This window comes from Oncorhynchus keta, chromosome 14 (assembly GCF_023373465.1).
Source record: "Oncorhynchus keta strain PuntledgeMale-10-30-2019 chromosome 14, Oket_V2, whole genome shotgun sequence".
Classification (NCBI taxonomy): Eukaryota; Metazoa; Chordata; class Actinopteri; order Salmoniformes; family Salmonidae; genus Oncorhynchus; species Oncorhynchus keta.
The window spans coordinates 19,656,663-19,758,710 of record NC_068434.1 but is presented as its reverse complement, the minus strand read 5'-3'; the positions used below and the strand labels follow the sequence as shown (position 1 = coordinate 19,758,710).

Below are 102,048 nucleotides of genomic sequence, written 5' to 3'. Positions count from 1 at the left end.
GTTAGGATTCAGTTTTGTTGTAAAATTATGTTTTAAGATGATACATTTTAGAAATTTGCGTGGTTTATGACTTGCGTCTGTGGTAACTCGTGACTACCTTAAAGAGGGGCGGCAAACTGGCGTTGGGCCAGTAACCGAATATGGTTGCTAATTCGAGCCAACTAGGTGAAAAATCTGTCAATGTGCACTTGAGCAAAGCATTTAACCATAATTGCTCCTGTACATCGCTCTGAATGAGAGCGTCTGCTAAATTACTAAAATGTCAATGTAAAATGTAAGTCAAACTACAATTTGTACAGAATTATTTGGTGAAGAGGCGTCGTGCAATGTTTGCATCATTGGTTTGAATTTTGTGTTACGGAATTAAACATTTTCACAAACGTTTACATCAAAGACAGTATAGTATGAAGATAGGAAGAAACTGCTTCTCCAATAGAAATCCCCGATCCCTTTTGTAGGGGACGTCATGGCGACTTTGGCTCACTAAGCGCATGCGTAGATAGACGTCATCGGGTCTCTCGACCAAACTCCGCTTGTGCAGGCCTTCAAATCAAATGCACTCCTTCAATATAATACAATTATTTTTGAGAAAAAATGAAAACGGGTCAGTTTGTAACTTTCACAAGGTTGGAGTAATAACATGTTCAACTACTTAAGACATTGTCTCGGATCTAAGATGTGCCTTCAGATTTTGAGAAAATGAACAGCTAAGGAAGAATTTTTCACATCTCTTATTGATTTCTCAACCCCCAAAGCCCAGTCTGGTCTGCCCAAGCGTTCCGGGAAGTCTCTCGATGTTGCGTCTCTGGGTTTTAAACTCTGTGTTTACTTGTTACAAACGAACCCGAGATGGCTTCGAGGATATGTTGTCATAGCGACGAATGGACGCTCTGCCTGGCTCGGATGGAATCGTGAGTTCGCATCCTAGCTAAACTCAATCGAACTTGAGCTAATAACGTGATAGCCAAATAAGTATTAACTCTATATTATATAGCTAAAATAGAACACAATGTATATTTTCAACTATGGCTAGAGCTGTTTTGCAAAGTAACGTTACTGAAGTAGCAAATAACGTTAGCTAACGTTACAGTAGCTGCTTGATTACATTGCATGTTTAGGTAAACTACGTAAAACTCCCGTCTCGACATTATGGCTGAGACTCGTGTCATTCCAAGTGGGAAAGTCTACCGCCAGATGTTTGACGCCCAGGTAGGCTATGGGTTGTTTATTGATATGAAATGCTTTAAACTTTTCGTAGTGTCTATGTTGTTGCACGTTAATGTAACGCATCAATTTTATCCTCAGGTTCAGCTGTCAAGGTCTCTACATGATACTCGGAGGAAACGTGAGACTAATGAAGGATTCTTACCAAGGGACAACCCTCCTCTTAGTAGGGACACAGACACTGGTCTGCAGCAGCGAATTAGAACTCTTCAGGCTGAAACCCACCAATGCTCAGAGGAAATGGCTGTTAGGTACAGGCACTGTGGAATACAAGTTGCATCCTTCATACATACTCAGAACACATTCCCCACTGGGCACATATGTAAATTCTATGTTTAATTTAAATTACATTGAAACAACATTGATTCAACCAGTGTGTGCCCAGTGGGTCATCGCGTATTGTCAATTTGCAATATTCATGTACTTTTGAAGGGTGTGTGAGTCTGTCTGACCCTGTTTGACACCACAGGGACCAACTGTTCTCAGGCATCAAGCATTGCCAGACTAGTGAGGAGCAGCTTGTTGAGGAGGAGATCCGTGGACTTCCTGACCATGTTGGCAAGTAGCACACTAATGTTTTGCAGGCTTAAACATTGTAAGAGGGTGGGTGATGAGTGATGGTAGGCGAATGCAGACTTGTGCTTGTTTTGCCTGAAGTTATTGATCCCTTCCTTCTTATCTCCGCAGTGGCAGAAAAGCCAGGGTCAGACATCATTGACCGCCTGATGGAGAAAAAGCAGAGGAACCACCTAGAGGCTATGGCACAGTTGTACAGGGACCTTTCTGTGCTCAGTGTGGTAGGCACCTTATATTCACAACGGTACCAAGTTTGAGTTTATATATTGAAGCAGTCATAGGCATAGTATAATAAACAAACATGTGAGTTACTGTAAGTTGGTACAATACAATTTTGAGGTATTCAATGTAATGGCTTGGTAATTATAATTATTACTATAATTATAATAGTTTAGAAGTGACACGATGCCTTATTGCTCGCAGGAGTATGAGACATTATTCAGGCAAACTGGGCAAGAGGTGCTGCACCAACTCTCAGTGTATGATGGCAATGTGGAGAGACAAATGGAGAGGATTGAAAATATTTCTGATTTGAAGAAGTTCACCTTACAGGTCAGAATGGCCTTAAATGGCTTTTCTTTTCATGACATCAATAGAATAAATAACCAACAACAATAATTTGAATTGTCACAACTGCTCTTACAGGGACTTCATGAGTTCTGGGATACAGTGAAACAAGAGTCAGTGATTAGGAGGAAGTGGATCAAGGATCTGGATAATACCCTGGCTAAGTATGAGTCTGACAGAACAGCCACGGTGAGTCTTATAGAACAGTACTATAAATTATCACTATGTAAATTACTTGATATTGTTCTTGACATTGTTCTATTGGTGGTCCAGATTGCAGCATTGCTGAGAAAATACACAGGGAAACTGGAAAAAGTCTGCTACGTAATGCCTTCGGATATCCACCGACTGATCAATAGAGAAGCCATGGTAGGATGTTCTTGGTGCATTATCATCAAGGTAGTGTAGAAATGACACTAACTGCAGTGCACAGAGACACTCATGTCGCCTCCCTCCGCAGATGATAAACCAGGCTATTCTAGCAAATAGACGAGCAGTGGCCAAGCTCTACCTGAACCTGATGGAGAATGATCTACAGAAGGAGGTATTCCACCGACTCAGATGGGAGGACAAACTGCAAGACTGGAAGAGCTTTAAGGTCCTTGGTGTGGTCAGCAGGTTCAAGTAGGTTGTTTCTTAAGTGTTCAACAAATTAATTAATCTCTTCCATGGAACTTCTAGTAGGCTATTCTGTCTTTAACTTTATATTTGAGTTGTGGTATTTAGTGGCGTCATAATTCTTGGTTAACTTCTAAATCCCATCAACTTTTTGGCATTAGAGATTTCATGGGAAGCCCTCCAATCCAGGGTCCTAAGGACGTACAAGCTATTCTGGACACCATGAGTGCAGCACAGCAATCTTTTAGAGAAAAACGCATCAAAATTCTTCAGTCACTCACGTGAGTGAGCAGGCAATTTCCCCTTGTTGTGAAATGAGTCAGTGTGTCACACTTAGTTAGGGATACATTAGACAGATATGACGACAATGATTGATTCATTGTGTCTGGGTTTATTTGTAGTGCCATGATACCTCCAAGATGTTCAAAGACTCTAATCGCTGAGTGGTATAACTCTTTGTCATCTGTCAACGAGCAAATTGGTGAGCAAATCCTTATTCTATACTGTCTTAATAAAAATCAAATCAAATTTTATTTGTCACATACACATGGTTAGCAGATGTTAAATGCGAGTGTAGCGAAATGCTTGTGCTTCTAGTTCCGACAATGCAGTGATAACCAACAAGTAATCTAACTAACAATTCCAAAACTACTGTCTTATACACAGTGTAAGGGGATAAGGAATATGTACATAAGGATATATGAATGAGTGATGGTACAGAGCAGCATACAGTAGATGGTATCGAGTACAGTATATACATATGAGATGAGTGTGTAGACAAAGTAAACAAAGTGGCATAGTTAAAGTGGCTAGTGATACATGTGTTACATAAGGATGAAGTCGATGATGTAGAGTACAGTATATACATATGCATATGAGATGAATAATGTAGGGTAAGTAACATTATATAAGGTAGCATTGTTTAAAGTGGCTAGTGATATATTTACATAATTCCCATCAATTCCCATTATTAAAATGGCTGGAGTTGGGTCAGTGTCAATGACAGTGTGTTGGCAGCAGCCACTCACTGTTAGTGGTGGCTGTTTAACAGTCTGATGGCCTTGAGATAGAAGCTGTTTTTCAGTCTCTCGGTCCCAGCTTTGATGCACCTGTACTGACCTCGCCTTCTGGATGATAGCGGGGTGAACAGGCAGTGGTTCGGGTGGTTGATGTCCTTGATGATCTTTATGGCCTTCCTGTAACAACGGGTGGTGTAGGTGTCCTGGAGGGCAGGTAGTTTGCCCCCGGTGATGCGTTGTGCAGTCCTCACTACCCTCTGGAGAGCCTTACGGTTGAGGGCGGAGCAGTTGCCGTACCAGGCGGTGATACAGCCCGCCAGGATGCTCTCGATTGTGCATCTGTAGAAGTTTGTGAGTGCTTTTGGTGACAAGCCGAATTTCTTCAGCCTCCTGAGGTTGAATAGGCGCTGCTGCGCCTTCTTCACGACGCTGTCAGTGTGAGTGGACCAATTCAGTTTGTCTGTGATGTGTATGCCGAGGAACTTAAAACTAGCTACCCTCTCCACTACTGTTCCATCGATGTGGATAGGGGGTGTTCCCTCTGCTGTTTCCTGAAGTCCACAATCATCTCCTTAGTTTTGTTGACATTGAGTGTGAGGTTATTTTCCTGACACCACACTCCGAGGGCCCTCACCTCCTCCCTGTAGGCCGTCTCGTCGTTGTTGGTAATCAAGCCTACCACTGTTGTGTCGTCCGCAAACTTGATGATTGAGTTGGAGGCGTGCGTGGCCACGCAGTCGTGGGTGAACAGGGAGTACAGGAGAGGGCTCAGAACGCACCCTTGTGGGGCCCCGTGTTGAGGATCAGCGGGGAGGAGATGTTGTTGCCTACCCTCACCACCTGGGGGCGGCCCGTCAGGAAGTCCAGTACCCAGTTGCACAGGGCGGGGTCGAGACCCAGGGTCTCGAGCTTGATGACGAGCTTGGAGGGTACTAAGTTTATATGCTTGTTCTGTGTTTTACATTTCCATGTTTCCTCAGATTGTATGCACATTGAATCAATGAGAAAGCTACATTCCTATTATGAAAATACTTGGCAAGAATGCCTAGCAGAGGTAGAACAAGTCAAGGTACATATCAGTCATGTTTTTCTTTTCCACCTTTTAGATCATCTTATTTAAAGCACATCTTGGGACTGATTCTGGAAATTAGCACGAGCTAAGGCATGATGGTGCAGTGCACCTGACCCTTGATAATTAATTGTGTCAATGTTTTCATTGAATCTGCCCCTATAAAATCAATTATTATTATATTATCTTTGAATTATAAATATTTCTCATTTAATTTGCTAATCTGGAAATTTACCCTGTAACCATGCCGAAGTCACATTTTCCTTTCCATTGGTTTACTTAGAAAGAGATTACTACATATGGGGTTTCTCCAGAAGAGATCCAGGATACTGTTAATGTTGAGTTCCTGCCTCTAATTGGGAAATGCCAGAGCCAGACCGAGGAGCACCTTGCCACCATGGATGTAAGTCCTGGGAAAATAGAAAGACAACAACAGCACTGTATTTTCTATTCATCCTGTTAAAGGTTGGTGTTCCGTAATGCCCTGACTTTCCGTCTCTTACCCCAGAGAGCGTTTGAGTCTTTGGCCAAGAGAGCTGCTGTGCTAAGTAAGTCACTTTTCAAATTCACACGTGGGGCATCTCACCTGTGGGAGGTGCACAGTGCTGGGCTGCAGAGGAGGGAGCAGCAGCTGCAAGACCAGCTGGACGAGGTGCGCTACAGTCAGGAGCATGAAATCCAGGTGAGCCTCACCCCCCCCAGCACTGTCCTGCCACCACAAGGATCAAGGATACTGATAGCAGAACAAGGTCCCTTGATAACTCCCACTGCTGTCTGTTTTCCAGAAGAAGGAGGCTAATCTTGATGTTATGTTGGACAGACTGAGACAGGAGAGCACTGAAGAGGCACTCAAAATCTCACTGGAGAAGGCTCTACACTCCCTGGATGAAATACAACTTGTGTAAGCTGTCTGTTTTTCCAGAAATATAATAGTATTTCTCGACAGAAGGAGTTTTTTCTGAGCCTGGTCTCAACTTTACATGCAGACTAGGCATTTCCTACAGCTGTTGTATGATTTCCGTAGATACATGCACTTCTACAAAGAAGAGGTGGACACAGTGGAGAGTTATCCTGCCATGGTCTTGGAGGAGCTGCACTCTTACAGCTTTGCTGTCAGTCGATTCTTCAACGTCAAGGAGATATATACTGGTAGTCAGGTACGGTTCTAAGATGTAAAGCAAACCACTATTACTATAACGATTAGCCTTGTACAGACTATTTGTTAATACATTTAAGGGTCTATCTTTTAACCACAGGACTCAGAGGAACTTCGCTCCCTTTATCCCGTCATAAACCTTGGTGAGTTGGATATTGTCCTTTAGCAGCATTCAATGTCATTGCTGTGACATTACTTCAGGATCCTATGTATAAGCAAACATTTGTGGGATGTTGGATCAATAGATTTAAGTGGGAGGGCCAGTGTGAAGAGGACAAGACCGACCACTGTACAGGGAAGGAAACGTTGTCCAGGAGGATTCCAGAAAAGTCCAAATCCAGCACATTCATCCTTTGATGAATTTGACACTGAGGTTCAAATCCATGCAAAAACACAAACTGCTACTTTTATTTTACCATGGCAGTGTAGGCATGGAATATAAATGGTTTCTCCTTGCTGTAGGATGTCATTGATTCCCATCGGGAGTTTCTTGACTCTCAGTCCAGTGAGACATTCTGCACCTCTAAAGGCAATGTATACAACGGTCAGAGCTTTGTCTCTCAATGGGACACGGAGCAGGATTCCATTCCATCTGAGATGGAGTTGGTTGTGTTCCCCAGAAGTCTTCTTGCTGATCTACAAAAAGAGTACAGGCCCGTATAAAATCATTTATCTGTAGTATAAGTCATTATTTACTGTTGAAGGAGAGCCTCTTTCTGAAGAATGTCCCTCTTTCCTCGTAGTATACGTCTGTTGTTTTTCAATCACCTCGAAGAGAGATATCAGACTGCTCTGACCAACACAATGAATATTGTGGCAGCCAAGAAGGAAGCACTGAAGTCAGAGCAGGATCTCCGGCTGCACCTCCACCAACCACGGGCTAAGAGAATCGAGGTGGACATCCACAATGTCCGTGCTGGTGAGAAGATTAACCCATCTCACCTTCCAAGTCCACTCTAAATAAACAGTCCTCCCAGTAGTTTACTGTAAATGTATGTACATTTGTCTGTCTGCCCTCTTTAGCGGAACTGGTACTGCACAGAGATCGTGTGGATAGGCACTGTAAAGGCATCTTGCAGGCCCTTGGCAACTGCCGAACGGACTTCCACGAACTCCAGATTCGACAGCACAAACTGACTGAGGACTTCAGATCCCAGATTTACAGCATGGAGGATGTCTTTACCTATGCCACCAAGTCAGACGTGTAAGGACATTTGTGGTTATCTAACAAAACGTTTAGAACATCCATTTACGTGCAGTAATGATGACTTTTGTTGATCTTTTTCTCTTTGTCAATGCATCACTGCTCATCTCTGTCCTCAGGCTGGTTGGACTATGTGGTACGCTGCAATCCAATTTGGAGAGCCACATGAACATCATTCAGGCATCACAGAGAAACTTTAGACAGACTCTGGAGTCCAAGCTGGATGGCCTAAGAGAGACCAACGTCCAGTTAATCAAATCCTTTAAGTAGGAGTTGTTCCTCTATACTTTTTAATAGGGTGTCAAAGTATGGATTATTTGGTAAAGGATGGCCTTTATGCCTGCAGGCTGTTCTCAGATGGAGGGAACTTCACACCCAAAGAGATAGAGGCGCATCACAAACGGATTGAGAAAATGGTTAAACGTATCGACACCAACGACGAGGCCATAATGCTGGATATGGAGGGGACAGAGTCCAAGTGTCTGGAGCTGGTATGAACTTGAACTAAACTCAAAGAAAAGTCACATTACATTTGTTTTGACCCAGATTATTTCAGTGTTACATATTTGTGCTGAGCTTTGCCATACCAATGTTGCTTTTACTCCTTAGGCGAAGGATGTGATAAACAGGTTTGAGGAGAAATTCCACTTTTTGACAGTGGATTTGAAGTTTCTGGAGAAAATCCAAGGAATGCTAACAAATACACAGGTTCAGATAAAAACAGAGGTACATTATTATATCTGGTCTGCCCGCTATCTCTCGTTTACCGTCTTGCAACCCTCTCTTGCCATTACTCATATCTTAACATACACCCACAGGTCAAAATGTGTCTGCTTCTATTTTACAGGCAACAAAGAGCAACATGCAAAATAAGAAAATCAACAGCCTCCTGACAGAGTTAAAAAGTTTGGTAGATACTTGTGCCAGAAGCAGTCCAGAAAAGGTACTAAACTCAATCCAAATGTGCGCTGATTGATTTATATTTTTCTTTTGTAAAAGACTACTAGACAGAGCATAGCACATTATTTTTTTGCATCAATAACAGCATATTTGTACTATTTTTCCTAATATTTGTTCATTAATTTTCCCTCTTGTAGACAGTGACGACAGATGATGTTTTCACTTTTACGTGGTCTATAATAGAGGAATTGAGGGCACGATGCCATTATCTCCAATGCTTTTTGGTAAGTGTGTTGCAATGGATATAATGTCTTCTATATAAACATACATAAAGACAGCTTACCCAAAAACACATTGTTATATGAGAGATAGACTGTAGTGGATTTTACTATGTTGTTGTTGATTCATAGTTTTTATTGTTGCATTGACCATGACTGAGGTCCAGATAGGGTTTAATGCAGTGTGTTTTGTGTGCAGAACCCTTCCATGGCAGTACTGATGCCTGAATGCCCTCTCCAGGGGGCCTTCGCTGTAGCAGCACGCCCAAAGTCCCGCAAGTCAGCAAGCCCTGCCATAGACGGTCTGCTCCAGCCCAGCCGCATGGGGGTGTCCTTCATGGATGATGTGGCAGTGGGGGTCATCAGGGGACTGCTGAGGTCAGAGAGAAGCTCACACAGCCTCTAATAATACAATCGGTAACTCTTGTTTATAAGGCCATAGAGAATCATGTTCATATAGACCGTATCCATTTAGGAAAGCGGCTGTCAGAACTCCCTGGTCAAAGACGAGATGTATTAGGTCCCAATAGGCCAATTTAATGACTGATCTTTTACATGAGAAATGCAGTGAAAAGGAGAACTGACATTCTCTGATGATTCCTCAGGCTAACCAAGCCTAAAGTCACCCAGGAAGCCAATTCAGAGTCGACAGAGAGGGTCTCAGCAGCAGTCACAGGTACCAGCCATGTTGGCTTACAATGATGTCACCCACTTCAGAGGAAGGATGGAATTACATCTAGCAAAATAAGAACTAGCCTGGTGCCCAGACTCTGAGCAAAATTGCTGTTAGTACGTTAGTATAGCTTAGTACAATGTGGTCTGTCTGGCTCCAAGGCTAAGAACAAATGCAAAAGTCATGCTGATTCTAGTAAGATGTAATGTTTTGTCCCTCTGTGCTCTTTGTAGTCAGGTTGTCGTCTCCTATTGGGCAGAGGTCAGGGGATTCTGCCGAATCTGTCAGTGCACAAAGGTCAGAGGGAACCTTCTCTGTGTTGTTATCACTGGAGCACAATCATGCAGAAATCACTTGTAGTAACAGTAGAGTTCCTGTATAGCTTAGTATTGCTGGTCAGTTTACATGGAGACCTAAGCACTCTCATCTATTTATTTTATAGTGTGAAGAGGTTTTCTAAACCCACTCGCTTTGACAAGAGATTCCAGGTGTTTGGTCCCAAACCAGAGACACATGGCGTGTGAGTAGTCCTTAATAGCACAGCAGCATGCCTTACTGAGATCAATGCTTTGCAGATCAATACTGATTTAAATTCTCTCACTTCTGTCATTCTTTCAGAACTACCTTCAAAGGTTTGATAACCAGCATTCTTTGGAAGACCAATGATATTCTTCTCCTGGTTGCTGAGGTAACAGCTCATTCGTTATAATCTGCAGTTAAACCCAATATTGCCATGTGTCATTTGATCCTATGTTATTTGTAGTAAAGTCTAATATTCCCAATTATCACAATCTTCCCAATGTTAATTGCCAGCAACACTAATTTAATTGTGTGTTGCGATCAGGAGTTCTATAAGAAGAAGGAACGCCGGCCTATCACAAGGCCTCAGTACCTCCAGGAGACGTTTGAACAATGTGCTGAGGAGATTAACAAAAGGCTGCTCGTCTACCAGAGCCAAACTCAGGACTACCACAACAACTGTCTGCAAGGTTAGCATGGACTTTTGCATTTCCATCGATTGGGTACAGTTGAGGCACATTTTCTCCCCCTTCCTCTCCTTCCTGTCACGTGTTCCCTGACTTTGGACAGAATTCCGACAGCAGCTGAAAGACATTGAGGAGGGTCTTTCCAAGGTGCCTGGGGTGCTCATCTCTAAACTGGGAGAACAACACCTGGGGAGCCTGAGCCAGGACACGGACAACATCCGTCAACAGCTAGGCATCACTCTGCATGAGAGCGAGGGGAGGAAGGTACTGTCGCCTTGTTTAAATGTCTTTCCTTGAGGAAATCTCTGATCTGACGAGGGAAGATTGGTGAAAGCAATAGAGTGGAAACCATGGGCTGGATTCAATCCGTATCGCCAAAGGTTTGCGTTAAAATTTAAAGGCTATTTCCGATTGAGCCGACATATGCAGTATTTACAGTGAATACAGTCTCTGCGACCGCGGGAACATTGTCTTTAACTATCAATCGCGCTATAAAGCAGACCTTCAGCGCGGATTGAATAGAGCCACCTTTAAATCTATTCACTCAGAAATCTGTAATTATCTCAGTGGAAGAAAGATGCATTATAAAATATATTGCAACGGGTGGTGGGAGGGGAGTCAGTCATACTAGTGAATCTCCTGGTGTGGAAAGGCATTAATGTCTGTAAGTTGTCCTTTCAGAAAAAGCACAGTGGCAAGCTGAGTGTGCGTCTGAGCCATCCTGCTTGTGAGAAAGAGCTGGAGGCCTTGAATCGTGCTGAAGAGGAGAGACAAAGAGAGCTGACCAATGCCATCACGAACACTCTGCAAGAGCTACAAGTAAGCACTGACCATATCCACATCTGTTTTCACTTTATCAGCAGTAGGGAGTTGGCAAATCGGTGGCTGTGAGTCTCATGGATGCACATCATTTTGTGGATTTCAGGCATGTGTGAGGAAACATGGGGAGGAGTTTGTGAGAGCACTCACCTCTCTGACAGAGAACCTGCTGTTCCAGATGGACAACCTCCTGACCGTAGATGAGGTCCAAGTTGGCCGTAAGTCTCCATCCATCCTCGCAAGCCTTGTTGATTTAAAAGTAAAAATAACCGCCTTCTTGTTTGATCTGATCTGGAATTGTAGAAGCTGAAATGAAGAGTGAAAATGTCACCACTCTAATTCGCCGAAAACAAGCTGGTATTCCGCTAGAGGAGAAGCAAAGTGCACATCTAATTCAGCGAGGCAGCAGGTAAACACAGTCTGGCAGTGAAAAGCACAATATGATGGTACAGTAAAGACTGCAGTAATATTTTCATATTGTGCACCTCTTTAAATAAATATGATTAATACAGTCCTGGAAACGTAACCATATATGACATTTTATGTGGTAGAACGTGGCCAGGAATCTCTTACTTTGGATCCAGTACTGATGGTCCAGTGGAGCAACCATGCAGGAAAACAGCCTCCATCACCACTGCAAAGACCACCTTAAGCCACCTGAGAGCAGTGGAGGCCCGTGAATCTATGTACCAGGTAGGAGGCCAAAGCATTAACCTCAGACATGTGAGCAGACAAAACCCAGAGGCTAGCTATAATACATAATATGACATATTAGAATGTTCAATTAAATAGGATGTAATGTGTGTGTTTGGTTTGGGGCCCACAGTGCTATGAGCAGCGGCACAGGGAGGAGCTGGCCCGGGCCGTGCAGGAGAGCCAGTTCCAGAGGACAGAGGTGCAGTGTTGGGAGGAACACTGGAGAGGCTTACTGAACACTCTGACCCAGCTCAACGCTGAGTGAGCACCTAGCAACTCCGCACCAGAGCTCACCGTTTTCTACAGCGGGACTAGACTAGATTAAAATGAGATTTCCAGTGACAAATAAAATCATGGTTTGCATTTTTCTTTCTCTTTCTGCCACTAAGGGATTGAAAATACTGCTTTGGCAAAATTGCGTATGTGTGACTAATATTGGCTATAAAACACAATATTCAATACACAGAGCGTAGATTTTTGTTAATTCTGGCCGAGATTTTATCAGATCGCAGATTGTAGACTATGGCTTTTAAAGCCAATGTTCGGTAAATGCTGTATATGTCAGATCAATCTGAAATTACCTTCAAAAACTGAATTTTCGACTGTGCAGTTAGCTGTGCTATGGATAGAATCCCAGACAAACTCTTTACAATGAATGCAACTTTGTCGATATACATTATTTTTTATTTCAAGTGTTGTGGTCTTCATAATTCCACGAAGAAATTGTTAAGGTCCAATGTAGCCATTTTTTATGCCATCATCAAATCATTTCTGGGTAACAATTTAAAGTACCTTGCTGTGATTGTTTTCAATTAAAATGGTCAAAAATAAATAGAAAATTCAAATTAAATGTTGTTGGCAGAGAGGTTTGGAACTCTTCTTATTGGTCTATTCCAGGGGTATGTGCAATACAGGATTTTGATCTAACTAGGGACCACACCACACCAACTGAGCTAATTGATCAGTTCAGTGATTGACTAAATTCAACACACCTGGTCTTCCAGGTCCGTAAAATAAAAAACATGAAGTGCTTGCACACTCCATACCATGGTTACCTACCTCTGGTCTATTATCTAATTTACCGCATGGTGATGTCACCATGGAAGGCCAAAATATCAGCGGTCTAAGGCACTGCATCGCCGTGCTTGAGACGTCACTACAGATCCGGGTTCGATTCTTGGCCGTGCCCCGAGAGACCTGCGGCGCACAATTGGCCGAGACTCGTCCGGGTTAAACACAGTCTCCAGTTGTACAGTGTTTCTTTCACCCAACACATTGGTGCGGCTGGCTTCCAGGTTAAGCGAGCAGTGTGCCAAGAAGCAGTGCACCATGGCAGGTTTTCGGAGGACGCTACCAATTGGATATCACGAAAAAGGAGAACAATAAGAATCTGCATAAAGTAAATATGCGCATTCCTACCAGTGATATGTTTCCACCAAACTGACTTGTTGCAGATAAATAAATTGCATGATGACAGTGCACACAAAAATGTACTGCTTAAGTTTTCACATACCAAATAAAAATCTAAAGTTTGTGTTTCTATCGCATTTTCAATTCTACGGATAGGTTTGTCACAAAAACTGTTGTGTTAAATAGCAAATGTGCCTACTCTGGTTTTGGCACGTGCAGGTAGGCTACTGTACATTATGAGATTATTATGGATAAGAGCGAGAATAATTTTATTTGTAATTCACCAGAATTATTATTATTTTACCAATTTTTCTCCCCAATTTCGTGGTATCCAATTGTTTTAGTAGCTACTATCTTGTCTCATCGCTACAACCCCGTACGGGCTCGGGAGAGACGAAGGTTGAAAGTCCTCCGTTACACAACCCAACCAAGCCGCACTGCTTCTTAACACAGCGCGCATCCAACCCGGAAGCCATCCGCACCAATGTGTGGGGGGAAATACCGTGCACCTGGCAACCTTTATTTTACAAGTATTATTTAGAGTATTAAAATCTAAAACCTCAGAACCTCCATGTTTTGGGGTATTACTGAGACTATCTTTCCATAGATAGTGAGGCTTGTTCCGCCAAATAAAATGATAAAGAATGTTATCTAAGTCTGTTACAATTTGAAGGGGTAAGTCAAGTGATAACGAGACATAAACGATCTGGATAACCCTTCAACTTTGGACATAAAACCCAACCATATAATGAAATATCTCTCAATAACCAGAGGTTCAATTTCTTATTTTTCTTTGTTTTCTCAATAATGAGGTTAAAGTTTAATTTACTCCTTTGTTTTTCATCCTTGCATATAACAATTCCAAGATAAGTCACCTTATCTTTAATTGGGATAACATATACTTCCTGTAAAACACAGTCCTTGAGTGGAAATAAGACTGATTTATTGATATTCATTTTTAAACCTGAAACTATGAAATAGTCTAAATAGCGTTTCAATCGGTGACGTCACTTGCTCTGAGACCTTGAAGTAGTGGTTCCCCTTGCTCTGCAAGGGCCGCGGCTTTTGTGGAGCGATGGGTAACTATGCTTCGTGGGTGAATGTTGTTGATGTGTGCAGAGGGTCCCTGGTTGGCGCCAGGGTATGGGCGAGGGGACGGTCTAAACTGTTACAACAGCCTGGGTTCGAACCCAGGTCTGTAGTGACACCTCAAGCATTGCGATGCAGTGCTTTTAATACAATCTTTTATTTCCATTTCAGATAACTCATCATCACAAAAATCCCTGAAATCATTATCTTCTTAGCAATGTTTTCTACATTGTTTAAGAAAGAATCCATATTAACTGGGCTGATGTATACAGATTCTGATAAAACTGGGCAACATTTCTTTAGGATTTTCATTGGGCGTATTATTGATAATTAATTTACATACAGAATTCATTTCACCTGTCTTTTTTTCTAAAATAAATAACTATTTTGTATTTTTCTCGCATTCTTACATCAATTTTTGCCTTGATCTTACAAACGCTCCCCGGACCTTTTCCTCATAGATACGGTCAAACTGCATTTGCATGGATGATAGCTCCAGTAATTCCTGATTCGTTAGATCAGATTATATAATCCATTATTGAATTTATGATGTTATGATGTTATATTCTTTTCGCACAAGCAACTTCTTTCCCCACTGAAATAACCAAAAGCCTTATATCAAATTTCATTAGTTCCCAGTAACTTCCAAAGGTATTCATATCACAAGCACGGATCCAATATGTATCAATAATTCCTGCTACTTCCTTCTTAAATACTTAATTCTCTAGTAAAGTCTTACTAAATTTTCAGTAAACTTGACTAACTTTGTTTTGTTGACAAACCATGCATATTTATCTTTATTGAAATCCTTTTGTGGTGTGTTAAAATCGATGGTTAAATTGCAACTGTATCAATCTTGTCAGCCATATCTTCAGAAATCAATACGGTATTCAATAGATACATCTTTGGTACTCCATGTAAACATCTTCTTATATAAGTTCTTATGTCTCCAAATATCTAAAACACTTAAACTTAAACATATATTCCTAGTTGCTATCCTTAGGAGGCCATCTATCTAGATTATCATGTAATACTGTATTAAAATCTCTACCCAATATTACTTTGGCCTACAGAAATGTTGACATTTGACTTATTTTCCTCTCAATGTCTCTAAATAAAATAGTTACTTGACTTGTTATTGGTAGCATTAGTATTCACAACAGGGAATTTAATTTGGTTGACATCTACCAAAAGCATATCCATCTGCATAATCTTCGCATTATCTTCTTAATGACTGTCTATGACCCTTAAAGTTGCCTTTTAAATTAGCGACACCTGCTGACCGATTGGTACCAAATGAAAGACAAATATAATTTCACCATTGACACTTCCAAAACGCAGTATCTGTGGAACAGGCATGAGTTTATTGAATTAAATAAAAGTCGGAACTTTTACCCGTACAATACAAAAATAAAGACTTGCTTTTAAAAATATTACGGATTGTTCATTATCCTAATCTGCTACGAAAAAGTCCCTTCCGGTAAGGGACTCTCCTGTGATTGGCTAGTCTGGAAAACATCGGAGCACTGAATTTGCAGTACCAAAGACAGAGAGTAAAGGTTGATCGGGTGTCATTGGCCACAGGGATTCATATTTTGCCCTTTCTCTAATATATCTGCCACATGGAAAATAACATCATACCCATTTCCCGCAATGTTAAAAATAAAAAATAACATCTCATTCATTTCCTCGCACAGTAGGTGGCGGCAATACACCAATAGGTTGTAGTAGTCTGTCATTTAAGATTAAAGAAGAAGAAGAAGAAGAAGAAGAATAAATAACACACTAGATAGCTACCAACCATTGTGTGAAAATGTCTAACATAGAGTTGTTGAGATTGATTTTCAACGAAAGATTTAGAGCGTGTCCTAAACTATTCAGAGCTGTTGAAAAGACCATAACAGAGTACCAGGAAAATGTTTCCCCATCGAAAGAGGAGAACGACTGTGTAAAGAGGCTGCTTGATTTCATCCTTCTACCAGAGATACAGTTACATAGAGCAGGTTTGTTACACTTTTACGTCTCGTCATTAAACATTGCCAATTCGTTAATTTAGCTATTAAACATGGGTTATTTCTTGTTGATCAGTAGCGTCGGACCGGGGGATCCCTAGCCCAATAATGGACTAAAGGAGCCTAACGTTAGGCTACTCCTTTAGTACCTATAAGGACCTTGCATATTCTTTTATAAAAAGCGACTTGGCTCTGGTAGCCAAAGCAGTCAAATACTCTATCTAAACATGAATTGATTCTCAATTGCGCTACGTATCTAGAAACATGAAAGTAGAGGGATTTATATCACAATACAAAATAATTTCAAATGCAAAATACACACTTACTCTACGGTGATTTAAAGTGGAGCTGACAGCATTTTAGCAGCACGAAATATTATAAAATCTGCTCATGTACACGCCCCAGGAAGAATGAAACGTTTGAAAATAATGTTCTGACAAGCGAGAACTTGAAAATGACCAAATCTAAGTGTTCGTGAATTCTTATTGTTTGGGAATTACATACACAAAGGCAGTTGTGAAAATGCTATAGCAATATAGAGTGGGAATGCGGCCGTGCGTTTGGACAATTAATTTAAAAAAATACGTCAATCAGAGCTACATTAGGCCTTTATGCAAACAAGCCATTTGAGATTGTTCCATTTGATTTCAATCACTTTTTGACTGCACCCCTTTTGATTTGAATGAAACTTTCCATACATATTTGTCCATGGTTGAAGTGGTCAGAAAGTGACTTTTTGGACTTGAATGCCAAAACATTTATGAGAGAAAGGTGCCCAAAGTTGACCCATTTGGCATAATAACCCACCATACCATGAGCCATCCATGTCTTCATCACTGGAAAAGATATAACATGTATTTTTACCTTTTTAAAATGATCAACAACAAAAAAATATATATTTCTGCATATGTTGTAGCTTAGACAATTTTTAAGATCTAAGGTTTTTGTGTTGAGACAGGGTATAGAGACTGCCAGAGGACCGGACAGCATGCCCTCCGATTTGACACACTGAACTCTGTCTGCAAAGTAATTGGTGAACCAGGCAAAGCAGTCATTCCAACGTTCCCCCTGCAATTAGCCATGGGAGTTTAGCAAGTATCGGTGACTTTCAAATTGAGAATGAAGAAAGTGTCGCTAAGTTAAGGTTAATCGAAAATATCCTAATTGCGGCTAAACAGCAATTACACGACCTCGGACACAAGCTTTAGCTCTGCTGCTGAGGTTCCAGTTTACATGGCTAGGGGAGCTCTTGAGAACCCAAGGCTACATTGAGTGTACATTGCAAAATGTTTTGCTACAGTTTATTGCGGTGTGCTCTAATGAATATGATCCAGGGGGCACAACATGCAACGTCTCATTAAACGGAAACAATGCTGTTCTGAGCGACCAGTTGAAAAACTTTGTGATTATGGTGGTTTAGAGGGTGGATGTGTACATAAACCTTGGGATCATTCCGTTACATTAGTAATTCCATGAGCGTTGCAAATGAGTAACATACATATGAAAGTAGATATTGAAGAATTTACATTGAATGGTCCAAATAGGCATACAAAGCTTTTCATGTGCATTCTAATGGTAAATTAGTTGTTCGCTGCACCTGAAATATTGCCAGGTTTACAGAAACCCTTATTTCAAATACATTCTTTCTCCTTCCCTTCAGATCTCCAGAAAACCACAGTCTCTGAAGAGGAGGTTTACCTTGAGCAGAACCATTGTGAGCAAGAATGTAGCCTCAGTCTGGAGCAGGACTCAAATCCCACACAGATTAAAGAGGAACAGGAGGAACTTATGACCAGCCATGGAGAAGAGCCATTTCAAGAGCTGAAGAATGATAAAGACTCTGTATTCATTCCTTTCAGTGTGAAAAGTGAGTATGACGAGTCCTCACATCTGAGCATAACCCGAAGTAAAGAATACAAAGACCGAGACCCCTCCACTAAACAGATCAAAACAGAACCTGGGGAAGAGGACTCATCAGAACTAGCCAGTGACTATAAGCCCATCACTGCAGTAAATCCAGCCTGTTCTACAGCTCAGGGTGAAAATAGAGAAGTTATTGACTGGAATGAGAGTGAAGGACCTCTGTCAGCTTTGAAGACGCGGAAATCAAAAAGGATGCGGACAGAAAAATTACAAAGCTCCCTTATCAGCTCTAAGGGCAGGAAATCCGTGGTGTCCCATCTGAAATCACCTATCAGGTCTACCTCTAAACAAATTACCCATATGAGGAGCTACCTAGAGGAGAAATTGCATCGCTGTCAAGATTGTGGAAAATGTTTTGCTCGAGGTGGAGTTCTGAAAAGGCATATGAGGATCCACACAGGGGAGAAGCCGTATTGCTGTCAAGATTGTGGCAAAGCATTCACCCGAAGTGATTATATGAAACGGCATATGAGGAGCCACACAGGGGAGAAGCCGTATTGCTGCCGTGATTGTGGCAGAGCATTCACTCGAAGGGATTGCATGACACGGCATATGAGGAGCCACACAGGGGAGAAGCCATATTGCTGCCATGATTGTGGCAAAGCATTCACACATGACACAACATGTGAGGAGCCACACGGGGAAGAATCTGTATTGCTGCCATGACTGTGGCAAAGCATTCACTAGGAGTACACACATGACACAGCACATGAGGAGCCACACGGGAGAAATCGCATTGCTGTCATCATTGTGGAAAATGTTTTTCTCAAAAGGGAAATCTGAAATCTCATATGAAGAGCCACACAGGAGACAAACCACATCCTTGTCATCTTTGTAACAAACATTTTACCAAAAGAAGTCATCTGAAAGTGCATATGAGGGTTCATACGGGTGATAAATCATTTCGCTGACAGGATTGTGACAAATGTTTCACTCAGCAATCCAATCTGAATAAGCATATAATGAAATCGCATATGAGGAGTCACAGAGGGGAAGAAACCACATTACTGCTAAAATAGTAGCAAATCTTTCACCACTGGTTTCCAACTCACTCAGGGTTTATGTGTCCTGTCTGAAGAAAATGCTGAGTGATGCAAGTGTATTAAACAGTCATAGGAGAATACACACTGGAGAAAATATGTAAATGCAGTGATTTGGGATTGATTCTTCAAAACAAATGAAACCCTAAGAGGATGCATGGAGAGAATGCACAAAACATGACTGTACCCTGTGTGGGCATCAGACAGAAGATTGAGAGGTACATGTTTCAACTTCCAAGTGGAGACACGGTTCTTGTGGGGGTCTGAATAAATTAATGATTAATCTCTGAGAATATTGCATGATGCCCACATAGTTGTCTAACAGAGAGAAATTTGAGGATTTTTTTTTGCAACAGGAGTCCCTGCTCATTAGTTTGACATACAGGATATTTGACTGCAGTCCTCTGTAGATGCTACTTGAAATCATCAATTCACTGCATTATTTGATGTCTGTCCTACTGACCTTGGGAAACTGGTGGGAATTAAAAATCACCTTTGGACATTTGATTTTGACTCCAGCATAAAAATGTATATAAAATGTTATCTTTTACTTGGACTCACTTGGCATATCAAAATGATGATGTGAAAAATGAAGGCAGAACCTCAATGGTTAAGGAGAGATTAGTATTGGGAGATGAGAAATAAAGTTGACACTTAAAGATTCTCTTCTTTTCTAAAGTAGGTATCTCTTTTTATCTTTATGTTAGGAATATTCTTAGAAACATTTAAAGAAACAATTGATTTTGTTTATTTGTCTGGGCATGAAAACTAAAATCCATATCATGCATGGATGACGGATTTTTATAAAGTAAAGTAAAAATACTTTGAAGTACTACTTTTTATATTTTTGACAACTTTTAGTTTTACTCCACTACTTTTGTAAAGAAAATAATGTACTTTCTATTCCATACATTTTCCCTGACACCCAAAAGTACTCTTCACATTTTGAACGCTTAGCAGGACAGGAACATTTACCAATTCACACATTTATCAAGAGAAAATCCCTGGTCATCCCTACTGCTTCTGATCTGGCAGACTCCCTAAACACAAATGCTACACTTGTAAATTATGTTTGAGTGTGGCCCTGGCTAGCCATAAATAAATAACAAAATATTGCTGTCTGTTTTGCTTAATATAAGCACTTTGAAATTATTTATACTTTTATTTTTAATACATTAATACTTTCACTCAAGTAGTATTGTACTGGGTGACTTTCTATCAAGTATGATAATTGTGTACTTTTTCCACACTGCAAATAGCAATATGATCATGGCACACCCCACCACATCCATCAAACGGGAGCAAAGATACTCAACATACCTCATACTGTTGAAGAATGGTGCACTTTACTTGAGTATTTATCTTTTTGACAACTTTTACTTCTCTACATTCCTAAAGAAAATATGTACTTTTTACCCCCATTAATTTCCTCTGACACCCAAAAGTACTTGTTACATTTAGAATTCTGAAGCAAGACAGCAAAATGGTGCAATTCATGGACTTATCAAGAGAACGCGCGGCCATCCCTAATGCTTCTGATCGAAATGGCGTATGTTGGAGTATGCTCTTCGCTGTCCTTTAAATGTACAAATGTTTTAATAATTGTGCCGTCCGGTTTGCTTACCTCTACATTTGCATAGGGAGTGATGTCAGACTTTCTGGCCTAGCCAGAGCCCAGCCTGGGAGGCAGTATTTAAAAAGGTTGTATCACAACCGGCTGTGATTGGGAGTCCCATAGGGCGGCGCACATTTGGCCCAGCGTCGTCTGGGTTAGGGTTTGGCCGGGATAGGCCTTCATTGTAAATACGAATTTGTTCTTAACGGACTTGCCTATTTTAAATAAAGGTTACATAAATAAACCGTCTAGCGAATCCAACATCTGTGGTTTCATCTCGCTGTGATATTGTCTGCCAGATTGAGCTCTCACAACATGAAAAAATGACAATCATTTAATAGAATTTGCGCAAGACCACTTTCTCATGGTCACAGTTGGACAAAAGCACTTCTTGCTTAAAGTTGAAGTTGTAACGAGTCTGCACACATTTTAATGGTGTCTCTGCCGCTTGGAGGACATTTAGTAGACAATTCTCTGCTGTGTTATATGAAATGGTTCCAAAATTGTACTGTCAGTATGTTATAAACGTAAAATAAATTATTAAAGGGGAAAGGTGTTACTATATTAAAATAATTTCTGTCATTTCAAGCTCAATTTTTTGAGGGAATAGGAAATAAAAATAAAAAATTTCATAATATTTGAGATAGAGTCCTCAGAAGTGAGTACACCTCAGCAATTTATACAACAATGTTCAAGACCTTTCTTAAACTATGCAACATGACCAGTTATTGTTTATGGCCATCATGAAAAATAATTACGTTTTTGTATGTCTATTTAGGGAGAAATCTAAATGTTGACATATCATTCAACTGGTTATAAGGAATTTGATTCATAGTAAAACCAGTTATTTTTTCACTTTACTCAAGTAGTATTTTACTTGGTGACTCACTTTTACTTGATTCATTGTTTACTTATTATTTCATCATTACTTTTACTCAAGTATGACAATTGGGTACTTTTTCCATCTTTGACCATTCAAACCATCGCAAAACCTGAGCCTGAATTTCAGTGGGAGATTCTCATTTGGATTTGCTCAACTCCTGTGTCATCGCACCCCCTTTTGAAAAAGTTAAGGTAACCAAGAAGGTACAGTGCTATTTCAGGATCCTTGGGACATCCCTACCCTTCTAACCCTTACCCATTATGTCAACATTAATAAGGTAGGGATGTCCCAAGGATCCCAGATAGCACGGACCTATTGAAATGCAGCTATGTAGCCTGTTTTCTGTTTGCTAGCTAATAAGTATGTTTGTATGCACATGTACAGTATGTTCATATTGATATACTTACCCATTCTACTTCCTCTTTTGTTTACCTGTTGCCAAGGAGGCCCTCCAAATAAGAAGACTGGAGGCCATTGTTGGTAAGATTAACATTGTTTATCAAATGTTTTTCTGTGTTGTCTTATGTGACCTCTGCTGGCAGATGATTGATAATGGCTTCTAGTTGGTTTTCTCTTGTACTTGTCTTTATTTTCTAAAAGGGTACATGGTGGAGAAATGTGATTGCAACAAGAAACAGGACCAAGATACATAAGTCAAAGCTGAATGAAGACAAGGCCTCAAATTAATTTAATAAAATAAAACATTTGCATAATCGTATTTCTTGTTTGATATAACTAGTTAGAAACTTGAGTTAATAAAATATGCACTTGGCAGTTGCAAAGAAAAAGTAAAGATTAAGATGGGCAAAAGAACAGGCACTGGACAGAGGAACTCTGCCTAGAAGGCCAGCATCCCGGAGTCTAATCTTCACTGTTGACATTGAGACTGGTGTTTTGCAGGTACTATTTAATGAAGCTACCAGTTGAGGACTTGTGGGGCATCTGTTTCTCAAACTAGACACTAATGTACTTGTCCTCTTCCTCAGTTGTGCACTGGGGCCTCCCAATCCTCTTTCTATTTTGGTTAGCACCAGTTTGTGCTGTTCTGTGAAGGGAGTAGTACACAGCGCTGTACCAGATCTTCAGTTTCTTGGCAATTTCTCGCATGGAATAGTCTGAGTTTCAGAAGAAAGTCCTTTGTTTCTGGCCATTTTGAGCCTGTAATCAAACTCACAAATGCTGATGCTCCAGATAATCAACTAGTCTAAAGAAGGCCAGTTTGTTTGCTTCTTTAATCAGCAAAACAGTTTTCAGCTGTGCTAACATAATTGTGTAGGTAGTCCATAAAAAAATCTATTTGATGTTATTTTAATGGACAAAAAATGTGCTTTTCTTTAAAAAACAAGGACATTTCTAAGTGACCCCAAACTTTTGAACGGTAGTGTAAATCACTACTGGTCAGTGGTGGATAAAGTACCCAACTGCTATACTTGAGTAAAAGTCTATAAGTATTTGATTTGAACCATGCTTAACTATCAAAAGTAAAAGTACAAATCATTTTAAATTCCATATTAGGAAAACCAGATCACACAATTCTTTTTTTTTTACGGATAGTCAGGGGCACACTCCAACACTGACATAATTTTAGGGAAAATATATTGAGTGAAAGTAGTTAAAAATATAAATAGTAAAGTACAGATATACCCAAAAACTACTTAAGTAGCAGTGGTTTATACACATCTCAAAAGCAATCATGTAGTAAAACCAGTAGGTTTTGTATAGTAGAGTTGAGTAGTACTTATTTATGAGGGAAGGGTAGGGACGACACAAAAATCCCAGATAGCACTACTCCTCTTCTCAATTTGATTTGCTCAACTCCTCTGTCCCCTCTCGCCTCCATTTGTAAAAGGCAATCAAGGAGAGGTGGCGAGGAGACTGAATGTGGACAACACGCTTGTATGAAATTACTCAACTCAAATTACGTTTACAGTGGTAGAACAATTAGAGGCTGTCTCCACAGCAGCAGACCCTCAAGTCGACTACTGATTCATGGTCTCACGGATGGACAGCCCTGCTGCCGGGACTCCCTAAAAACGGCACTTTGATACAGCTATGACTGGAAGTGACTTTGTAGACGGTTAGACACTAACCCTAAACTAATTCTCCAAACCTGCAGCTTAAGTTGTAACTTGCTGCGAAAAAGTCACGTCCGGTTGTAGCTGTATCGAAGTGGTGTGTTTTTAGGGAATCTCCTGTGGTTACACTGGAATACATCGGTGCACTGACTTTGCGCCCTCTACTCTGTCTTTGGTACTGTAATTAATTTGAGACTCAAAAGGTTCACTTCTTCAATGAAATGGGGAGAAAAATTGTCCAATGGTACGGGACAGATTTTTCCAAGTATGTTCTGACTGACATATTTCAGGCATGATTGCCATTAGAAATGTTTTATTCATAAGGAAAACCTCCATTGACCCTCCATTCATTCTATGCTTACTTGATGCCATCTATTTGCACACTGCACGGGATGACTATGGCAGAGAGGAATAAATTATGCACACACAACATGTAGAAATACTGCAGGTTTTATTTACTTGCACAGGGATCTGTGGTCTGGTAGGATTGATTCTGTCAAGGGATAATGTACCATCTTGTATTTGCTTCGTTTGGCATTGAGGTGTCCCTCAGTCTTTGAGAGAGACTTGTTATGGACATGCTTGCCTAAGGTCCACTTATGATTGCTGTAATGTTCACTGCTATGTATAGATCCCTTGACACAAATCACATCACCTTTTTGTTCATTAATGTTTTATTTTATATTCTATTTTATCCCCTTTTTCTCCTCAATTGTGTGATATTCAATTGCAATGTTGTCTCATTACTGCAACTCTCCAACGGGCTCAGGAGAGGCGAAGGTCAGGTCATGTGTCCTCCGAAACATGACCCGCCAAACTGCGGTTCTTAACACCCGCCCGCTTAACCCGAGCCAGCTGCACCAACGTGTCGGAGGAAACATTGTTCAACTGACAACCGAAATCAGACTGCAGGCACCCGGCCCACCACAAGGAGTTGCTAGAGCGCGATGAGACAAGTAAAGCCCCTCCCGGCTAAACCCTCCCCTAACCCGGACGATGCTGGGCCCACTGCGCGCCGCCCTATGGGACTCCTGGTCACAGCTGGTTGTGACACAGCCTGGGATCGAACCTGGGTCTGTAGTGACGCTTCAAGCATGGCGATGCAGTGCCTTAGACCTCTGCGCCACTCGTGAGGTGTTTGTTCGATTTTTAAGTGCACCAGTCAAATGTTTGGACACCTCATTCAAGGGTTTTTCTTTATTTTGACTATTTTGTACATTGTAGAACAAGACATCAAAACTATGAAATAACACATGGAATAATGTAGTAACCAAAAAAGTGTTAAACAAATCAAAATATTCTATATTTGAGATTCTTCAAAGTAGCTACTCTTTGCCTTGATGACAGCTTTGCACATATGTTCCCACATGTGCTGAGCACTTGTTGGCTGCTTTTCCAACTCATCCCAAACCATCTTAATTGGGTTGAGGCCAGGTGATTGTGGAGGCTAGGTCATCTGATGCAGCACTCCATCACTCTCCTTCTTGGTAAAATAGCCCTTACACTGCCTGGAGGTGTGTTGGTTCATTATCCTGTTGAAAAACAAATGATAGTCCCACTAACCGCAAACCAGATGGGATGGCGTATCACTGCAGAATGCTGTGGTAGCCATGCTGGTTAAGTGTGCCTTGAATTCTAAATAAATCACTGACAGTGTCACCAGCAAAGCACCATCACACCTCCTCCATGCTTCACGGTGGGAACCGCGGAGATCATCCGTTCACCTACTCTGCATCTCACAAAGACAAGGCGGTTGGAACCAAAAATCTCAGATTTGGACTCATCAGACCAAAGGAGGTATTTCCACCATTGCTCGTGTTTCTTGGCCCAAGCAAGTCTCTTCTTATTATTGGTGTCCTTTAGTAGTGGTTTCTTTTCAGCAATTTGACCATGAAGGCTCCTCTTAACCGTTGATGTTGAGATGTGTTCTTACTTGAACTCTGTGAAGCATTTATTTGGGCTGCAAACTGAGGTGCAGTTTACTCTAATGAACTTATCCTTTGCAGCAAAGGTAGTAACTCTCTGGGTGTTCTTTTCCTGTGGCAGTCCTCATGAGAGCCAGTTTCATCATAGTGCTTGATGGTTTTTTACAACTGCACTTGAAGAAACTTTCAAAGTTCTTGCCATTTTCCAGATTGACTGACCTTCATGTCTTAAAGTAATGATGGACTGTCGTTTCTCTTTGTTTATTTGAGCTGTTCTTGCCATAATATGGACTTGGTCTTTTTCCAAATATGGCTATTTTCTGTATACCACCCCTACCTTGTCACAACACAACTGATTGGCTCAATTGCATTAAGGAAAGAAATTCCACAAATGAACTTTTAAGGCATGCCAAGAGTGTACAAAGCTATCATCAAGGCAAAGGGTAGCTACTTTGAAAAATCTCAAATATAAAATATATTTTGACATGTTTAACACTTTTTCTTTTTTGGTTACTACATGATTCCATACAGTATGTGGGATCTGAGTGGCACAGCAGTCTAAGGCACTGCATCTCAGTGCAAGAGGCATCACTACAGTCCCTGGTTTGAATCCAGGCTGTATCACATCCGGCCGTGATTGGTAGAATCGCCCGGGTTTTGCCGGGGTAGGCAGTCATTGTAAATAAGAATTTGTTCTTAACCGACTTGCCTAGTTAAATAAAGGTAAAACATTTTTTTTGTTATTTCATAGTTTTGATATCAACTATTATTCTACAATGTAGAAAATAGTATAAATAAAAACACTTGAATGAGTAGGTGTGTCCAAACTTTTGACTGGTACTGTATATAAACTTCATATCACTTCTCCCCATTTCTGAAATATCCTTTTAAAGAACAAAAGGAAAACTGCATTGCATCAGTCAGACAGTATCATACAACACTTCCTTGAACTACAAAATTCAGTCTTGTGTGCATCAGTAATATCTTTACCACCAGTAGTCTTGAAGCAGACCGGGGTGATTTGAGGTATTTTTCTCAAAGTTCTGCACCACCAACAGCAGTTCTCTGCCATGTCAGGTGTTATGGTATCCCAGTTTGTCATCAAAAAAAGGGCTGGTGTCCCATATAAAAAAAGAAGCCTAAACTGAGTGGTGTTTCCCTTGGCACACATCAGTATGATATGGTTTTAGTCAGGACAATGTCTCTGGTTGTGAGATCCTGAAATGCTTGGACTATACCCATAATATGGCATTGGGTGGATGAGGTTGGCGACAAAGGTGAACATGAGGAATCTTTTTGCGAGCCTCCCAACACTTTGTGCTCTGCACAGTGTCTATCTCACTGGCTTTACTCACACACGGACTGAGACCCAGTGCAATCCACAACAGAGAATCCTAAGTCGGAGAGGTCCTGTAAACTACTAACAAAAAAACATCCCAGTCTTTTAGCTGCCTTCACAGTTCTCGTTTGTAGTCTCTTGTAATCATGAAGAGTTTGACCCAAGGCCCAATACAGTGGGACATGTTCCTATGTATTTTCTTCGCGCTCTGTTTTGCGCCGCGTAATGTTCCGAGGTTTGATCTTCAAAGACAGCTCCCACAGAGCCTCCTCTGCCAGGTGGTCGCTGAAGTCGTTGAAGAAGGAGACAATATCGTCGTTGTGTTTCAGATCATAATGCCTGGGAGAGAGGGAAAACACCATCTAAACATTGCAAAGGTGGTAAAAGTTAATGGAAAATATAAAATATAAAAGATAGGCCAATGATTTAACAAATTGTTACGTGAAAGAAAAATGCATTGAACATAAAGCTGTATGAGAGCGACAGCCAGATTGACCACTGTATACATACACCTGCTGGAAGCGCCTCATGCTGTCCAGGATGTTGAACTGCTGCCAGCGCTTGGAGAAGTTGACCTTCCCGTTGATTTGATCAGGGTTGCCCAGATGGACAAAGGTCAAGTCCTGGAGGATAAGACCCCTGTGTGTCGAATGAGGAAAAAAAACAAGAAACAGTAAAGACGAGAAATGCAAAGTAAGCAATACAAATGGTAGACGTGCAAATCCATTTGCATCACTTGTGACAGCGAAGTGTATACACTTTAACCCAGCATGTTGACTTACAGAACAGCAAAGTGCATACACTTTAACCCAGCAAGTTGACTTACAGAACAGCAAAGTGCATACACGTTAAACCAACAGGTTGACTTACAGAACAGCAAAGTGCATACACTTTAAACCAGCAGGTTGACTTACAGAACAGCAAAGTGCATACACTTTAACCCATCAGGTTGATTTACAGAACAGCAAAGTGCATACACTTTAAACCAGCAGGTTGACTTACAGAACAGCAAAGTGCATACACTTTAAACCAGCAGGTTGACTTACAGAACAGCAAAGTGCATACACTTTAAACCAGCAGGTTGACTTACAGAACAGCAAAGTGCATACACTTTAAACCAGCAGGTTGACTTACAGAACAGCAAAGTGCATACACTTTAAACCAGCAGGTTGACTTACAGATATGGTATACATGGGGGCTCCACGTCTGCCAGTGCCGCTCGGTAGACCCGGAACGACGAGGAACTGTCTATTAACGTGCAGTATTCCTCTAGGCCCTGTAAAGAGAACAGTGACAGTCGTCCATGTTAACATCAAACAACACCAACATGTGTAGAGAGAGTTCATATTAGAGCTACCTTACAGTAACTGGGCGGCAGGGTAACCTAGTGGTTAGAGCGTTGGACTAGTAACCGGAAGGTTACAAGTTCAAATCCCTGAGCTGACAAGTTACAAATCTGTCATTCTGCCCCTGAACAGGCATTTAACCTGTTCTAAACTGACTTGCCTAGTTAAATAAAGGTAAAAAGAACTGCTGTGAGGATGACACTTTTTTTTTTTTTACAATAAATTGATGTTTCAGAGCAATCTTTGGACATTGATTAGACCACAGTCTATCTCACCTCTGAGGTTGTTTTCTGCCACTCCAGTCTTCGGATGGGAGCTGAATCCAAGGCAGATAATATAGCCAAATATGAGTTGAAATTATTTAGCTTCCGTAAGTGCTGCAAGAGAGTGGAGGGAGACCATCTTAAAATGCACTGGAGAATTTGTTGCTTTTTCAACAAACACGCCCAAAACAACTGTTTGCTCAAGTATCCACATTTCAAAAGGCATACCTTCATTATTTTGATAAATTTGAGGAGGAGCTTTTCTCGGTCCTGGGCTTTCTCTTGCAGAATGATTATGGACCGTACCCTGAGGGAGACACGAAGGGGGAGAGATGCATCAGTTTCATCACATGTTCTCCAGACCTGGCTGCTTTCCTCTCGGAGAGGGCAGTGAACTGAAGTTCTGCAGTGAACAAGAGAAGCAGCGTGGTGACTAAGAGAAGATGTGAGGTAACTAAGAGAAGCAGCGTGGTGACTAAGATAAGATGTGAGGTGACTAAGAGAAGCAGCGTGGTGACTAAGATAAGATGTGAGGTGACTAAGAGAAGCAGCGTGGTGACTAAGAGAAGATGTGAGGTGACTAAGAGAAGCAGCGTGGTGACTAAGAGAAGATGTGAGGTGACTAAGAGAAGCAGCGTGGTGACTAAGAGAAGATGTGAGGTGACTAAGAGAAGCAGCGTGGTGACTAAGAGAAGATGTGAGGTGACTAAGAGAAGCAGCGTGGTGACTAAGAGAAGATGTGAGGTGACTAAGAGAAGCAGCGTGGTGACTAAGATAAGATGTGAGGTGACTAAGAGAAGCAGCGTGGTGACTAAGAGAAGCAGCGTGGTGACTAAGAGAAGATGTGAGGTGACTAAGAGAAGCAGCGTGGTGACTAAGAGAAGATGTGAGGTGACTAAGAGAAGCAGCATGGTGACTAAGAGAAGATGTGAGGTGACTAAGAGAAGATGTGAGGTGCAGGCTTACCAGTAGGACATGTTGTTAAAGTGCTCTGTGAACTGTGTGAGGTTGGCACTCTTCTCCTCGTTCTGCTCCTTAGCCCAAAGCAACACCTCAGGGATCTGTCCAGAGAGAGACACAAATAACTACTTTTTAGGCAGAGGGGCAGCATACACAGGAGGAGGAGAAAGACATGCTTGGATGAGCTACCTCAATTTTGTAGAAGAGCTCTGCATCCAGGAGAGTTAGCTGGTCGGCGATCTCATGACTTCGGAAGTCGTGCAGGGTCCCAGGTCTAAAGTTTCACACAGGAAATGGGGGGAGGAAATTAGAAGAAAGTGAATATGGCTCAAGATAGAACTAGACACTGTGATACATTGATGTTCAGAACACAACAAGGAAATCCTTCACTGTCACGGAGCAGAACATTTCTAAATGCCTCTGCAAGCAGTAACATTCTCTGAAACACTACAAAATACATTGCAATACACTCTTTATTGATCCATTATACAGAGACAAGGGACGTGACGTTTTAGCTGTCACAGTATCCTCGTCCACTAATTGCGGGCGGACCTACCTGGCGGCGACACCTCTTGCGGCCAGTGGTTTGAGCGAGTAGGTGTAGCGCAGCAGCCTCCTCTGCTCCACCTTGTCCAGGATGTTTGTGCGGAGGACGCGGGCCAGGCTCAGCTCACCGTTACACACCAGCCTGAACACCAAGTCCATCAGCTGCATCAGGATGTCCTCCGTCATCTCCACCAGACTGACACACACACACACACACACACAGCAGAGGGGATGGAGAGATGAGAGAAGGGTATGAGAGAGGGTGGTGGAGGTGGAAAAAGACCAGAGGAGGTGTTTACTTGCGCTGCGAGCTGCTCCAATAATTAAACAAATGAAACAGAAGTCCTATCACTCTCTGCACACACCAGCTTGCCATCACGGCTAAATTACATTTCAAAACTGATGGATATGCGCAAAAAGAGCAGACAACCGAGCAGGCTATTGGCTGGTAGGGGATGCGGCTGGCTGATCACAGCTGTCACACATTGATATTGGATGAAGCACTCATTTTGATATGACATATCTGACATCATGCTCTGAACTCTGATTGATATTCTCTTTGTAGGACATGTAGGAATGCATTCTGTGCTCGGTCATTTATTTTGATATGAGAAAAAGACACCCCGCCCAAATTTTTTTCTTCTTCGGGTCTACAGTGAAAATAGCCAAAAAGTGACGAGTTTGCGTTTCTGTAATCATGACTGGTTAACCCCTCCCCCCTTTACCAGGAACAGACCAAAGGAAAAGTTGTTGCAGTTATTGAAGGACAAACTTTTCTTTGCAGATTGCAGGTTTTTGATAGCTAGACTTCTGGTCAAATGGCAGGCTAGAGACCTCACCACAGCTCGTCCACCACACGGACAAGAACAAAGAAGGTGTTTTTGCTGACTTTCTTCTTGAATGTATCTGGGCAGTGACAAAACCTGGTGTATGTGTGGAGGTGTTAAGGAAAACAAACAAATAGTCAAAGTATATTACACATCTTACAGTATTCAGAGTGTATACGACTAGGGGAGTGATGTGGTAGGGATTTTGCTACCCATTCCCCATTGTCTCAACCAAGCAGGCTTTGTTGGAGGAAACTCTTTGGGTCCACATGTGAGAAGTGAAGCATGGAAAGGATATCTGTAGTGCAGCTTTTTGATAAGGTCCTCTGGGGTTATGAACGTTCTGTATGTCGTCAGGAAAGCCTCACAGTACAAGACAAGATCTGGAAAAGAAGACCACAAAGGAGATTACTGAATATCCTCTCGCTTCCCCAGAGCTCTATTTGGGAGGAAGGAAAGTCTGGGTGTATTATCGAAAAGCAGTACTAGTAAAAGCTAGAATCCTTAGTTGCTACATCCATTTTTGGACTATACATGAATTATTTACACGACCATTCAAAAGTTTGGGCTCACTTAAAAATGTCCTTGCTTTGGAAAGAAAAGCACATTTTTTCGTCCATTAAAATAACATAAAATTGATCAGAAATACAGTGTAGACATTGTTAATGTTGTAAATTACTATTGTAGCTGGAAACAGAAGATTTTTTATGGAATATCTACATAGGCGAACAGAGGCCCATTATCAGCAACCATTACTCCTGTGTTCCAATGGCACGTTGTGTTAGCTAATCCAAGTTTGTCATTTAAAAGGCTAATTGATCATTAGAAAACCCTTTTGCAATTATGTTAGCACAGCTGAAAACTGTTGTTCTGATTAAAGAAGCAATATAACTGGCCTTCTTTAAACTAATTGAGTATCTGGAGCATCAGCATTTGTGGGTTCGATTACAGGCTCAAAAAGAAACAAATAACTTTCTTCTGCAACTCGTCAGACTATTCTTGTTCTGAGATATGAAGGCTATTCCATGCGAGAAATTGCCAAGAAACTGAAGATCTAGTACAATGCTGTGTGCTACTCCCTTCACAGAACAGCTCAAACTGTCTGTCAATGTATATGTAATGAAATGCTTCAGTCTGGTTTTAGACCCCATCATAGCACTGAGACTGCACTTGTGAAGGTGGTAAATTACCTTTTAATGGCATCAGACCGAGGCTCTGCATCTGTCCTCGTGCTCCTAGACCTTAGTGCTGCTTTTGATACCATTGATCACCACATTCTTTTGGAGAGATTGGAAACCCAAATTGGTCTACACGGACAAGTTCTGGCCTGGTTTAGATCTTATCTGTCGGAAAGATATCAGTTTGTCTCTGTGAATGGTTTGTCCTCTGACAAATCAACTGTAAGTTTCGGTGTTCCTCAAGGTTCCGTTTTAGGACCACTATTGTTTTCACTATATATTTTACCTCTTGGGGATGTCATTCGAAAACATAATGTTAACTTTCACTGCTATGCGGATGACACACAGCTGTACATTTCAATGAAACATGGTGAAGCCCCAAAATTGCCCTCGCTAGAAGCATGTGTTTCAGACATAAGGAAGTGAGTGGATGGCTGCAAACGTTCTACTTTTAAACTCGGACGAAACAGAGATGCTTGTTCTAGGTCCCAAGAAACAAAGAGATCTTCTGTTGAATCTGACAATTAATCTTAATGGTTGTACAGTCGTCTCAAATAAAACTGAAGGACCTCGACGTTACTCTGGAACCTGATCTCTCTTTTGAAGTACATATCAAGACCATTTCAAGGACAGCTTTTTTCCATATACGTAACATTGCAAAAATCAGAAACTTTCTGTCCAAAATTGATGCAGAAAAATGTATTCATGCTTTTGTCACTTCTAGGTTAGACTACTGCAATGCTCTACTTTCCGGCTACCCGGATAAAGCACTAAATATACTTCAGTTAGTGCTAAATACGGCTGCTAGAATCCTGACTAGAACCAAAAAAATTGATCATATTACTCCAGTGCTAGCCTCCCTACACTGGCTTCCTGTCAAGGCAAGGGCTCATTTCAAGGTATTACTGCTAACCTACAAAGCATTACATGGGCTTGCTCCTACCTATCTCTCTGATTTGGTCCTGCCGTACATACCTACACGTACGCTACGGTCACAAGACGCAGGCCTCCTAATTGTCCCTAGAATTTCTAAGCAAACAGCTGGAGGCAGGGCTTTCTCCTATAGAGCTCCATTTTTATGGAATGGTCTGCCTACCCATGTAAGAGACGCAAACTCTGCCTCAACCTTTAAGTCTTTACTGAAGACTCATCTCTTCAGTGGGTCATATGATTGAGTGTCGTCTGGCCCAGGAGTGGGAAGGTGAACGGAAAGGCTCTGGAGCAACGAACCGCCCTTGCTGTCTCTGCCTGGCCGGTTCCCCTCTTTCCACTGGGATTCTCTGCCTCTAACCCTATTACAGGGGCTGAGTTACTGGCTTACCGGGGCTCTTTCATGCCGTCCCTGGGAGGGGTGCGTCACTTGAGTGGGTTGAGTCACTGATGTGATCCTCCTGTCTGGGTTGGCGCGCGCGCACCCCCCCTTTGGGTTGTCCCGTGGCGGAGATCTTTGTGGGCTATACTCGGCCTTGTCTCAGGATGGTAAGTTGGTGGTTGAAGATATCCCTCTAGTGGTGTGGGGGCTGTGCTTTGGCAAAGTGGGTGGGGTTATATCCTTCCTGTTTGGCCCTGTCCGGGGGTGTCCTCGGGTGGGGCCACAGTGTCTCCTGACCCCTCCTGTCTCAGCCTCCAGTATTTATGCTGCAGTAGCCTATGTGTCGGGGGGCTAGGGTCAGTCTGTTATGTCTGGAGTACTTCTCCTGTCCTATTCGGTGTCCTGTGTGAATTTAAGTGTGCTCTCTCTAATTCTCTCTTTCTCTCTTTCTTTCTCTCTCTGGGAGGACCTGAGCCCTAGGACCATGCCTCAGGACTACCTGACATGATGACTCCTTGCTGTCCCCAGTCCACCTGGCCGTGCTGCTGCTCCAGTTTCAACTGTTCTGCCTTATTATTATTGGACCATGCTGGTAATTTATGAACATTTGAACATCTTGGCCATGTTCTGTTATAATCTCCACCCGGCACAGCCAGTAGAGGACTGGCCTCCCCACATAGCCTGGTTCCTCTCTAGGTTTCTTCCTAGGTTTTGGCCTTTCTATGGAGTTTTTCCTAGCCACCATGCTTCTACACCTGCATTGCTTGCTGTTTGGGGTTTTAGGCTGGGTTTCTGTACAGCACTTTGAGATATCAGCTGATGTACGAAGGGCTATATAAATAAATTTGATTTGATTTGTCTCTAACCAGAATAGAAAGAGGAGTGGGAGGCCCCGGTGCACAACTGAGCAAGAGGACAAGTATGTTAGAGTGTCTAGTTTGAGAAACAGACGCCTCACAAGTCCTCAAATTGCAACTTCATTAAATAGTACCTGCAAAACACCAGTCTCAATGTCAACAGTGAAGAGGTGACTCCGGGATGCTGGCCTTACAGCTACAATAGTAATTTACAACATTAACAATGTCTACACTGTATTTCTGATCAATTTGATGTTTTTTTTAATGGACAAAAAATGTTTTCTTTCGAAAACAAGGACATTTCTAAGTGACCCCAAACTTTTGAACGGTAGTGTGTATATATACACCCATTGATTCTTAAAGGATATAACTTGTACCTTCCATCTGAGTGGACACCGACTGCATGTAATAGGGGGAGGGGGGTGTACTACGGAGGTCATAAATACCTTTGCGGTCCGTTTCTGTGGCGTGGACTAATAAAATATCCCCCGATCCGGCTCGGACATCTGGACCATCATCGTTCTGGTATCACATGTGGACAGATAAAGTTGTAAGAGCAGAGAGAGAGGATTAGCCTAAATGTTGACCTCATGAGGAGTCCTAGTGTAGCCCTACAAGTGACTGTCCTGATGAAACCATTCTGACAATATTGAAAAATATGTTTTGAAAAGCCATGCTAGGCATGAGGGGGTTTTCTATAAGGAGATAGGCGCTACTAAAGCTGCACTGACCTTGCCTTGCTAACTCCAGATCTTCACCTACATATTTATCATCTACTGTGAGAATGTGATCATATAGCCCCCTCAAAATCAACTCTAGACTTCAAAGCCACTTCCACTGTGTTTTTTTCATTGTTCCCCTCTAATCAGGGACTGATTTAGACCTGGGATACCAGGTGGGTGCAATTAATTATCAGGTAGATCAGAAAACCAGCAGGCTGGACCTCGTAACAGTAACAGACAGGGACGTTGCATTTGAGTTACAGAGGCAGGGGCCAGCAGAGGACAAGCTCTCTGTAAACAGCTGATTGGTGGCTTATTCTGTATTAGTAGTATCCTTCTTGTAGGACAGGGATCTATGCTGACATTTTTTTACAAGGAGCACATGTGCTCCTAAGTTGAAAAAGTTACGAGGACAAAAATAAAATGTAGGTGCACAATAAAAGTATGAGGAAGAGTGTTTTTATACTAAGAAATTGAAAAACGTTTGGTTTTTGGAGTGTTCCATGCTGAATCAATTACAATGTACCCTCAAATATTTGAGTCACTTAGGTGAGACAAAACATTTCAGCTGCCCCTTTAAGGGGCGGGACATTACCATTGTAACGGTGGGACTCACATGTCTGTCTGTGAGAGATGAGATTCTCCGACATGTCTCTTCGATAGCAGTTGAGCAAGCTCAAACTAACATTGAAATAAAACCTAGTGTGTGAACAAAACAATGTAAATAGCCAAGAAACACGAGAACATAGTCACACTTTAGTAGACTTTCAGCTAAATTTGGACACAGGGGTCTCCTGAGTGGAGCAGTGGTCTAAGGCACTGCCTTAGAGAGATCCTGGTTCGGGTCCAGGCTCTGTTACAGTCGGCCGTGACCGGGAGACCCATGGGGCGGCGCACAATTGGCCCATCGTTGGCCGGGTTTAGGGGAGGGTTTCGCCGGCAGGGATGTCCTTGTCCCATCGTGCTCTAGCAACTCCTGTGGCGGGCCGGGCGCAATGCATGCTGACACGGTCGCCAGGTGTACGGTGTTTCCTCCGACACATTGGTGTGGCTGGCTTCCGGGTTAAGCGTGCATTGTGTCACGAAGCGGTGCGGCTTGGCTGGGTTGTGTATCTGAGGACGCACGACTCTCGACCTTCGCCTCTCTTGAGTCCTGTACGGGAGTTGCAGTGATGAGACAAGACTGTAACTACCAATTGGATACCACGAAATTGGGGAGAAAAGGGGGAAAAATTAAAATAAATGTAAAAAGTTTGCACACGTCTATTTCTAGGCGCATATGCGAGTAAAATAGTCGCACCGTAGAGCCATGTAGGATCCTATAAAGTATCACATAAAATTGAGGCATCTCCTGCTCTATGATTAAACAGCTTGATCTGAAAGAGACGCGAGGTAAAATGGACTGACCATCAACAGTAGAAAACGAGGACACGTTTACCTCCTGCTTTAGTGTTAACCGGGACATGATCTCCATGTGATCGATGAGGGAAAGCTCATCCGTCTCCTCGCTACTCTGCCCATCTTCAGACGACTTTTGTCTTCGGCTGAGTGAGAAAGAGAAAAAGAATATAACAAAAAAGGGAATCCTTCCTTCTGTCACTGGAGAGTAGGAACAATGGAGAATATTGTATTATTTATTTAACCTCAAAATAAAAGGAAACAGAAAGGCCAGACTGTCATGGTACGGGTTCTTACCGGTCATCAGACATGTCCTTGTTATTGCACAGTGGGTTCTCTGAGGCAGTGTCCTCCAATAAGTCATCTATGGCAGACGAGTCCTGATAACAACACAGAGTGGTTAGGACCGGTCTCGCACCAAATCCAGCAGCCTGAGGTCATGTTCATTAGGGCATGGCACAGAAAAGGTTTCACAATGATTTGCAGTGGAAAACGAAAATGTGTATTTCTCATTGGACATTTATTTCTATGCTTGTTTCAGGTTATTTTCTTCTGTTCGGTACCAAATGAACATGACCCTGAGGTCAAGATAAAGGTGAAAATGCTTTCTTAGTTAAGGTAGATGTGTGGGTACGTTGTCTAAGCACATGGAGGTTTCAACTTAGTATTCAGTGAGTTGTTCCGTCAGCTTTGAGGAAAACAGACAATGGTTGTTCACACACACACTATAAATATTACACACTCTATGGATCAGTGGAGGCTGCTGAGGGGAGGACGGCTCATAATAATAACTCGAACGGAGAAAATGGAATGACATCAAACACATGGAAACCATGTCTTTAATGTATTTGATACCATTCCACCTTCCACTCCAGTCATTACCATGGGCCTGTCCTCCGCAATTAAGGTGCCACCAATCTCCTGTGGTATGGATACATGCATAACTCTAGCCTCACTTCTCTAGTGCAAATGCAACACTAAATACACAATACACTTAATATACAGTGCCTTCAGAATGTATTCACACCCCTTGACTCTTTCCACATTTGGTTGTGTTACAAAGTGGGATTAAAATTGATTTGTCTATTCTTTTCACAAAATAACTAATGTGTAAGAAAAATAAAACACTAATATCTTGATTAGATAAATATCCAAACCCCCTGAGTTACATGTTAGAATCATTCTTTCTGGGTAAGACTAAGAGCTTTGCATACCGGGATTGTACAATACTTGGAATTTTTCCTTTTTTAAATTCTTCAAGCTCTGTCAAGTTGGTTGTTGATCATTGCTAGAGAGCCATTTTCAAGTCTTGCCATGGATTTTCAAGAATATTTAAGTCAAAACTAGAACTAGGCTACTTAGGAACATTCAATGTCATTGTGGTTAGTAACTCAGTGTAGATTTGGCCATGAGGGACCTTAGAGATAATTGTATGTGCAGGGTACAGAGATGAGGTAGTCATTCAAATGTTAAACACTATTATTGCACACAGAGCGAGTTAATGCAATTTGTGACTTTTTAAGCACATTTTTACTCCTGAACGTATTTATGCTTGCCATAAGAAAAGGGGTTGAATATTTATTGACTTAAGACATTTTGGAATTCGTAAAAATGTCTACAAATGTAATTCCACTTTATGGGCTATTGTGTGTAGGCCAGTGACACAAAATCTCAATTTAATCCACCTTAAATTCAGGCTGTCACACAACAAAATGTGGAAAAAGTCAAGAGGTGTAAATACTTTCTGAAGACACTGTATCTACCCATCTCCATCCCAGAAGACAGTCCAGATTGTCTTTTTACTAAAAACATGGGGAATGGGGAGAACTTTGAGCGAGAAAGACTGAATAAATAAGCTGAGCGTTTAGTCGTTTTATTGGGCTGTCCTTCCTGGTGAAAGGCCTTATGGAAGATGTTAAATACACAGACTTAACTCAGAGCCATTCATGAATCCAGTTGTAATTAGTTACTACGATCCAGACCTGACCCAGGTGGACAACCACCTTAAAGGCCAAGTTTATGAACATGATAGAAAATGTCTCACTGTCACTTGGAGACAAACCCCCCTTGAGACAATGACAGGGGAGTGACTGATGTACTTTGAGCTAGAACTACACATAGGCCCATATAGTAGGGAATGGGGACGAGAGGTCGACCGATTAATCGGAATGGCCGATTTCAAGTTTTCATAAGAATAGGTAATTGGCATTTTTGGACACCGATTGTGGGCGATTACATTGCACTCCATGAGGAGACTGCGTTGCAGGCTGACTACCTGTTACGTGAGTGCAGCAAGAAGCCAAGGTAAGTTGCTAGCTAGCATTAAATTGATCGTATAAAAAACAATCAATCTTCACATAATCACTAGTTAACTGCACATGGTTGATGATATTACTAGTTTATCTAGCTTGTCCTGCATATAATCAATGCGGTGCCTGTTAATTTCTCATCGAATCACAGCCTACTTCGCCAAACGGGTGATGATTTAACAAGCGCATTCGTGAAAAAAGCACTGTTGTTGCACCAATGTGTACCTAACCATAAACATCAATGCCTTTCTTTAAAATCAATACACAAGTATATATTTTTAAACCTGCATATTTAGTTAATATTGCCTGCTAACATGATTTTCTTTTAACTAGGGAAATTGTGTCACTTCTCTTGTGTTCAGTGCAAGCAGAGTCAGGGTATATGCAGCTGTTTGGGCCGCCTGGCTCGTTGCGAACTGTGTGAAGACCATTTATTCCTAACAAAGACTAATTAATTTGTCAGAATTGTACATAATCATGACATAACATTGAATTTTGTGCAACGTAACAGCAATATTATAGACTTATGGATGCCACCCGTTAGATAAAATACAGAACGGTTCCGTATTTCACTGGAAGAATAAACATTTTGACCATATTAATGACCTAAGGCTCGTATTTCTGTGTGTTATTATGTTGTTATTAAGTCTATGATTTGATATTTGATAGAGCAGTCTGACTGAGTGGTGGTAGGCAGCAGCAGGCTCATAAGCATTCATTCAAACAGCACTACTGCATTTGCCAGCAGCTCTTCGCTGTGCTTCAAGCATTGAGCTGTTTATGACTTCAAGTCTATCAACTCCCGAGATTAGGCTGGTGTAACCGATGTGAAATGGCTAGCTAGTTAGCAGGGTGCGCGCTAATAGCGTTTCAATCGGTGACGTCACTAGCTCTGAGACCTTGAAGTAGTTGTTCCCCTTGCAATGTAAGGGCCAAGGCTTTTGTGGAGCGATGGGTAACGATGCATCGAGGGTGGCTGTTGTCGATGTAACCCTGGTTCGAGCCCAGGTAGGGGCGAGGAGTGGGACGGAAGCTATACTGTTACACTGGCAATACTATAGTGCCTATAAGAACATCCAATAGTCAAAGGTATATGAAATACAAATGGTATAGAGAGAAATAGTCCTATAATTCCTACAATAACTACAACCTAAAACTTCTTACCTGGGAATATTGAAGACCCATGTTAAAAGGAACCACCAGCTTTCATATGTTCTCATGTTCTGAGCAAGGAACTTAAATATTAGCTTTCTTACATGGCACATATTGCACTTTTACTTTCTTCTGCAACACTTTGTTTTTGCATTATTTAAACCAAATCAAAATCAAATCAAATCTTATTTGTCACATACACATGGTTAGCAGATGTTAATGCGAGTGTAGCGAAATGCTTGTGCTTCTAGTTCCGACAATGCAGTGATAACCAACAAGTAATCTAACTAACAATTCCAAAACTACTGTCTTATACACAGTGTAAGGGGATAAACAATACGTACATAAGGATATATGAATGAGTGATGGTACAGGGAAGCATACAGTAGATGGTATCGAGTACAGTATATACATATGAGATGAGTATGTAGACAAAGTAAACAAAGTGGCATAGTTAAAGTGGCTAGTGATACATGTATTACATAAGGATGCAGTCGATGATATAGAGTACAGTATATACGTATGCATATGAGATGAATAATGTAGGGTAAGTAACATTATATAAGGTAGCATTGTTTAAAGTGGCTAGTGATATATTTACATCATTTCCCATCAATTCCCATTATTAAAGTGGCTGGAGTTGGGTCAGTGTCAATGACAGTGTGTTGGCAGCAGCCACTCAATGTTAGTGGTGGATGTTTAACAGTCTGATGGCCTTGAGATAGAAGCTGTTTTTCAGTCTCTCGGTCCCAGCTTTGATGCACCTGTACTGACCTCGCCTTCTGGATGATAGCGGGGTGAACAGGCAGTGGCTCGGGTGGTTGATGTCCTTGATGATCTGTATGGCCTTCCTGTAACATCGGGTGGTGTAGGTGTCCTGGAGGGCAGGTAGTTTGCCCCGGTGATGCGTTGTGCAGACCTCACTACCCTCTGGAGAGCCTTACGGTTGAGGGCGGAGCAGTTGCCGTACCAGGCGGTGATACAGCCCGCCAGGATGCTCTCGATTGTGCATCTGTAGAAGTTTGTGAGTGCTTTTGGTGACAAGCCGAATTTCTTCAGCCTCCTGAGGTTGAAGAGGCGCTGCTGCGCCTTCTTCACGACGTTGTCAGTGTGAGTGGACCAATTCAGTTTGTCTGTGATGTGTATGCCGAGGAACTTAAAACTTGCTACCCTCTCCACTACTGTACCATCGGTGTGGATAGGGGGGTGTTCCCTCTGCTGTTTCCTGAAGTCCACAATCATCTCCTTAGTTTTGTTGACGTTGAGTGTGAGGTTATTTTCCTGACACCACACTCCGAGGGCCCTCACCTCCTCCCTGTAGGCCGTCTCGTCGTTGTTGGTAATCAAGCCTACCACTGTTGTGTCGTCCCGCAAACTTGATGAATTAGTTGGAGCGTGCGTGGCCACGCAGTCGTGGGTGAACAGGGAGTACAGGAGAGGGCTCAGAACGCACCCTTGTGGGGCCCCCGTGTTGAGGATCAGCGGGGGAGGATGTTGTTGCATACCCTCACCACCTGGGGGCGGCCCGTTTACCCAGTCACAGGGCGGGTCGAGACCCAGGGTCTCGAGCTTGATGACGAGCTTGGAGGGTACTATGGTGTTGAATGCCGAGCTGTAGTCGATGAACAGCATTCTCAATAGGTATTCCTCTTGTCCAGGTGGGTTAGGGCAGTGTGCAGTGTGGTTGAGATTGCGTCGTGTGTGGACCTATTTGGGCGGTAGCACTAGGGTGTCAGGTAGGGTGGAGGTGATATGGTCCTTGACGAGTCTCTCAAAGCACTTCATGATGACGGAAGTGAGTGCTACGGGGCGGTAGTCGTTTAGCTCAGTTACCTTAGCTTTCTTGGGAACAGGAACAATGGTGGCCCTCTTGAAGCATGTGGGAACAGCAGACTGGTATAGGGATTGATTGAATATGTCCGTAAACACACCGGCCAGCTGGTCTGCGCATGCTCTGAGGGCGCGGCTGGGGATGCCGTCTGGGCCTGCAGCCTTGCGAGGGTTAACACGTTTAAATGTCTTACTCACCTCGGCTGCAGTGAAGGAGAGACCGCATGTTTTCGTTGCAGGCCGTGTCAGTGGCACTGTATTGTCCTCAAAGCGGGCAAAAAAGTTATTTAGTCTGCCTGGGAGCAAGACATCCTGGTCCGTGACTGGGCTGGGTTTCTTCTTGTAGTCCGTGATTGACTGTAGACCCTGCCACATGCCTCTTGTGTCTGAGCCGTTGAATTGAGATTCTACTTTATCTCTGTACTGACGCTTAGCTTGTTTAATAGCCTTGCGGAGGGAATAGCTGCATTGTTTATATTCGGTCATGTTACCAGACATCTTGCCCTGATTAAAAGCAGTGGTTCGCTCTTTCAGTTTCACGCGAATGCTGCCATCAATCCACGGTTTCTGGTTAGGAAAGTTTTTATCGTTGCTATGGGAACGACATCTTCAACGCACGTTCTAATGAACTCGCACACCGAATCAGCGTATTCGTCAATATTTTTATCTGACGCAATACGAAACATGTCCCAGTCCACGTGATGGAAGCAGTCTTGGAGTGTGGAGTCAGCTTGGTCTGACCAGCGTTGGACAGACCTCAGCGTGGGAGCCTCTTGTTTAAGTTTCTGCCTGTAGGCAGGGATCAACAAAATGGAGTCGTGGTCAGCTTTTCCGAAAGGGGGGCGGGGCAGGGCCTTATATGCGTCGCGGAAGTTAGAGTAACAATGATCCAAGGTTTTACCACCCCTGGAACATGTGGAACATGTTTCATTATTTATTTGAGGCTAAATTGATTTTATTGATGTATTATACTAAGTTAAAATAAAAGTGTTCATTCAGTATTGTTGTAATTGTCATTATTACAAATAAATAAATAAAATCGGACAATTAATCGGTATCGGCTTTTTTGGTCCTCCAATAATCGGTATCAGTGTTGAAAAATCATAATCGGTCGACCTCTAATAGGGACAGTCCAGTAGTAGGGGATTTGGGGAAAGGAAGAGAAACATGGTCATGTACAGGCAGTTACCAAAGCAGGGCATGCCAAGCGATCGAAGAGACACAACGAATCCTGAGTGGTTAGGTCACATACAGATAGGGTTACTTAGTGAGGTTGTCAGTCATGGTGCAACTGTCTGTGAAAGCATGCGTTTCTCTCCTCGCTCTCATGCAACCTCTCTGCTAAGGCTACTTACTCGGCGGGAGAGCCCATCTCCGTTGGCTTGGCTGGATGTGTACAGATTAACGTACTCTCCCTCCCCGCCTTCCTCGTTAGCGCTTTCGCTCTACGGGGGGAAAAGAAAGACAGCAAAGAGAATGACAGATGCTTGGAAAAAGCAAATGTGGTTCCGAATGCGAAAGCTTCTCACAACTCGCCGGACAAAACAAACAAGTACCTATATCATCTCAAATAAAGCCACTAAGAACCAACTGTTCTAATCACCACAGCATACTAGAGCTGCAGACTTGTTTTTTTTAACCTAGGGTTTGGCCTATTTTCAAGGATAAGAACATCACATCACCGACATTGAAACAGCCCTTTGCTAACAATGTTTATACCTTACTCCAGATCTGTGCTCTTCTTCAAAAGCACCCCCCCTGTCAAACGTAATCCCATTTTCTTTTCGCACAGTGCCTAACACTTATCACAACACACAGCTAGGGCTCACCAAAGAGGTTTGACGAGTGTCAGAGAAAGAAGAGTCAGTGAGAAGACCGATAGCAAGAGAGCTGTCCAGAGAGCCGTTGGCCACCAGCACAGGGTCAGGGCTGCCACTGCCCGGGGCCGCTAGGTCCATGCTCTGTGATTGGTGGACAATGGGAGAGTGGGAAGAGACAGATGAGAGAAGATATGGAATAGAAGATTGGTAGAGAGGTGCAAAGTCCTGAGAATAGGACCGGAGAACTGTCTTATGCTGAGAGAGCGAGGGCGAGAAATGAGAAGGAAAGAGAAAGAGAGATTAAGACAAAAGCTACTTGAGAGATCTACAAGGTCAAAGAGAAATAGATCATTGAGAGAGATGCATCGGCATACTTTCCATCGGAGAACAATATGACTGTAGGCTATATTGTCTGTATCTGACTGGTCAGTCAGTGACTAGAATTGCTAAATCAACTCAGTCTCTTCAAAATAACATATTCACAAAATGTGCTTGTTGTAACTTGTAACAGATCTGTTGAATATCCCATGCATATAGGTTTAATTGAAAGTCAAAAGGGTGCAACAAGGATCAATGGTTCTTCAGCAAGAACAGATCAATTGTCCTCATCATTGCTCCAAAACTAGAATGATTAGACAAAGAAGAATACAGAACATTAATTTGCTGCGTTTGTGTCATAATAGTTCTGGATTGTGTTCAAGCCCCACTTTTAAATGAATGACATCCGCTAATATAAATAACACATTTCACAAATTCTGGATGAAAACAACTGCATGCTTTCTCTCTTTCTCTCTGACAGAGATTGCCATTTATTGTATAAATATTGAGGGGTCTGATAGAGAGTGAAGAATGAACGTGTGTTTGCCAGTGTGTGTGTTTTTTTGCACAATATACACCCTTATCAGTAGCTGAACATGTCTACAATGGCTAATGGCTAATAAATTAACTTTTTGTATTGGTGTCAATACTTCTAAAGCAGAAGTGCAGTCATGTCTGTGGCGGAGCAGACAAGGTTTCAACTGGTATTGGTTTTCTTTTCAAATACTTCTGATGCACTTGATCGATCTTGCCTGACACGGTGGGACCAATTAAATAGTTCCCAAAGTGCAACACTTTCATTTAATATAGCACCGCACTTTGCCCGTGACTTTCCAGGTTGAATAAAACGTTTTAGAAAGAAAACAACTACTATTTAAAGCCAAGTCTACTGTAGAGAGTGAGAAGAGCAGAGAATCAGAAAGGCAGGCAGACAAGCCAACTGAGAGTCACTCACCATAGGGGTGGTCAGGGAGGAGTTAGAGACTGACATGCTGAGAGCAGCCCCCGTCTCCTCCTCCACCACCACTGCAGCCTGCGACTGCTGAAGGTGGTAGGAGAGAGAGGACGAGGAAGAGGACGAGGAAGAGGCAGAGTGGGAGGCCTGGAAGGGGGGGAAAAGGAGAGCGTGGGGGAAGGAGAAAGTAGAAAGAGAGGAGCAGAGAGAAAGTACAGTAGGGGATGTTAGTTAGCAAAAGAAGACGTAGGTCTACGCAGATAGTTAAGCCCAATCTAGAAGCAGCAGAAAACAATAGGCTTGATGGACTAAAAGAATGCTATGGCAGACAAAGTGTTAAAATAGAAACACACTAGTGCTTTCTAATATTCTACTGTTACCTCTGTGTTATGCATCGCTCTGATGGAGGCCGGGCTTTCCAAAAAGAAAGAAGGAATGAGATTTGATGAGTGCAATGGAAAATGAAGCCCCAAAATGTTATTTTTTATTTAAAATGATGATGTGGCCGGTGACACTGCTGGGAACTAGTCTGCGTTCACATCCTTGTCGGAACTAGGAAACTCCAACATTTCTGACTTGCTGATTTGTTGAACGCAGTTACCATGTCGGAAATGTCAGAGTTTCCGTGGAACGTATCAACAGTAGACTAAAGGAAAGAAATACTAAAATATAGTTTGAGTGGATTTTCCCTTTAACCCATTTCACCTAAGCATTTACATAAATTATCCTAACCTTTGTCATTAGTTCCCCTAACTGCCAACGTAAATTCTTTCCATGATTCTCCTTTGTTGTGAAGGCACAACAAGCAACCTGGTCTCAAATAGTATAATAATATACATGCACCAAGATGTATATCATCCAATTCGTATGCTATTGCATGTCCAGGTAAGATGTTTGATACTATATATCCTATAATTAGCATGATATTGTATGATCTATGCATAGTCAACTTACCCCTACCTACATCTACAAATGACCTATTTTTTTAAACTTTAGTTTATTTAGTAAATATATAAAAACTGCATTGTAGGTTAAAGGCTTGAAAGTAAGCATTTCCTGTTGGATTCTGCGCATGTGACTAATAACATTTGATTTTGATCGCTACTCCATTCATTAAAAAAAATATATATATATTTAAAAAAGTGTACCTTTATTTAACTAGGCAAGTCATAATGCAACCTAACGTAACATAATATATCATACTAAATGGAGTGCCACAGATTTACGTACAGAATAATACGAATTGCCCTGAGACCACGTTGAACTATGCCTACATACTGTGCAAAGCACATCACTGGCCTAAATGGAAATAATTAGCTACTGTATCAGAAGTGAGTGGACATTCTGCTCAGGTAGAAGTCTATTCATTCTGGCAATCAGAAAGTACACAATGTGGACATGTCAGTTAACAACCGCCAGCAAAGAAACAACTTTTTGATTACATGAAACACAAACACCCTTTCCTCTCCCTCCCTACATCCAGGAGCGCATCTTTCACTGGGACGGGGGGGGCATGTCCCCCGCCACATTCTGACCCCTTCAGTTTTATCATTGGAATGTGATACAAAACGAGGCAACGGTGTGCTTTAGGACCATGCAGACGTCTCAGAGCAGTCTGGTAGGCTGTTTGGCGTGTTTATCCAACTGGATACATTTAATTTTTAAATGTTTATGTCCCTCCCACTTCTAAAACCAAAGTTGTGCCCCTGTCTACATATATAGCTTAAGTTCAAACCAATCCTTGTTTTATTTCCCTGCTCCCCAGAGGATTCTGTAATTGGTCTTAATCCTCACCCACTATGAACTGGGCATGCAGTAATCCACACGGTCAAATAACAGGAAAAAAAATGTGCAGAAATGTTTCATTTTCGTTTCTCACATTTTGATCCGCTTTAGATATGTTTAAAAATATCCGTAAATACGGATAAACCTTGAGCATGGATTGACTCATTTATATCGGATTCATGCTTTTTTTTCTGGCAGAGCAAATGACTTTTTCCAACCATGAATGTCTGGTAGAGAGATTATGGCATTGAATATAATCTGGGAAGTAAACTACTACAGCCTTGCAGAGGCCTGAAACAAACATAACAAATGGCCAAAATGATGAAAACAAATTCAATTCAAATACAGTGGTGGGATGTAAGATGGGACATCATGGAGGACAAGTCTATACAAAAGGCCAATCTCGTTTTATGCCGGCGGAAAAACACATCTTACTGAGAAGTGGTAGTAATTTAAATTGTACCGTTGCACTGATTTGTATTTGTTGTTAAGATGTTTTTTTATGATGCAAAAGTTAGCCTACTGGTTAAGTTCCCTTGAGCAAGGCACTTAACCCTAATTTGCTCCAGGGGTGCCGTGTCTCTGCACCCATCCTGTGTATGTGACAATAAAACATGTCTTTTAAAATGTTTTCTCTATGTACTGAAGTAGAGTTTGGAGATGAGTTACCACTAGACTCAACACTTAACACCCTGCTTTTCTTCTTCTATGTTATACAGATGGGCTAAAACATCATGGACTCACTCACCACTACACACTTGGTACAATATATGATAAGAAAATGAGTTTCCTGAAATGCATATGTATTGGGCCTTGGTAAGTGATGGATGTGTGTGAACAGGGTGTGTGGATGGGCTGGCGTACTGCATGTTGTAACACTGGGGAGTGTGAAGCCTCAGTGTGGCTTCAGTGTGAGGTGAGGGGCTATAGTTTACCAGCTGCCTCTGTTTGGGTGGCAGTGCCGGGGGTGGGAGGGGCTCGTGGACAGAGTCGCTGCTGCTAAACGAGTCATTGAAGCCGTAGACTTCCTGGAAGTGCTTGTTGCGTTGCTCATAGATGCTCTTGCTCTGTGGCATCTGGTAGAAAACTGAGGGCTGGGGCTCCGAGTAGTCTTCCACAAACTGCATGTACTTCAGTACTGTGGGGGTGAGACGTGCACACACAGACGCACACACACACAGACGCACACAAACACAGACGCACACACACACAGACGCACACACACACAGACGCACACAAACACAGACCAAAAAAAACGGGATATTACAATAACAATGCGCTTGTAGATGATAATGACAGTGTTCTTCAGAGTATCCCAAACCGTTTACACATTGTTATAGTGTTTAGATGAGGAGGAAATTCTACATGTCAAACGTTGGTTTAAATGGAGCACTTCACTTCCAATCCTGTAAATTGTAAAAATGAAAAATGGTCATGGTGTGCATTAAATACAATTTCAAAACAAGAAAATCGTATTTTGGGGGAGATGACAATGCAAGCCCTGTAGAAACCCTGACCATTCAGTCATTAGAACAGTGCTCTGCTGTTGAAAATCTAAATAAACAGGCTAGCGGAGGCACAAGTGCAGCCAGACCTGCTGCTCCTGGTTTTAAGCTCTTTATAGTGCTTACGAACATATAAAATGTGCTGATTACTACATAGTTATGGCCACCCTTCAACACATACGCTGAGAGGGCCAATCAGCACAAGCTAATTTCCTGCACAGCCGGGAGAGTCCCCTCCTCTATTAACTGACACATTCCATCAACAAATGCATTATTTCATGTGAGCTCACAGGGCTGGCATAAGTGAAACCTCCAGGCCTCTGTGTGTGTGTGTGTGTGTGTGTGTGTGTGTGTGTGTGTGTGTGTGTGTGTGTGTGTGTGTGTGTGTGTGCACACAGGGCTCCTAGCTGTGGACTCATCCACACACACCTACACCCACACCCCTACAGGGCCAGCCTGCAGCACAAACATGAAGCGCATGGAACTCCCAACGGCTCTTCGTTCAGCAGCAGCAGCTGCAGCAGCATGTCCTATCCAACATGGCTGGCTCCATTGTGATGGTCTAGCTAGCAGACAGAGGGTTGAGGGAAAGATGGAACAACCAAATCCTATAGGGACATAATAAGTATGGCAGATCTACAGGGATTACAAGCATGTATCAGACGGACACACCTGCACAATAAAGGTGTCCAAATGCTTCCCAGCCGAAACAGTTCGGAAGAGTTTGTGCATATATTATGACAACATTTTGTGACGTTTTAGACTAGGGTATGTTTTTTTTGTCATCTGTTCGGGCGCACAACATTTTTTCTTGAGGCAAACCGAAGGTGGTAGCTGAAGTCTACGGGGTCAATTTCACGCCATATGTATTGATTTAAAAAATAAATAAAAAATCGTGAACATGAAAAATAAAGTTGAGAATGTAAACATTATATTTTTGAGGATGAGTGAAATTAATAATGGATGTTGAAATCAAAAACCCAACAATTGAAAGCAAAATGTATAGAATTGTAAACAAAAATAAGACATCAAAAGCAAACAATGAGTCTCCATTGGTCCACTAGTTTTGGAGTGACGGTTCGTCTTAACCCAATCAATGAACATGATAGACAGGCTTTTTTTCTACTGCCTATTTGAGTAGACGGTCTGACGTCACCTAGTTTTATGGTTTTAGCTAACGGACTTCAAAAATATGTCAGTCACGGGTCAATAATGTACAGATATTAGAAGCATGTCTATCTAATACATTTAATAACAAACCATCTAACAACTTAGTAAACATATGAATTACCTGTTGCACAAAGTTTAGCGCAGATGTATGGCGAACCAGTTACCAACACCTGCGCTGAACGTTGTGCGACAGGTAATTCATGTTCATTGATTGGGTTAAGACGAACCGTCACTCCAAAACTAGCGGACCAATGGAGACTCATTGTCTACGCCTCCCTCTAAACCTCGCCTTTCACGGGAAAATGATGCCCAAACTTGCAATCGAAAAGACTGGCAGTGAAAGCAAAGATACGAGATGTGTAACCGAAAGGTAGTACATTAAGGCAAGAGCGGAGGCAAAATCTATTCAATAGGATTGGTTACTGGGAAAGTTTAACCGAAAACGATTTTTGCATTAGTTTTCAAAAAAACAAATGTAATCATTTGTCATAGAGTTTTGCTCTCACTTTAAAATGATTTGCTTACAAGTTTTTGGGGTTTGATGTCTTATTTATACAATTCTGTGCATATAATTCTATACATTTTGCTTTTAATTGTTGGGTTTTTGATTTCAACATCCATTATTTCACCCGTCCTGAAAATATCATGTTAATATTCTCAACTTTATTTTTCATGTTCACAATTTATTTTATTTTGAATTCAATACATGGCTTGAAATTGACCCCATAGAAGTCTACGCCCCTTCATCGGTGATTGGTCAACAGTATGGATTCTTCAATAAAGTCTTTGCTGTCATTCAACAAGAGATTACTCTTTTTCTTGCATACTTTTTCATTCACAAAAACTGCACCAAACATCTTAGATGTATAATCGAAGATATCCTCGGCAAAAACATAAAAAAATAGATGATAGATTTTTGGCTGGTTAGCGCGTTGGACTAGTAACCGAAAGGTTGCAAGTTCAAATCCCCGAGCTGACAAGGTACAAATCTGTCGTTCTGCCCCTGAACAGAGTGCCAGGTGCCAGGTTTTGTATGAACCCAGCCACAACCCCTACTGGAAAAAAACATGGGACCCCAACGTTACACTGAGATAAAATATAATGTTCTATTTAATTCTGTGGTTTTATCATTATAGCACAGCAGTAGGCCTCCGTGTGCATTACAGACATAGCTAAGGGGCCTAATCCGCTGTATTTGGAGCTTAAATGTCAAAATCCTGGTAACAGCAGAGATTGTATAAGGCTTTTTATGAATTATTTCTGCCTCCCCCTGACATCAGATACTCACTGTGACGGCTCTTCTTCTCAGGGAGTGGCGGTGGACTCTGAGGTACGTCTGTCGTCTCGCTGCCGCTGAACTCAGACACAAACCCCCCGGCGGTGTGGCACAGGGGCAAGATGTCGGGCGTGAACAGGGGAAAGGGGGGCACAGGCGGTAGGTCCTCCTCCATGAGGTTGTCGTACTGGGATGGGTGGCGCTCAAAGGAAACGCACCAGGATGAGCCCGAGTAGGAGCCGTCGGAAAAGCCTGAGCAGGCGCCACCTCTGCGCTTCTTTTCTGGCAGGGCAGGGGGCGGCAGGGCGGAAGTCACGGAGCAGCCCTGGAGGGAGCTGAAGTGGAGTTGTGCCAGAGGCGGACCGGGGCCAGGGCAGGAAGACTCGCTGTGGGACTCAGGCAGGGGGCTGAGGCACGCTCCCACTGGCACAGGAGTCATCTGCTCCAAGCTGGACAGGTCCTGGTGCAGGAAGTCGTAGTCCGGGTCGTAGTGGTCTGTGGTGTCTGTGGAGGGGAGGAGGGAGAGAGAGAGAGATGGGGGACAGGTGAGTCACCCCACAGAGCACTGAAAACAATGCCACACTGTCACTTTAGCATAAAAGGTAAACAAAAAAAAAGCACAACAAACACATAGGCAGAATCTATTTTCATTAGGGGGTGAGGTGGGATATTGGGATTTCACAAAGGGTTGGTTTTGAAACTGATCCATGACACGTCAGTTGATCACAATGGAAAAGGCACAAAACGGTTCGCTTCTCTTTCTACTGAGAAAAGGGCCACCTGATGACTTGGTGCAATGTTCTTATCACCCTGACAACCGTCACTTTCTTGTCTTCGGTCCCAAAAGGTTTCAGCCGTGGTATTACAACTTAGACTTTTTGAGGCTGCATCTCAACAGCATCGCATGGCTTCCTCTCCTCAACAAATTCCCAGTAAGCATCCACCATATTGCCCTGCTCCCTGCTATCCTGTTTCCAGACCGATGCAGATGAAGGAGAGGAGACTGCTTAAAGACTAATGAGATGCAGCCTCGGTGAAGTCTTGTCTCACAAGATGGTGGTCACAGCTCGTAAACAATGCTCAGTGCTGTTGGAGGTGGCAAGAACAGGAAGCTCCTGCCTGCATGTGTTGACTCATTACACGCATCAGCAGCAGGCTTGTTTCCGCACACTGTGGCTGCCACATCAAGACAAACTATGGTGATCCCGTGGTGACCACAGTGCTCCTAATCAAAGAGATTAGGAGCTGGAATCATCGCGGCTCCTCTCTACCCTAATGGGCTCATAGCGGCTCCTCTCTATCTAATGGGCTCATAGTGGCTCCTCTCGAACCTAATGGGCTCATAATGGCTCCTCTCTAACCTAATGGGCTCATAGTGGCTCCTCTCTAACCTAATGGGCTCATAGAGACTCCTCTCTACCTAATGGGCTCATAGTGGCTCCTCTCTAACCCAATGGGCTCATAGTGGCTCCTCTCTAACCCAATGGGCTCATAGTGGCTCCTCTCTAACCTAATGGGCTCATAGTGGCTCCTCTATAACCTAATGGGTTCATAGTGGCTCCTCTCTAACCTAATGGGTTCATAGTGGCTCCACTCTAACCTAATGGGCTCATAGTGGCTCCTCTCTAACCCAATGGGCTCATAGTGGCTCCTCTCTAACCTAATGGGCTCATAGTGACTCCTCTCTAACCTAATGGGTTCATAGTGGCTCCTCTCTAACCTAATGGGCTCATAGTGGCTCCTCTCTAACCTAATGGGCTCATAGTGGCTCCTCTCTAACCTAATGGGCTCATAGTGGCTCCTCTCTAACCTAATGGGCTCATAGTGGCTCCTCTCTAACCTAATGGGCTCATAGTGGCTCCTCTCTAACCTAATGGGCTCATAGTGGCTCCTCTCTAACCTAATGGGCTCATAGTGGCTCCTCTCTAACCTAATGGGCTCATAGTGGCTCCTCTCTAACCTAATGGGCTCATAGTGGCTCCTCTCTAACCTAATGGGCTCATAGTGGCTCCTCTCAAAAACCAATGGGATCCTCTCTACCCAATGGGCTCCTCTCCAAGCAGGCCTCTGTGAAGCCAGTGCAGGAACATGTAACTCATATGTGTTTGTGTTGTGTGTGAGTTTCATGTGTGTGTGTTAGGGATGAGCATTTGAAATCTTTTGGACTGTTCGAGTACTCGCATGAAAAAAAAAAAAAATTTTAGAACACAAGGCACACACTGGATTTTTGGGTGCATTTTCCTAGATGTCATAAGATTGCAACAGCGCGTAATTTATCATAACCATTACAAACAAATCCTAATAGCTAAATTGCCTCAATAAAAAAGCAAGTGCCATGTAAGATGAATTTATTGAAACCATAATATCAACTGGTTATTATATTATATCTTGAAACACAATCTTCAAAAAGGCAGTAACCTGCTTGTAGAACTCCATGGCTGTGTAATGGCATAGCCTTGTTTTGGTCATTTAGTATCAAATCAAATTTTATTTGTCACATACACATGGTTAGCAGATGTTAGTGCGAGTGTAGCGAAATGCTTGTGCTTCTAGTTCCGACAATGCAGTAATAACCAACAAGTAATCTAGCTAACAATTCCAAAACTACTACCTTATAGACACAAGTGTAAGGGGATAAAGAATATGTACGTAAGATATATGAATGAGTGATGGTACAGAGCGGCATAGGCAAGATACAGTAGATGGTATTGAGTGCAGTATATACATATGAGATGAGTATGTAAATAAAGTGGCATAGTTAAAGTGGCTAGTGATACATGTATTACATAAGGATGCAGTAGATGATATAGAGTACAGTATATACGTATACTATACTTCCGGCGCCGACAGAGATGGCCGCCTCGCTTCGCGTTCCTAGGAAACTATGCAGTTTTTTGTTTTTTTTACGTGTTATTTCTTACATTAGTACCCCAGGTCATCTTAGGTTTCATTACATACAGTCGAGAAGAACTACTGAATATAAGATCAGCGTCAACTCACCATCAGTACGACCAAGAATATGTTTTCCGCGACGCGGATCCTGTGTTCTGCCTTACAAACAGGACAACGGAATGGATCGCATGCAGCGACCCAAGAAAACGACTCCGAAAAAGAGGGAAACGAGGCGGTCTTCTGGTCAGACTCCGAAAAAGGGCACATCGCGCACCACTCCCCAGCATTTTTCTTGCCAATGTCCAGTCTCTTGACAACAAGGTTGACGAAATCCGAGCAAGGGTGGCATTCCAGAGGGACATCAGAGACTGCAACGTTCTCTGCTTCACGGAAACATGGCTCACTGGAGAGACGCTATCCGATGCGGTGCAGCCAACGGGTTTCTCCACGCATCGCGCCGACAGAAACAAACATCTTTCTGGTAAGAAGAGTGGCGGGGCGTATGCCTCATGACTAACGAGACATGGTGTGATGAAGGAAACATACAGGAACTCAAATCCTTCTGTTCACCTGATTTAGAATTCCTCACAATCAAATGTATACCGCATTATCTTCCAAGAGAATTCTCTTCGATTATAATCACAGCCGTATATATCCCCCCCCAAGCAGACACATCGATGGCTCTGAACAAACTTTATTTAACTCTTTGCAAACTGGAAACCATTTATCCGGAGGCTGCATTCATTGTAGCTGGGGATTTTAACAAAGCTAATCTGAAAACAAGACTCCCTAAATTTTATCAGCATATCGATTGCGCAACCAGGGGTGGTAAAACCTTGGATCATTGTTACTCTAACTTCCGGGACGCATATAAGGCCCTGCCCCGCCCCCCTTTCGGAAAAGCTGACCACGACTCCATTTTGCTGATCCCTGCCTACAGGCAGAAACTAAAACAAGAGGCTCCCACGCTGAGGTCTGTCCAACGCTGGTCAGACCAAGCTGACTCCACACTCAAAGACTGCTTCCATCACGTGGACTGGGACATGTTTCGTATTGCGTCAGATAAAAATATTGACGAATACGCTGATTCGGTGTGCGAGTTCATTAGAACGTGCGTCGAACTTCATGATTGAGTTGGAGGCGTGCGTGGCCACGCAGTCGTGGGTGAACAGGGAGTACAGGAGAGGGCTCAGAACGCACCCTTGTGGGGCCCCAGTGTTGAGGATTAGCGGGGTGGAGATGTTGTTGCCTACCCTCACCACCTGGGGGTGGCCCGTCAGGAAGTCCAGTACCCAGTTGCACAGGGCGGGGTCGAGACCCAGGGTCTGTGGACCTACTTGGGCGGTAAGCAAATTAGAGTGGGTCTAGGGTGTCAGGTAGGGTGGAGGTGATATGGTCCTTGACTAGTCTCTCAAAGCACTTCATGATGACGGAAGTGAGTGCTACGGGGCGGTAGTCGTTTAGCTCAGCTACCTTAGCTTTCTTGGGAACGGGAACAATGGTGGCCCTCTTGAAGCATGTGGGAGCAACAGACTGAGATAGGGATTGATTGAATATGTCCGTAAACACACCAGCCAGCTGGTCTGCGCATGCTCTGAGGGCGCGGCTGGGGATGCTGTCTGGGCCTGCAGCCTTGCGAGGGTTGACACGTTTAAATGTTTTCCTCACGTCGGCTGCAGTGAAGGAGAGTCCGCATGTTTTAGTTGCGGGCAGTGTCAGTGGCACTGTATTGTCCTCAAAGCGGGCAAACTTCATGATTGAGTTGGAGCCCAGAGCAGGGAGTACAGGAGGTGGGGCCCCGGGTCTGTGGTGTTGGACGTTATTTAGTCTGCCTGGGAGCAAGACATCCTGGTCCGTGACGGTGCTGGTTTTCTTTTTGTAATCCGTGATTGACTGTAGACCCTGCCACATACCTCTTGTGTCTGAGCCGTTGAATTGAGATTCTACTTTGTCTCTATACTGACGCTTAGCTTGTTTGATTGCCTTGCGGAGGGAATAGTTACACTGTTTGTATTCGGTCATGTTTCCAGTCACCTTGCCCTGATTAAAAGCAGTGGTTCGCGCTTTCAGTTTCACGCGAATGCTGCCATCAATCCACGGTTTCTGGTTTGGGAATGTTTTAATCGTTGCTACGGGAACGCCATCTTCAAAGCACGTTCTAATGAACTCGCACACCGAATCAGCGTATTCGTCAATGTTGTCGTCTGACGCAATACGGAACATATCCCAGTCCACGTGATGGAAGCAGTCTTGGAGTATGGAATCAGATTGGTCGGACCAGCGTTGAACAGACCTCAGCGCGGGAGCTTCTTGTTTTAGTTTCTGCCTGTAGGCAGGGATCAGCAAAATGGAGTCGTGGTCAGCTTTTCCGAAAGGAGGGCGGGGCAGGGCCTTATATGCGTAGCGGAAGTTGGAATAGCAATGATCCAAGGTTTTTCCAGCCCTGGTTGCGCAATCGATATGCTGATCAAATTTAGGGAGTCTTGTTTTCAGATTAGCCTTGTTAAAATCCCCAGCTACAATGAATGCAGCCTCCGGATATATGGATTCCAGTTTGCAAAGAGTCAAATAAAGTTCGTTCAGAGCAATCAATGTCTCTGCTTGGGGGGGAATATATACGGCTGTGATTATAATCGAAGAGAATTCCCTTGGTCGATAATGCGGTCTACATTTGATTGTGAGGAATTCTAAATCAGGTGAACAGAAGGACTTGAGTTCCTGTATGATGTTATGATCACACCACGTCCCGTTAACCATAAAGCATACGCCCTCGCCCCTCTTCTTACCAGAAAGATGTTTGTTTCTGTCGGCGCGATGCGTGGAGAAACCAGCTGGCTGCACCGTCTCCGATAGCGTCTCTCCAGTGAGCCATGTTTCCGTGAAGAAAAGAACGTTACAGTCTCTGATGTCCCTCTAGAATGCTACCCTTGCTCGGATTTCATCAACCTTGTTGTCAAGAGACTGGACATTGGCGAGGAGAATGCTAGGGAGTGGTGCACGATGTGCCCGTCTCCGGAGTCTGACCAGAAGACCGCTTCGTTTTCTCCTTTTTCGAAGTCGTTTTTTGGGGTCGCCGGCTGGGATCCATTCCGTTGTCCTGGGTGAAAGGCAGAACACAGGATCCGCTTCGCGAAAGTCATATTCTTGATCGTACTGATGGTGAGTTGGCGCTGCTCTTATGTTCAGTAGTTCTTCTCGACTGCATGTAATGAAACCTAAGATGACCTGGGGTACCAATGTAAGAAATAACACGTAAAAAAACAAAAAACTGCATAGTTTCCTAGGAACGCAAAGAGAGGCGGCCATCTCTTGTCGGCGCCGGAAGTTCAGTAGTAGACAGACGCTCTTAATTCCTGAGCCAATTTTTTAGTCAAAACACCTAATTTATTGTAAAAAAACATGATGTAATATAAGAATAAAATATAACAGAATATTTATCCAAATTAATAAAGTTGCCAGTGTGAAGTGATGCACATCTCATGCCTGGAGCAGTTATTATCAGAGAGGGATCATTTGAAACGGGGCTCAATTTGTTTGAGATGAAAGAAAAAATTCAGGGTTACAAACCAACATTTGTCTTCTTTTCAATATACAGACGTTCGATTTAATCTTCTGAATTTTCTAAATGGATGAACAATTCCACATTGAACACTGCATAGTGATGAATTATGGCCATGACATCTGTTTGGTGAGTAGGCATACAGTGGGAAGAAAAAGTATGTGAACCCTTTAGAATGTTATCTGATTGTTTTTGTATTGTTTTTTATTTCACCTTTATTTAACCAGGTCGGCTTGTTGAGCACATCTTCATCTAAGTCACAACTATAGACAAACACAGTCTGCTTAAAATAATAACAAACAATTATAAATGTTCATGTCTTTATTGAACACACTGTGTAAACATTCACAGTGCAGGTTGGAAAAAGTATGTGAACCCTTGAATTTAAGGATCCGCCCCCTTTTTAAAATTTTCACCTAAAATGACATACACAAATCTAACTGCTTGTAACTCAAGCCCTGAAGCAAGGATATGCTTATTCTTGGTACCATTTGAAAGGAAACACTTTGAAGTTTGGGGAAATGTGAAAGGAATGTAGAAGAATATAACACACTAGATCTGGTAAAAGATAATACAAAGATAAAACCAACCAGTCTTGTGTATTCTTCTTTTGTACTATTAGATTTTGGTCACTAGATGGCAGCAGGGTATGTGCAACGTTTGACTGATCCAATGAACCATTGCATTTCTGTTCAAAATGTTGTATCAAGAGTGCCTAATTTGTTTATTAACCTTTTATAACTAGGGGGCGCTATTTTAATTTGTGGATGAAAAATGTTCCCGTTTTAACTTCTTGAAGCTATGGGGGCGCTATTTCATTATTGGATAAAAAACGTTCCCGTTTTAAGCGCAATATTTTGTCACGAAAAGATGCTCGACTATGCATATAATTGGCAGCTTTGGAAAGAAAACACTCTGACGTTTCCAAAACTGCAAAGATATTATCTGTGAGTGCTACAGAACTCATGCTACAGGCGAAACCAAGATGAAACCTCAAACAGGAAATGAGCAGAATTTGAGGCTCTGTATTCCATCGTCTCCTTATATGGCTGTGAATGTGCCATGAATGAGCCTAAGCTCTCTGCCGTTCGTCCAAGGTGTCTGCAGCATTGTGACGTATTTGTAGGCATATCATTGGAAGATTGGCCATAAGAGACTACATTTGCCAGGGGTCCGCCAGGTGTCCTTTGTCTAAATTGGTGCGTAATTTTCAGCTGCAGGCATTTTCCCATGGGGTTCAGAGGGGAAAGCACACTTCCACGAACGATATATCATTGAAGAGATATGTAGAAAAACACCTTGAGGATTGATTCTAAACAACGTTTGCCATGTTTCAGTCGATATTATGGAGTTATTTTGGAAAAAGTTTGGCGTTTTTATAACATGCCAAACATGACGCAGAAAACGGACCGATTTCTCCTGCACAAATAATCTTTCAGAAAAAACTGAACATTTGCTATCTAACTGAGAGTCTCCTCATTGAAAACATCCGAAGTTCTTCAAAGGTAAATTATTTATTTGAATGTTTTTCTGTTTTTTGTGAAAATGTTGCCTGCTGATGCTAATGCTAAATGCTAATGCTAACGCTAAATGCTAGTTTTGCTATGGTTGAGAAGCATATTTTTGAAAATCTGAGATGACAGTGTTGTTAACAAAAGGCTAAGCTTGAGAGCTAGCATATTGATTTCATTTCATTTGCGATTTTCATGAATAGTTAACGTTGTCTTATGCTCATGAGCTTGCGGATAGATTTACACAATCCTGGATACAGGTTTTTTTTAGTAGCTAAACGTAACGCACAAAATGGAGCGATTTCTCCTAAACAAATAATCTTTCAGGAAAAAACGGAACATTTGCTATCCAACTGAGAGTCTCCTCATTGAAAACATCCGAAATTCTTCAAAGGTAAATGATTTTATTTGAATGGTTTTCTTGTTTTTGTGAAAATGTTGCCTGCTGAATGCTAACGCTAAATGCTAATGCTAGCTATCAATAGCTATCAATACTGTTACACAAATGCTAGTTTTGCTATGGTTGAGAAGCATATTTTTGAAAATCTGAGATGAGTGTTGTTAACAAAAGGCTAAGCTTGAGAGCTAGCATATTGATTTCATTTCATTTGCGATTTTCATGAATAGTTAACGTTGCGTTATGGTAATGAGTTTGAGGCTGTATTCACGATCCCGGATCCGGGATGGCTCGCCGCAAGAAGTTAAACAAGATATTTTGTCACGAAAAGATGCTCGACTATGCATATAAATCGACAGCTTTGGAAAGAAAACACTGATGTTTCCAAAACTGCAAAGATATTGTCTTTGAGTGCCACAGAACTGATGTTACAGAAAAACCCCAGATAAAAATCCAATCAGGAAGTGCCGCATTTTTTGAAACCGCCTCATGGCAATGACTCCTTATATGGCTGTGGAGGAGCTAGGAGTCAGCTTATGTTTTCCACGTTTTCCCCAAGGTGTCTGCAGCATTGTGACGTATTTGTAGGCATATCATTGGAAGATTGACCATAAGAGACTACATCTACCAGGTGGTCGCTTGGTGTCCTCCGTCGCAATTATTGCGTAATCTCCAGCTGCAGTATTTTTCCGTTTGCCTCTGATGAGAAACTGACTGCCACGAATGATTTTTCATCGAATAGAATTGTGAAAACACCGTGAGGATTGATTCTAAACAACGTTTGCCATGTTTATGTCGATATTATGGAGCTAATTTGGAAAAAAGTTTGGCATTGTGTAGACTGCATTTTCGTTTTTTTTTCTTAGCCAAACGTGATGAACAAAACGGAGCTATTTCTCTTACACAAATAATCTTTTTGGAAAAAATGAACATTTGCTATCTAACTGAGAGTCTCGTCATTGAAAACATCCGAAGTTCTTCACAGGTAAATCATTTTATTTGAATGCTTTTCTTGTTTTTGTGAAAATGTTGCCTGCTGAATGCGAGGCTTAATGCTATGCTAGGCTATCAATACTCTTACACAGATGCTTGTGTAGCTTTGGTTGAAAAGCATATTTTGAAAATCTGAGATAACAGTGTTGTTAACAAAAGGCTAAGCTTGTGTTTCAATATATTTATTTAATTTCATTTGCGATTTTCATGAATAGGAAACGTTGCGTCATGGTAATGAGCTTGAGGCTATGATTACGCTCCCGGATACAGGTTTGGAGTCACAAGAAGTTAATAACTTTTCATGTTCAAAACTCTAGAATGGAATTATTTCACTGTAATAGCTACTGTAAATTGGACAGTACAGTTAGATTAACAAGAATTAAAGCTTTCTGACAATATCAGATATGTCTATGTCCTGGGAAATTTTCTTGCTACTTACAACCTCATGCTAATCGCATTAGCCTACGTTAGCTCAACCGTCCTGTGGAAGGGACACCGATCCCGAAGAAGTTTAATAACAGGTTGACCCTCCTTTGGCAGCAATAACCTCAACCAAACGTTTTCCGTAGTTGCGGATCAGACCTGCACAACGGTCAGGAATATTCAGCAATATTATTGGGATGTCTGGTGTGAACCGCTCTCTTGAGGTCATGCCACAGCATCTCAATCGGGTTGAGCTCAGGACTGACTGGGCCACTCCAGAAGGTGTATTTTCTTCTGTTGAAGACATTCTGTTGTTGATTCACTTCTGTCTTTTGGGTTGTTGTCCTGTTGCATCACCCAACTTCTGTTGAGCTTCAATTGGCAGACAGATAGATTTACATTCTCCTGCAAAATGTCTTGATAAACTTGGGAATAGATTTTTCTGTCGATGATAGCAAGATGTCCAGACCCTGAGGCAACCCCAAACCATGATGCTCCCTCCATCACAGTTTACAGTTGGGATGAGTTTTTGATGGTGTGTGGTGCCTTTTTTCTCTCCACACATAGTGTTGTGGGTTCCTTCCAAACAACTCAACTTTAGTTTAATCTGTCCACAGAATATTTTGCCAGAAGCGCTGTGGAACATCCAGGAGCTCTTTTGCAAACTTCAGACGTGTAGCAATGTTTTTTTTGGACAGCAGTGGCTTCTTCCATGGCGTCCTCCCATCAACATCATTATTGTCGTACACTCGTCAACAGAGATGTTAGCATCTTCCAGAGATTTCTATAAATCATTAGCTGACACTCTAGGATTCTTCTTAACCTCATTGAGCATTCTGCACTGTGAGCTTGCAGTCATCTTTGCAGGATGGCCACTCCCAGGGAGAGTAGCAACAATGCTGAACTTTCTCCATTTATAGGCAATTTGTCTTACCGTGGACTGATGGACATCAAGGCTTTTAGAGATACTTTTGTAACTTTTTCAAACTTAATGCAAGTCAACCATTCTAAATCTTAGGTCTTCTGAAATCTCTTTTGTTCGAGGCATGGTTGACATCAGACAATGCTTCTTGTTAATAGAACACTCAAATTTTATGAGCGTTTTCTATTATGGGGCAGGGCAGCCCTAACCAAAATCTCCAATCTCGTCTCATTGATTCGACTCCAGGTCAGTTGACTCCTGACTCCAATTAGCTTTTGGGGAAGTCATTAGCCTAGGGGTTCACATACTTTTTCAACCCTACACTATGAATGTGTAAATGATGTATTCAATATAGACAATAAAAATACATTAATGTGTTATTCGTTTAAGCACAGTGTTTGTCTATGGTTGCGACTTAGATGAAGATCAGATCAAATTTTATGTAAAATTTATGCAGAAATCCAGGTAATTCCAAAGGGTTCACATACACTACCGTTCAAAAGGTGGGGGTCACTTAGAAATTTCTAATGGCAGCTTCATTAAATAGTACCCACACAGCACCAGTCTCAACATCAACAGTGAAGAGGCGACTCCGGGATGCTGGCCTTCTAGGCAGAGTTTTTCTGTCCAGTGTCCGTGTTCTTCTGCCCATCTTAATCTTTTATTTTTATTGGCAATTCTGAGATGTTTTTTTCTTTGCAACTCTGCCTAGACGGCCAGCATTCCGGAGTCTCCTCTTCACTGTTGACGTTGAGACTGGTGTTTTGCGGGTACCTTTTAATTAAGCTGCCAGTTGAGGACTTGTGAGGCGTCTGTTTCTCAAACGAGACAATCTAATGTACTTGTCCTCATGCTCAGTTGTGCATCAGGGCCTCCCACTCTTTATATTCTGGTTAGCGCCAGTTTGCGCTGTTGTGTTATGGGAGTAGTACACAGCGTTGTGCGAGATCTTTCGTTTCTTGGCAATTTCTCAGATGGAATAGCCTTCATTTCTCAGAACAAGAATAGACTGACAAGTTTTAGAAGAAATTCCTTTGTTTCTGGACATTTTGAACCTGTAATCAAACCCACAAATGCTGATGCTCCAGATACTCAATTAACCTAAAGGCCAGTTTTATTGATTCTTTAATCAGCAAAACAGTTTTCAGCTGTGCTAACATAATTGCAAAATGGTTTTCTAACGATCAATTAGCCTTTTAAAATGATAAACTTGGATTAGCTAACACAACGTGCCATTGGAACACAGGAGTGATGGTTGCTGATAATGGCCTCTACGCCTATGTAGATTCCATAAAAAAAATCTGCCGTTTCCAGCTACAATAGTAATTTACAACATTAACAATGTCGACACTGTATTTCTGATCAATTTGATGTTATTTTAATGGACAAAAAATGTGCTTTATTTAAAAAACAAGGACATTTCTAAGTGACCCCAAACTTTTGAATGTTAATGTACGTTTTCTTGCCACTGCATGCTTGATGTTTCTGATGAAAATACGCTCTTTGTCAAACTAATGTTTTTGCATATTGTCAGTGTGGAACCTGTCTATGTTTTGGGGGGTTATAGCCTAGGCTAACTAATTCTAAATGGCACTAGCAGTTTGCAAAGTAGCTTAAGCGGAAAATAGACAGGACGCAATTATTCAAAAACTGCAGCTCGTTGCTGGAACACATTTTTCTACTTCAATCAACCTGTCCATTTTGAATTTGTGATAAAACTGTCATAATTTGTAAGGAATGTAGCTTGTGTAAGTCGCTCTGGATAAGAGCGTCTGCTAAATGACTTAAATGTAATGTAATGTAATGTAATGTGTATTCCATCAGTTACATATATTTTTATAGACAATTATTTCTGTAAACCTAACAGGAGCTTGTGTGTGCACTGAGCACGTGCGGAGGGAGAGGTTGGAATGGAATTGAGTGAATATGACACGAAATACTGCCCAAACGGGCAAGTAAAATGTACAAATGGAACACTAGAGTCAAAGCAAATTAATGATGTCCTAAAGACAACATTTGACTTGCCCATTTGGGTAGGCACAAAGCACATTCCACCAAATAGTTTACATTATTTGAAAAATAAAATGGATCTCTGGTTAAAGATCGAGCTTTGACGCCTGTTTGAGTACTCACCCAGAGCCTCACTGCTGGTGTTGCGTGAGCACTGCCCACTGTCCATTGTCCAGGACAGCTGCCCGTCGGACTTGCTCAGCTTGCCCATGCTGTTGCAGGGGGATATGCGCGGCGACTCCCCTCCGTAGTAATGGCTGCCCCCAGAGAAGCGCCGCTGCAGGGCATCCACCTCGAACTCCTGCCAACCAGAGAGAGGTGACAAGACCCGCTTTAGTGGAAAAATACATAATAGCCGGCAAAAAAGAAACAGTGCAAGAAATGGCTAAATGGTAAAACATAGCAAAATCCAAAATGGCAACGTATTCCCTATGGGGCCTGGCCAGAAGTAGTACACTATACTGAATATGGTGCCATTTCAGACACAGCCCCAGTGTGTATAGCTGCTCCTTCCACTGTACCTGTTTGTGGAGGCCGATGCCCATGAAAGACTGGAGTCACTGTACCTGTTTGTGGAGGCCGATGCCCATGAAAGACTGGAGTCACTGTACCTGTTTGTGGAGGCCGATGCCCATGAAAGACTGGAGTCACTGTACCTGTTTGTGGAGGCCGATGCCCATGAAAGACTGGAGTCACTGTACCTGTTTGTGGAGGCCGATGCCCATGAAAGACTGGAGTCACTGTACCTGTTTGTGGAGGCCGATGCCCATGGGAAGACTGGAGCCACTGGTGGCGCGGCTCATGGGGGCCACTACTGCCACCCGGGTGGGTGAGGGGGCAGACTGGCGCTTCTTCGGAGGCAGAGCAGGAGGACTGGTGGGGGAGAAGGTGACATCATTTAAATATGAAGCAGCGTGCAATGTCCATCAATGCAACTTATTCCAAAAGCCACGCATGCAGCCCTAGCCACAGTACACTGACTGATTCACTTCTTCTGTGTGTACTGTGTAGTATGTATTATGTAGTATGTATGGTGAAGGGAGGTTGGGAAAAGACTGCACTGACACTGGCCTGGGTGGGTTGAGAGATATTGTATATTATCTGACACTTTCCGAGAGCCTTCTGTAATAGCAGAACAATGGGAAAAATGTGCAGTGCACGGGTCACTGCCTGGCTGCTTTTTCCCACTCCACAAACAGATAGTGGTGGAGAGAGCAGCAGCTACTGAATTGTTTCCACACCGCAGTGCACACAGATGGCCCAATGACGAGATGCAGGGCAGGCAGGCAGCTGTGGTGATGAAGAAGTTGAGGATATACTCTATGCTAGTTAGGGAGTGGGGTGAGGGTGACAAGGCAAGGCCCCAGGGAGGAGAAAAATAAAAATGAATTACCACAAAAAAGAACGACAAAATCTGCAGTGTGCCCCTGCGTAAGACACACAGACCGCTGTCGAGAGCTACCCTGCTGTGGGCAAGGTGACATTCAGAGAACTACCCGCACCTGCTGTGGGCAAGGTGAAATTCAGAGAGCTACCCGCACCTGCTGCGGGTAAGATGAAATTCAGAGAGCTACTCGCACCTGCTGCGGGTAAGATGAAATTCAGAGAGCTACCCGCACCTGCTGCGGGTAAGATGAAATTCAGAGAGCTACCAGCACCTGCTGCGGGTAAGATGAAATTCAGAGGACTACCCGCACCTGCGGCGGGTAAGATGAAATTGAGAGAGCTACCCGCACCTGCTGCGGGTAAGATGAAATTCAGAGAGCTACCCGCACCTGCTGCGGGTAAGATGAAATTCAGAGAGCTACCCATACCTGCTGTGGGTAAGATGAAATTCAGAGAACTACCCGCACCTGCTGTGGGATAAGTGAAATTCAGAGAGCTACCCGCACCTGCTGTGGGCAAGGTGAAATTCAGAGAGCTACCCGTACCTGCTGTGGGCAAGGTGAAATTCAGAGAGCTACCCGCACCTGCTGTGGGCAAGGTGAAATTCAGAGAGCTACCCGTACCTGCTGTGGGCAAGGTGAAATTCAGAGAGCTACCCGCACCTGCTGTGGGCAAGGTGAAATTCAGAGAGCTACCCGCACCTGCTGTGGGCAAGGTGAAATTCAGAGAGCTACCCGTACCTGCTGTGGGCAAGGTGAAATTCAGAGAGCTACCCGCACCTGCTGTGGGCAAGGTGAAATTCAGAGAGCTACCCGCACCTGCTGTGGGCAAGGTGAAATTCAGAGAGCTACCCGTACCTGCTGTGGGCAAGGTGAAATTCAGAGAGCTACCCGCACCTGCTGTGGGCAAGGTGAAATTCAGAGAGCTACCCGTACCTGCTGTGGGCAAGGTGAAATTCAGAGAGCTACCCGTACCTGCTGTGGGCAAGGTGAAATTCAGAGAGCTACCCGCACCTGCTGTGGGCAAGGTGAAATTCAGAGAGCTACCCGCACCTGCTGTGGGCAAGGTGAAATTCAGAGAGCTACCCGTACCTGCTGTGGGCAAGGTGAAATTCAGAGAGCTACCCGTACCTGCTGTGGGCAAGGTGAAATTCAGAGAGCTACCCGCACCTGCTGTGGGCAAGGTGAAATTCAGAGAGCTACCCGTACCTGCTGTGGGCAAGGTGAAATTCAGAGAGCTACCCGTACCTGCTGTGGGCAAGGTGAAATTCAGAGAGCTACCCGCACCTGCTGTGGGCAAGGTGAAATTCAGAGAGCTACCCGTACCTGCTGTGGGCAAGGTGAAATTCAGAGAGCTACCCGCACCTGCTGTGGGCAAGGTGAAATTCAGAGAGCTACCCGCACCTGCTGTGGGCAAGGTGAAATTCAGAGAGCTACCCGTACCTGCTGTGGGCAAGGTGAAATTCAGAGAGCTACCCGTACCTGCTGTGGGCAAGGTGAAATTCAGAGAGCTACCCGCACCTGCTGTGGGCAAGGTGAAATTCAGAGAGCTACCCGTACCTGCTGTGGGCAAGGTGAAATTCAGAGAGCTACCCGTACCTGCTGTGGGCAAGGTGAAATTCAGAGAGCTACCCGCACCTGCTGTGGGCAAGGTGAAATTCAGAGAGCTACCCGCACCTGCTGTGGGCAAGATGAAATTCAGAGAACTACCCGCACCTGCTGTGGGTAAGATGAAATTCAGAGAGCTACCAGCACCTGCTGTGTGCAAGGTGACATTCAGAGAGCTACCCGCACCTGCTGCGGGCAAGGTGAAATTCAGAGAGCTACCCGTACCTGCTGTGGGATAAGTGAAATTCAGAGAGCTACCCGCACCTGCTGCGGGATAAGTGAAATTCAGAGAGCTACCCGCACCTGCTGCGGGATAAGTGAAATTCAGAGAGCTACCCGTACCTGCTGTGGGATAAGTGAAATTCAGAGAGCTACCCGTACCTGCTGTGGGATAAGTGAAATTCAGAGAGCTACCCGTACCTGCTGCGGGATAAGTGAAATTCAGAGAGCTACCCGTACCTGCTGTGGGATAAGTGAAATTCAGAGAGCTACCCGTACCTGCTGTGGGATAAGTGAAATTCAGAGAGCTACCCGTACCTGCTGTGGGATAAGTGAAATTCAGAGAGCTACCCGTACCTGCTGTGGGATAAGTGAAATTCAGAGAGCTACCCGTACCTGCTGCGGGATAAGTGAAATTCAGAGAGCTACCCGTACCTGCTGCGGGATAAGTGAAATTCAGAGAGCTACTGTTGGGAGCAGAAGGAAAGACAAAGAGCCTTTAAGGATTTAGAAGTGTCTGGATATGCTGCTGTCCAGTGTGTTTGTGGTGGGCTCTGGAATCTGGTCCATTTCCATTCCTTGTCGTCACTCTCTGGCCGTAAACTCGCCAGCCTCTGCCGAGCACAGTTTCTCCCAAAAGAAAAGAGCCTCAGAGATGGTGCCGTGACAGTTCTCACCAGAGGAAGTCTAATTTCTGACACCTCCCTTTTTTACCCCCTTCAAAGTCTATAAAGCTTTCTAAAGAATCAAGACTACTTAACACAGTTTCCCAGCTATTGTACCTCTCTTGTCTTCTTGTAAAGAGACGAGCGGCAACCACATTGGCCTGTAATCCAAGGACATTCAATGTGATGAGTGGTATACAATGAACGTTTTTCAGTTGATAAATTGGTGTTGGTTTCAAGAGAGCTGTGTGCTGCGCTATCAGCAGGCCTAACAAGTATACAGAGTTGGGGACTTGAGTCTTGGCTAAACAGTGATTTGTGACTTGGCAACTGCATTTACTTCAGTGCAGACTTGGCCCTGCCTTGTGCTGTGACTGAGAGCAGTCAATTAAATTATCTTATGAGGGGCTAAACTTTTCCCATTCCGAAGCAGTTTATTAAGTCTGAATGCAATGGTATCCTGCAGAATGGAATGGTAATCTGCGTGGATCATGATATTGATATGCAGCTCTGTGCCATTTGAAGAAAGAGAGGTGAGATACTGGAGACTTGACCTTGCCTGAAGCGACATGTCTGGGTCAGTGATAGGGGGGCTCCATTGATGAACTACTGTATATTGAAGCTATGAAACAGACACCATCTCCATGAAAGGAGCTCTTACTTGTGTTCAGCCATCTTGAGGCCAGGGAGAGGGGGTTTTGCTGGGGCCACCACCTCTTCTTCCTCCTCCTCCTCTCCAGTGGGTTCAGTCAGGGCTTCCATAGATTGGGACGTGGCTGAGCTCTTGTCCAGACTCTCCTTCTCATTGGCAGGCGGCTCAGCAGCACTGTGGGTATGCAAGTTGTTTACTGATGTTGTTTTACATCTTGTACAATTACCGTCAAGTCTGATATATACAGTGGGGCAAAAAAGTATTTAGTCAGCCAACAAGTGTGCAAGTTCTCCCACTTGAAAAGATGAGAGAGGCCTGTACTTTTCATCATAGGTACACTTCAACTATGACAGACAAAATGAGAAGAAAAAAAATCCAGAAAATCACATTGTAGGATTTTTAATGAATTTATTTGCAAATTATGGTGGAAAATAAGTATTTGGTCAAAAACAAAAGTTTATCTCAATACTTTGTTATATACCCTTTGTTGGCAATGACAGAGGTCAAATGTTTTCTGTAAGTCTTCACAAGATTTTCACACACTGTTGCTGGTATTTTGGCCCATTCCTCCATGCAGATCTCCTCTAGAGCAGTGATGTTTTGGGGCCGTTCCTGGGCAACACAGACTTTCAACTCCCTCCAAAGATTTTCTATGGGGCTGAGATCTGGAGACTGCCAGGCCACTCCAGGACCTTGAAATGCTTCTTACGAAGCCACTCCTTCGTTGCCCGGGCGGTGTGCTTGGGATCAATGTCATGTTGAAAGATCCAGCCACGTTTCATCTTCAATGCCCTTGCTGATGGAAGGAGGTTTTCACTCAAAATCTCACGATACATGGCCCCATTCATTCTTTCCTTTACACGGATCAGTCGTCCTGGTCCCTTTGCAGAAAAAAAGCCCCAAAGCATGATGTTTCCGCCCCCATGCTTCACAGTAGGTATGGTGTTCTTTGCTAAATGACTTAAATGTAAATGTAAATGTGTTCTTTGCATGAAACTCAGCATTCTTTGTCCTCCAAACACGACAAATAGAGTTTTTACCAAGAAGTTACATTTTGGTTTCATCTGACCATATGACATTCTCCCAATCTTCTTCTGGATCATCCAAATGCTCTCTAGCAAACTTCAGACGGGCCTGGACATGTACTGGCTTAAAGGGGACACGTCTGGCACTGCAGGATTTGAGTCCCTGGCGGCGTAGTGTGTTACTGATGGTAGGCTTTGTTACTTTGGTCGCAGCTCTCTGCATGTCATTCACTAGGTCCCCCCGTGTGGTTCTGGGATTTTTGCTCACCGTTCTTGTGATCATTTTGACCCCACAGGGTGAGATCTTGCGTGGAGCCCCAGATCGAGGGAGATTATCAGTGGTCTTGTATGTCTTCCATTTCCTAATAACTGCTCCCACAGTGGATTTCTTCAAACCAAGCTGCTTACCTATTGCAGATTCAGTCTTCACAGCCTGGTGCAGGTCTACAATTTTGTTTCTGGTGTCCTTTGACAGGTCTTTGGTCTTGGTCATAGTGGAGTTTGGAGTGTGACTGTTTGAGGTTGTAAACAGGTGTATTTTATACTGATAACAAGTTCAAACAGGTGGCATTAATACAGGTAACGAGTGGAGGACTTCTTAAAGAAGAAGTTACAGGTCTGTGAGAGCCAGAATTCTTGCTTGTTTGTAGGTGACCAAATACTTATTTTCCACCATAATTTGCAAATTAATTCATAAAAAATCCTACAATGTGATTTTCTGGATTATTTCCCCTAATTTTGTCTGTCATAGTTGAAGTTACCTATGATGAAAATTACAGGCCTCTCATCTTTTTAAGTGGGAGAACTTGCACAATTGGTGGCTGACTAAATACTTTTTTGCCCCACTGTATTTACTGAACATATGAGAAAATGAGGTTAGTGGAGGAGTGTATTGATGTCCTCCGTCGCTCACTCACCTCTCGGGTGGGGTGGCCACTGGCACTGGTTTGACAGGAGACGTGGGGGAAGGATGCTCCTGTTTCTCTATGGTCAGTTTCACTAGCTCCTGTGAACAATCACCGTGTGCAGTTAATAAATGCTAGACAACTTCATAGCCATTTTTACCATCTCTTACCGAGAGAGTAGTAAGTACTCGGCTAGCTACCATTTCCCCAAAAACAATAACCTTCATTAAATGGTACACATAATCTGCGATGTCTCATATTTCATGTTTCTGGTATGCTAACCTTTCCTTAACACCGCCGAGCACTACCTTGATCACAGTGGTGACGGTCCGATATGCTAACATTACCTTAACACCGCCGAGCACTACCTTGATCACAGTGGTGACAGTCTGGTATGCTAACATTACCTTAACACCGCCGAGCACTACCTTAATCACAGTGGTGATGGTCTGTCATGCTAACATTACCTTAACACCATCAAGCACTGCCTTGATCACAGTGGTGACGGTAACGATGGTTTCTTTATCTTCCAGGTTGACCCCCTCCAGCATGACTTGGTCAGACCAACGGATGAGATTGCCCAGACTCTGGTACACACGGTTCAGACAGGAGGACACCCCCGAGCTGTGAACACCCCAGAGGAAAGATTGGGCTAACAGACTGACAAAAACACTCCATGGTTGGTTGGCAATTCTGTATCAGTCTTTGAAGGTTCCTCATGATTTCAACCTTAAAAAACAAATATAATCAGCGACCTTAAAATTACATTTGGCTGGATCTCGTCTTTTGGCTGGATCTCGTGACTTTTGAAGCGTTGTCTAAAAATCCTCAATGGGCCAACAAGCTCTAGATACAGTGCATTCAGAAAGTATTCAGACCCCTTCCCCTTTTCCACATTTTGTTATATTAAAGCCTTATTCTAAAATTGATTCAATATTTTTCCCCCCTCAATCTACACACAATAGCTCATAACGACAAAGCAAAAACAGGTTTTTGCAAAATACATAATAGAAAAATGTTTTGCTTTGTCATTATGGGGTATTGTGTGTAGATTGATGAGGAAAGTGTATCTCCCCTGGGCCAGACTCACCTGTGCTGGATCCTTGCATCCACTTGGACTAAAGGCAGGATGGCCTCCAGGACCTTACTGGCAGAGCCTGGTAACATCTCCAGCACCTTCTTGTCCACCGCCATCTTGTCAATGATGGTCTTGAAGTAACGCAAGGCACTGACCACGTCTTTCTCTTGCTCCTCTAACCGACTCAGACTCTGTAATAGTAAGACAATGTGAGAACAATCGTGAACTTGGTGGCGTGGCATTACTTTTATTAATGGCATCTTGGTTGTGTGATTATTGCATAACATGAGGCTTTGTTTGTTCACTCTGCCTTCAGTCTCACTCTGTTTTCTTGTAGGATATAAATCAACAACTAATTGCAATTTTGGAGACGGGCACAGCAAAAGCTTGAGGTCTATGTAGAGGGAGAGATATATACACTGCTCAAAAAAATAAAGGGAACACTAAAATAACACATCCTAGATCTGAATGAATGAAATATTCTTATTAAATACTTTTTTCTTTACATAGTTGAATGTGCTAACAACGAAATCAAATTTATCAACCCATGGAGGTCTGGATTTGGAGTCACACTCAAAATTAAAGTGGAAAACTACACTACAGGCTGATCCAACTTTGAGGTAATGTCCTTAATTTTTTATTTATTTCACCTTTATTTAACCAGGTAGGCTAGTTGAGAACAAGTTCTCATTTGCAACTGCGTCCTGGCCAAGATAAAGCATAGCAGTGTGAACAGACAACACAGAGTTACACATGGAGTAAACAATTAACAAGTCAATAACACAGTAGAAAAAAAAGGGAGTCTATATACAATGTGTGCAAAAGGCATGAGGAGGTAGGCGAATAATTACAATATTGCAGATTAACACTGGAGTGATAAATGATCAGATGATCATGTACATGTAGAGATATTGGTGTGCAAAAGAGCAGACAAGTAAATAAATAAAAACTGTGGGGATGAGGTAGGTGAAAATGGGTGGGCTATTTACCAATAGATTATGTACAGCTGCAGCGATCGGTTAGCTGCTCAGATAGCTGATGTTTGAAGTTGGTGAGGGAGATGAAGGTCTCCAACTTTTTTTGCAATTCGTTCCAGTCACAGGCAGCAGAGTACTGGAACGAAAGGCGTCCGAATGAGGTGTTGGCTTTAGGGATGATCAGTGAGATACACCTGCTGGAGCGCGTGCTACGGATGGGTGTTGCCATCGTGACCAGTGAACTGAGATAAGGCGGAGCTTTACCTAGCATGGCCTTGTAGATGACCTGGAGCCAGTGGGTCTGGCGACGAATATGTAGCGAGGGCCAGCCGACTAGAGCATACAAGTCGCAGTGGTGGGTAGTATAAGGTGCTTTAGTGACAAAACGGATGGCACTGTGATAAACTGCATCCAGTTTGCTGAGTAGAGTGTTGGAAGCGATTTTGTAGATGACATCGCCGAAGTCGAGGATCGGTAGGATAGTCAGTTTTACTAGGGTAAGCTTGGCAGCGTGAGTGAAGGAGGCTTTGTTGCGGAATAGAAAGCCGACTCTTGATTTGATTTTCGATTGGAGATGTTTGATATGGGTCTGGAAGGAGAGTTTGCAGTCTAGCCAGACACCTAGGTACTTATAGGTGTCCACATATTCAAGGTCGGAACCATCCAGTGTGGTGATGCTAGTCGGGCATGCGGGTGCAGGCAGCGATCGGTTGAAAAGCATGCATTTGGTTTTACTAGCGTTTAAGAGCAGTTGGAGGCCACGGAAGGAGTGTTGTATGGCATTGAAGCTCGTTTGGAGGTTAGATAGCACAGTGTTCAATGACGGGGTTATATCCTTCCTGTTTGGCCCTGTCCGGGGGTGTCCTCGGATGGGGCCACAGTGTCTCCTGTCCCCTCCTGTCTCAGCCTCCAGTATTTATGCTGCAGTAGTTTGTGTCGGGGGGCTAGGGTCAGTTTGTTATATCTGGAGTACTTCTCCTGTCCTATTCGGTGTCCTGTGTGAATCTAAGTGTGCGTTCTCTAATTCTCTCCTCCTTTCTTTCTCTCTCTCGGAGGACCTGAGCCCTAGGACCATGCCCCAGGACTACCTGACATGACGACTCCTTGCTGTCCCCAGTCCACCTGGCCATGCTGCTGCTCCAGTTTCAACTGACCTGAGCCCTAGGACCATGCCCCAGGACTACCTGACATGATGACTCCTTGCTGTCCCCAGTCCACCTGGCCATGCTGCTGCTCCAGTTTCAACTGTTCTGCCTTACTATTATTCGACCATGCTGGTCATTTATGAACATTTGAACATCTTGGCCATGTTATGTTATAATCTCCACCCGGCACAGCCAGAAGAGGACGGGCCACCCCACATATGCTCTCTCTAATTCTCTCTTTCTTTCTCTCTCTCGGAGGACCTGAGCCCTAGGACCGTGCCCCAGTGACTCCTTGCTGTCCCCAGTCCACCTGGCCATGCTGCTGCTCCAGTTTCAACTGTTCTGCCATGTTATTATTCGACCATGCTGGTCATTTATGAACATTTGAACATCTTGGCCATGTTCTGTTATAATCTCCACCCCGCACAGCCAGAAGAGGACTGGCCACCCCACATAGCCTGGTTCCTCTCTAGGTTTCTTCCTAGGTTTTGGCCTTTCTAGGGAGTTTTTCCTAGCCACCGTGCTTCTACACCTGCATTGCTTGCTGTTTGGGGTTTTAGGCTGGGTTTCTGTACAGCACTTTGAGATATCAGCTGATGTACGAAGGGCTATATAAATAAATTTGATTTGATTTGATTTGATATATTGACGGAAGATGTTATAGTTTGGTATGGAAATCTCTGAATTTTTGGTGGTTTCTGGGCATGGTAGAATATATTCAGGGCATAATGCGCAGACAGGGGTATGGTGGGGTGCGGGTACGGCGGAGGTAAGCCCAGGCACTGGGTGATGATGAGAGAGGTTTTATCTCTGGACATGCTGGTTGTAATGGGTGAGGTCACTGCATATGTGGGAGGTGGGACAAAGGAGGTCAGGGGTATGAGGAGTGGGACTAGGGGCTCCATTGTGAACTAAAACAATTATAACTAACCTGAGCAACAGTATACAAGGCATATTGACATTTGAGAGAGACATACAGCGAGGCATACAGTAATCACAGGTGGTGAATTGGGAAAGCTAGCTAAAACAGTGGGTGAGACAACAGCTAATCAGCTAGCATAACAACAGCAGGTAAAATGGCATTGACTAGGCAACGGGGCCGACAGATAAAACAAACAAGCAGAATGGAGTACCGTGATTAATGGACAGTCCAGCGTGCATCAGCTATGTAGCCAAGTGATCAGAGTCCAGGGGCAGCGGTGGATGGGGCAGGGGGGCTGGACTGGCGAGTGTTATCCAGGTTTAAAAAAACTAACAATGACTAAATAGCTTGTAGCTAGTTAGCTGGTTAGCTTCTGGAGGTTCTTGAGTGTGTTCTAAAAATTAAAAATAATAGCGATTCCGTATCACATTGGGTGAGGCAGGTTTTCGGAAGGTATAAACAAATTTTAAAAATCGGGAAGAGATAGAAAGTACATATGGGCCACTGTGATGCAGACGGTTAGCAGGCCTGTGCTAACAAGCTAACAGATTAGCAGGCCGGGGTAAACACGGTAGTAGTTAGCGGACCTGGGCTAAACAAGCTAGCAGTTAGCATGCCGAATTAGCAAGCAAGGAGATAGCGAGGGCTAGAGAGTTAGCCTTTGGAGGACGTCGCGATGGGGTGAGTCTGTTTATTCCTCTTCATGCAGTGACATCGATAGACCGGTCGTGGATCCGGGTATAGAAGCCCAGGAGTATGCTAGGAACACAGGAGCTCTGGCCGGGCTAGCTTCAAGCTACGTGGGTGGAAACGCTAGCCAGGAGTAATCAACCAGGGTTGCGGTTTAGCTCGATAGATAGTTGTGAAGATCCAGCTGAAAAAAAAAATCAGTTTGCGGAGGGAATCCGGGGATAAAAAAATAAATAGGTCCGTTATGCTCTGGTTAGCGTCGCGTTGTTCGAACTGGCGAGAGCTTTCCGAGCTAAAGGTTAGCTGATGACCGGTTTGCTGAAGACCGCTAGCATAGCTGGTGGTTAGCTGGCTAGCTTCAGTTGAGGGGTTCCGGTTCCGAAGTAAATATAAATACTTTAGGAAAAGTAGCTACATTGGGTGAGGCGGATTGCAGGAGAGTATTTGGAAGCTTAGGTTTAGCAAAATGTTTTTAAAGATATGCGAAGAAAAATATCTAAAACGAAAAAGAGACGATATTTACAGATATTTACAGAGAGACGATACGACAGGACGACTTACTGCTACGCCATCTTGGATCAAGATTAAAACAAGTCCAAATGAGGCTCAGTAGTGTGTGTGGCCTCCACGTGCCTGTATGACCTCCCTACAACATCTGGGCATGCTCCTGATGAGGTGGCGGATGGTCTCCTGAGGGATCTCCTCCCAGACCTGGACTAAAGCATCCGCCAACTCCTGGACAGTCTGTTGTGCAACGTGGCGTTGGTGGGTGGAGCGAGACATGATGTCCCAGATGTGCTCAATTGGATTCAGGTCTGGGGAACGGGCGGGCCAGTCCATAGCATCAATGCCTTCCTCTTGCAGGAACTGCTGACACACTCCAGCCACATGAGGTCTAGCATTGTCTTGCATTAGGAGGAACCCAGGGCCAACCGCACCAACATACGGTCTCACAAGGGGTCTGAGGAGCTCATCTCGGTACCTAAATGGCAGTCAGGCTACCTCTGGCGAGCACATGGAGGGCTGTGCGGCTCCCCAAAGAAATGCCACCCCACACCATGACTGACCCACCGCCAAACCGGTCATGCTGGAGGATGTTGCAGGCAGCAGAACGTTCTCCACGGCATCTCCAGACTCTATCACATGTGCTCAGTGTGAACCTGCTTTCATCTGTGAAGAGCCCGGGCCGCCATCGGCGAACTGACCGTTTGAGCAGACACATGCACATTTGTGGCCTGCTGGAGGTCATTTTGCAGGGCTCTGGCAGTGCTCCTCCTTGCACAAAGGCGGAGGTAGCGGTCCTGCTGCTGGGTTGTTGCCATCCTACGGCCTCCTCCATGTCTTCTGATGTACTGGCCTGTCTCCTGGTAGCACCTCCATGCTCTGGACACTACGTTGACAGACACAGCAAACCTTCTTGCCACAGCTCGCATTGATGTGCCATCCTGGATGAGCTGCACTACCTGAGCCACTTGTGTGGGTTGTAGACTCCGTCTCATGCTACCACTAGAGTGAAAGCACCGCCAGCATTCAAAAGTGACCAAAACATCAGCCAGGAAGCATAGGAACTGAGAAGTGGTCTGTGGTCACCACCTGCAGAACCACTCCTTTATTGGGGGTGTCTTGCTAATTGCCTATAATTTCTACCTGTTGTCTATTCCATTTGCAAAACAGCATGTGAAATGTATTGTCAATCAGTGTTGCTTCCTAAGTGGACAGTTTGATTTCACAGAAGAGTGATTGACTTGGAATTACATTGTGTTGTTTAAGTGTTCCCTTTTATTTTTTTGAGCAGTGTACATTAAACACACCTTGTTAGCAGGTTTCTCCGCAGTCTTGACGCCATGTTCTAAAGGCGGCTTACTGACTTTCTTTGAGGGTGTCCTTTTGATTTTGGGAGAGTGGAACTTGTCCATAAGCTTCATGGTGAAGGAAGACAAATGGGAGCGTTGGGAGTCTGAGGAGGAGAGGGAAAGAGAGAAAGGCAGAGTTAAGAGAAGAACCGCTAATCTTCATAATCAAGGGAGCGTGAATTAAGAGAACACTAGTTAGAAAGTCACTTTTCGAGACACCACACGTCAAACTATGGAAGTTTCATTTAATGAAACACAACCTCTCCCAAGTGCATTTGTTCAGAACTTCGGCCTATAAGAAATAGTAAGCACGTAAATTCTGAAGAACAATCAATATAGGAGAGATCCTCTGAAGATTTTGTGCATGTGTTCCTCAAAAGTGAATTTTTGTCAGAGTGAGATAATAGATAGGCCTACCTCACCAACAAAGTACACATATTAGCCTTAACTGCATAATATGAGTGAGAGCCTTGTAATCTGTCCTCATAAAAAATAACATGTACTGTACTTCAACTGTATAGAAATAATAGTTACCCTCAAAACCTAAAATACGTTGTCGAGTACATCAAACAAATCTGCCCGTTTTTCATTGTCAACTGCATTAAGTCCATGGCCCAAATTAATCCTTTAGCAACCCGTACAGACAAAGGGGCTGGGACACAATGACATCAGCTTTATGAGAGAACCTTCTGCGGAATGATGTGTTGCACATGGGACTCTTTATTTGGGAGTGTTTAAGTGGTGACTTAACACACTACATGACAAAAGGCGTACCCTCACTCGTGCTCACTGTTATGAGAGCAGCGATTCCCCACAACCCCAACACCCCGAATCTGGATAGACCACTGCTATGGCAACAAGCAGTTTATTTACAATACTACATGTTTTCTCATGATCTCCAAACAATCTGGCTCCCATCACGGCCCTCTAAGAGTTGACTGCAGGCGGTGCTGCACTGTGCATGCCTGTGTGACCGATTGGGTTCAAAACCAGCCAACCCGGACTTCTGTGCTCCACAAGACTGTTAGCCCGCTGACCTTAAAGGGATACTTCAGGATTATGGCATTGAAGTCATTTACCTACTTCCCAGATGAACTCGTGGATACCATTTTTATGTCTCTGTGTGCAGTTTGGAGGAAGTTGCTAACTACAGTTAGCGGATTGTGGCAGTGGCTACGTATACAAACCCAAACATGTTGACTATAGTCTCTCCTTTCCATAGACTGATAACAAGGTAGGGAAATAAATACACTGATCAAAAATAAACCCAACATGTAAAGTGTTGGTCCCATGTTTCATGAGCTGAAATAAAAGATCCCAGAATATTTCCATATGCACAGAAATCTTATTTCTCTAAGATTTTGTCCACAAATTTGTTTACATCCTTGTTTGTGAGCATTTCTCCTTTACCAAGACAATCCATCTACCTGACAGGTGTAGCATATCAAGAAGTTGATTAAACAGCATGATCATTACACAGGTCCACCTTGAGCTGGGGAAATAAAAGGACACTTTAAAATGTGCAGTTTTGTCACACAACACAATTCCACAGATGGCTCAAGTGCTGATGGAGTGTGCAATTGGCATGCGGACTGCAGGAATGTCCACCTAAGCTGTTGCCAGAGAATTTAATGTTAATTTTTCTACCATAAGCCACCTCCAATGTCATTTTAGAGAATTTGTCAGTGCGTCCAACCGGCCTCAAAACCGCAGACCACATGTAACCATGCCAGCCCAGGACCTCCACATCCAAATCAAATTTTATTTGTCACATACACATGGTTAGCAGATGTTAATGCGAGTGTAGCGAAATGCTTGTGCTTCTAGTTCCGACCATGCTGTAATATCTAACAAGTAATCTAACATAACAATTTCACAACAACTACCTTATACACACAAGTGTAAAGGGAAGAATAAGAATAGGTACATAAAAATATATGAATGAGCGATGGCCGAACGGCATAGGCAAGATGCAGTAGATGGTATAGAGGACAGTATATACATATGAGATGAGTAATGTAGGGTATGTAAACATTATATAAAGTGGCCTTGTTTAAAGTGGCTAGTGATACATTTATTACATCAATTTTACATTATTAAAGTGGCTAGAGATGAGTCAGTATCTTGGCAGCAGCCCCTCAATGTTAGTGATGGCTGTTGAACAGTCTGATGGCCTTGAGATAGAAGCTGTTTTTCAGTCTCTTGGTCCCCGCTTTGATGCACCTGTACTGACCTCGCCTTCTGGATTATAGCGGGGTGAACAGGCAGTGGCTCGGGTGGTTGTTGTCCTTGATGATCTTTATGGCCTTTCTGTGACATCGGGTGGTGTAGGTGTCCTGGAGGGCAGGTAGTTTGCCCCCAGTGATGCGTTGTTCAGACCTCACTACCCTCTGGAGAGCCTTACGGTTGTGGGCGGAGCAGTTGCCGTACCAGGCTGTGATACAGCCCGACAGGATGCTCTCGATTGTGCATCTGTAAAGGTTTGTGAGTGTTTTTGGTGACAAGCTGAGGTTGAAGAGGCGCTGCTGCGCCTTCTACACCACACTGTCTGTGTGGGTGGACCATTTCAGTTTGTCCGTGATGTGTACGCCAAGGAACTTAAAACTTCCCACCTTCTCCACTACTGTCCCGTCGATGTGGATAAGGGGGTGCTCCCTCTGCTGTTTCCTGAAGTCCACGATCATCTCCTTTGTTTTGTTGACGTTGAGTGTGAGGTTATTTTCCTGACGCTACACTCCAAGGGCCCTCACCTCCTCCCTGTAGGCCGTCTCGTCGTTGTTGGTAATCAAGCCTACCACTGTAGTGTTGTCTGCAAACTTGATGATTGAGTTGGAGGCGTGCATGGCCATGCAGTCATGGGTGAACAGGGAGTACAGGAGAGGGCTCAGAACGCACCCTTGTGGGGCCCCAGTGTTGAGGATCAGAGGGGTGGAGATGTTGTTACCTCAGGAAGTCCAGGACCCAGTTGCACAGGGCGGGGGTCGAGACAAGTGACGAGTTTGGAGGGTACTATGGTGTTAAATGCTGAGCTGTAGTCGATGAACAGCATTCTTACATATGTATTCCTCTTGTCCAGATGGGTTATGGCAGTGTGCAGTGTGATTGCATCATCTGTGGACCTATTGGGGCGGTAAGCAAATTGGATTGGGTCTAGGGTGTCAGGTAAGGTAGAGGTGATATGGTCCTTGACTAGTCTCTCAAAGCACTTCATGATGACTGACGTGAATGCTACGGGGCGATAGTCATTTAGCTCAGTTACCTTCGCCTTCTTGGGAATAGGAACAATGGTGGCCCTTTTGAAGCATGTGGGAACAGCAGACTGGGATAAGGATTGATTTAATATGTCCGTAAACACACCAGCCAGCTGGTCTCCGCATGCTCTAGGCCGGCAGCCTTGCGAGGGTTAACACGTTTAAATGTTTTACTCACGTTGGCTGCAGTGAAGGAGAACCCGCAGGTTTTGGTAGAGGGCCGTGTCAGTGTATTGTCCTCAAAGCGAGCAAAAAAGTTGTTCAGTTTGTCTGGGAGCAAGACACCGTGGTCTGCGAAGGGGGTAGTTTTCCTTTTGTTGTCAGTGATTGACTGTAGACCCTGTCACATACCTCTCATGTCTGAGCCGTTGAATTGTGACTCTACTTTGTCTCTATACTGACGCTTAGCTTGTTTGATTGCCTTGCGGAGGGAATAGCTACACTGTTTCTATTCGGTCATGTTTCCGGTCACCTTGCCCTGATTAAAAGCAGTGGTTCGCGATTTCAGTTTTGCGCGAATACTGCCATCAATCCACGGTTTCTGGTTGGGGAATGCTGTGGGTACAACATCACCGATGCACTTGCTAATAAACTCGCTCACCGAATCAGCGTATTCATCAATGTTATTGTCCGAAGCTATGCGGAACATATCACAGTCCACGTGATCGAAGCAATCTTGAAGCATGGAATCAGATTGGTCGGACCAGCGTTGAACAGACCTGAGCACGGGCGCTTCCCGTTTTAGTTTCTGTCTATAGGCTGGGAGTAACAAAATGGAGTCGTGGTCAATTTTTCCGAAAGGAGGGCGGGGGTGGGCTTTATATGCGTCGCGGAAGATAGAATAACAATGATTCAGGGTTTTGCCAGCACGGGTCGTGCAATCGATATACTGATAAAATTAGGGAGCCTTGTTTTCAGATTAGCCTTGTTAAAATCCCCAGCTACAATAAATGCAGCCTCAGGATATGTGGTTTCCAGTTAACATATAGTCAAATGAAGTTCTTTCAGGGCTGTCGATGTGTCTGCTTGGAGGGATATACACGACTGTGATTATGATCGAAGAGATTTCTCTTGGTGGATAATGCGGTCGGCATTTGATTGTAAGCAATTCTTGGTCAGGTGAATGACTTGAGTTCCTGTATGTGGTTATGATCACACCACGTCTCGTTAATCATAAGGCATACACCCCACCCTTCTTCTTACCAGAGAGATGTTTGTTTCTGTCGGCGCGATGCGTGAAGAAGCCAGGTGGCTGTACCGACAGATGAGGTATCCCGAGTGAGCCATGTTTCCGTGAAACAAAGAACGTTACAATCTCTGATGCCTCTCTGGAAGGCAACCCTTGGATCGGATTTTGTCTACCTTGTTGTAAAGAGACTGGACATTGGCGAGTAGAATGCTCAGGAGCATGTCTACGGAGCTTGACCAGAAGACTGCTCCGTCTGCAGCACCGTTGCTTTGTGTCGCCGGCTGGGATTCGATCCATTGTCCTGAGTGGTGGACCAAACAGAGGATCCGATCCATTGTCCTGAGTGGTGGACCAAACAGAGGATCCGATCCATTGTCCTGAGTGGTGGACCAAACAGAGGATCCGCTTTGGGAAAGTCGTATTCCTGGTCTTAAATGTTGGTGAGTTGACGTTGCTCTTATTTCCAATAGTTCCTCCCGACTGTATGTAATAAAACATCATATTTTCTTGGGTAACAATGTAAGAAATAACACATAAGGAAACTAAATACTGCATAGTTTCCTAGGAACATGAAGCGAGGCGGCCATCTCTGTCAGCACCGGAAGTACAGGCTTCTTCACCTGCGGGGTCGCTGATACCAGCCACCAGCTGATGAAACAGTATGTTTGCATAACCAAAGAATTTCTGCACAAACTGTCAGAAACCATCTCAGGGAAGCTCATCTGTGTGCTGTAAGCTGAAAATGTCCCAGTTCTTCCATGGCCTGCATACTCACCAGAAGTCACCCATTGAGCATTTTTGGGATGCCAATACACAACAACTTCGCACAGCCATTGAAGAGGAGTGGGACATTCCACAGGCCACAATCATTAGCCTCATCAACTCTATATGAAGGAGATGTGTCGCGCTGTATGAGGCAAATGGTGGTCACACCCGATACTGACTGGTTTTCTGATCCACGCTCCTATCTTCTTTTTTTTTAAAGGTATCTGTGACCAACAGATGCATATACATATTCCCAGTCGTGGGAAATGCGTAGATTAGGGCATAATGAATTTAGGGCCTATATTAACTGTAACTCGGTAAAATCTTTGAAATTGTTGCATGTTGTATTTATACTGTATTTTTGTTCAGTGTATGGAGCTTAAGTTTGTAATTTAAGTGAGCTTCCCTTGAAAACCAGACTATTTAAACAAAAGTGAAATATTATTTGACTACAAACTCAAATTTAACAGAGGGGCTTAATGAGCGAAGCTACATTATGCATCAGTGAAGCCTATTTGGAAGGCACTAGTTGTGCACAGCACAGCATTCAAAACACCTCAGGTAGCCTATACAGGATACAGCCCATTTCCCCTTCACTGCGAGGTAGTGAAGATTTGCAGAGAAACTGAAAACAAAAGCTTGATGCTGCTGGCATAACCATATTAAATGGGTGAAAAGGGGGGGGTTGAAACTGGATATTGAGTACATAAATAAACACCAATGATTGTGCTGCTCTTCCGTTGTGTACAGAAGCATGGGACTCCTGCCAGGGATAGGTCAATGGCTTTAGAGAGAGAATCAGCAGGCTTCACAACAGGGGGCAAAATTATTCTGCCTATAGAGTCAATGAGGATGAATGCAGTCTGGATGTCCATTCACTGCTCATCTCATCCAGTGTTTGCTGTGAATTCCTCGCTGTGCCCATCAGTCTCTGGGGATGTGCCACCCTTCCGCTAAAACAGGCAGGTTGTTGTGATTGTGACTGCCTGCTGCCAGCAGTGAACAAAATTAATGAGTTTCCAGAATAGAGTCACAACAAGTCATCGTCTGGCTAACTAGGTTGCTTTGACCAGTTTGGAAACTATGATGTGAGAATGTTTTACAGGAAAAGGTTGATTATCAGATCCCAGTAAATCTCTGTCTTCCCAAGGGCAGATCATGGTAAACATCTTTCTTAAATAGCTACGGAATGGATGATCAGGCAATGGTAAAGGTGAAGTTCACTTAATTTGAACCAAATCTGTATTTTGGATGTACAGTGGCAAGAAAAAGTATGCGAACCCTTTGGAATTACCTGGATTTCTGCATAAATTAGTCAGAAATTTGATCTGATCTTCATTTTAGTCACAACAATGGACAGACACAGTGTGTTAAATAACATAAGAATAACTGTATTTTTCTTGTCTATATTGAATACATAATTTAAACAATCACAGTGTAGGTTGTAAAAAGTATGTGAACCCCTAGGCTAATGACTTCTCCAAAAGCTAATTGGAGTCAGGAGTAGAGGTCGACCGATTATGATTTTTCAACACCGATACCAATTATTGGAGGACCAAAAAAAGCCAATGCCGATTTTTTGTATTTATAATAATGACAATTACAACAATACTGAATGAACACTTTTATTTCAACGTATTATATATACATCAATAAAATCAATTTAGCCTCAAATAAATAATGAAACATGTTCAATTTGGTTTAAATAATGCAAAAACTAAGTGTTGGAGAAGAAAGTAAATGTGCAATATGTGCCATGTAAGAAAGCTAACATTTCAGTTCCTTGCTCAGAACATGAGAACATATGAAAGCTGGTGGTTCCTTTTAACATGAGTCTTCAATATTCCCAGGTAAGAAGTTTTAGGTTGTAGTTATTCTAGGAATTATAGGACTATTTATCTCTATACCATTTGTATTTCATATACCTTTGACTATTGGATGTTCTTCTAGGCACTTTAGTATTGCCAGTGTAACAGTATAGCTTCCGTCCCTCTCCTCGCTCACACCTGGGCTCGAACCAGGAACACATCGACAACAGCCACCCTCGAAGCAGCATTACCCATGCAGAGCAAGGGTAACAACTACTCCAAGTCTCAGAGCGAGTGACGTTTGAAAAGCTATTAGCGCGCACCCCACTAACTAGCTAGCCATTTCACATCGGTTACACCAGCCTAATCTCGGGAGTTGATAGGTTTGAAGTCATAAACAGTGCAATGCTTGAAGCACAGTGAAGAGCTGCTGGCAAAACGCACAAAAGTGCTGTTTGAATGAATGCTTACGAGCCTGCTGGTGCCTACCATCGCTCAGTCAGACTGCTCTATCAAATCATAGACTTAATTATAACATAACACACAGAAATACGAGCCTTTGGTCATTAATATGGTCGAATCCGGAAACTATCATTTCAAAAACAAAACGTTTATTATTTCAGTGAAATACGGAACCGTTCGGTATTTTATCTAACGGGTGGCATCCCTAAGTCTAAATATTCTTGTTACATTGCACAACCTTCAATGTTATGTCATAATTACGTAAAATTCTGGAAAATTAGTTCGCAATGAGCCAGGCTGCCCAAACTGCTGCATATTCCCCGACTCTGATTGCAATGAACGCAAGAGAAGTGACACAATTTCACCTGGTTAATATTGCCTGCTAAGCTGGATTTCTTTTAGCTAAATATCCAGGTTTAAAAATATATATAATATATTGATTTTAAGAAAGGCATTGGTGTTTATGGTTAGGTACAGTCGTCCAACGATTGTGCTTTATTCGCAAATGCGCTTTTGTTAAATCATCCCCCAGCATTGCATTGATTATATGCAATGCAGGACACACTAGATAAACTAGTAATATCATCAACCATGTGCAGTTATAACTAGTGATTATGATTGATTGTTTTTTATGAGGTAAGTTTAATGCTAGCTAGCAACTTACCTTGGCTTCAACTGCGTTCGCGTAACTGGCAGGCTCCTCGTGGAGTGCAATGAGAGGCAGGTGGTTAGGGCGTTGGACTAGTTAACTGTAAGGTTGCAAGATTGGATCCCCCGAGCTGACAAGGTGAACAAGGCAGTTAACCCACCGTTCCTAGACCTTCATTGAAAATAAGGTGTTCTTAACTGACTTGCCAAGTTAAATAACGGTATAAAAAAAATATTTAAAAATTAAATTAAAATCGGCGCCCAAAAATACTGATTTCCGATTGTTATGAAAACTTGAAATCGGTCCTAATTAATCAGCCATCCTGATTAATCGGTCGACCTCCAGTCTGGAACTCTGGTATGCTCCCTCTTATCAGACGCAAAAAAAATACGTATTGAATTGAGTTTGATCACTGAATCACCATGGGAGCATACCAGAGGTGTGGATATTTTATAGTGCCCAGACACTTTTTATGTGATCTCCCTTGAAACCCACCAGCGATATACTTCCTCGTGCTCGTTCAGCAGTTGCTGGGGCACAGATAAAACATGAACAAATAAGGAATTTTAGACACGACAACACTCTCAGTACAGTGATGCAGGCCTTTTGATGTTGGACACATGAAATTGTGTCATTACGAACTTTATCTGCAAAGTTATATTCTATTTTGTGCAACTCGAGTGATACTTCTCTGTGCAACCTGTGTGCACAACTGCTGAGCGAGCACGAGGAAGTATATCTAGTGGGATAAGTTTCTCAAAAACAAGTGAGAGTGCACTTGGTACTTCTATAACTGTCACGCCTTGGTCATTGTATTTTGTGTATTCGTTATATATTTGGTCAGGCCAGGGTGTGACATGGGTTTATGTTATTGTATTTTCGTATTGGGGTTTGTAGTATTTGGGATCGCGGCTGATTAGGGGTGTTGTATAGGCTTGGCTGCCTGAGGCGGTTCTCAATCAGAGTCAGGTGATTCTCGTTGTCTCTGATTGGGAACCGTATTTAGGTAGCCTGGTTTCGCTTTGTATTTCGTGGGTGATTGTTCCTGTCTCTGTGTGGTTTCACCGGATAGGCTGTAATTAGATTTCACGTTCCATTTTGTTGTTTTGTATTTTTGTAATAGTTATTTCATGTATCGCTTTCTTCATTAAAGACATGAGTAACCACCACGCTTGCATTTCGGTCCGACTCTCTTTCGACAAACGAAGAACGCCGTTACAATAACATGCCATTTACATCCAAAATACAGATTCTGTTCAAATTAAGTGGACTTCTCCTTTAAGAGGCAGTTTTCAAAACTATGGAGAAAAACTATGATTGTCACTGGGTGTGTTGTTGTTTCATAGACATGTCATGTAGCAATATAAAAACTAGATCTATGCATGTTATGATTCCCTTTCCCTGTGCAGTGCTACACTTGAGCCTCCTAATGTGCAGTGGTTTCCACAAAAGCTCTGTTAGTTCCACATCGGTGCAGACCCGAGGTCAGACGGTGTGGAGTGCTGCTGCACACCGCAAGTTTGCCCCTGGAGACACCTGTGGCAACAGCTTGCCTGCTCAACTCAATTCTGCCCCTGGAGACACGTGGCAACAGCTTGTCTGCTCAACTCAATTCTGCCCCTGGAGACACGTGGCACCAGCTTGTCTGCTCAACTCAATTCTGCCCCTGGAGATGCCTGTGGCAACAGCTTGTCTGCTCAACTCAATTCTGCCCCTGGAGACGCCTGTGGCAACAGCTTGTCTGTTCAACTAAATTCTGCCCCTGGAGACACCCGTGGCAACCGCTTGTCTGCTCAACTCAATTCTATCCCTGGAGACGCCCGTGGCAACCGCTTGTCTGTTCAACTAAATTTGCCCCTGGAGACACCCGTGGCAACCGCTTGTCTGCTCAACTAAATTCTATCCCTGGAGATGCCCGTGGCAACCGCTTGTCTGTTCAACTAAATTCTGCCCCTGGAGACACCCGTAGCAACCGCTTGTCTGCTCAACTCAAGTCTTGCCTGAGCAGCAGGGGCCTTACATTCATCTGAGTTCAGACACGTGTCCAATGGTAGACAGGCATCATGCGGAAAGGACAACAACGCCATGAACCTCGCTAATGCCCTCTAGGTCTCTAGAAGAAATCAATCAAATCTATTGCCGTCATATCATTTCTGCATTCAGCGATAAGAGTGATCATCAGGATTGGCGGATGTGGGTGTGAATAAAGACTGTATGTACTCCCAGTCCCAGTACAATAACTGTACACTATTACACTGTACACTGTACACTATTATTTCAGTCAAGACTTTCAATAAACGCCCGACTAGCATCACCACACTGGATGGTTCCGACCTTGAATATGTGGACACCTATAAGTACCTAGGTGTCTGGCTAGACTGCAAACTCTCATTCCAGACCCATATCAAACATCTCCAATCGAAAATCAAATCAAGAGTCGGCTTTCTATTCCGCAACAAAGCCTCCTTCACTCACGCTGCCAAGCTTACCCTAGTAAAACTGACTATCCTACCGATCCTCGACTTCGGCGATGTCATCTACAAAATCGCTTCCAACACTCTTCTCAGCAAACTGGATGCAGTTTATCACAGTGCCATCCATTTTGTCACTAAAGCACCTTATACTACCCACCACTGCGACTTGTATGCTCTGAAAAAACCTACACTCGATCCCTCCGATGTCAACAACTACAGACCAGTATCCCTTCTTTCTTTTCTCTCCAAAACTCTTGAACGTGCCGTCCTTGGCCAGCTCTCCCGCTATCTCTCTCAGAATGACCTTCTTGATCCAAATCAGTCAGGTTTCAAGACTAGTCATTCAACTGAGACTGCTCTTCTCTGTATCACGGAGGCGCTCCGCACTGCTAAAGCTAACTCTCTCTCTCTCTGCTCTCATCCTTCTAGACCTATCGCTGCCTTCGATACTGTGAACCATCAGATCCTCCTCTCCACCCTCTCCGAGTTGGGCATCTCCGGCGCGGCCCACGCTTGGATTGCGTCCTACCTGACAGGTCGCTCCTACCAGGTGGCGTGGCGAGAATCTGTCTCCTCACCACGCGCTCTCACCACTGGTGTCCCCCAGGGCTCTGTTCTAGGCCCTCTCCTATTCTCGCTATACACCAAGTCACTTGGCTCTGTCATAACCTCACATGGTCTCTCCTATCATTGCTATGCAGACGACACACAATTAATCTTCTCCTTTCCCCCTTCTGATGACCAGGTGGCGAATCGCATCTCTGCATGTCTGGCAGACATATCAGTGTGGATGACGGATCACCACCTCAAGCTGAACCTCGGCAAGACGGAGCTGCTCTTCCTCCCGGGAAGGACTGCCCGTTCCATGATCTCGCCATCACGGTTGACAACTCCATTGTGTCCTCCTCCCAGAGCACTAAGAACCTTGGCGTGATCCTGGACAACACCCTGTCGTTCTCAACTAACATCAAGGCGGTGGCCCGTTCCTGTAGGTTCATGCTCTACAACATCCGCAGAGTACGACCCTGCCTCACACAGGAAGCGGCGCAGGTCCTAATCCAGGCACTTGTCATCTCCCGTCTGGATTACTGCAACTCGCTGTTGGCTGGGCTCCCTGCCTGTGCCATTAAACCCCTACAACTCATCCAGAACGCCGCAGCCCGTCTGGTGTTCAACCTTCCCAAGTTCTCTCACGTCACCCCGCTCCTCCGCTCTCTCCACTGGCTTCCAGTTTAAGCTTGCATCCGCTACAAGACCATGGTGCTTGCCTACGGAGCTGTGAGGGGAACGGCACCTTAGTACCTCCAGGCTCTGATCAGGCCCTACACCCAAACAAGGGCACTGCGTTCATCCACCTCTGGCCTGCTCGCCTCCCTACCACTGAGGAAGTACAGTTCCCGCTCAGCCCAGTCAAAACTGTTCGCTGCTCTGGCCCCCCAATGGTGGAACAAACTCCCTCACGACGCCAGGACAGCGGAGTCAATCACCACCTTCCGGAGACACCTGAAACCCCACCTCTTTAAGGAATACCTAGGATAGGATAAAGTAATCCTTCTCACCCCCCCCCCCTTAAAAGATTTAGATGCACTATTGTAAAGTGGCTGTTCCACTGGATGTCATAAGGTGAATGCACCAATTTGTAAGTCGCTCTGGATAAGAGCGTCTGCTAAATGACTTAAATGTAAATGTAGTCGGCTGGCCCTCGCTACATATTCGTCGCCAGACCCACTGGCTCCAGGTCATCTACAAGGCCATGCTAGGTAAAGCTCCGCCTTATCTCAGTTCACTGGTCACGATGGCAACACCCATCCGTAGCACGCGCTCCAGCAGGTGTATCTCACTAATCATCCCTAAAGCCAACACCTCATTCGGCCGCCTTTCGTTCCAGTACTCTGCTGCCTGACTGATTGCAAAAATCGCTGAAGTTGTTGACTTTTATCTCCCTCACCAACTTCAAACATCAGCTATCTGAGCAGCTAACCGATCGCTGCAGCTGTACATAACCTATTGGTAAATAGCCCACCCATTTTCACCTACCTCATCCCCACAGTTTTTATTTATTTACTTTTCTGCTCTTTTGCACACCAATATCTCTACCTGTACATGATCATTTATCACTCCAGTGTTAATCTGCAATATTGTAATTATTTGCCTACCTCCTCATGCCTTTTGCACACATTGTATATAGACTCCCCTTTTTTCTACTGTGTTATTGACCTGTTAATTGTTTACTCCATGTGTAACTCTGTGTTGTCTGTTCACACTGCTACGCTTTATCTTGGCCAGGTCGCAGTTGCAAATGAGAACTTGTTCTCAACTAGCCTACCTGGTTAAATAAAGGTGAAATATTTTTTTTTTTAAATAAAATAAAAAACAGCTTACACGGGCAAGTAGCCTAGCAGTTAGAGCGTTGGGCCAGTAACAAAAAGGTTGGTAGTTCGAATCCCAGAGCCGACTAGAGGAAAAATCTATCGATCTGCCCTTGAGCACATTGCTCTAGGGTCGCTGTCAATAATGGCTGATCTAACTGGTTGGCCGGCCGGACCTACATATCTGGCTGGCCGGCCGGACCCAGCTATCTGGCCGGCCGGACCCAGCTATCTGGCCGGCCGGACCCAGCTATCTGGCCGGCCGGACCCAGCTATCTGGCCGGCCGGACCCAGCTATCTGGCCGGCCGGCCGTCCTTGAGCTCTTACCTCTAATTGCTCCCGGGTCGCCGTCAATAATGGCTGATCCCATGCCGTGACCCCACTCTCTGAGGGTGTCTCAGTGGGATATGGAAATGTGTTTTTTGCATTACACACCACACACTTGTACAGGTTACACATGTGTGAAACAGGTCAAATATAAGCACCCCATCTTTTACCTAGCCTAGACATTGAGTTGCTCATTGATTTAAGCGGTGTAGACAGGTTGAAGCAATACAAAAAGGCCTACGTTTGCTGCTCACATCTACTGCCAGCAACATCTACGGCACACCCAGTCATCAAGTAGGCTAATACACAGAGGCCATTATAATGAGTTGTAAGAAACACTCCAATGCAATAACCCAATAGCAGACAGGGCACAAAAACAATTGAGCAGTGCGTGAGTTACTAAGAAAATGAATTCATTGGTCAGAATTGATCCATCTATGGACATTCGACAACAAATGAGGTCAAGATAAAATAGAAAAAGAACTAGGGAACAATCATCAGAAATCACAACAATAAAGAGGTCGTAAAACATTGTGCCTTCATGTCAGCGTTAACTTAAACAGAACAGGCAGATGTCCAAATTCAGGACCAATGTTTCAGTTTCCTCTGTATAACACCTTTTTGCTCCTACTTTAAACCAACACCATGACATTGAAATGCCAAAAGGAGCCTCTGTATGTATGGGTTCTGACTGCTCTCTGATGTTGTTGAATTTACTTCCTTGACATGTCCCGCTGCTCCATAAGCTATAAAGGGTCACTTTGCTCTCAGGTCTTCAAGCAGCCTGACTATTCAACCAAAATATAACCAAGCCTATATGGCCACGGCATCAGTTTCCAACATTGTGAGGGCTGAACCATTTCACTTCCTGTAATAGATACATTTAGACATTAGCCTTCATAGCCTGTTTTAATAACTTCCAGGCCCTACTCATTACTTCCTCTTTTATTTCAAGTCATTTAACTAGAACACAATGCTACTGGAACTTAGCTTAGTTCTTCAATTACTATTTTGAGTGTAGAGAATAACTGTTCCCAGCTACTTTTAACAACATGGCATGACTGCTATATATCCATCTGCAACAGCCACTCTAGCTAACTTGAAAATAACATTTACATGAGCAAGAGGGTGCAGTAACCACTCCCCTGTTTGCTCGGTCTCTGTGCAAGGGTGGAAATCTCTCCACCATGGTTGTAAAGAAAGGTGAGGCCAGAACAGGCATGACTGTAGCCAGCAGATCCGTCCCACTTACTTACAGCTGGCACTAGGGTCGGACAGCATCCCTGTGTATATGAAGACACTGTGGAACTGGCGTGAGATATGGCTCGGAAAAAAACTTACATCAATTCAAGGATGAGAAATGCGTTGCACTTAGAATTGCCCCATTATCCCAACTGTTACACAAATCTATCTATCAAATCAAATTGTGTAGACTAACAGTGAAATGCTTACTTACGGACCCTTCCGAACAATGCAGAGAAAAATATAAAAATAATAGAAAGATAATTACACAAGGAATAAATACAAAAAGTAATGATACCTTGGTTTATATACACAGGGTACCAGTACTGAGTAGATGTGCAGGGGTATGAGGTAATTAACGTAAATATGGACATATGGGTAGGGAGGAAGTGACAAGGCAACAATATAGATAATAAGCAGTAGCAGCAGCGTATGTGATGAATCAAAAGAGTTAGTGTAAATAGCAGATAGTCCGAGTAGCTATTTGGTTAACTATTTAGCGGTTCCTTGACAATTTTAAGGTCCTTCCTCTGACACCACCTGTTATAGAGGTCCAAGATGGCAGGGAGCTCGGCCCCAGGGATGTACTGGGCTGTACGCACTTCCCTTTGTAGTGCCTTTATCAGATGCCAAGCAGTTGCCATACCAAGGGGTGATGCAGCCAGTCAAGATGCTATCAATGGTGTAGCTGTACAACATTTTGAAGATCTGGGGGCCCATGCAAAATCTTTTGAGCCTCCTGTGTGTGGACCATGCTAATTCCTTAGTGATGTGGACACTGAGGAACTTTAAGCTCTCGACCCACTCCACTACAGCCAGGTTGATGTGGATGGCGGCATGCTCTGCCGCCGGCTGCTCGTTAAGAAAACGCCCATATTCGTCCTCATGCTAGACCCTACATCTGGAAAGTTCTGGGAGGGAGAGGAGGACATGATGTAGGGCCAGCAGTAAGAGCGTTGGGCCAGTAACCGAAAGGTCGCTGGTTCGAATACTCGAGCCGGCAAGGTGAAATATCTGTTGATGTACCATTGAGAAAGACACTTAACCCTAATTTGCTCCAGGGTGCCGTACTACTATGGCTGACCCTGTAAAGCAACACATTTCACTGCACCCATCCTGTGTGTGACAAAGCATTTTTTTGCTTTTTATGGAATGGCATGTCTCGTTGAACAACAAAAGAGCTGATTGGCTGTCACTGCCATTCCAAAATGGATGCTGTGGCTTCTACCTACCCTAGTGCAGCTGTAAGCAGTTGTAAACAAGCGGGTCGGATCTGCTGGCTAGCATGACTGAGTCATGACTGTTAGTAGCCCCCCAAAATAACCACAAATGTAGGTCACGCATAATGATGCATCAGAACTTATCAGGGCCCGTTTCCACAAAGCGTCTCTGAGTAGGAGTTCTGATCTAGGATCAGTTTTGGGGGGTTTTGTTCATAATTAATATGATTGTATGGACAGATCCTAGATCAGCACTCCTACTCTGAGACGCTTTGTGGATACGGCCATAGACCAAGAGGAACTGCAGAGAACTAGTGGGAGGATTACTGAAGATGAAGATAAATTGTAAAAAAAAGAATTGCCACAACAAAGACAGAGCCTCTATAGTTATCTCTCAGTGGGAAAGTATCAAGAATCATAGCTACAAGAGAGAACACATATACAATAGGGCCTCAGACTGTTCCAAACTGATCTGCCGGCACTGGTAACATTTAGCCTGCAAAACATAAAAATGACATAATTTAAAATAAAACACAGTACCTCAATCCCCCCCCCCCATCTGTGTAGCCTAGCCCATTTGGAATCGCTAGCTTGTTGGGCGGTATGCTGGTAGCATCCCTTGTGCAAGTGATGAAACTCCCCCTGAGACTTGAAGTAAGCTAGTTATATTCCTTGCGCCGCAAGGACCAAGGCTTTTTTGGAGTGATAGGTAACGCTGCTTTGTGAGTGCATATTGTTGATGTGCAGAAGGTCCCTGGTTCGAGCCCAAAGGGACAGGGTCTACTTTGTATGGCAGCAAGAAGGCCTTCCTCTGACAACCACTGCTGGGAAGCTCTTAATGTGCACTCAGAGATAACCAACACCATTTTATTCATCAATCTAAAAGGAATGTGTTGCCAATGGCCGTTTAAAACTAGAGGAGATTATATCTAATCAGCTCATTTGAACACCACTGTAATTACACATCGAATGGGTTAACACTGTTATTAATGCGTTAGCTTGTCCACAGTCATTCAACCAACACCAACCAGCAACCACTGATCAGGATCACAGCACACACTCAACAAGGACATCCTGATCCTACCACTTCTAGTTCACCATGAACCAGTAGTGAACAACACCTCCTGAGATTAGTGCTGGCCCTGCCATTTAGAATTCCAGATGTATGACCATTTCTAAACCCACAACAACCCAACAGAGAGCAAATCAATAGGCCTTAAGTCTTCTCTGAAACAGTATAAACTTTAATCGAATCATTCCTGAATCGTATGGCAGGTATGAGTAACACATTTCATCATAAACACACCCAATTAATTTGAAGGTGGCAAAAAAGATGGGTTGACTGACTCCTTAGCAGTCTCAACTAGTTCTCTAGTGTCAACTCACTAAAAACATAGAACACATACATACTGGCTACAGATGGGGACACTTGACTGAAGTAGTTAGAAGTGACTCTTTCCAGCCAAAGAGGATGTAGGAAGGTTTTCAGTGAACTATGACTCACACTAGTTCTCATACCCATGAGAAGAGAAAGACTCTCACACTGTGAATTAGACAAAGTACTTGTTATTCTCCTCGAATAGCTAGTCCCTGATCAGGAAGGTCAGATCAGGTGGTGGAGGATAACCAACCCTTGACAGCTACTGGCTGTAAATCATAGGGATGGAGAAAACACTACTACTACATTGCTAGCTCGACCCTATTTATCAGGTAGCCTAGAATGAATGACGGCTATTGTCACTGTGCATTTTAAGAGTAACAGTGACACGCAAACTATATTATGATGTAGCTATAATTAACTAGCTACCTTGTTAACGTTACTATCAATACTGTCAAACACGTTTCTATTCGGGCTACAGCAGACTGTAGCTCGACAGCGGAGGTTAACAAGCTCCTAAGCTAGCTATCTTAGCTAGCTAGTTTGCTAGACATACTATAAATTCGCCACCAGCTCTTTTCAGAATAAAACAACTAGCTAGATAGATAACTAATTAAATGCGAATAGCTTTATAGCAACATTGTAACAAAATATGAAAGTTGTGTTTTCCCATTTCAATCACGTTAACTCAGTTAGCTAGGCTACCATGTAGCTAGCCAATGCGAGCAATCTAACTTTGCCTGGTTAGCTAGCTAATATTAGCTAGTTAAACACTGATTGATTGTTTGGCCAATAGTGATTAGGTAGTAGCTACCTAGGGCTAACGCTGCGACAGAATGTGAAAGTTTGGTGGGTGATGCGGCCGTATTTCTAGCTAGAATAAAAAAGGCAGACAAATCAGACTGACTAGCTTCTAGCGAGAGGTCGTCACTAGTTAACATAGCCACAAAATCCTAATTATGGCTAAACCCCGCCCATTTATACAATTTATATTTTTCAACTCATATTTCCAACCTAACCGTAATAACCCTAACCTTAAATTAAGACCAAATTGCTATATTTTGACTTTGTGGCTGTGGAATCTGAATTTGTAGCTGTGTTGTTTAGTGGAAACCCTCGCTAGCTGCCGTTAGCTATTTAGTCCAGTCTAGCCGTGCTTACCTGGTTTACTCTCTATTTTCCCCGACATTTCGAAGTAGTGGCAGTATCGTGGAACAAATTAAATCCAGGGAGGTATTTTGACCTTTTATTCTCTTTTAATCCCACATCCTTCAGCCAAAGCGATTGAGTTTTGATAGTTCCGATGCAAATACAACAACCAGCAATTTCTGCTATCCCAGCGAGCCAGCCAGACCCCGACGATGAGAGAATGATGATGATGGGCAGACGAGCAGCCAGAAGCAGACAACTCCGCTCAGTATCATAATCAATACCTCCCCCTTGTGGCTGGAATGAAGAAATGTTAGTGCACGCGACGAAAAGTGTGCCCTCCGGTGATGGATTTAGTAGAATAATCTGATTCATGAGTTTAATTTAATTTTACTTTTATTTAACCAGGTAGGCTAGTTGAGACCAAGTTCTCATTTACAACCGCGACCTGGCCAAGATAAAGCATAGCAGTGCGACACAAACAACACAGAGTTACACATAGGATAAACAAACATACAGTCAATAACACAATAGAAAACTCTATATACAGTGTGTGCAAATGTAGTAAGATTGCGGAGGTAAAGGCAATAAATAGGCCATAATGGCGAAATAATTTCAATTTAGCAATTAACACTGGAGTGATAGATGTACAGAAGAATGAATGTGAGAGTAGAGATACTGGGGTGCAAAGGAGCTATTGGGAGGGCTATTTACAGATGGTCTGTGTTCAGGTGCAATGATCGGTAAGCTGCTCTGACAGTCGATGCTTAAAGTTAGTGAGTGAGATATAAGACTCCAGCTACAGTGATTTTTGCAATTCGTTCCAGTCATTGGCAGCAGAGAACTGTAAGGAAAGGCATCCAAAGGAGGAGTTGTCTTTGGGGAAGACCAGTGAAATATACTTGCTGGAGCGCGTGCTACGGGTGGGTGCTGCTATGGTGACCAGTGAGCTGAGATGTGGGTTTGGCAATGAATATCAAGCGAGGGCCAGCCAACGAGAGCATACAGGTCGCAGTGGTGGATAGTGTATGGGGCTTTGGTGACAAAACGAATAGCACTGTGATAGACTACATCCAATTTGCTGAGTAGTGTTGGAGGCTATTTTGTAAATGACATCACCGAAGTCACGGATCGGTAGGATAGTCAGTTTTACGAGGATATGTTTGGCAGCATGAGTGAAGGATGCTTTGTTACGAAATTGGAAGCTGATTCTAGATTACATTTTTGATTGAAGATGCTTAATGTGAGTCTGGAAGGAGAGTTTACAGTCTAAACAGACACCTAGGTATTTGTAGTTGTCCACATATTCTAAGTCGGAACCGTCCAGAGTAGTGATGCTAGACGGGCGGGTGGGTGCAGGCAGCGATCGGTTGAAGAACATGCATTTGGTTTTACTAGCATTTGAGAGCAGTTGGAGGCCACAGAAGGAGTGTTGTATGGTGTCGATGCTCGTCTGGAGGTTAGTTAACACAGTGTCCAAAGAAGGGCCAGAAGTATATAGAATGGTGTCGTCTGTGTAGAGGTGGATCAGAGAATCACCAGCAGCAAGAGCGACATCATTGATGTATACAGAGAAATGAGTAGGCCCAAGAATTGAACCTTGTGGCACCCCCATGGAGACTATCAGAGGTCCGGACAACAGGCCCTCAGATTTGACACACTGAACTCTATCTGAGAAGTAGTTGGTGAACCAGGCGAGGCAGTCATTTGAGAAACCAAGGCTGTTGAGTCTGCCGATAAGAATGTGGCGATTGACAGAGTCAAAAGCCTTGGCCAGGTCGATGAAGACGGCTGCACAATATTGTATTTTATTGATGGCGGTTATAATATCGTTTAGAACCTTGAGCGTGGCTGAGGTGCACCCATGACCCGCTCTGAAACCAGATTGCATAGTGGAGAAGGTACGGTGGGATTTGAAATGGTCAGTGATCTGTTTGTTAACTTGGCTTTCGAAGACTTTAGAAAGGCAGGGTAGGATAGATAGATGAGTGAGAGAGTGTCACGCCCTGACCTTAGAGATCCTTATTATTCTCTATGATTGGTTAGGTCAGGGTGTGACTCGGGTAGGAAATTCTATGTCTTCTGTTTCTTCGTTTTTGGCCGAGTGTGGTTCCCAATCAGAGGCAGCTGTCTATCGTTGTCTCTGATTGGGGATCATACTTAGGCAGCCCATTTCCCCACCATTAGGTTGTGGGATCTTGTTTTCTGTTTAGTGTCTTAGCCTGACAGACCTGTGCGCTTTCGGTTTCGCTTTTGTTTGAGTGTTTTTGAATAAAAGAATCATGAACACTTTCCACACTGCACCATCCAACCTGGAACTGAGTGAAAAATGTTTAGTCTGAAGCTATATTTTATTTCCAAAAGCCAAGAAGAAAAATACTTTGCATTACTTTATAAGGACTGAATGCTAAATTAGGCTGCCAAGCTTGATACAACTTCAATTAGCACTGACGTGTCAAGTGAGAGGTGTCAAATACCTTTAGCCCAACAATGGCAGGAGAGTCGCACAGTCTACTCCAAACAAATGGAGAGGCCTTGGAAGCTGCCTCCCGCTGTTCAGAGGTAATTAAAATAGAGCACCCTGTGTATGTAAAGAATGATAAGGCAAGAAAATATCACAAAATGAAGCTCCTTATGGAAAATCAAGACACCCATTTTGCTGACTATTAGAAAAATGGGAACAGCACCTCATCTTCTACACAAACCATCCCCTGGCATGGCACAGTGCTATATTAGCACACTACCCCTCTGCTAAAAGGGTTGTTAACGAGGGGTGGAAACTCAGGACACTAGACAACAAGGACTCTGAGTCAGCTAATATAAATCTCTATAAGTCTGGAACAGTATTGGTTCAGGACAACCCCAGTTTCAGCTGACTTTCACCTAATCAAAGAATTAGCCCAGCAGGAGAAGCTCTCCCTTGAGAAAGACACCCCCACCCCAAGCGGGTCAGACCAGACCTCTTCATTATATAACCCTGCAGACAAGCAACCACAAGTGGAAAGTCAATCTCCCAGCACAGAGTACTACCCCTCATTGAAATGAAGGATACATTTACCCAGCTGGAGGTAAGTCAGGTGGAGCTGGAACAGCAGGTGATTACACTCCAGTCAGCACAGACCGTGACAACAGTCCAGCACAACAACACCCCCTTAACCAGCCCCTGAAAGCTGGAGGTGGAGAGAGACATATCTGGACTGTGGTGAGACAACTTCAACAAAATAAAAAGCAAGAGCAGGAGAAGAACAGAGCACTAGAGGAGAGGATCAGACTGCTGGAGGAGAGAGTGAGAGGGATGGCGTGTGACAGAGAACAACTCACGAGAGGTGGCCACCCCCGCAGAGAAGCCAGCTGAACAGCCCACCTCAGCTCCTGACAAAAGTCTCAACACAACAGCAGAACAGTCCACACCAAACCCTGACCATAGCGTTGACATCACAGCAGAGCAGACAAACGAAGAACCCCAAGCCCAGGGGATCTCACTCCTGTCAGGAAGAACCCCACACACACACCCACTGAGAACATACACATAGCACAGATTGTAGTCCTTATGGGCTCAAATGGGAAATATATACAAGAGAAAAACTTTTTCCCAAGTGCAGTGTCTAAACTCTGGTGTCCAAACACCCAGCGCGCCCTAGACCTTCTGACTGAGGACCAATTAGGTTCACCCAGTCACATAAGACACACAGGCACAAATGACCTGAGAACACAGCAGGAAAGGGTGGCCACAGCACTGAAGGGAGTGATTGAAAAAGCTTCTTCTACTTTCCCCAATGCACAAGTGGTTATCTCCAGTCTGCTACCATACAGTGGGTAAACGCAAGTATTTCCCATGACTGTGCCTCAAAACCAAATGTTTTCCTGGCCCACCACTCCATCCTGGACTTGAACAGCCTCTATGACCAGGTCCACCTATACAAGGCAGCAGTGCCTACCTTCACCCGGACTCTAAAGGACATCGCTCTCAAACGCAGTCCCAACACTTCACACAGGCGCAACAGATCAATAGACACCCCGCCCAGACCAGCGAGACACTCTCCCAGACCTGCGGGACCCCTCCCCCTGGACCTACACATAGAGGACCCACGCCGAGAGGACCTACATCCAGACGACAACACCACCAGCCACATACACACCCCCACCCCAACCAATCAACACCCCCTCAAGTCAACCATGGCCGCACCCCATTTAGGCCCCCTCAGATCAGACCTATGCCCCTCCCCCGCAAAGAGGGCCTCAACATGGAAGTCACACACATTTGAAGTCGGAAGTTTACATACACCGTAGCCAAATACATTTAAACTCAGTTTATCACAATTCCTGACATTTAATCCTAGTAAAATGTCTCTGTTTTAGGTCAGTTAGGATCACCACTTATTTTAAGAATGTAAAATGTCAGAATAATAGTAGAGAATGATTTATTTCAGCTTTTTTTTCTTTCATGACATTCCCAGTGGGTCAGAAGTCTACATACACTCAATTAGTATTTGGTAGCATTGCCTTTAAATTGGGTCAAACGTTTCGGGTGGCCTTCTACAAGCTTCCCACAATAAGCTTGGCCCATTCCTTCTGACAGAGCTGGTGTAACTGAGTCAGGTTTGTAGGCCTCCTTGGTCGCACACGCACACATTTTCTATAGGATTGAGGTCAGTGCTTTGTGATGGCCACTCCAATACCTTGACGTTGTTGTCCTTAAGCCATCGTGCCACAACTTTGGAAGTATTCTTGGGGTCATTGTCCATTTGGAAGACCCATTAGCGACCAAGCTTTAACTTCTTGACTGATGTCCTGAAATGTTGCTTCAATATAGCCACATAATTGTCTGTCCTCATGATGCCATCTATTTTGTGAAGTGCACCAGTCCCTCCTGCAGCAAAGCACCCCCAAAACATGATGCTGCCACCCCCGTGCTTCACGGTTGGAATGGTGTTCTTTGGCTTGCAAGCCTCCCCCTTTTTCTTCCAAACACAATGATGGTCATTATTGCCAAACAGTTCTATTTTTGTTTCATCAGACCAGAGGACATTTCTCCAAAAAGTATGATCTTTGTCCCCATGTGCAGTTGCAAACCGTAGTCTGGCTTTTTTATGACTGTTTTGGAGCAGTGGCTTCTTCCTTGCTGAGCGGCCTTTCAGGTTATGTCGATACAGGACTCTACCTGATTCCTGCAGCATCTTCACAAGGTCCTTTGCTGTTGTTCTGGGATTGATTTGCACTTCGCACCAAAGTGCGTTCATCTCTAGGAGACAGAACGCATCTCCTTCCTGAGCGGTTTGACGGCTGCATGGTCCCATGGTGTTTATACTTGCGTACTATTGTTTGTACAGATGAACGTGGTATCTTCAGGTGTTTGGAAATTGCTCCCAAGGATGAACCAGACTTGGTTGATTTCTTTTGATTTTCTCATGATGTCACGCAAAGAGGCACTGAGTTTGAAGGTTGGCCTTGAAATACATCCACAGGTAAACCTCCAATTGACTCAAATAATGTCAATTAGCCTATCAGAAGCTTCTAAAGCCATGACATAATTTTCTGGAACTTTCTAAACTGTTTAAAGTCACAGTCAACTTAGTGTATGTTAACTTCTGACCCACTGGAATTGTGATACAGTGAATTATAAGTGAAATAATCTGTCTGTAAACAATTGTTGGAAAAATTACTTGTGTCATGAACAAAGTAGATGTCCTATTTGACTTGCCAAAACTATAGTTTGTTAACAAGACATTTGTGCAGTGGTTTAAAAACAAGATTTAAGAAGAGAGGGAGAAGATTCCCCACAGTGCACCAGAACAGCAACACAATTAGACCCAGAACAACAGCCAAGGACCTTGTGAAGATGCTGGAGGAAACAGGTAGAGTCCTGTATCGACAAAGCCTGAAAGACCCAACCAAGTAAAGGGAAAACAAAAAGATATTACTTAGACACTTTGGAAATAATTAATTTTAAAAAACAGAGGAAACTAGAATGCTATTTGGCCCTAAACAGAGAGTACACAGTGGCAGAATAGCTGACCACTGTGACTGACCAAATACCACAGTGTGCCATCACAGCAGCAAGATTTGTGATCTGTTGCCACAAGGTCAACCAGTGAAGAACAAACACCATTGTAAATACAACCCATATTTATGTTTATTTATTTTCTCTTTTGTACTTTAACCATTTGTACATTGTTACACTGTATATATACATAATATGACATTTGTAATGTCTTCTTTTGGAACTTCTGTGAGTAATGTTTACTGTGAATTTTTATATATATTTTTTTACTTTTGTATATTATCTACTTCACTTGCTTTGGCAATGTTAATATATGTTTCCCATGCCAATAAAGCCCCTTGAATTTAATTCAGAGATGTTATTGACTGTGTTTGTAATCATGATGCATGTTTTAGTATAGGAAATAGGAGAGAAAATATAAATATGACTTATTATGGGTTTAGTGGAGTATGCAGCTCATGTCATTTCGTATTTAAAGTAAAAACAGTCCTCAATATTTTCCACCAGAAAATATATATTGATTTCAGGATTCACAAACTGTCAGAAAAGGCTAAATCTGGGCTATTTCCTGCTATTCAATGGTATTTTCAGTTGATGATATTGTTGTGACCCTTGTCCAGATGTAGACCTCTTGGTGTAAAGGTTAAGGGGTTGGGCTGACAACAGAAGTGGCCGGAGCTATCCCTGAACTTGTACATTGGTGTCGGAAGTGGTATGGCACCCTGGTGAGGCCATCGAGAGTCTGTCCCAAAGGTATTGGTGCGAGTGTCTCAAGAGTGTGGAACGCACTCTCCGAAGCAAGCAAACAAAGTAGCGACCTTGGTACAAAATCTCATCAAGAGGGTAGGACTTCTTGGGTTAGCTGACAGCCACAGGAACATTTAACATATTGTGTTGTATTTGTGCTTGTGCTTGTATTGCATTTGTGCTACTATTTGTGCTGTGGCTACTTGGCAGGATTAAACTATGAGAAAAAAGGAACTCCATTCCATTGTAACCCAATTATTTATCATTCAATTCCTATAAGGTCTCCAGAAGAGGTGACTGATAAGTCTATGGATACACAACCTTAGATTTTGGTTTATGAAAAGGTAACACATTCCTATTTTCTCATTCCTCATAACAATCAATGGGTATACCATTAAATAACATTTTGTTTGTCACATGCGACAAATACAACAGGTGTAGTAGACCTTACCTTGAAATGCTTACTTACAAGTGCTTAACCAACAATGCAGTTTTAAGAAAATAAAAGTTAAGAAAATCTTTACTAAATAAAGTCAAGTAAAAAAATAATAATTGAAATG

General features: G+C 43.4%; 3 protein-coding genes and 1 long non-coding RNA gene across 9 annotated transcripts; 2 read left to right on the top strand and 2 right to left on the bottom strand.

Moving 5' to 3' along the window:
* Window positions 1–531: 531 nt before the first annotated feature.
* Window positions 532–12,646, top strand: ccdc180 (coiled-coil domain containing 180). Of its 3 annotated transcripts, XM_052461238.1 has the most exons (38): window positions 532–911; window positions 1,119–1,209; window positions 1,306–1,475; window positions 1,694–1,782; window positions 1,912–2,021; window positions 2,224–2,352; window positions 2,446–2,556; window positions 2,641–2,736; window positions 2,828–2,991; window positions 3,147–3,266; window positions 3,387–3,466; window positions 4,985–5,073; window positions 5,357–5,476; window positions 5,582–5,755; window positions 5,859–5,974; window positions 6,098–6,230; window positions 6,330–6,372; window positions 6,475–6,602; window positions 6,692–6,876; window positions 6,973–7,148; window positions 7,253–7,433; window positions 7,553–7,699; window positions 7,780–7,924; window positions 8,043–8,159; window positions 8,281–8,376; window positions 8,531–8,617; window positions 8,811–8,989; window positions 9,217–9,287; window positions 9,518–9,581; window positions 9,727–9,804; window positions 9,903–9,972; window positions 10,129–10,273; window positions 10,374–10,534; window positions 10,952–11,089; window positions 11,196–11,307; window positions 11,393–11,498; window positions 11,641–11,782; window positions 11,916–12,646. In XM_052461238.1, the coding sequence occupies exons 2-38, from the start codon at window positions 1,150–1,152 to the stop codon at window positions 12,048–12,050; spliced, it is 4,467 nt and encodes a 1,488-aa protein (XP_052317198.1). In that variant the 5' UTR covers window positions 532–911; window positions 1,119–1,149; the 3' UTR covers window positions 12,051–12,646. The 3 variants fall into 3 exon arrangements, with proteins under 3 accessions (XP_052317198.1, XP_035640836.1, XP_052317199.1); XM_035784943.2 differs by having other exon boundaries at window positions 532–1,209; XM_052461239.1 differs by lacking the exon at window positions 2,224–2,352 and having other exon boundaries at window positions 532–1,209.
* LOC127907230 (uncharacterized) lies at window positions 1,800–11,766 on the bottom strand. The gene is made up of 3 exons (XR_008063813.1): window positions 11,663–11,766; window positions 11,240–11,395; window positions 1,800–1,946 (listed from the first exon to the last, which is right to left on the bottom strand). It is a non-coding gene; the product is annotated as an uncharacterized LOC127907230 (long non-coding RNA).
* Window positions 12,647–15,997: 3,351 nt separating the features above from the next.
* Window positions 15,998–22,468, top strand: LOC118392916 (zinc finger protein 3 homolog). 2 transcript variants are annotated; one of them, XM_035784939.2, is made up of 4 exons: window positions 15,998–16,287; window positions 17,957–18,163; window positions 22,201–22,237; window positions 22,358–22,468. In XM_035784939.2, the coding sequence occupies exons 1-4, from the start codon at window positions 16,098–16,100 to the stop codon at window positions 22,377–22,379; spliced, it is 456 nt and encodes a 151-aa protein (XP_035640832.1). In that variant the 5' UTR covers window positions 15,998–16,097; the 3' UTR covers window positions 22,380–22,468. The 2 variants fall into 2 exon arrangements, with proteins under 2 accessions (XP_035640832.1, XP_035640831.1); XM_035784938.2 differs by lacking the exons at window positions 22,201–22,237; window positions 22,358–22,468 and having other exon boundaries at window positions 16,005–16,287; window positions 17,957–20,365.
* On the bottom strand, window positions 22,412–94,984 carry LOC118392915 (rap guanine nucleotide exchange factor 1-like). Of its 3 annotated transcripts, XM_052461235.1 has the most exons (25): window positions 94,753–94,984; window positions 76,415–76,560; window positions 70,882–71,060; window positions 70,259–70,415; window positions 69,804–69,892; window positions 67,871–68,035; window positions 64,079–64,205; window positions 63,456–63,633; window positions 50,638–51,129; window positions 47,610–47,812; window positions 43,626–43,757; window positions 43,152–43,241; window positions 36,803–36,885; window positions 36,546–36,651; window positions 34,832–34,907; window positions 31,337–31,421; window positions 31,051–31,143; window positions 30,222–30,407; window positions 29,855–29,939; window positions 29,672–29,766; window positions 28,934–29,012; window positions 28,718–28,819; window positions 28,275–28,372; window positions 27,607–27,735; window positions 22,412–27,435 (listed from the first exon to the last, which is right to left on the bottom strand). In XM_052461235.1, exons 1-25 carry the CDS (start codon window positions 94,778–94,780, stop codon window positions 27,285–27,287), a joined length of 3,354 nt encoding a protein of 1,117 aa, XP_052317195.1. In that variant the 5' UTR covers window positions 94,781–94,984; the 3' UTR covers window positions 22,412–27,284. The 3 variants fall into 3 exon arrangements, with proteins under 3 accessions (XP_052317195.1, XP_052317196.1, XP_052317197.1); XM_052461236.1 differs by lacking the exon at window positions 43,626–43,757 and having other exon boundaries at window positions 94,753–94,983; XM_052461237.1 differs by lacking the exons at window positions 43,152–43,241; window positions 43,626–43,757 and having other exon boundaries at window positions 94,753–94,983.
* Window positions 94,985–102,048: the final 7,064 nt, after the last annotated feature.

Excerpts from the sequence above, each read along its gene's own strand:
- LOC118392915 (XM_052461235.1), bottom strand. The coding sequence starts at position 94,780 with ATGTCGGGGAAAATAGAGAGTAAACCAG. Across the intron at positions 70,416-70,881 it reads GATGCAAGGATCCAGCACAG|CTCGGGGGTGTCCTCCTGTC; the intron begins GTGAGTCTGGCC and ends GGGTGTTCACAG. Across the intron at positions 43,242-43,625 it reads ACACTCGTCAAACCTCTTTG|AGCGAAAGCGCTAACGAGGA; the intron begins GTGAGCCCTAGC and ends TTCCCCCCGTAG.
- LOC118392916 (XM_035784938.2), top strand. The coding sequence starts at position 16,098 with ATGTCTAACATAGAGTTGTTGAGATTGATTTTCAACGAAAGATTTAGA. Across the intron at positions 16,288-17,956 it reads GATACAGTTACATAGAGCAG|ATCTCCAGAAAACCACAGTC; the intron begins GTTTGTTACACT and ends CCTTCCCTTCAG.
- ccdc180 (XM_052461238.1), top strand. The coding sequence starts at position 1,150 with ATGGCTGAGACTCGTGTCATTCCAAGTGGGAAAGTCTACCGCCAGATG. Across the intron at positions 7,149-7,252 it reads CATCCACAATGTCCGTGCTG|CGGAACTGGTACTGCACAGA; the intron begins GTGAGAAGATTA and ends TGCCCTCTTTAG. Across the intron at positions 8,160-8,280 it reads AGGTTCAGATAAAAACAGAG|GCAACAAAGAGCAACATGCA; the intron begins GTACATTATTAT and ends TCTATTTTACAG.